Consider the following 144,179-nt stretch of genomic DNA (forward strand, 5'->3'; position numbering starts at 1 on the left):
ACCAGTGTGTGGGCTGAGCATTGTTTCTTTTTAACTTAAACTTTTCACATTTGGTGGATTCAGGTGTCTAACCCCCAGTCCTTTTCACTCGATGGTGTTGCCTTCACACTAGTAGGTAATTAATTTAATCCCTTTTTTTTGGTGAATAAATAATACTTGCACCTGGTGTAATAGATTACACAATAAAGCCTCTCTCCTATGCCTGTCTACCAATCACCCAGTTCCTCTATCCAGAAGAAAGTTTATGACTATACTACACAGGTACATGTTTATTTTATTTTCAGTTCCTTTTTATACACTAATGATAACTTTGTATGCACACTTCTACATCTTGTATTTTTGACTTAACTGTATCTTACTGATCATTCCATATTAATACTTAGCCTCTTTGTTCTTTAATATGTGATGACTAAGTAATTCCATTGTGTGGATGTGCTTTAATTTAATTTAACAAGTCCACAAATAATAGGATTTAGGTTGGTCCCGGCCTTATTATGACAAATTATGCCCCAGTGAATAAACTTACACAACATGTGTAGGTATACCTGTAAGAAAAATGGGATCTCAGGATCAATGGGCAGGAGTACTTGTAATTGATGGACAGTGTCAAACTGACCTCATGGAGCCTGTGTTCTCCTGTCAGCAATGTGCTGGAAGAAAGAGTAGCTCTTTCCCTGGTAGGTGGTAGGGTGTGTTATGATTGATTTCTGCCAAGCTGATGGGTGAAAAATGGTACATCAATATGTTTTAAATTTGCATTTTCGCTATTCTGAGTGACGTTAATCATTTTTCATACATCAAATAGCCATTTGTTCCTTTCCTTTGAACTCTCTGTCTCCTTTACTCAAGTTTTTTTTTTTTTTTTTTTTAAATAAATCTATCTATTTATTTATTTATTTTTGGCTGCGTTGGGTCTTCGTTGCTGCCCACGGGCTTTCTCTAGTTGTGGAGAGCAGGGGCTACTCTTCATTGTGGTGCGTGGGCTTTTCATTGCGGTGACTTCTCTTGTTGCGGAGCACAGGCTCTAGGCATGCGGGCTTCAGTAGTTGTGGCTCGTGAGCTGTAGAGCACAGGCTCAGTAGTTGTGGTGCTCGGGCTTAGTTGCTCTGTGGCACGTGGGATCTTCCCGGACCAGGGATTGAACCTGTGTCCCCTGCATTGGCAGGCGGATTTTTAACCACTGTGCCACCAGGGAAGTCCAACTCAAGGGTTTTAAAATTTCTTTTTCTTATATATGGTACACCATTTTTCCAAAGAGCAGCCCAACGGTGAGAACCACTGTCTTGGAGTCTTTCCCGTCTCCACCCCTCACTTTCAATCTTTTATTATGTTCTGTTTGGGCTATCTCATACTTTTCTCACTAATTTCACATCTCTGTCCTTCTGTCATAAGCCTAGTAGTGGCCTTCAGCATCTTTCCCCAGGACTTCAGTCTCACTTCCCACCAGTCTATCCTCCATAGTGTTTCCAGCCTAGGTGCTGTGCTTTTGAGTGCTGATGGGATTCTATTCCCTTTTGGTTGAGCCTTCCCTGCCTACCTGCCCAGCCTCCCTCCTGCCAATCCCCACTGAAATCTGCTCTCTAGGCCAGAGCACTGCATGTCATTCAGAACAAACCAATCTCTCCTATGTCCCCAAGACGGGGCCTTTGCTGTTTCTGACATCTGGAGTTTTCTTTAATCACTGAGTTCTTACCGCATAGAAACTTGATATTATGAGTGATGTGCTTAGGTAACTGGTATTCAGTATCCACCATGTACCAGGCTCTGAACTAGTGTCTTTGTATATTCTGTCTCATGATTTCCACTTTGCAGAGAGGTAACTAGGGCTCAGAAAGGCCTGAGACCACACAGTGTTCCTACGTCACCCTCAGCATGCCACCATGCTCTTCTCAGGCAAACTGTTTGGGGGATACATAATCCTGTGGCCATCGGGATGAGGGGATCAGACATGATAGCCCTCATGTTTAGGATGGCACTGCAGGGGGGACTCATGGCAATATTTCCTAGTGGCCTTTTCCTCATTTACTGTGACACTGAATACATCTGTGGAGAGGCACTGGGTTACAGAATGTGTGTGGAGAGGGTGAATCATCCGGCCAGGTCAATTCATTTATAGTTAGTTATCCTGGTGTCATTTAGCCTGCTGACTATTTTCTCCTTCCTATTGAATACAGATACCCTATTTTTAAAGTTCGTTTTTTCGTTTGCTTTGTTTTTTAGATATAAGTGAAATCATATGGTAGAGGTCTGACTTATTTCACTTAGCATAATACCCTCTAGGTCCATCCATGTTGTCACAAATGCAAGATTTCATTCTTTTTAATGGCTGAGTAATATCCCATTGTATGTATATACATCTTCTTTATCCATTCATCTATGGATGGGCATTTAGGTTGCTTCCATATCTTGGCTATTGTAAATAATGCTGCAATGAATATAGGGATGCACATATCTTTTCAAATTAATGTTTTTGTTTTCTTTGGAAAAATAACCAGAAGTGGAATTAGTGGATCATATTATAGTTCTATTTCTAATTTTTTGAGGAACCTCCACACTGTTTTTCATAGTGGCTGCACCAATTAACATTCCCATCAACAGTGAGGACGGTTCCCTTTTCTCTACATCCTCACCAACATTTACTTGTTATCTTCTTTTTTTTACATCTTCATTGGAGTATAATTGCTTTACAATGGTGTATTAGTCTCTGCTTTATAACCAAATGAATTAGTTATACATATACATATATCCCTCTATCTCTTCCCTATTGCGTCTCCCTTCCTACCACCCTCCCTATCCCACCCCTCTAGGTGGTCACAAAGCACCGAGCTGATCTCCCTGTGCTATGCGGCTGCTTCCCACTAGCTATCTATTTTACGTTTGGTAGTGTATATATGTCCATGCCACTCTCTTGCTTTGTCACAGCTTACCCTTCCGCCTCCCCATATCCTCAAGTCCATTCTCTAGTAGGTCTGTGTCTTTATTCCTGTCTTACCCCTAGGTTCTTCAAAACCATTTTTTCCCCCTAAATTCCATATATATGTGTCAGCATACAGTATTTGTCTTTCTCTTTCTGACTTACTTCACTCTGTATGACAGACTCTAGGTCCATCCACCTCATTACAAATAGCTCAATTTCGTTTCTTTTTATGGTTGAGTAATATTCCATTGTATACATGTGTGAAATCTTCTTTATCCATTCATCCGATGATGGACACTTAGGTTGTTTCCATTTCTGTGCTATTGTAAATAGAGCTGCAATAAATATTTTGGTACATGACTCTTTTTGAATTATGGTTTTCTCAGGGTATACGGCCAGTAGTAAGATTGCTGGGTCATATGGTAGTTCTATTTGAAGTTTTTTAAGGAACCTCCATACTGTTCTCCACAGTGGCTGTACCAATTCACATTCCCACCAGCAGTGCAAGAGTGATCCCTTTTCTCCAAACCCTCTCCAGCATTTACTGTTTCTAGATTTTTTGATGATGGCCATTCTGACTGGTGTGAGATGATATCTCATTGTAGTTTTGATTTGCATTTCTCTAGTGATTAATGATGTTGAGCATTCTTTCATGTGTTTGTTGGCAGTCTGTATATCTTCTTTGGAAAAATATCTATTTAGGTCTTCTGCCCACTTTTGGATTGGTTTTTTTGTTATTGGGCTGCATGAGCTGCTTATAAATTTTGGAGATTAATCCTTTGTCAGTTGCTTCATTTGCAAATATTTTCTCCCATTCTGAGGGTTGTCTTTTGGTCTTGTTTATGGTTTCCTCTGCTGTGCAAAAGCTTTGAAGTTTCATTAGGTCCCATTTGTTTATTTTTGTTTTCATTTCCATTTCTCTAGGAGGTGGGTCAAAAAGGATCTTGCTGTGATTTATGTCATAGAGTGTTCTGCCTATGTTTTCCTCTAAGAGTTTGATAGTTTCTGGCCTTACATTTAGGTATTTAATCCATTTTGAGCTTATTTTTGTGTATGGTGTTAGGGAGTGATCTAATCTCATACTTTTACATGTATCTGTCCAGTGTTCCCAGCATCACTTATTGAAGAGGCTGTCCTTTCTCCACTCTACATTCCTGCCTCCTTTATCAAAGGTAAGTTGACCATATGTGCGTGGGTTTATCTCTGGCCTTTCTATCCTGTTCCATTGATCTATCTTTTTGTTTTTGTGCCAGTACCATACTATCTTGATTACTGTAGCTTTGTAGTATAGTCTGAAGTCAGGGAGCCTGATTCCTCCAGCTCTGTTTTTCATTCTCAAGATTGCTTTGGCTATTCAGTGTCTTTGGTGTTTCCATACAAATTGTGAAATTTTTTGTTCTAGTTCTGTGAAAAATGTCATTGGTAGTTTGATAGGGATTGCATTGAATCTGTAGATTGCTTTGGGTAGTAGAGTCATTTTCACAATGTTGATACTTCCAATCGAAGAACATGGTATATCTCTCCATCTATTTGTATCATCTTTAATTTCTTTCATCAGTGTCTTACAATATTCTGCATACAGGTCTTTTGTCTCCTTAGGTAGGTTTATCCCTAGATATTTTATTCTTTTTGTTGCAATGGTAAATGGGAGTGTTTTCTTGATTTCACTTTCAGATTTTTCATCATTAGTGTTTAGGAATGCCAGAGATTTCTGTACATTAATTTTGTATCCTGCTACTTTACCAAATTCATTGATTAGCTCTAGTAGTTTTCTGGTAGCATCTTTAGGATTCTCTATGTATAGTATCATGTTGTCTGCAAACAGTGACATCTTTACTTCTTCTTTTCTGATTTGGAAAACTTTTATTTCCTTTTCTTCTCTGATTGCTGTGGCTAAAACTTCCAAAACTATGTTGAATAAGAGTGGTGAGAGTGGGCAACCTTGTCTTGTTCCTGATCTTAGTGGAAATGCTTTTAGTTTTTCACCATTGAGGACGATATTGGCTGTGGGTTTGTCATATATAGTCTTCATTATGTTGAGGAAAGTTCCCTCCATGCCTACTTTCTGCAGGGTTTTTTATCATAAATGGGTGTTGAATTTTGTCAAAAGCTTTCTCTGCATCTATTGAGATGATCATATGGTTTTTCTCCTTCAATTTGTTAATACGGTGTATCACGTTGATTGATTTGCATATATTGAAGAATCCTTGCATTCCTGGAATAAACCCCACTTGATCATGGTGTATGATCCTTTCAATGTGCTGTTGGATTCTGTTTGCTAGTATTTTGTTGAGGATTTTGCATCTATGTTCATCAGTGAAATTGTCCTCTAATTTTCTTTCTTTGTGACATCCTTGTCTGGTTTTGGTATCAAGGTGATGGTGGCCTCGTAGAAGGAATTTGGGAGTGTTCCTCCCTGTGCTACATTTTGGAAGACTTTGTGAAGGATAGGTGTTAGTTCTTCTCTAAATGTTTGATAGAATTCGACTGTGAAACCATCTGGTCCTGGGCTTTTGTTTGTTGGAAGATTTTTAATCACAGTTTCAATTTCAGTGCTTGTGATTGGTCTGTTCATATTTTCTATTTCTTCCTGATTCAGTCTTGGCAGGTTGTGCATTTCTAAGAATTTGTCCATTTCTTCCAGGTGGTCCATTTTATTGGCCTAGAGTTGCTTGTAGTAATCTCTTATGATCTTTTGTATTTCTGCAGTGTCAGTTGTTACTTCTTCTTTTTCATTTCTAATTCTATTGATTTGAGTCTTCTCCCTTTTTTTCTTGATGAGTCTGGCTAATGATTTATCAATTTTGTTTATCTTCTCAAAGAACCACTTTTACTTTTATTGATCTGTGCTATCGTTTCCTTCATTTCTTTTTCATTTATTTCTGATCTGATTTTTATGATTTCTTTCCTTCTGATAACTTTGGGGTTTTTTGTTCTTCTTTCTCCAATTGCTTTAGGTGGAAGGTTAGGTTGTTTATTTGAGATGTTTCCTCTTTCTTAAGGTAGGATTGTATTGCTATAAACGTCCCTCTTAGAACTGCTTTTACTGCATCCCATAGGTTTTGGGTCGTCGTGTTTCCATTGTCATTTGTTTCTAGGTATTGTTTGATTTCCTCTGTGATTTCTTCAGTGATCACTTCGTTATTAAGTAGTGTATTGTTTAACCTCCATGTGTTTGTATTTTTTACAGATCTTTTCCTGTAATTGATATCTAGTCTCATAGTGTTGTGGTCGGAAAAGATACTTGATACAATTTCAATTCTCTTAAATTTACCAAGGCTTGATTTGTGACCCAAGATATGATCTATCCTGGAGAATGTTCCATGAGCACTTGAGAAGAAAGTGTATTCTTTTGTTTTTGGATGGAATGTCCTATAAATATCAATTAAGTCCATCTTGTCTAATGTATCATTTAAAGCTTGTGTTTCCTTATTTATTTTCATTTTGGATGATCTGTCTATTGGTGAAAGTGGGGTTTTAATATCCCCTACTATGAATGTGTTACTGTCAATTTCCTCTTTTATTGCTGTTAGTATTTGCCTTATGTACTGAGGTGCTCCTATGTTGGGTGCATAAATATTTACAATTGTTATATCTTCTTGGATTGATCCCTTGATTTTTATGTAGTGTCCTTTTTTGTCTCTTCTAATAGTCTTTCCTTTAAAGTCTATTTTGTCTGATATGAGAATTGCTACTCCAGCTTTCTTTTGGTTTCCATTTGCATGGAATATCTTTTTCCATCTCCTTATTTTCAGTCTGTATGTGTCTCTATGTCTGAAGTTGGTGTCCTGTAGACAGCATATATATGGGTCTTGTTCTTGTATCCATTCAGGCAATCTGTGTCTTTTGGTGGGAGCATTTAGTCCATTTACAGTTAAGGTAATGATTGATATGTATGTTCCTATTCCCATTTTCTTAATTGTTTTGGGTTCGTTATTGTAGGTCTTTTCTTTCTCTTGTGTTTCTTGCCTAGAAAAGTTCCTTTAGCATTTGTTGTAAAGCTGGTTTGGTGGTGCTGAACTCTCTCAGCTTTTCCTTGTCTGTAAAGGTTTTAATTTCTCCATCAAATCTGAATGAGATCCTTGCTGGGTAGAGTAATCTTGGTTGCAGGTTTTTCTTCTTCATCACCTTAAATATGTCCTGCCAGTCCCTTCTGGTTTGAAGAGTTTCTGCTAAAAGATCAGCTGTTAACCTTATGGGGATTTGCTTGTGTGTTATTTGTTGTTTTTCTCTTGCTGTTTTTAATATGTTTTCTTTGTATTTAATTTTTGACAATTTGATTAATATGTGTCTTGGCATATTTCCCCTTGGATTTATCCTGTATGGGACTCTCTGTGCTTCCTGAACTTGATTAAGTATTTCCTTTCCCATATTAGGGAAGTTTTCAACTATAATCTCTTCAAATATTTTCTCCATCCCTTTCTTTTTCTCTTCTTCTTCTGGGACCCCTATAAATCAAATGTTGGTGCATTTAATGTTGTCCCAGAGGTCTCTGAGACTGTCCTCAGTTCTTTTCATTCTTTTTTCTTTATTCTGCTCTGCAGTAGTTATTTCCACTATTTTATCTTCCAGGTCACTTATCCGTTATTCTGCCTCATTTATTCTGCTATTGATCCCATCTAGAGTATTTTTAATTTCATTTATTGTGTTGTTCATCATTGCTTGTTTCATCTTTAGTTCTTCTAGGTCCTTGTTAAATGTTTCTTGCATTTTCTCTATTCTATTTCCAAGGTTTTGGATCATCTTTACTGTCATTATTCTGAATTCTTTTCCAGGTAGACTGCCTATTTCCTCTTCATTTGTTAGGTCTGGTGGGTTTTTATCCTGCTCCTCTATGTGCTGTGCGTTTTTCTGTCTTCTCATTTTGTTTATCTTACTGTGTTTGGGGTCTCCTTTCTGCAGGCTGCAGGTTCGTAGTTCCCGTTGTGTTTGGTGTCTGTCCCCAGTGGCTAAAGTTGGTTCAGTGGGTTGTGTAGGCTTCCTTGTGGAGGGGACTAATGCCTGTGTTCTGGTGGATGAGGCTGGATCTTGTCTCTCTGGTGGGCAGGTCCACGTCTGGTGGTGTGTTTTGGGGTGTCTGTGGACTTATTATGATTTTAGACAGTCTCTCTGCTAATGGGTGGTGTTGTGTTCCTGTTTTGCTAGTTGTTTGGCATGGGGTGTCCAGCACTGTAGCTTGCTGGTTGTTGAGTGAAGCTGGGTGCTGGTGTTGACATGGAGATCTCTGGGAGATTATCGCCATTTGATATTCTGTGGAGCTGGGAGGTCTCTTGTGGACCAGTGTCCTGAAGTTGGCTCTCCCACCTCAGAGGCACAGCACTGAATCCTGGCTGAAGCACCAAGAGCCTTTCATCTACATGGCTCAGAATGAAAGAGAGAAAAAGTAGAAAGAAAGAAAGAAAGAAAGAAAGGAGGGAGGGAGGGAGGAAGGAACGAAGGAAGGAAGGAGGGAAGGGAGGAAAGAAAGAAAGAAGATAAAATAAAAGTAAGATAAAATAAAATAAAGTTATTTAAATAAAAAATAATTATTAAGAAAAAAAATTTTTTTAAGGAAAAAAACAAAAACCCAAAAATGGAAAGATAGAACCCGAGGACAAATGGTGGAAGCAAAGCTATACAGACAAAATCTCACACAGAAGCATACACATACACACTCACAAAAAGAGGAAAAGGGGAAGAAACCATAAATCTTGTTCTCAAAGTCCACCTCCTCAATTTGGGATGATTCGTTGTCTATTCATGTATTCCACAGATGCAGGGTACATCAGGTTGATTGTGGAGGTTTAATCCGCTGCTTCTGAGGCTGCTGGGAGGGATTTCCCTTTCTCTTCTTTGTTCTCACAGCTCCTGGGGCTTAGCTTTGGATTTGGCCCTGCCTCTGCGTGTAGGTCACTGGAGGACATCTGTTCTTCGCTCAGACAGGACGGGGTTAAAGGAGCAGCTGCTTCAGGGATTCTGGCTCACTCAGGCCGGGGGGATGGAGGGGTCCAGAGTGCGGGGTGAGCCTGCGGTGGCAGAGGCTGGCGTGATGTTTCACCAGCCTGGGGCGCACCGTGCGTTCTCCCGGGGAAGTTGTCCCTGGATCCCAGGACCCTGGCAGTGGCAGGCTGCACAGGCTGCCCGGAAGAGGGGTGTGGATAGTGACCTGTGCTCACACACAGGCTTCTTGGTGGTGGCAGCAGCAGCCTTAGCGTCTCATGTCAGTCTCTGGGGTCCGCGCTTTTAGCTGCGGCTCGCGCCCTTCTCTGGAGCTCCTTTAAGGAGCGCTCTTAATCCCCTCTCCTTGCGCACCAGGAAACAAAGAGGGAAGAAAGTCTCTTGCCTCTTCGGCAGCTCCAGACTTTTCCCCGGACTCCCTCCCGGCTAGCCGTGGTGCAGTAGCCCCCTTCAGGCTGTGTTCACGCCGCCAACCCCAGTCCTCTCCCTGCACTCCGACCAAAGCCCAAGCCTCAGCTCCCAGCCCCGCCGGCCCCGGCGGAGGAGCAGACAAGTCTCTCGGGCTGATGAGTTCCGGTTGGCACCGATCCTCTGTGTGGGAATCTCTCCGCTTTGCCCTCCGCACCCCTGTAGCTGTGCTCTCCTCCGCGACTCCGAAGCTTCCCCCTCCGCCACCCGCAGTCTCCGCCCGCGAAGGGGCTTCCTAGTGTGTGGAAACCTTTCCTCCTTCACGGCTCCCTCCCACTGGTGCAGGTCCTGTCCCTATCCTTTTGTCTCTGTTTATTCTTTTTTCTTTTACCCTACCCAGGTACGTGGGGACTGTCTTGCCTTTTGGGAGGTCTGAGGTCTTCTGCCAGCGTTCAGTAGGTGTTCTGTAGGAGTTGTTCCACTTGTAGATGTATTTCTTGTGTATCTGTGGGGAGGAAGGTGATCTCCGCGTCTTACTCTTCTGCCATCTTCCCCTCGTCTCTATTTGTTGTCTTTTTGATGGTAGCCATTCTGGTGGTGTGAGGTGATATCTCGTTGTGGATTTGATTTGCATTTCCCTGATGATCAGTGATGTTGATCATCTTTTCATGTGCCTGTTAGCCTACTGTATGTCTTCTTTAGAAAAATGTCTATTTAGGTCCTCTGCCCATTTTTAAATTGGATTGTTTGTTGAGTTGTGTGTGTTTTTGTATATTTTGGATATTAACGCCTTATCAAATATATTGCTTGCAAATATATTCTCCCATTTAGTAGATGGCCTTTTCGTTCTGTTGATAGTTTCCTTCACTGTGCAAAAGCTTTTTAGTTTGATGTAGTGTCATTTGTTTATTTTTGCTTTTGTTTCCCTTGCCTAAGGACCCATAGCCAAAAATATATTGCCAAGACTGATGTCAAAGAGAGTACTGCCTATGTTTTCTTCTAGGAATTTTATGGTCTTACACTTAAGTCTTGAATCCAGTTTGAGTTTTTGTATGTAGTGTGAGAAAGTGGTCCAGTCTGATTCTTTTGCATGTAGCTGTCCCGTTTTCCTAACATCATTTATTGAAGAGGCTGTCTTTTCTCCACTTGATATGCTTGCTTCCTTTGTCATAGATTAATTGACCATATAAGTGTGGGTTTATTTCTGGGCTTTCTATTATGTTCCATTGATCTATGTGTATATTTTTGTGCCAGTACATACTGTTTTGATGACTGTAGCTTTGTGGTATAGTTTTAAATCAGGGCACATGATACCTTCAGTTTTTTTCTTCTTTCTCAGGATCATTTGGGCTATTTGTGTTTCCCTACAAATTTTAGAATTTTTCATTTTGTGAAAAATGCCATTGGTATTTGCTAGGGATTGCATTGAATCTGTGGATTGTCTTAAACTTTGCAATGCAGCACATTCAGTGACTGTTGGGTATGGTGGATGTGTTGTCAAGCTTTGGGCCTGCCCAGCCCCTTTGAACACCCTCTTAATTTAGGACTTCTCCATGTTGTGTCTCCTGACCCCATGGGCCTGTTTCCCCAGCTTTCCTTGAAGCTCGAGCCTGGGCATGTGGCCCAGGCTCTGGCAACCAACTGTAAGATGTCAGTTCAGAAGCAAATACCATAAAGAAAGGGGTGCCGTGTAGAATGCCTTCTAGCAAGGATGATGAGAGACAGACATCTAACTGTCAAAGGTGTCTATGGCACGTCCTGGATGTAAAATCCTATGCCCAGAATCAGGAGCTGGGCAGAGATGTCTGAGCCCAGTGGCCACCACGATAGCATTTTTACCAGTGGAGTTTGATGGTATAACTTGCACAACATGCTTGGATGGCTAACCTCTGAGTCTGAGTCTCTGGCTCTGCTGAAGATCCTGAAAGGGACTATAGATTCTTCAGTAAACTCCTTTTCTGCTTAAACTAGCTTGAATGGGTTCAGTTTGCAACTGTGACAGATAAAATTAGATTGCTGTGTACACTGTGGCTTCTATTTTTCAATTTTAATTGCTTCTAAATGCCTCTTTTTCCCAATCCCTCAAATTCATACATTGAACTGTGAAACACAAGAGATTATGCAGATTATTAGTGCCCAGCATTAAAGACAATGCAATACAAGTAGTCCTAATATTTATATTCAGGGCAGGCCCACGCTCAGTCTTAAAATTCTCCATGAAATCCCATTACTTATAACATGTTGCAAACTTGATAAATTCTAATTAGAAAAAGGAATATTTGGCAAGTAGAGGTCTCTTAGCAAAGTGGCCTCTTCCCAGGGCAGCTCCCTGAAGCCTAACAGTCAGGCTCAGGTCAGTCCTATGTGAGGCAAGAGCCAGCCTTGTGTAAAAACAGACTGTCCTGAACATAGCAAGGGTTTGTTTAATAAATATTTGCTGGGCTTCCCTGGTGGCGCAGTGGTTGAGAGTCCGCCTGCCGATGCAGGGGACACGGATTCGTGCCCTGGTCCGGGAGGATCCCACATGCTGCGGAGCGGCTAGGCTTCTGAGCCATGGCTGCTGAGCCTGCGCGTCCGAGCCTGTGCTCTGCAACGGGAGAGGCCACAACAGTGAGAGGCCCGCGTACCACAAAAAAATAAATAAATAAAAAATAAATAAGTAAATAAATATTTGCTGATTGATTTCTCTCTTGGGGTTGTGGAATGTAAATTACATGGATGTGTTATTACTCTTCAGCATTTGTGTGTGTCTCTCTGTGTGTGTGTATGTGTCTGTGAGAGAGAGAGAGAGAGAGAGAGAGAGAGAGAGAGAGAGAGAGAGATCTAAGGATCTATAAATAATAAATTCCAGGCATGGAGTTTGGAGCCAGAAAAGTCAAAGATGTAAGTCTCACCCTTGAGTGAGTAATACCTTTTAGTTTCCCATGTATAAGTTGGGGCTTATAACAATACCTACTCCAGCCACCTCCCAGGATTGGGAGCTTTGTAAGAGATAATATGCACTTAAATTACCTTGTGATTATTATCTGGTTCATGAAATGGGACCAAAGAGGGGAGTGTGGAAAAGGCTCTAAAATTAGTGTGTGGAGAAGCGATCATAGCTAACATGACCCACTGGGTTTGGTCCCATCTGCCTGGGGTCAACAGGTTTTGTAGCACTGGACTATTGGGTTTCCAAGTATTTCTAAGCAGTAGGTATCCTCTTTTTCCTCCCCCACTCCTAGCCAAAGCCATCAATTCCACCTCAGACTTTGAAACATCTAAACCTATAGCCTGACTTCCCTACCCACCCTTACCTTCGTTCAGGCCCTGGTCCTATCTTTCAGCTTCAGCCTCTTTCTGCCTCTGGTCTCTGATCTCCTTCCCCTGTATCCACATGGAGGGCAATTATTGCCCTAAAAAAGCAAATCAGATCACATAAATTCCCTAAGAATCTCTGTTGGATAGCTAAACCTATATATCTATGGTGTTTCTATATCTAAAGGGGGAAGCCCAGTTATGAGACTGTTGCAATCAGGTGAGAGATGTTGGGTGTATGAATTGTTATAAAAAATGTGAAAAATGGTTATCTCTAAGATTTTTTCTATTCATTTATCCAACAAATATTTATTGGTGCCAGGTGACAGGCACCATTTTAGACCCTGTGGATATGAGGAAACAGCATAGGTACAGATCCTGCCCTAAAGAATATATGGAAAATCAATAGGAAATCAGAGTTATGTGATAGTGACTTGGGGAACTCCTTGAGATAAACTGGTCAGGGGAAAGTCCTCTGAGGAGGTGATATTTTGCTTGAACCTCAGTATGGAGGAAGAGACAGCTGGACACAGATCTGGAGAAGAATATTTCAGAAAGAAGAAAAAGGAAGAGTTAAGGCCCTTGGGTGGGAAAGAGTTTGACATTTTCGAGGAAAACATACTAGTGTGAGTGCCAAGCAGTGTACTGGGGAAAGTAGTGTAGAGTGGGGTGGACAGGGAGGCAGAGGCCATATCATATAAAGACTTAGAGGCCATTGTCAGGAGTTTGAATTTTATTCTAAGTTTGGAAGACATTAAACTTGAGCCCGGGAGAGACACAGAATTGTTTATATTTTACAGGTCACTCTGGCCCCTGAGTAAAGAACTGACTATAGGGGTCAGGGTGGAGGTAGGCATGAATGGAAGCAGGGGGCAAGGTAGGACAATGTGGTATTGGCTCTGGCTGAGTTGCTGGTGGCTTGGCTAGGAGATGTCCGAGGACACAGAGAGAAGAGGTCAATTAATAGGATCTATTTTAGGGATCAAACTGACTGCTGATGGATTAACTGGATATGAAGGTGAGTGGGAGGAAGGAATCAAGGATGATTTAGGGGGGATGGTGATACAATTTGCTGAGACAACCAGGAAAGGAATAGATTTGGGAAGAAAAGTTGAGTTCAGCTTTGGACATGTTAAGTGGGAGATGCTAGTCACTTCAGTGGGAGATGACAAATAAGTCTGGAACTCTGGGAGAGGTCCTCGCTGTAGATTTACATTTGTGAGTCATCAGTGTGTAAATGATATAACTGTCATGGGGCTGGCAGGGAACACCAGGGAGAGAGTGTAACTAGATCAGAGAAGAGGGTGAAGGACAGCCCTGGAATATGCCAGCATTTACCAGTAGTGAAAATGGGGGTTGAGGAACCTGGAGAGTGAGGTTAGAGGGAAACCAGGAGGGTAGAGCTTCCTTGGCTTAGCAGAGGATGGTGTGTTCAGATGAGGGATTTGGTCAACTGTGCACAACATCCCTGAGAGGTGGAGTAAGACAAGCGTATAAAAGAGAGAGGAATAGATAACCAACAAGGACCTACTGCTGTGTGGCACAGGGGACTATACTCAATATTTTGTAATAACCTATAAGGGAAAAGAATCTGAAAAAGAATACACACACACACACAAAACTGAATCACTGTGCCATACACCTGAAACTAACATGACATTGTAAATCAACTATACATCAAATAAAAAATTAAGTTAAATTAAAAAAGAAAAGAGAAAGGAACAGAGGATTTGGCACTTTGTAGGTCATTACGGTGACTATGACCAAAGCAGTTTTGGACCCAAGCCTGATTGGAGTGAGGGAGGGAGGGGCGAGAATGTGTAGTTAGCAAGGGTACACAGCTTTCAAAAAGTTTTGCTGGGAGGCTAGATCATGGAGGTTTATGTTTTTTTCTGTTTGTATACTCTTATTTTCCAACAATGAACATTTAATATTGTGTTTTATTATTATTATTATACATTGCAGATAGCACCCCACTGTTTATGAGAGAAGGAGAAACTCCTCAGGAGACACTGCAAACCTTCACCTTCCCTCCCCTGCGACCTTTCCAACCCCAGGCTTGCTATTCTCCACAGTCACCAGTCTCCCATAGGCTGCACTCACTCTTGCTGGCTTCCACCATGTATAAAAGTCTGGCGCCAGCATATGATCCAGCAATCCCACTCCTGGACATATACCCAGACAAAACTATAATTTGAAAAGATACATGCACCCCGATGTTCATTGCAGCGCTATTTACAATAGCCAAGACATGGAAAAAACCTAAATGTCCATCTATAGATGAATGGATAAAGAAGATATGGTATGTATATACAATGGAATACTACTCAGCCATAAAAATGAATGAAATAATGCCATTTGCAGCAACATGGGTAGACCTAGAGATTCTCGTGCTAAGTGAAGTATGTCAGAAAGAGAAAGACAAATACATGATATCACTTATGTATGTAAGCTAAAATACGATACAAATGAACGTATCTATGGAACAGAAACAGACTCAGATACAGAGAACAGACTTGTGGTTGCAGGTGGGGGGGAGGGGGGAAGGATTGGGAGTCTGGGGTTAGCAGATGCAAACTATTATATATAGGATGGATAAACAACAAGGTCCTACTGTATAGCACAGGGAACTAGATTCAATACCCTGTGATGAACCATAATGGAAAAGAATATGAAAAAGAATATATAACTGCATCACTTTGCTGTACAGCAGAAATGAACACAGCATTGTAAATCAACTATACTTCAATAAAATTAGAAAAAAAAAAAAAAGGAAAAAAAGAAAACGTTTGATGCCGGGCATTAGCTGTGGCTGTGACTCCTACTCCTCTCAGCATCCATAAGCCACCCCACCCCACACACGTCCAGGATCATTTGGTTACGCACTTATCACCCACCCAGTTTCACCCACGCATCAGCTGCAGACAAAGTTCTTTTCCTGCTTTTTACTTCCCGGCTCTTACAGTGGCAGGATGGGATAATAGGGAAAAGAATAGGGCCTCAAAGACGGACGTGGGTTTCTTCCCTTACCTGCCACTCATTAACTGTGTGACCTTGGGCAAGTCTCTTAAGGGCTCCGTTTCCTCATCTGTAAAACAAGGTTAGTAAAACTCACATCCATTCAGTTTTGTGGTGCCTGGCATAAAGTGAGCAGCAGTTGCGGCGGCTCACTTTGCATCAGCATTGCGCGGACGCCTGGAGCCACAATAGGTGAGAACTAAGATGCTTCAGAAATGTGACCCAGTAGCGGGGGCCCCTCACATGACCCCGAGATGCCAGACAGTGTTTCTCTCCCCGCCCAGGGCGTGTGCAAGTCCGGTGACCCGACTTTCCAGTCACCCCACACTCCGGGTCTGTGATTATGCGCCCCCCCCCCCCCCCCCCCCCATAGCTGGGCCTGACGCGGCAGTGGCTCATGCGCCTTTCCGCCCCAGCCTGTTGCCACGGACCACACGTCTCATCCATGCTGCCTGGCCCCTCCCCCTGCCCCGGGTGCGCCCCTCCAGCTTGCCGGCTCGGGTGTCTGAGCGGCCGCGCCCGCGGGCCGTCCGCTCTGACTGGCTGCACCGCGGCGGCGGGCGGCCCGTGGGCACACACACCCTCCCCGCGCAGCCAATGGGCGTGCGCGCGTCACTGACCCGGCGGCCCGCGAGCCGGCAACCCCTCAATAAGCCACATTGTTGCACGAAACTCCAGCGCAGGAGTCCCGGACCGCCGCTAGCACCAGCGTGTCACCGAGCGGAGAAGATCCGCTGGCGAGAGCAGCGCGCGTGTGAGCCGGAGAGGTCCTGTCGCCCTAGTGGAGCCAAGCTGCTATTCTTCTCAAGTTAAGCCTTAGTGATTCTGTGGCTGAAGTTAGTACCTTGACAGTGGGGGCATCCCAGCACGTCGCTGGGAGTGATTCTTGGTCCTTCAGCAGTTGTGACTATCAAAACCTGTTTTTAGAGTCCCGAAACTCTCCAGCTGGGCGCGCCATCGTGTGCCTTCTTTGTGTACCTCCCGGACTCATCGCTCCCAACCGGGCCTCCAAGCCCGGACAAAGCGGTCAGACCGCGCCGCCCTCCTCCCCCGCAAGCGCTCCAGCCTCGGTTTCCCATCTCGGCGCTGTCGGGCCGCAGCAGGATGATCGCCTCGCATCTGCTCGCCTACTTCTTTACGGAGCTCAACCATGACCAAGTGCAGAAGGTAAGTAAGCGCGGGCGGGGGCGGCTGGCTTGCCTGACAACATTGCTTTGTCCCCGGCCCTCTCTCCGGGGTCCCGGCCGGCTGGGACTCTCCTCTTAGACCCTGCGGGGACCCGCTTCCTTCCCATTCCGGGCCGCGGACGCGGAAAATATCAGCGCGGCGGGGAAAGTCCTGGGCTGGAGGAGCCACGTCCGCTAGGCACGGGCAGACGTGTGCGCGCGTGCGAGGCTCCGGGGCTCGCGCACCGCGCGGCTCTCCCTCTCTGCGGCCCTGCGCGCGCTCGCGCTTTTTTTTTTTTGGAGGGTTGGGCCACCCGGCACGTAGTCTTTGACTGCTGGGCCCACGTGGGAGGAGCCCCCCTTTCGCTGCCTGAGTTCCGGCCAGAGCACGTGGGGAGAATCGTGGCGGGGGGGGGGTGAGTTGGGGGAAGGCTCCGCTGCCGCGCGGGGTTGCCTGGGTTCCTCCCGCGCTAAAGGACCACATTTTGGGGACCTACGATTCCCCCTAGCGTTCCTCACGGCCTTGCGGAGGTGGGCTTGGGGAGAAGACCACGCGGGAAGAAGCTGGGAAAGGGTCAGAGAAACTCCGCCCGCCGCACCCCTTTCCCGGAACTGAGGCGCCCGGAACTGTGGCTCCGCGAGGGGCGTACGCCCCCCCAACGCCCATTCCCAGCGCCTGCCTCGGGGCCGCCCTGCCTTGAGTACCCCATCTTCGGGCCCGCCCCCCAAATGGGGGTGGACTTTGGATGTTACTTCTGGTGTATCTAAAAGTTTCTCCGAGAGGACCAACACCCCCTTTTCCCCTCTTTGCCGTCTTCCTGGAGATTTTTGTCCTTCTGAAAACGAGCTTTTCCCTGTCGTGAGCCCTGACCTGTCTGCCCGCTTCTGTCTCAGCAGCACCCCGCCTAAGTCCGAGCTCTTGCTCGGGCCAGGTCTTTTACGTAAGACAAAGCCTCTGGCCTCGCCGGGGAGCCTCGCTCTCTGTGCCTCTGGGTATGGAGAGTGGGTGGGGCTAGGCTGGGCCCCAGGCGCTCTCTGGGGAGAATTGAGTTTCTGAAACGCTCGGGATTTCGGGATTGGCTCCTGGCCCTGGGCCTCAGCTAGGACTTGAGACGAGAGAGTGGGCTGGGGCGGGGGTGGAGGGTGTCCAGATCTGTGAGTCAATGACAGAGCGTTGCTCAATTACATACTTGAAATTTCTGTATCTCAATGGGAACACATTTTTGGGCAAATGTTTTGACGTTATCTTTATGTGGGGCGACCTGCTCATACTCCCATTCTGGGGATCCTGAGAGCAAAGGAGAGGAAGGTGGGTTGCCATCACAGTGTTTTCAAAGCCGTGGTAGATGAACCCCAAAATACCGTGACATTACTTAGCCTCAGACTGGAGTAGGGAGCAGATGGCCGCTGGTTTAGTTGAGTGTTAGTCTGCTTGTAAGTGGCTGTTACCTTCTAACTCAATCCTGGGATAAGGCTCTGCTCTGCACTTTAATTCAGTTTATTTAAGAACGTGTCTGTGATCCGGCAGGACCTTGGCAACTTCGTTGGACTTCTTTGCTCAAGAAGTGAGTTAACCCTTGTGACAGTCATCTCTTGGCAAGTCCTAGAATACAAAGCTGGAGGACCATTAATTCAGGAGAGGTCTTCTCAGTTGGTTGAATATTGCCCCAGGACATTTAAATTTACTCACCCCCTGTCCAGAGGAAGGAACCTAGGACCACAAATTTACCCTCCCCGAAACCAGAGGATGGAGGCTAGGACTGGAACCTTCCTGGCCTGGAATGGGGAGGGGTCATAGCTTTAGTCCCAAACTGGAAAGAGAATTAACCAGGGTATGTAGAAATGAGTTCTAATCTCTGTTTTGTGGTTTATTAACCACAGGACTCTGAGCAAGTCACTTTGCTTCTTTGGACCGCCAATTTCTTTTTGTAAAACAGGGATGACAACAGCAACCTTCTTCACTTTGGGGAGTTGTGATGATTAAGCACAGCCATGTGAAAAGGTCTTTCTTGTAGTCTTCTCTACATTTGCAGCCTGTCAAGTGTCTCAGGGACACTTGGGTGTATTTCCTCCAAATTACCAATGGGGGCAGAATTGAGTCAGGCCTTAACTCAGCAGGTGTGGAAGCTGGGACTTGGCCTCCCAGTTTAGGTGAGCAAAGCTGCCTGTTTCCAGCAGCAGTTAGGAAATAGGGAGAGAATCAGAGAGAATATTATGGAAGGATCTTTTAAAGTTGCTACTAGAAGGAAGAATTAGGAGAGAAGGTTGAAGCTTTAGTTTTACAGTCTTTTGAAAAGGCCTTGATTTGAACTCTTCTGAAATCCCTATTATTTTACATAATCTGGGTTGTAGTCTGAGGCAGGGAAAGTTTAGGTTCACCTGCCCAAAACTAGCCCCATCAGAATCACTTGTCCCCTGATAGACAAGCCTAGTGTTTTGTGCTGATTGACACTTTGAAACTCAAGAGCAAACACATATAGCATTTACTGTGTACCAGGTGGTTTTAAGCTCTTTACATATGTTAGCTTATTAACATTCATAACAACACCATGAAGTAGATACTATTATCAGCATCCCTGTTTTACTGGTAAGGAGCTGAGTCACAGAGTGACTTGTTCAAGGTCACTAGCTTTTTTGTAAAGGCTGGAAATTGAAGCCATGCATTTGGGCTCCAGAGGCCCATGCTCTTGACCACACCCCCTGCCTCTGGGACCATCAGAAGACCCCATCCTGGCCCGTGTCTGTGTTCACTCTTGGATGCTGGCAGCACCCTCACCCAGCATGTCCAGAAATGCAGGTAGCTCTTCTCTTGGTCAGATTAGTGGCACCAGTACCCTCTGATTATTCTGACTGGGAGCCCTGGACCCATTTCACTGACTTTCCTTTCTGATTGCTTTACCTTGGTCAGCTGGTCTCTGGGTTACTTCAGAGGCCTCCTAGGGTGTGTTTCCAGTCTCTTTCTGGAGCCAGACTGGATCATTTCAGAAGACTGTGTACTATAACTTATATGTGGAATCTAATATGACACAAATGAACTTATTTATGAAACAGAAACAGACTCACTGACGTAGAAAACAAACTAATGGTTACCAAAGGGGAAAGGGGGTGGGGGAAGAATACATTAGGAGTTTGGGATTAGCAGATACAAACTACTATATATAAAATAGATAAACAGGGGCTTCCCTGGTGGCACAGTGGTTGAGAGTCCGCCTGCCGATGCAGGGGACACGGGTTCGTGCCCCGGTCCGGGAAGATCCCACATGCCGCAGAGCGGCTGGACCCGTGAGCCATGGCCACTGAGCCTGCGCGTCCGGAGCCTGTGACCTGCAACGGGAGAGGCCACAACAGTGAGAGGCCTGCATACCGCAAAAAAAAAAAAAAAGATAAACAATAAGGTCCTACTATATAGCACAGGGGACTATATTCAACATCTTGTAATAAACCATAATGGAAAAGAATATGAAAAAGAATATGTATATATGTATGTATAACTGAATCACTTTACTGTATACCAGAAACTAAGGCAACATTGTAAATCAAATATTCCTCCAAAAAAAAAAAAGACTGCATACTGATTGCTCCCTGACCCCACCCCTCACCTCAGCCTCATCTTCTCTATCTGCATTCCCGAAGACTTGAATCACCATTCCTCTAAATGTCACACCTGGTCACCATTCCATCATACATTGGAGTTGGTAGTTACAGGGCAGGGAGAATCCTAGCTGTTCACCTTTATAGCCAGTTTATGACCACTGGTGAGGTGTTCAGTGAGTCCAAGAATGAAGGAGTGGACCTTCCTGAGAAAAGAAGCAGAGCAAGGGCTGCAGGAAGTGGAAGAGGGTGAGAGGCAGCTGGGGGGGTGCTGGTACTGGGTTGAAGGGGTGGGTATCCAAGGGTGGAGGGACCCTTGGAGGGAAAGACAGTGAGCTGTTCCCTCAGCAAGGCCTGAGGCTTGGCGTGAGACTGATCCTGAGGGGAAAGGGAGGCAGGGAGAGAGGGGGAGAGAGAAAAAGGGTGTTTACTGTCCTCCAGCAATCAAGGGTTTTTGTCCTGTCTGCAGAGTTAGAGGATTCTTTTGATTAATTGAGCTATAAATAGTATACAAGATACAGGATTTTTGTCTCTTAAGCTTGATAATCAGGATTAACCATGGAAGTGAAATGAAGTATACATGCCTTCCTTTAGCCATTAACCGATTATTTTAACACACACAGACTGGTGACATACAATCTTGGAATATAGATAGTTCACTTGGGCTCTTTACTACATTAGTGAGGGGTAGCTTTCAACTCTGGAGTTAATGAGAGGGGAGAATATCTTGGAAGCAGAAAGATTCAACAGAACCCCCAAGAGATAAGAGTTTAATGTTTTTTGAGAACCTACTGTGGGTATAGTTACTATGTGGGAAATTGAGACTACGAAACCTTTCAGCTGTCTGGTGAGATGAGGCTCTAGAAATAGGTACTTTACATCCACTAAAGGGTCATGGCAGTCATTCTCATGGGATGGGGAATTAGGGACCTCAAGGGAATCTCAACTGATATTTTTTGAGCACCTACTATGTGCCATTAATCTTCAGATAGGGGATGAAAGTATGGGAGTAAAGTACTGATTAAAACCTTAGTAAGATTATTTTTGGCTGAGTTAACTGACATTGACAGGTACAATTTGCCTCATTTGTTCAACTTAGTATCTTAGTACCAAGTCCCTTTCCTGCTCCGAAGACAATTGATGGTAGCAGGAATATTTTGTAGCTTTTACTAATCATCCATTTGTTTTGTATTGTCAAATTTCTATTTCAGAGAGCGGCCAAGAAGCTCTTTTTTCTTTACCCCTGAATGAATTAAAATTCTCTCTGAGGCTCCTCAGACAAAGCCGACATTTTTTTTTTTTTTAACATCACTTTTCAAAGTTGAACTTTTCTAGCACCCTGAGGAGTTTGAGGGCAGCTAGGGACCCTTTTCCAGGGAGACTCAAAACAACACAAACCACAACAGTTTTCTCAAAATCTGGCAGCCGTAGTAAGGAGATCTGATGTACTAAAAGAGCTCAGGAACCCCAGAAAACTGGCTTCCTTTTTTCAGATACTTCCGGTTTAAAAGGTGGCTCTTGATAACTGGTTCCTCATTATCACTGTTGAGTTTTGAAGTCAGCAAGTTTGGTTTGTTTTCCAACACTGTGTGCTGTCTGTCTTTGACTTTCAAAAGTAGTGGGGGTGGAGGTGTGGCAAATCAAATCGCGGAGTTCGCTGGCTGCGACTTAATATCTCACACCATAGATCACAGGTAGCTGTTCCTGCTTACCTCTAAAGCAGGTCTCTCAGTCTTGGTGCTATTGACATTTTGGGCTGGATAATCTTGTGAGGGGCTACCCAGCCTATCATAAAGAGCAAGAGTTTTTACCCTACCCCAATTTACAGGGGCGAAGCCTGTGGTTTTTTGTTGTTTGTTTGTTTTTAACTACTCCTTTAGAGCAGTGGTTTTCAACTATTAGTGATTTCATCCCCCAGGTGGACTTTGGTGGTGTCTGAAGACATTTTTGGTCCTCACAGGCAGGTGGATGAAGACGTGTCATTGCATCTAGTAAGCAGAGGCAAGGGATAATGCTAAACATCCTACAATGCCCAGGACAGCCCCCCTGCCAAAAAAAAAAGACTTTTCTGACCCCAAATATCTATAGGTTGAGAAACTGCATCAGAAGAACATGGTCTATCCCCCATTCCAGTATTATAGTGCATCGCTAATGGTCATACAGCTACTTAGTAGTAGCTGCAACTAGGACCATAGTTCTTAGCTCTCAGTGTGCCATGTCATGGGATAGTCATGGTGGGGAGTGGCCTTTTACAAAAGATGAATTTAAGGTGAGGTCTGCAGACCACAGTAGTTAGCAGATGTCCATGACCCCTGGCTGAAGTGTGGGTTACCTGAGTAATGTTTTCTGTTTTCAGCCAGAAAAATGTGGGCAAGGTAAGCACTCCAGGAAGCCAGTGGGAGAGAAGTTTGCTCAGCTGACCCCAGGAGAACCTCACCCTGGCTGTTGCTGGGGTTTCCCTGAAAGCCAGGCATTTTCCAGGCTTCTGAACAAGGCAGGCATGTGAGTTGGTGGAACTCCTATCTCAGGAAGCAGAGGGAAGTGGCCGTTGGTACCCACTGAGGGACAGTCCAGCAGTCACTGGGAGAGGCTGTGTGCTGAGAAGTAGAGCCAGGCTCCCTGGGGTGGAATCCTGGCTCACCACAAACCAGCTGTGTGAACTTGGGCCAGTTATTTAACCTCTCTAGGCCTCAGTTTCTTCCGCTTATAAAATGGAGAGTGGATAACACCTTAATAGGGTCTTTGTAAGGATTTAAGAGAGAGTGAATATATGTGAAGTTCTTAGAGCTGTGCCTGCTACATAGTCAACACTTTATGTGTCAAATATTAGTACATAGAGATAGACACACTCTCAGATACCTGACTGCGCTATCCATCTGGGCAGAAGCAAAAGAGGCCCCGCTTCTTTTTTCCTAAGGACTTTTAGGGCATATGGGTTCTGGCCCATTTATATTCTCTGTCTTATGTTGGATTAGAGCAGAGGACAGGGCGGACAGAAGGATGGAAAGTTCCTAAAGCTGAGAAATAAGGAAGCTTCCTCACTGCCCCATCCAACTTCTAAAACCTTCTCTTTTCTGGGCATAGGAGACCCGTTTTTGAGCTCTTCCTCTAACTTGCTTTCCTTCTGGTCTTCTGGGGATACAGCATTCCCCTTGGGTGGAGGGGGGAGTCTCTGGGTTGCCTGGGGCATTTTGGTACACCTCAGCTTGAAGCGTCCTCCTTGGGAAGTCATGAGAGACAAAGCTGCACACTGAATAGTCACAGCATTTGTTCAACCCCTTTTCCCTGTAGAAGTCTAGTCCACTCCCTGTCGGTACCTCCCCTGGAGGGCAGAATCACAGAGGCTCCAATGGCAGTTGCTGAGGCCACTTACGCTGAAATTGGCCAATGAGATGCTTGCTCACACTTCCTCACATCTGCCCCAGACTCTGGCTTCCCACTGGGGGAACCACTTGGGGTGCCCTGTGCTGTTGAGTCACAGGACCGGGTCATGGTAGGTTTCAGTTCCACTGACCCCTGGAGTTTCAATGAAGGGAACAGTCATTCTCACATTTTCTGGCACATTGAATGGAGAGTCCCTGGCCATCTTGGTTCTCAGCAGAGAGCTCTTTGCCCCTCCTATGTAGACTCTGGGCTGTCTAGTGTGGCCCCTTCTGACACTGAGGTGCTTGGGGTTCTCGACAAAGCCAGAGAGGACCCTCAGTGTGGAACCCACACTCTACTCCCCCCATCCCTGTACAGCCTCTGTCTTGTCCAAACTTGGTTGGGAGTCTTGGCCTTGTTTCCATGGGAGCAGGAGCTAGACAATCTCCTTTTCCTTGAAGTACCGTGCTTTTTGCACTGTTGTCTGTGGATCTCTAAGCAATTCCTTAAGAGTCCTTCCCTGGAGCGTGAGTCAGACCTGAGAACCTGGCTCTGGGAACCCTCGGTGCCCATCCACCTCAGCCAGCCTTCCTGCCTCTTCTCACCTTCAGCTCAGCATCCCTGCCCTGGAGGCCTGGAGATGGTCTATGTTCTTGGAAGGCCTTGTTCCCAACCTCTTCCTTCTGGCAGCACCGTATTGTCTGATAAAGGAGTGAAACCAGATAAGCCATTGGACAGCTTTGATTTGGGCTGAGTAAGGGCATTTGAAGCTGTCGCTTTTCCTTTTTCCCATTTGAGGGACAAAAGTTCCTCCTGCTTCCTCCCATATTGTCCTGTCTCAACCCCTTCTAATGAAGCCTTCCAGCCATGTCCCACCAGTCCTCTTTTCCCCTCAATTCCCAAAGGTCTTAAATTAACAAACATGTACACCACTCGCGAAGTGCTGGGCTCTGTCTGTGAACTCTACTACAACTCAGGTCGTCCTCGGGCAGCCCTCCAGGGTAGACGTTATTATTACCTATTATTCAGAAGAAGACACCAAGGCACAGAAAGGGACAGTACCTTGCTCAAGGGCAAGCCAGAATTCAAACCCAGGCAGTATGATTCCAGAGCCCAGGCACTTAGCCCCAGTGTGGGGCTGCCTGGGACAACTGGAGATAGCCAGTTGTCTTTCAGTTTCATGGGGTTATCAGTCCGGGGTCAGTTGGGAAGGGACCTTTGAGATCATCTCGTCCAAACCTTTATTTTGCAGTTGAGGAAACCGGGTGCCATGTACTAAGGGACCAGCCAAGAACCCAGTTTCTCCACCATTTCCTGAAAGGAAACCCAGATTCCTTTCAGCGCCATTGGCATAGAATGGGCTCTTCTCATCATTCAGGTGTGGGCTCCCTAAGAACCATGAGCAGGATTTGATTTGTGGCCTGTACCTAAGGTGACCCTATAATTTGTCCAAACTGGGCCACTTTTGAGAGTAAAAGGAGACACTGTTAACAGTTATGCTGCTACCACACTGTAAACATTGTCCTGGGCAAACTGGGATATATGGTTGCCCTGCTTATGGTGGGTGTGTCTGGGGTGGGTAGAGCAGACTGGGAAGTTCTGGGGCTGGACATGGTATAAAGAGACAGACCCAAAGTGATTTGGTCCAGCAGGTGGACAGTTGGCAGCAGACAAGAGTGGGGAGTTCAGATGCCCCTTTGGGCATATGGGCTCAGGGGCAGACTCTGGTCCCTGACATGGGGCTGGCCAGGAGAGGCAGAGTTCGACCCCTAGGGGATCTGGGGTACTGGCCAGGGCAGCTAGGTAGATGGAGAGGAAACTCTGCTGCTGCCAGGATCACATGCAGTGTGGGCCCAGGCCTGAAGAACAAGGCCAGGCTCTGAGCACCTGGGCAGTCTGCAGTAGCCGGCTCTTCCCCTTTACCCAAGTTACTCTCTCACTCCTCTCCTCGGCATTCCTGTCACCCCTTGATGTCACCATAACAAATATGTCTTGAGCATCTACTGTATCTCAGTACTGAGAGAGCTCTGGCATCACAAATATGAAGTTGGGAACATGTGGCCAGTGCCTTTTAGTCCTCTGGGACCAGCGAGAGCAAGAGACACAAGTGTCAAAAGTGTGTTAGTATAACCAGCTGGGAACTTGGGGAATGTATTTGGGGTGAAGGACAAGTGGGAGTTTGTTAGGCCAGAGCAGGAGAACATTCTAGGCATGGGGTCAACACATATGTTTAACCTTTTCAAGACAAAAACTCCTCAGAATTGTACTGATGTATGTGATTTAAGTGATTGTAAATCTGTCTTTTATTATAGTGAAAGAAACTGCTTACTCTCTGCCTTACTCCTTCAGTTTATAATAACTTGTTGACCTATTTGCCTCCCACCAATAGACTGGACACTTGCAGGCAGAAGGGTCTTCTTTATCCCGGCATCCTCAGCGCCTGGCGCTGGCACACTCAATTTAGTGCTCAATCATTATGTGCAGGCGAATGGGGACATATTATTCCTTTGCACTGCTGCCCCATAGTCTGAGGATAGGAGGGTCCTGGGACAGGCGTCCCAAATGCCTGTCTCCTGGACCCCAGACAGGTGCTACTGCCTGAGGTCTGTCTGGCTGTAACTCGATGCAGCCCAAGAACTGGAAGAACAGGAAACCCTGTGACTCACGGTGCAACAGAATCCTGGAGGAGTGGCCTGTAAGCCTCCTCAGTGAGCTCCACACTCACCCTGCGCTGCTCCAGCCATGTGAGTACGCAGTGCGTCAGCTGGAATCTCCCTGAGGTGGCGCGCCGCCCTAGTGGGGGTCCGCCTTGTCCCATCTGAAAAAAGTGTCGAGGCAGATCTGTCACTTCGTTAGCTGTGTTTCAGAGGACAGGAGGCTTAAAGAATCCAGGATCTGCTCTGTCTTTTCCTCCCCAACTCATCCTTTTTTTTTTTAAATCTTATCGGAAACATCTGGCCTTGGCTTGGCAACATTACAGGATAAACTTGCTGCTCTTTGCACAGTCTCGGTCCTCCCAGGAGGAGTCTGTGAAGACACTATTATTAATGAGGCCACTGATGGTAGTTACCTAGCTTTCCCTGTGTGGGCACACCTATGCCCCGGGTTAGGGCACTCATCTGGCCACTGGGTGTTATGGGTCCTGTCAGGGACTTTGGCCTGCGGTTTGGGGAAGCTTCTTCAAACCTTGGTTTCCTTGGCAAAGATTTGCAGTGAAACACTGGCAAAGGAATAATGGAAGATATGAAATTCTTTTGAAACTAAGTTGCAAGCATGTGTCAGCACATAGAGTCACTGGAAGGCTATGTACGGCTGCATTTAGGTTATGGCTTTCCCCTCTGATTTGACCTCTTTGGCCAGACCATGTGAGTAGGTAGACTAGGGCCTAATCAGTGCCTTGTCCTTTTTCCTTCCTATGTTTTTAAATTGAAGTATAATTTATATAGAGAACTGAACACACCAGGTAACTACCACCCAGATCCAGTAACAAATTATTACCAACAATAGCAGGTATACCCCCCACTAAGTATAATCACTATCCTGACTTCTACCGGCCTAGATCTGTTTCTGTACTTACTATAAATGGACTCATATGATCTGTTCCTTTTTGTATCTGGCTTTTTTTACCCAACTTTATATTGTGAGATTCATCTATATATGTAGTTGGATGTGACGGTAAGTACTGCCTTCTCATTGCTGTATAGTACCCTGCCCCTGCCTCTCTAACCCTGTTTTGACTATAGTTGAATTAAAGCAGATGAGATTAGTCAAAGCCCTTCACTTCAAGAGGGTGTGGTTCTTCCTAAATTTCTTTCTAGGAGGCTAGGTTGGATCCTTGGAGTCTGGTCTAATATATATATATATATATATATATATATACACACACACATATATATATATATAATATACATATATATTATATATATACAGTATATATATAATATATATATACACCTGATTGTATCTTTAGGACAAAAACACGAGTGCTAGGAAAGCTAAAATTCAGTCAGTTGGTCTGCTTGAGGTCCAGAAGCAGCTAAAATGTAGGAATTAGCTAGAGTTCATTCAGCACCTCCTGGAGAGAAGGTTCTAGGTACTAAATCAGAAATACCCAAAGACGGGCTTCCCTGGTGGTGCAGTGGTTGAGAGTCCGCCTGCCGATGCAGGGGACGCGGGTTCGTGCCCCGGTCCGGGAGGATCCCACATGCCACGGAGCGGCTGCACCCGTGAGCCATGGCCACTGAGCCTGCGCGTCCGGAGCTGTGCTCCGCAATGGGAGAGGCCACAGCAGTGAGAGGCCCGCATACTGCAAAAAAAAAAAAAAAGAAAAAAAAAAGAAATACCCAAAGACTGGAGAAAGAAGTCCAGCAGTGCAATAGTGCCTCAGGGTGTTCCTGTGTCCTTGGCTCTGACTATGCTTATGGGATTGCTGTCTTATCCAGTTTGGTCACTTGAATTCACCCTTCTACCAGGAGGGTGGGTTCTGTAGGGATGACTGATGAGCGTTTGCTCGATTATGTATTATTTATTTTCTGCCTACTTATTAAAAGAATTAGGTGGTACGGGTGATATGGTTCAGCTTTCACTGAAAGGACTTCGAGAATAAGAGTCATGGAACAGGCAGAAATGATTATCAAAAAACTTAGTGCGTTAAAGTCGAGTACGGAGCCCTGAGCTTCCTGATAGTCAAGGCAAAAAGGACAGCTCTCCTTTTTTTAAAGAAATTTATTTATTTATTTTTGACTGCTTTGGGTCTTCATTGCTGTGCGCAGGCTTTCCTTTAGTTGCGGCAAGCGGGGGCCACTCTTCTTTGCGGTGTGTGGGCTTCAGTAGTTGTGGCACATGGGCCCAGCAGTTATGGCTCTCTGACTCTAGAGCGCAGGCTCAGCAGTTCTGGTGCACGGGCTTAGTTGCTCCGAGGCATGTGGGATCTTCCCAGACCAGGGCTCGAACCTGCAACCCCTGCCTTAGGCAGGTGGATTCCCAACCACTGCGCCACCAGGGAAGCCCAGGACAGCTCTCCTTGAGTCAGTTGTTTTAATTTCATTGGCCTGTAGCAGGAAGCACAGTGACTCTGGGCAGCCAGACTTTCTCCTGACACTAAACCCTACAGAGAATTGACTGATCAGTGAACAACACAGCAACTTTACACAGTGGGGTGATCTTTATGATTCTTCCTTCCCATGATTAAAGGTGATAGGATTAAATCATACTAATATGAAGGCATTGCAAAAGGGAGCTAATGCAATGTAGTGAGGTGAGTGGCTTTCTGGTTCTAAAGTTCATAACCTCCTTCTAGGATCTTGGGCTTGCCCACACCTTCTGAGCCTTTTCACATGATCTCCCTACTGTCTCCACGTCAACATACATCCAGTGACATGTATGTTGGATATGTATGTTCTTAGCCTGGAAGAACTCTCCCCTGAATGCCAGTCTCACAGGCCACTTACTCATACATGTGACACTTCCCATGGGCTGCTTTGCATTGTTCTTGCCTTTCTTAACTCCTAAGACCCATCCCTCCATTCATTTCAGAGACATTGATTGAGTCTATAGTGAGTTGAGTTCTGTGCTCTCTCGTAAAGTCCTAGAGAACAGGAATCCTGATTTCTTAAAAAAATTTAAAAAACGTTTGTGTGTGTGTGTGTGTGTAAAGTTGACCCTTGAACAATATGGGTTTGAGCTGTATGGGTCCACTTCTATGTAGATTGTTTTCAATAAATATATTCTATGGTACTACATTACTGCATGATTTGCGGTTGGTTGGATGCGTAACTATGTATAAGGAGTGCCGACTGTGGATTTTCCACTGTGTGAGGGTTGGCACTCCAACCCCTGTGTAGTTCAAGGGTCAACTGTATATATATTTAAAGTGTACAATTCAGTGGCATTAAGCACATTCACATACAACTATCACCACTATCCATCTCCACAGCTGATTTCTTTTTAAATTATGTTCCTGTATACTATAGTGCTTTGCATGTAATTGGTTTTCAACACAGACTGTAAAGTGAGAGAATCTGGGGTCAGTGATTCAGGGGTTGTATGACAGGAATCTTACAGATTTAGATGTTGAAATTTAAGGTTTCTTCTATACTTTCCTTTGAGACCTCTTAAGGTATTCAAGGTAGGATTTATGGCAGTTTATATAACAAAGTCTCAGCGTTGGAATATTGTTCTTTTCTGGATGTAAGTAGTTTGATCAGGACCATTTTCCCACTGGGACCAGATAGGGTGTCCTCACACCCGGGGAAGGTCACTAGCCATTCAACTGGAATTGGCCTGCAAGATGATACAGGCCCTTGGGGATGATTGGGGGTAGGATTATCATTTATTGTTTCTGACAATAGAGTAAGGGATCTGGGTGATCCAAATTCTAGTGTCAACTCTGTGACCTTAGTCAAGGCTGTTACCTTGGCCTCAGTTTCTCTGAGGTTCCTTTCTAGCTCTCACCTCCAGGGTTTCCTTTCTGGGCTTCCTCATACCAGGCTGGGGCTGTGTCTGCCACACCTGAGCCACTGCCCTCTTTGAGGTGGAGCCTCTACAAGGGTGATCTTCTGCTTCCTCCATTCCTTGCATCATTGCTATGACACAGTTTCTCCTCTTCAGTGCTAGTCTGGAGGAAACTGTGGGCACTTAAGAAGATGGGCTTTCCATTTGGAGTGTTATCTTATTTCATAAATAGTATGGGGTTAATTTTGTTGTTGAACATAAGTTCACATGCCCGACAAACGGTGGGGCCAAATACACCGACATGTTGGAGTTTGGAGCAGAGAAAGGTTTGTTGCAAGGGCCATGCAGGGAGAACGGGGGGCTTGTGCTTAAAAGACTAGAACTCCCTTGATTGTTTTCAGGGAAGAGTTTTTATAGGCAAATTTTGGGGTGAGGGCTACAAGGTATGTGACTTTCTTCTGATTGGTTGGTGGTGAGGTAACTGGGCGGTGCTCCAGGAATCTTGTGCTGAGCCTTAAGTTCCCATCCTCTATCTGGATGGGGGCCTTAGTTCTTGCAGAAGTACTCAGAGATAATTGTTATGTGTATCCCTTGAGGAGGAACCAGGACTCTGCTTTATCGCTTCACTATTGTTTCTTGACTGCTCTTCCTTTGTTTCTGCATTCCCTCCCTTCCCTAGTTAGTAACTGTTTGAATCCGACCTTTAGAACTCTGCGAAAGTCTAGGAGGCTGAAGCCTTTTTCCCACAAACATGAACTAGGACTCGGAAAGGCTTTTGTACCTGGGAAGGCCCTAAAGGGTCCTGCTTGTTTCCAGTGTCTCTTTAGAACTTCTGCCTGTACCCACAGTTCTGTAGAGGAGGCAGGCATGGACTGGTATGTTATGGGAAGAAAGAAATTGACCAGAATTGCTCAATGAGGAAGTTCTAATCTCGAGATTGCTAAATAGATGTATCTAAAACTACTATCTCTCTTTAGTCCCTTGTTTCTGGGTAGGCACGTGGCCTTCCCATACCTCAGCCAGGCTTTGCTTCTGGCCTGCCTCTGTTTCCCCAGCCTGGAATGCCCCCTCCTTTCCTTCTTTATTCCTGATAGAGATTTAAAGAGGAGCAGCCCAGTGTGATAGGCCACACACCCACCGCAGAAAGAGAAGGAGCAATTTGGGGAACCAGCCCCTGTTTTGCTAACCCCAATATGACTAAATAGGGTTAAGAAATGTCCTTGATCCTCTGAGGGTACCACTTGTCAGAGATGAGTCTGGGAGAAGAAGAGGAAAATGGGTAGCAAAAAAGGTTAGATAGATGGAGAGCTTTACATATGTCACCTCATTTATGCCAGTGACTCTGTTGTGAGTGCTAGTCCTCCCATTTTAGAGGGAGGAAACTGGGACTCAGACACCTGTACAAATGCTAGAGCCAGGATTTGAACACTGACTTTTCCGATGCCACAGCCTGTACTTCACCACAACCAGCTACTAAATAAGGGTTGGCTTGAATGTTTCTACTTTGATAGTTTCCAACAACTGAAATTTGTTTTCAACAAGTACAGGGTTTGTCTCTCCAACTCCCAGCACCCAGGATCAACACAGGATTATTTCACACTTTAGCCTAATGTCTTAAGTAATGACTTTCAAAGATCCCAGGCAGAAAGTGGTAAAAATGACCTTGAGCAGTGTTGACCAGAACATAGCCCATCATTATTACATTATTGACATGGTGGATACCAGCCAAAGGAGAGGGGGAGATGTTTGAGCACCCAGACAGACCTAAAGGTGTCAGTTTGATTAGTCTGGAATAGATCTTTGGAATTCTTAGTGTGTCATTCTTATGTGCAGCCAAGTTTGGGAACTATTATCCCAAGTGGCAGAATAGAGAATAGATGGAAATGATCAGAAAGTAGATTTATGTCAGATTGAGGAAAAGCTTTCTAATAACTAGAGCTGACCAACAGTAGAAGCTGACCAACTTTGAGAAGTGGTGAGCCTGTCATGCTTGGAAGCATTCAAACCTAGGCCTTATGACTATTGGGGTGAAAGGGACAAACTAGATAAACTCAAATGCTATGTTCAGTGGGATTTTGAACTCACATTACCCCAAGATCCCTTCTAAGAGTTAGTATTTTTTAGCCATAGTCTTACTATGCTGTTTACATTTGGTAACATGAACGACATTCTCCCATGACTTTGCTCGTTCCTTGTGCTCCCTCCTTCTGGCTGCACTGTGAGTGAAAGTTGGAAGGATTATGCCAAGTTCATTTTCTTCCTTCCCAATCCAGGAAAAAGGTCTTCGTATGGAGACTGCTTCTTGTTTCTAACTTCTGCTTCCCTTGGCTACCCTTCACTCAACACAGCGGTTCTGACCAAGGCTAGGTGGGCCTCAGTGGTGTGTTTAGGAAGCTGTAACATCAGGTGATTAATCAGCCTTTCCTGAGTGGCCCTAAGAAACTCAGGGAGGATACATCATCATGCCCGTCATCATGGCCCAAAGAGAAGAAGTTCGGGCCAAGGTGCTATAGTTGCATTTTTCATAGCTGTCCCATATCCTTTCTCTTAGTCTCATCTGATGGAGAGGAAATCAAAGCACTGAGGTTATCCAAGAAACTACAGGGCAGAGGGTGCTCTCCCGCACTAAGAGGGTCCACAGGAAAGGCGACTGTGGTGGTCCTAAGGGCCTGGCTTTAGAGCCAGACACCTCGGTTTGAATCCTAGTTCTGACCCTCACCAAGTGACCTGTAAAACAGGGTTGTAGAAGTATTACAAAAGAACAAAGGAAGTCAAGTCAGTAAACCCATAGGATGGTTTCTGGCAGGTAAGAAATGCTGGGTAAATGTTTAGCTACTGTAACGATCATCATCATTTTCATCTGTCACTGAACACTTAAATATGATTATAATCTCTTTGAGTAAAGTCTGACTGTTTAACTTGTTAGGTTCTTTGAGAGTTAAGACTGGATTTCCAACAAGGCTTGTAGCAGTTTAAACATCAGAGTTAAATTAAGCATGGCTGCTGTAGAATTATGGCCATTCCACATTTGCTCTTTTGTGCTCGTGACCTCACACTCCAAGAAGTGACAGTGCAGCCTCTTAACAAGGCAGTACAGGCTTTGCTTTCCCACACAGGAACTCTCTTGCTTCCTTTGCAACATCCGGAGCCATCCATGGAGGTGGGGGTGGATGGCAGTGAGGCCTCTGGACCTCTCTTCTCTTTGGGAAAGTAGTAACGTGGGAGCTCCAACTTAGTCATGTGTCAAACTCATGATAATGTCCAGAGATATGTCCGCTGCCTTCTCATCTGCCAGGGCAGCCCCATCGGCCATGCCCTCCACTGTTTGCCCTTCCTATCTGTGTGGTGGGATGACTGGAATAGAAGATGGCCTTTTAGTGGACATGGCCAGCCTGAATGTGCTGTAGTGCCATTTGGCCTGTATAGACCCTGCTGTTCAGCAGAGAGGGGCGTTCATCAGGCAGAGCAGAGAAGAGCACAGATGAGCTGGGCTGCCCTGTCCAGTCCTGGCTTAGCTTTTGCACCTGTGTGATGTTGGGCATGTTGCCTTTCCCTTTTGGTGGAATGGAGGAGATAACACTACCTACCTCACAGGGCTGTTATGAGGATTAAATGGGTTAATGGGTATAGAACCTTGAAAACAGGTTTTGCTGAAGGGTTTGCCGTTATTACTATTGCCTCTGAGGGCGTCTCAGGCTGTACCTGGACGTGACTTGGCGTTAGCCTCTGGTCTGGTGGCTGGGACTTTGTATGCTAGCACTGAGATGCGTAAGCCATAATGTAGTGTTCCTGGGCCAGCCCAGGCGTCATTGGGTTTGGAACAGGAGGCCTCTGCGGTGATTTACGTTGCCTTGGGCTCAGAGTCTCCAGCAATTTGTCTCCCACTGCACCAACAGGGAGAGAACTTGTCTGAGGCTGTATGCTTTTTCCTCCTGGGAGCCTCAAATATCATTATGGGGTTAGGCCAGCCTCCTCAGGAGCACCCTGGCTCCCCAGGATTGTAGGAAGCCCAGATCAGTGACCCAGCTTGGGGTGGGGGCTGGTGCCCCACAGCCCCAGGAGGCTGAGGCAGATAGTGGGCTCAAGGCCATCGAGGTGCCAGGAGCCTGAAACCAGAAAACAGAGTTGATGGTTGGCGTCGTCCTGGTTTAGACCAATGGAGTTAGATGTCTGCTGTAGCTCTTTAATAAAAGCTGGCAGCAAGGGAATTGGGGGAAATCCTCATTTCTGCGAATTTAAAACCCTGCATGACAAGCAGTGGTAGTGGTCATCAGCCACGCTTTGCCCTTGGGAATCCTGGAGTTTTGGAGCTGGGAAGACCAGGGTCCCTTCTGGTCCCCCAGTCTGCTGATGAGGCTGGGAGTGCCAGGACCACCACCCTCATACCTTGAGGGCACAGCTATGACCTGGCCCAAGGGTCCTGATTCTACTCCTACCCTTTGTGGCCAGCAGCCTTACCCGTCCTGGACACTGCTGCTGAGAACAGGGATGTTGTGGAAACTTGTGCGCCTCCTTGGATGGATTTCTATCAGACCTTTTCCTTATAGGAGAAAACTGGGAATATCCGTAGGTGGGGCCGATGAGAGCTTTCAATAAGCAGACTGTCTGAGGGGGACTCCTGTTGTTTTTCCTTCTCCTGGTGTTAAATCTGGGAAAAGTTCTTGTAAATTTATGTTGGAAGCAAGATAAATGAAATGACTAGGGAGAGCTGCCTCTGCCTCTGAGGATGGGGGAGGTTGCTTTACCATGTGTATCGAGCCTCTGTTAATGTGTCAGGCAGTGTGCTAGGCTCCAGGAATGCAAGGGTGAACAAATAGTCATGGTTCTTCTTGCCCTTGGTGCTTATGATCTGGACCCTAATAAATATGTATTTCCAAATTGGGGATGGTGTTGTGAAGGGAAAAGTCTGAGTCTGCAGAAAAAACAGTGAAGCCTGATTGTTTTATTAGGGACAGTAGAGAAGGCCTCCATGCAGAGAGGCCTGAAGGATTGGTAAGGGATCCGCAGATGAAGAGCAAGGTGAGGATCTATGGGGCCTGCATGAACAGTCTTCTAGGCAGGGAAGGGCAAGTTGGGTGAGTTGGGGGACTGAACCAAGGCTGATCTGCACAAGGAGTGCAGAGGCACACAGTAAGATGGGGAGTGGGAGAGGCCTGGCTATATAGGTAGGGCCTTGGAAGGATTTAGGGTTTGGCGCCAATGGGAAGTCACTGAAAGTCTTTAAGCAGGGGAATAGTAGTCTGTCTGGGGATGGAAAATGGATGGAAGAGGGAATAGTATTGTAGAATCGGGGATTTTATTAGTCCAGGCAAGAAGCTATGGCTGCTTGGCCTGTGGTGAGGGCTAATAGGGTTGGCATGACTGGCCTTATGAGTGTGGGGGAGGACAAGAGATGAGGGCCAGTAATGAACCCCAGCTCCAGGGATGTTGTCATAGGCATTTAAACTCAACCTATCTGAAAAGAACTCTTCCCTAATTGGCCTTTCCCCTGGTCTTTAACATTCTCCCGAAATAAAATTTAATTTTAATTTGTAGTTTAGTTTTTTTTTTTTTTTTTAAAGACAAGTCCTGTCATAGAGTCTGGTTAAATGGTCTTTAATAATAACCTTCCGTACATAACAGATTTTATCCTTTTGAGGAGCTGAGTGATGTTCCATGATGTAGATGCATGCCATAATTCATTTAACATATAGGTTGCTACTCTCATTTTCCTCTCTTTCAGGTTGACCAGTATCTCTACCACATGCGTCTTTCTGATGAGACCCTCCTGGAGATTGCTAAGCGGTTCCGCAAGGAGATGGAGAAAGGGCTTGGAGCTACCACCCACCCCACTGCTTCAGTAAAAATGCTGCCTACCTTTGTGAGGTCTACTCCAGATGGGACAGGTATTATACCCCTGGGAGAAGGCTCTGGGTGCTCCATTGCCTGGGAGAGATTTGGGTAACTTTGCTTAGGGACCCAAAGAACTATATACGACAGTGAAGGTTCTTTGGTTTCAAGCCTCAGAAGCCAACCCTTGTTAACTTAAGCATGCAGGGATTTGAATGGAAGTCCTGGCGGTCAAGGAGAAGTAAATCTCTGTCAGCCCTGCTGGGGTACTGCTGTCAGCCATTTGTTTCCCATCCATGTGCTGAGAAAGGATGTTTGGCTCAGTTTGGGATTTTACAGCTTCACTGAGATTGCACACAATGAAAGTGATGAATAACAAACGTGCCTAATATGGTCACGGCCATAGGCCATGTCAGTCACTCTTGGGCCCATCTAACTGGCACATTCCACAGACTTGTTGGAGAAACAGTGTGGTATAGGTTGTTCTAGACTGTGTTTTGAACTCCATGAATAAAGACTACTAGAAGTCCAAATAAACTTGGAAGAATGTGAAAGAGACATGGTACATATTAAGGTATTAAAGGCTCTGAAACTGTGCAATTAGAACCTGTCAAGCTTTGTGTTATCCCCTTATTTGGATACAGAGTCTATTTCATGATGCACTGCCCAGCAAGTGATTTAATTAAACTGGAGAAAAGGGACATGATGGAGACTGAAGTTGGAAGGTGGGTTGGGGCTAGATTCAGAAGGCCTTGCATGCACACCTGAAACACTGAGTCTTTCTTCAGTAATAGGCACTGGGGAGTAACTGAAAGTTTTTGAGGGGTGTGAGCAGAACTGTATTGGTAATGCATATCATTAGCAGTTTATGCAGAGCGGGTGGGGGGGTGGTGATGGGTGGATGGTAGAGCATAGGGCATGGCCCTGGTGGGATGTAGTGGGCAGAGACCAGAGAGGATTCAAAGGTGATGCCAGGGTGTTGAGCCCAGCTGCCCAGGGGTGGCAACATCCTCAGAGAAGGGAACGGAACTAAGTTGTGCCAGCACTTTCACACAGTTTGTTTCATTTAATCCTCATGACAACCTTCCATTTTAGAGATGAGGTACCTCTGGGGCCACGAGGGGTGAAGGGTGTGGGATGGCTACCTATATATAGAGGGTGAGAGAAAGAGCCCGGGGGCAGCTGCCAGGGTGATGGAGGAACCAGGAAGCACAGAGTCTGAGAACCGGAGGGAGGACAGAAGTCCAAAATGCTGGCTGGTTGCTGGTGAAGCATCTGCATCTGCAGAGAAACCCTGGGGAGGGGTGGGCGGGGCAAGGCACAGGACAGGGCTTGTTCGTTTGTACCACATGCCTTCAGTGTCTCCATCACGTCTGTGTCCCTGAGGCTTGCTTGCGTGAGAGCCTTTGGGGACCTGTTCATCTAACAAGATTTTGTACCTTTCTACAATTTCTGAAATAAGTATGTGTTTGCTAAAGCCTTGGAACCCAACGTTGAGGGTGTGACCTTGTTCAGGATTGTTCTGAGTGTGTGTGTCTTAGCCCTTCAAAGAGCTTCTTGAGGTGAGGGACCTCCTCCAATTCTCGGATATCCCTCATGTGCCCTCTAGAATGGCACATTTACTATACTTACCACTCCCTCTGACTGGCAGCCACACCTGCTTTTACTGTTTTTATGACATTCTGATAAATTTACTAGCTCCTTAAGACCAGGGACCTTGTCTTTATTTAAGGCACTAGCACTAAGCAAGTATCCTAAATATTTTCGAAATATATATTATGGGCTAACAGCTTTTCTGAGCATCTACATGTAGTAACTTATTTACTTTTCACAAAACCCTATAGGGTAGGTACAAATTTTGAGTACTTTTTTTTTTTTTTTTAAAGATGAGGAGTTGGGAGCCTGGATGGTCAGATAACTTGCCTAAGGTCATATAGCTAATGAGAGGCTGAGTCAGGATTCAAACTCATGTATGCCAAACGCCAGGCATCAAGACTGAGCTTGATACATTATGTGTGTATGTGCACGTGTGAGCCTGTACACTCAGCACCAGAGGACGCATATGCTCAGTGGAAATTTTTTGAAATGGGGTTGGGAGTGGATGTCTGGCCTGGATTATAGGCAGATGAGTAAGTTTGTTGGGGAGAACTAGGTATGGGGCCAACTTTTCCTATTCTCGTTTTCCTGAGATTGGAGCGTGGAGACCTCCCACTGCCTCTTAGAGTTTGCATCCGTTGCTGTATTGTGTGGTCATTAAGTCTCTTTCTCTGACCTCAGGCCAGAGTCCTTGGAGCCTGTCCTTGTCCCACCTCTACCCACAGTGGAGCAGCAGGCATGATTTTGGCTTCTATGCATTTGAGTTGCCTGGACTGAGGACAGGAGCCAGAGGCTGACTCCTGTAGGCTTCCTGGGGTGGAGGGCGTCTGGTGCAAGACTTATCTGCCTGACCTTCTTTCCACACAGAAGCAGGGAGATTTTACATGACTTTTGTGATACCCAGAGTACCTCTTTATAACCTCAGATTCTACAGTGTAAACGGAGGCAGTGTGTGAAAGGAATACTGTGTATTGGGATGTTTTATTTACTTAAGCAGAACAGGTGCCCCCTAGAGTACTAGAGACCAGACTGTAGGAAATGGGGTCCCCAGCCCTTTCATTCCTCATTTGCTGGGGGGTCTGTGGGCCAGCTCCTCATCCCAGTTCTCTGGGACTCAGCCTTTTCTCCTTTGTAAAAATAAGAGGTGGATCCAGCAGTCCTGGTCTGTTCTACACATGTCCTGGAGCTAGTGTGTCAGTGTATTTACGCACAAAGTTCCTTGACTTACTGTAATGAGGGAAAACCCCTTTAATGTCCATCAGTTGGGCACTGGTCAGTTAATGCAGAAAACAGTCCTCTGCAACCCCTCATAAAGCATGAGATAGATTTATGTAAATTCATATTCTGTAAAATCACGTGTGTGATTTTACAGAATATATATACACACATAAAACTGTATATGTGTGTACAGGTGTGTAACGTCTCAAGGATATGTATCGAGCTATTGGTAGTGTTTCGCCCGGAGTGTGAGGTTGGCAGTGACTAGTTACGTTGAAAATATATGTATATGACAACTAGCAATTCTACTTCCAACTATACCTTGAACAGATTCCCATGTGAACTCGAGGAGACATGTCTAAGAATGTTCATGGCAGTGCCGCTTATAATGACAGCATATTGGGAACAGTTTATAGACTGTGCATATGAAGGGATACAATATAGCGTGTCACAAAAATGACCATGTATAAATATGGATACATTTACAAAACGAAGAGTGAAAAATTGCAGAAGGACATGTACCTCATAGTAGTTGAATGTTATTTTAAAAAAACTTCTCCGAGTAATGCTATATGTTGCTCATGGACACACACACATCCTAAAATTGTTAGGATATAAGCTAGAAAATGTGTACCAGATAAATGATAGGGGTTGCTTCTGGAGAGAGAGAAAGAAAATGGAACTGGGAGGGGAACATGAGGGAATATAATTGAAAGTGTTCAACATCAAGGTTTTGAGTTTTATATTTCATTAGTTGGGCTGTGTGTTATGGAATGTGGCAGTGAGGACCAGTACCTCTTCACTAGATAAAGCCTGTCAAAAATGAACATTCTTCTTTTTATTGGCACCCCAGTAAAGTGCTGAGAGGAGAAACGAGAGAGCCGTTGTGTGCAGGGACCACTGCCTTTCCCCTGGACGTGGTCACGCAGCCTGTGAGGCTTGGCTGGTGCATCTGCTTGCCGGCCAAGGCCGCAGTCCCGGCACTGTTGCTGCTGTTGGTGACTGTGCTTCTCTTCTACAGAAGGCTAGAGACCTTGCTCAAGTGGCACCTGCTCCAGGCTAGCCTTCCTCAGAATGTTGCTCAGCCCTTTCCAGTGTTACTTTTTCATATCTGGGAAGTTAAACCTCAGATCTAAACCTCTGCTCTAAAGGGACTTAGTCAGTGGCTCTCTAACTTTTTTGGACTGCATAGTCACAGCAAGAAACACATACATATGAATGTTGATATACAACGAAAACAAGTTTCAGGAACTAATGTTTATTCTTGAATGTGACAGATCTATTATCTTCTTTTTTAAAAAAAAATTCATTCATTCATTCTTGGCTGCGTTGGGTCTTCGTTGCTGCACGCAGGCTTTCTCTAGTTGCGGTGAGTGGGGGCTACTCTTCGTTGCGGTGTGTGGGCTTCTCGTTGCAGTGGCTTCTCTTGTGGAGCACGGGCTCTAGGCGTGTGGGCTTCAGTAGTTGCGGCATGTGGGCTCAGTAGTTGTGGCTCGCGAGCTCCAGAGCTCAGGCTCAGTAGTTGTGGTGTACAGGATTAGTTGCTCTGTGGCATGTGGGATCTTCCCGGACCAGGGCTTGAACCTGTGTCCCCTGCATTGGCAGGCGGATTCTTAACCACTGCGCCACCAGGGAAGCCCCAGATCTATTATCTTCTATACTTTAAAACTGTCTCTAGTCAGGTCTCACTAATTTTTTTTTCAGCTTGCAGTGTGAAAGCCACTGTCAAATGCTTCTTACCCAGTTTTGTCCTGGTCAGACCTTTGTAAAATTGGCTATTTCTTGCCAGGGGTGAGAGGTGGTTTCAGGGCAGTGTGTGGTGAGGAGTGAAGATCAAAATTCTAGGTTTAAAAGGGTTTGAATTCAAGCTGTGTGCTTTAGAGCAGTTCATTTATGCCCTATTCCTCCATTTTCTCATTTGTAAAAAGAAGAAACATCAGAGGGTTGGCTCTCTGAGAATTAAGGGGGACTCGGTTATGTTACTTCCCATGTGTGTTGTAAACACAGTCCTATGCAGCCACCATGGCAAGACTCACAGCCAGCACCGATTTTACTGAGAGAGGGTGAGTGAATCTCCCAGGTCCTTTTGATTGGAGGGAGCAGGTGTGAGGGTTCATCCCCATCGTTGGAGGCCCTACCTGCATTTTGGAGCAAGGACCAGGTTCCAGCTTTCATAAATCAGGTCTCAGCTATTTAATGGTAATCAAAGACCTGGTAGAGAACATGGGAGAGACTTCAGGAGGTTTCAGGCCATTTGTTTATGATGGAGGCTTCCATTACACACATGAAATATGAACTTCCAAATTATGGTTTGAGTTCTCTGTGAGAAGGAAGAGAATGTCAACAGTCAGAGCCCTGTGGGGGCTGATTTTAAAATATCTGTGCTTCGTAGACTGTGTGGACCATGCAGTGCAAAGAAACATAGTTGGCACAGATAAAAATGAAAATGTAAATGGTTCAAGAATATCTTACTTAGGTAACTGAATTTGGTGTCAGCTGGTATGTATATAAAAAATGCTCCTTATTTGTTTTTTTCTCTAAGACAGTTTTAAAAAGTTGAAAGAATTGTATAATGAACATCCGTATACAGACTACCTAGAGTCTACACTGATATTTTAACTAGATTTGTTTTATCACACTCCTCTATCCTTCCTCCCATCAGTCCCTCTTGTTTTATTTGAGGCATTGCAAAGTAAATTGCAGAAATCAGTTCATTTCAACCCCAGAACTTCAGCAGGCCCATTATTAACCAGAGTTCAATATTTGCTCTTTTTTCTTTTGATGTAAAATTTCGTACGAGATGCAAATCTTAAATATCATCTGATGAGTTGACAAGTACGTATACCTGTTTAATACAACCCCTATCAAGATAGAAAACATTATCAGCCCAGGAAGCTCCCTGCTGCACCTTCCCAGGCAGTCCCTGTCCCCAACCCCCAGAAGTAATCACTGTTTTAAATTTTCCACGTGTATTTGTTTTGCCTGTTCTAGAACTTCCCGTATATACAATCATATAGTATTTACTCGTTATGCAAGACTTCATTTACCCATCAAAATGTGGGCTTTATCCGTGTAGTGTATATCAGTAGCTCCTTTTTGGTTGCTGATTCCGTGGTGTGATTGGAATCCTATATTACAATGAATTCAATGGCCACCTGGGCTGTTTCCAGTTTTTGATGAAAGCTACTATAAACATTCTTGCACAAGCTTCTTTGTGGACATATGTTTTTGTTTTCTTCCTTTTCTTGAGGAAACAACTAGGAGTGGAATTTCTGGGTCATAGGGTTTGGGATGTGTTTAATTTATAAGAAACTCCCAGACCAAAGTGGTTTGAACTTTGGTTTCCAAAGTGGTTGAACTATTTTCTACTCCCACCAATGCTGTATGAGAGTTCCACTTGCCCCAATAATTATTGTCTGTGACTCCCCCCACCCTTTTTGTTTTTGGCAGTGCAGAGTTGAACAGAGAAATTCTTTATTTGTATCTGTCAGGAATCTCACCATCTTGACCTCTCTGTAGGCAGCCCTAACCTAAGCTGAACTATGCATGTGATTGCAGTACCAGCCCCAGTCACAGCCCTGTCAGGGGGCCCATTACACACATCACAAGGCATCTGGCTTTCAGAGGACAGTTCCATCTTAAGAGGAAATGCAGGAATAGCTGATATCATTTAATGAGCACCCATGATGTCTGTTTATGGAAACAATCTGTTTTACTCTCCATGCAAACTCTACAAGGGAGACATTTCCAATTTAAAAATAAGGCAACTGAGGCTAAAAGAGATTGCCAAGATCATCTGTGTACAGTTAGTGGCACAGTTGGACTTTAAGCATAGGTAGTCTTGACTCCAAGGCCATAAGATTCATGCTTTACATTGGCTCATGTTGCTGAACAAAAGTTTCTGGAGCAAATCAGGTTATTATCTTTTAAAATTGACCATAAATATGGATTGACTTTGTACCATTATAATAAGAAGCTCAAGTAGACCCAACTAAAAATCTACAAATATTCCAGCATTCCAATGGGTTTATTTATTTAATAAATAATTTACATTTTTAACAAATTTTTTTTCCAGCGTTCCAATTTAGAAATAAATTATCTTTGTAGTATCTTTATTGCCCTCACTGTCTTGGCAGAATTGTTTAGATATAAGCATGTCTTAAGGCAGAGTAAGATGAAACCTTTGCTGTATTGATCTTTTGATACTTCCCCACTTCCATGAATTGTGAATTATTTTTTGCAGGTGAATGTATCTCTACCCTCTAGCTAGATTTAATTCCCTCGAGAGCAGGGAATGATGATGATGATGATGATGATAATTTTAAAATGTAGGCTTATAAATGCCAGGTACTATGCTAAGCACTGTATTTGAACTATCTCATTAATTCTCACAGTGATTCAATGGTAGACACCATAAACCCTGTTTTAGAGAAAAAGAAACTAGATTTAGAGAGATTAGGCACCTTGGCCCAAAGTCACATAATGAGCAAGTAGAAGCATTGGGATTTGAACCCAGCCATCTGTGTTCCAAAGCCTGGGCCCTTAGGCATATCACTAGAGGCCCCCAACACTGCTAGCGCAATGCATTCATTCTTCTATTTGTAACTCAGGCCTAGCTGTTCAGTTCGTTCAATAGAATCCCCTCTGAGGCTGGTCCTCTGTGGGGCAGCAATGTGCTGAGCAGCCTTGTGCCCCACTTCTGAAGAGTGCACATTATCCTGGGGACATAAGGATATCATTTATCATCATAAAGGAAATGATACTAGGTCATATAATGCAAGTACATGACATGATAAAGAGAGACTAGGCTGGTGATAGGGTGCATGGAGGCTGGTAAAGGAGCCCTTTACTCTGAAAGGAGCCCTTATCTGGGTTGCTCAGCATTGTATCAACAGCAGTGTCGTGGGGACATAGATTAATAGCTTGCATACATGCAAACTAATAAGTGGATTTATATGGTGCCTACAATATAAAATGAAGATTGTATTGATAAGTAGCCTCCATATAGTGGTAACTGGAGTTTATTAAACATTTTACATACACCAGGCATTGTGCCAAACACCTTACGCATTCATTGCATTGATTCTTGACCAAAAACTGTGTGTCTGTGTCTCTGTGTCTCTGTGTCCTGGCGAGTGATGGGGAGGTGCTGGCTAGACAGGAGGTTATTACTGTCCCCTTTTAACAGATGATGAAATCTGAGTATCAAATTTCTAATAATTTACCTGTATTTATATGGCTAATACATGTTAAAATGGGATTTGAACCCATGTCGGCCTGCCTGAAAATCTTAACACACTCAATGCCTACACAGTATTGAAAGATAATCATATTTTAATCCTTTGAAGAGTAGTTTCACATCTGTGGAGCTAGTATAACATTTCTCTGTGAGTGGCACGTATTTTGAGCTTAAGAAACATTTCCTGAGTATAAAAGCAGCAGGGTGGTGCTTTCTGATGGTGTTTTGGGAGGTTTGGGGGGCACTTACAAATGGTATGTGCTCCAGGCCCCTCCCTTCAACTGAAGCAGCTTTACGTTTCTCTGTTTCTACATTTTGGCATTCAGTGTCTTGTTGTACTATAATGGAGTATCCGAAATCTTGGAACTTAAAAAGAGGCTGCCAGAGGTGGTAGTGACTGTGGTGTTTCCAGGTACTTGGGAAATACGTGCCTTGAAACCTGTGTCTGGCAAAGTTAGTTTTGCTGGATTACCTACTCAAGACCTAGAGACTTTTAGTTGTCCTCTCAATTGGAGTCCATGCCGTACATTCTTAGCCATCTGTCGTGGAGTGCTAGCAGGCACTATGGCAACTTCAAGGATCCTCAGAGCTCTGGGAACGCTGCATCAAAGCTACTTGTCTAAAGGAGGCTTCCGAAGAAGTCCATTTGATCACCTGAAGAAGCCCTGCCCAGGGTGAGGGACTGGGCTCTGGCTCTAGCCTTAACAAGGCAGTGCTCTGCCACTTCTGAACACAGTTGCCTTCGACAAAAGGGCACTGCTGCTTAAAAATGCAAAACAAAACCAGACCTGTTCTGTTCACAAGTCGTCCTTTGTGCACTGGTTGGCACACTGCTCTGAGCTCCTGATGGGAGGAACAGGTGGTGATCTATTTTAATTAGTGGCAAATACCTAGTGATTGAAAATAGACTGTTGGGAAATTCGTCTGGCCCTCACCCCTCACAAATTGCTTGGACATTGTGAGTGAGTGACTTGAATAATGCTAGAGTTACGGCCTGCTCAAATACATTACTGATGTCCCATCAACCGAGATGACAGTGACTATCATGTTCAGGTGGTTACTTACTCAGATGCCATTTTAGTCCTCTTTAGCCTTTCCCTGGGACAGGTGAGTTCCCAGGAGAAATTGAAACCCCTTTATCTCGCTGACCTTATGTATTTGATAAGAACCTCACTGAGAGTGGGAGAGTGGTAGTCCAGGATGGGAAATGAGTCAGCAAACAAACTCTGCCAGAGGGAAAAACTTGAATCCATTTTTTTAAAAAATAAATAAATTTATTTATTTATTTATGGCCGCAGTTGGGTCTTCTTTACTGTGCGCAGACTTTTCTCTAGTTGTGGCGAGCGGGGGCTACTCTTCATTGCGGTGTGCGGGCTTCTCGTTGCAGTGGCTTCTCTTGTTGTGGAGCACGGGCTCTGGGCACGCGGGCTTCAGTAGTTGTGGTGCGCGGGCTCAGTAGTTGTGGTGCGCGGGCTCAGTAGTTGTGGTGTACAGGATTAGTTGCTCTGCGGCATGTGGGATCTTCCTGGACCAGGGCTTGAACCTGTGTCCCCTGCATTGGCACGCGGATTCTCAACCACTGCACCACCAGGGAAGCCCAGCAACTTGAATCTTAACCATTGGGTAATTCGATGGAGGGTGGCAAGACCTAATACTCCTATTGCCAGTTCCTCTTAACTATGAGTCCTTATTTCCTTTTTTTTTTTTAAATTTATTTATTTTATTTTTGGCTGTGTTGGGTCTTCATTGCTGTGTGCGGGCTTTCTCTAGTTGGGGTGAGCATGTGCTACTGTTCGTTGAGGTGCATGGGTTTCAGTAGTTGTGGCTTGTGGGCTCAGTAGTTGTGGCGCACAGGCTTAGTTGCTCTGCGGCGTTTGGGATCTTCCTGGACCAGGGCTCGAAGCCGTGTCCCCAGCATTGGCAGGCGGATTCTTAACCACTGCGCCACCAGGGAAGCCCCCTTACCTTTCGATAGAGGGTTGTTACCTCTTCTTTTGTCTGCTTTTGGAGGGGGATGTTCTTAATTAGGAGAACCTTCATCAGAGAGAGATTGGGGAGTGTCCAGTAAGGTGCGAACGGAGGTTTGGTATAATTGTATGAGACGGCACCAATTTGCGGCTGCTGAAAAAACCTACCTCGAAAAGCCTTAGCAGGTCCTGGGTTCCTTTGGGGAGAAGGGTGTGTCACCTCTTGCCAGTGGATGTGTGTCTGCCGCCTCCCACTCAAGTTTGAGAACACTTGGCCCAGAGGGATGGGCCAAGTTACTGATAAAGATTAGGGCAGTTTTGCTTTCTTTTTCATCACTTTATGGCTTATTTGCTTCCATCCTGGATTCTGCGTCAGGTAATCCTCAGCTTCCAGGAACCAGCACCACGAGAGATATGGGTGAGGTGCATTGGGACTGGCACGGGTGCTGGGGTCAGATGAACTTGGGGTCAAATCCAGCAGTTGTTTACCCTTGTATGATCTTAACTAAGTGACTCAGCTTCTGAACCACAGTGCCACTTCCTTTGCCACGCAGGCCGGCTTAGAGCCTGTGGCAACCTTTGGGTTTTATGCTCTTGGCATCGATAATGAAGAATTCCTTTTTTTTTTTGGCCACACCACGCGGCTTGCATGATTTTAGTTCCCCAACCAGGCTCTGAACCCGGGTCCTCAGCAGTGAAAACGCGGAGCCCTAACCATTGGACCACCAGGGAAGTCCCGATAATGAAGAATTCCTTATTTGAGGATTTACAACTTTCTCATGAGCAGCCTTCTTGCTCACTGCAGTAGAAAACTTTGCTAGAGAGCTAGACCTGGATTTAAATCTTGGTTTCAGTTACTTGACCTGAGCCTTAGTTTTCTTATCTGGAAATTGGGATCATGATGTCCAATAAGGTTGTTGAGGATTAATGAGATAATGTTTATGAATATCACACAACATATTTTTCTCCTTTTAAAAATATCTACATGGTGGGCCTTAAATTAACTAAACCTCCTCCACACCTGCCTCTGTCTTTCCATTGTTTTATTGCCACAATAATCCAGATGCAAGTGGAAAAGTCTGAACTGTGTCCCAGAGACAAGAGAGATGAAGACAGGGTTCTGGGCTTCATTTTTTTCAAAAAGTCACATAAGAAAGTATAAGATGAATTTGATCTTTTAAATAAACCTATGGTGAAATCTTGCTTCTTTTATTTTAGCAGTGCTGGTGACAACATTTAGAAGTAACTGGAGAGATTTAGAAAGGGCAGTGAAGACAAATATCCAACTGGAGAAAAATAATTGCAGATATACAACCAACAAAACTAGTTTCATTAATATGCAAAGAGCTCTTTTACATTATTAAGAAAATAATAAATATATATTTTTAAAAGACAAAACATTTGAACAGTAAATTCACAGAAGAAAGAATTCACAATGCCAGTCAATAATTCAAAATGTCTAACCTACACAAAGGAAAGAAACCAAGTTTAAAAAATGAGCTGCCACTTTGACCTATGAGGTTGGCAAAGATTAATTGTACATAACATAGGACACTGGTGACAGTGACACCCACCTGTTGGTTTATGTGGAATTTGGAGAGAATTTTTAGGAAGTTAATTTGCTAATATCTTTGGTAATCAAACACATAAATCCTTAGAACCAGCAATTCAAACTCTTTTCTTAGAATGTGTCAGTTAACAGTCTTCCCTGTTTTTATAATATAAATGTATCTAAGGACACTCAAGAAATGTTAATAATGGTTACTTTTGGGGCATGGGGAAGAGAAGAGATGTTTGCTTTTCATTTTTTCCACTTTTGTACTGTTTGAACATTTTAAAAATCAGATATTAAAAATGTTTTCTAGACATAACAGCATGCTTAACAATAAAAGAAATCTTACCTCTGGTCTTATGGTCTCCTCAAATATTTTGTTTAATAAATGAACCATCAATAAGCAGATGCAATATGAGATGTTTTCTTAATACATTGCCTCGAATACCAAGTATACTCATTCAGCAGAATGATCTCGCTGGACCTTACTGGGTTGTCTGCCCTGTGGCTGTGTACTTAAGAAACCTGCTGTAGACATGTTCTCCTGCCCCAGAGCCTCACTCCTGCCCGTCCAGTCTGACTGTCCCAGGCCCATAGATGCCATCCTCCTTCACACCACATCACACACTCTCTGCTCTGGGCTTCTGGGGTGTCCCGGAAGGTTGACAGTGTAAGTAGGACCTGGGCCAGGAGTAGGATAGGAGTAGGTAGGGATACGAGAGGAGCTACGTAATCAAAGGAGTAATAACAGTGACAGCAGCAGCTGTTTATTGATGGCTTACAGTATACCTATATATTCACATAATGTGTTCTGTATTTCATGTAAGCTCATGACCCCTGGGAAAGTCAGCATTATGAGCCCTGTTCTGCAGCTGAGGTGATATGCTCAGAGAAGCCACACAGGTAGTGAAGCAGCTGAGCTGGAATTCAAAGCAAAGCTTGCTGCTTCTCTGTGTGAGGGCCTCTCATGGGTGGTGGAGAGGCAGGCACTAGGGTAGGGGTCCATCCACTGTCCCCAGGGGTCACCTTAGGATTTAGCTCTAGGAGTCATGATGCTGGGCCTGCCTCAGAGATATTGGACTCTGGAAGGAATAAAGTCTTTGGCTCTGGTAGTTGTGATCCTGTGTGTTTATGGAGGGAGCATCAGGGAGGAGGGATGCAGAGGAATGTCTGACCTGGTGGAGTCTGAAAAGAATGACATTCCTTCCTGGGAATGGAATTATCAGCAGCACTGTATTATTTGTGGTTTCCCTTCAGTCCATCAGCAAATACTGCAAAACCACCATTCTTGACGGAGCTGTCCTCTCCAGTGAATCCGGCTGGGCTGGCCTTAAATCGTGACCAACCAGGGGCAGCCTCGGCAGCCTCAGTCCCCCACGGTTGCCGATTCAGCAGATTCATGTGTCCTGGGGCAGAGTGCTGATGCAGGCAGTTCATCTCTGATTTTCCTTTTCATCCCCCATGACAACCACACATAGTTTTCCCTACGAACTGGCTGACGTCCCACTACCAGGGGAGGCTCAGAACTGGAGTGCCTGGAAAAGTCATCCATGGCCACAAGAGGGGCAGTCTCCCCAGATGGGGCTGAGGTTACCCAAGCTATCTAGCGACTGTAGCTAGAGGGCTGGGGGGACCTCCAGATGCCAGGGAAGGGACGGAAAATTAGTACCCCTGAGGAGGAATGCTAAAGTCACTGGAGAAGATTTCAATGGCTTTCCTTGGACAGGTTTCTTCAGGCTTGCCTCAGAATGTTGCTTTTACTTTTTTCAGTCTGAGAGGCAGTCCTAATACTGGGCCTGGGAGACTTTTTTTTTTTTTTTTTTTTTGCGGTACGCGGGCCTCTCACTGTTGTGGCCTCTCCCATTGCGGAGCACAGGCTCCGGATGTGCAGGCTCAGCGGCCATGGCTTACGGGCCCAGCCGCTCCGTGGCATGCGGGATCTTCCCAGACCGGGGCACGAACCCGTGTCCCCTGCATCGGCAGGCAGACTCTCAACCACTGCACCACCAGGGAAGCCCCCTGGGAGACTTTTAAGTGTGGGTGTCAGGCAGTGTTTGCCGAGAGCCTGGATGGAAAGTTTCTAGTACTTATTTAGTGTGTCCTGAGTTCTTGGCACTGTGCTGGTTACTTGAGGCACATTATCTGCTCTTCCCCTCACCTCAACCACATGAGGTATGATGTCCCTCCTCTAGAGATGAGGCAGCTGAGGCTCAGAGGCTCAGGAATTTGCCACGGCCAAAATGTGGCTGGGGTTCTGATGCAGGTAATGTGGGCTCCAGAGCCAGTCTCTGTATATTGTTACCAGCAAGCCATTGTTGTGTGGAGGCAAGTCCCCACAGAATGTCGGGTGAATGATGCCCGCCCCAAGTTGCCCCTCTGGACTGTAGGGACTGTGTGGGTAAGTGCCGTCAAGGAGCTGGGCAGATGTAGCTTTTCTCAGGGCCAAACAGTTATTGCCGCTGAGAAGAAGTGGGTCAGAATAAATCCTTGTTTCATTTAGTCAGAGCGCTTCCCTGACCATCCGATCCATTCTCCCTTACTTCAGTGGCAAGTCTCCCATCAGGAAAGTGGCCGAGTGTTGACAAACATGCCAACAAGTGAATCCCCCCGGAAATAATCATGTATCCTTCAAGAAGGTGTGCGGCAGGACATTGGAAGACTGGTGGAGCAGTACTGGTTGAAGAGGCTGCTGAGGGGACGAGCCCGCCTTGTTCCCCAGTCCTTGCCTGCCCCGCTGGGCCCCAGCACTGGCTCTGGCCTCCGAGCCTCTTCAGCACTTCCATTCTGTGCTGTACAATGGCGCGTGTCCCTGTAGCCAGTATTATCATCTGGAATCTGGACGTTTCCTGTTCTGCACTGCTTATTTCCTGGGGAGACTGGACTGTGCCTTCCTGGTGACACCTGAAGACCTTGACCCCCTTGTGTCTGTGGAGTCTCCTTCTCCCCACTCTGCCCCAGCCTTGTGGCTTTTCTGAGTGGCCTGACTCTTGTCTTATATACTCTTAAGTCAGCACCTAGGATCTTTTATTGGTGGGGACACCTACTTGACTTATTTGCTAGGCCTCTTAATTTATAGCCAGCTGGATCCCATTCCACTCCATCATGTGACCCTCATCCTGCCGAGAGATGTTGCTGTCACTGTATACAAACATAAAAGAGTACATTTTGTTCAGGGATTACAATTTGGCAAAAGGCCCAGGGGGCCACAAGCTTGTAGCAGCGTGCTGGGTGTCCTGGGGCTATGAAGAACAAAACTGAGGCCTGGGGGACTTCCCTGGTGGCGCAGTGGTTAAGAATCCACCTGCCAATGCAGGGGACGTGGGTTTGAGCTCTGGTCCAGGGAGATCCCACGTACCACGGAGCAGCTAAGATTGTGCACCACGACTACTGAGCCTGCGCTCTAGAGCCCGAGAGCCACAACTACTGAGCCTGCATGCCTAGAGCCCGTGCTCCGCAACAGGGGAAGCCACCACAATGAGAAGCCTGCACACCGCGACAAAGAGTAGCCCCCGCTCAATGCAACTAGAGAAAGCCTGTGCGCAGCAACGAAGACCCAACACAGTCAGAAATGAATTAATTAATTAAAAAAAAACCAAAAAACCCCCCCAAAAACTTGAGACCTGCTCTCCTGGTACAGGGCTTGATGGGCCCTGTGAGTTTGATGGGGACTTGGCTGAAAGCCCTTGGGAAATAGCTCTGAGGGGGTGGGCACCCTATCACTGGATGTGAAACTGTCTGATTCTTTACGTGAATTCTGAAAGTAATATAGAAGTGTTTAGCATTAAGAAAAAGAATCAGACAATACATAAAAGTGTGTAGAAAAAAGACCCGCTGGCCACCTCATCACCCAGAGATGACCAGTGTTTATGGCAGGATTCTTGGGTTTTAAGTTTTGGTCTCTGTGAAACAGTTATACCTTGTCTTTCCCGAACTAATAGTGGTCCTTCTCGCTGCAGAACATGGAGAATTCCTGGCTCTGGACCTTGGAGGGACCAACTTCCGTGTGCTTTGGGTGAAAGTAACAGACAATGGGCTCCAGAAGGTTGAGATGGAGAACCAGATCTACGCCATTCCCGAGGACATCATGCGAGGCAGTGGCACCCAGGTATGACCCATCTCTTGGGGTGGCCACTGGGGCTCTGGACCCCACAAGAGCAGATACTGCTCCTTCTCTGTGGTCTGGAGGGAGGAGATCTTGACTGAGGCTCAGATTCCCCGTCCTCTCTTTGCTGGGTGATCCCCCTCCATGCCTGGAGGCTAGGTGGGGGACCTCCATCAGGAGAGGTGCACACGGTCAGAGGGCAGGGAGTGTGTGCACAAGGCCCCAGGGTCTGGATGTGCTTTAGTGGGAGGGATTTTGATTTTCCATCTCATTTGAGGTGTGCTTGCATGCACTGGTTATTGAGGAAAGCCTGCTGCCAGGAGGCTGGGCCAGTATACCTGGACACCTATGGTTAGTGTCAAGAATACACAGTTGTGGTTTGACACTGCCACCTGCCACGGTGGTCATTCTGTAGCCCTCTGACTCACAGTTGTTAGCATAGCATTGCATGAAATGGAACCTGCCTCTTTGCCTTTTTGGTTATTTGCTTTCTCAGCCTGTTGAGAAAACACTAAAATACAGCTTCTGGGAGTCTGTTCTACCTGGCACTGCAGTGGGCTCCGTGTGCTTCCACACTGGCCCCAAATTATGCTTAGTCATCCCCATATCTCTGTGACCTCTAGAATCACATTTTGTACTCGGCACATACAATAAAAAGAGTGGATGGAGAAGAAATGTGAAATCCAAGTAAGAGTCCTCTCAGTAATACCTAGAAGAGAACGAGCAAGGATGGAGTTGCTGTCATGATAGTGTCCAAACATGTTTTGAGCATCTACTAGACACTGGGCCACTGATCCTTGCTGGGAATCAAAGTCCTGGTCCTTCCCCTCCAGGGCTTCAAGTCCAACTGGACCACCAAGACACACATATCATCCCACAGAAAGTAATACATGTTGTGTTGAAGTGGATGAGCAACCACCAAGAGGAAGAGCTGACGGGAGTCAGGCTGAGTGAAAGGGCTTTGTATAGATTTCCTCATCTTATCCTCACACTAGCCCTAAGGCTGGGTGCTCCTACTATCTCCATTTCCTAGATGTGGAATTGGGCTTTGAAAGATTGAGTGACTTGGCCTTAGATTACAGGGGTGGGAGGGGCCAGAGGCAAGACACAAAGTCAGATTCATATGACAGGAGTCTGTGTTTGTCCAACTCTAGGAGGCTCCACTTTTTAGGCCACATTATGTAGTCCATGGGTGCTTCCTGGAACTAGGCAACATGGTGGTCCAGGGTCCCTACTACCTGCCCCTGCTTCCAGAGTAGGAAGCACTCTCCAAAGGGGCTGGTGCTCATGCAGATGTGAGATCCTGCAGGGCAGGCCCTCTGGGGCTCTCCCTCTCAAAAGTTCTCCCAGGAGAGCCTTCCTACAGAGGGGGCACTCATTGCTACCACACCAGAAGTATCTGGCTTGTTGGTGGGTGATGGCCACAGGTCCAGCCATTGTTCTCTGCTCTTGGGTATCCCCTTTCACCTGCTCTAAAAAAGCTTCCTTGGGATGTTCTTTCTACTCCTACTACAGCTGCTCTCAGTCCATGGAGAGGAATCACCAAAGACATTCATAGCTATAGGGATCACTCTTGAGTGCTGGCTATTCCTGCTGTATTTTATTATACCTAATATGTACTCAATAAAAGAGCAAATGGAGAAAATGAAATCTAAGTAAGATGCTCTTCCTGCATGGTCATCTCTTGAGCCTTAGAGCTTGGAGGAGGTGGAACCTTCTCACTTCCAGTGCACTGTTCTTCCCACCACAGCAGGCCACCTGGGAAAGGAATTTTGGACCATGAGTAGGACATATGGGGGAGATATCTTTAGACCCTTTTATGTCCTTGGGGGTGGCCCTGAGGGTAAAACTGTTTTCCTTCTTTTAATGCTGGGGTTGGACACGGGAGGCTGAGTCTCTGGGACAGTGGGATTTGAGCTGCACTGAGGTTGTCACGTGGCTCCAGTATACTGAAACAAAATGTGTTAGTCCAAAAGAATCTATCAGATCCATCTGGAAGAAACTATGAATCTACTGTGATATTAAGAATCCTTCAAATAAATGGAAAAAAATGCTATATAAAAATGAAACAAAGAAAGCTAGAAAATATAGGTGCTTATTCCATCCTAAGAAAGGGAAAGAATGTTATTGTTCTAAAAGCAGCAGAAAACACTTGGTAAAAAGATTGGAAGGAAATTCATTGTTGCTATTTTAGTGGTGGAATTACTGATGCTTTTTTTCCTATCTTTTCCTTTTTCTTTCTTTCTTTTTTAAAATATTAGGTATCAATCTTTTAATTAACTATAGGAAAACAAATGGATTTAAAAAATAAAATTTAGTTAAAACCAAGACCAAATAACCAAACTCAAAACTTGCAAAAGTTTTTGAAGATCTGTGAACCTGGGCAGTGTGGGTCCCTGGACAGAGTCTGTCTTCTGCCACATGAACTTCCACATGATAGCAGTGAATTACAAATGGTAATAGCAGCCACTTTAGATTTTTTAAGGTGTTTCCTGGGGGAAAGGGAGTGAACACATTCTCAGACCAATAAGGAAGAGGAAACCTTTCTACCTTCATAAAATGATGCTCTTTGAGCCTTTTTATGGCAGGAAGATGTTAGCTGTTTCTCCCAGTATCTTATCCTTAGATCATCAGCTAACCGAAAAGGATATAGTCTTCCTTTAAGGGAAGCAGATGGTCTCCTTTTACCCTCTTTTAAAGAGCTGTAGGTTCTTCTAACTCAGAACTGTCCAATAGAACTGTTCATGGTGATGGAACCATTTGATATCTGCCCTGTCTAGTGAGGCAGCCACTAGCTACGTGTAGTATTGAGCACTTGAAATATGGCTAGTGTGACTGAGGAAGGGACTTTTTAAAATTCTGATTAATTGAAATAGCCACAGATGACTAGTGGCTACTGTATTGGGCAACACATTATTTAATGCCTCTTCACTGTCTCTCTCTTTTTTTTTTCTGCCTTCCCCTGTTGGTAGTGCAATTGGAAAGAGAACAGTAATCAGGGCTGGATGAGGGGAAACCATTTTACTTTTTCCAACCCCTCCCCCATCTCTGATGATTGGCCTTATCTCTTTGCACAGCTTCTGCAACTTCCTTTTTTTAGATAAAAACTATTGTACTAAAGATCATTTTGACTAGAGTACCAGGAAGAAAGTGCTGGGAATTTGTTTAACCCTATTGTAAACTTTGTCTCTGATCAACTTCCCAACAGAACAGAACTCGCTGAGTATCTGTCTAGAAACCCTATTTCCACATTAAAATACTTGATCTCTGCTCAAGGGAGTTGGCACTTTGCATTGGGGATCCTCTTAGTGAGAGAGCCCCGTCATTGCCCAGTATTTGCTCTTGAGAATGTTTTGGTTTGGAAATTGAGAGTTTCAGCATCACCTGAGGTTAATTTTGCACATGATCAGACAGAGAGACAGGATCGATGTGGGAAGTTCAGTTAGAGCTGGCCCCCTTCTAGGAGGGGCTTGTCTTTCTAGCCTCTTACGGAGCATACCCCAGACATCTGGGGAGCCAGTGCATCTCTCAATCTACCCTGCCACCCCGAACCTCTCAGTTCCTTTATAAATGCAAACCCTCTTTTGGTTTAGTGCAGTGGTTCTCAAACCACTGCTTCAGGATCACCTGGAGCTCTACCACACCTTCTGATTCAGGAGGTTTAGCTTTGGGCCCTAGAATTTGCATTTGTAACATGATGGTGATGCTGCTGTGGACCACACTTTGGGGACCCCAGGTTTAGTGGAATCTTCCTTGCTTCTGCCCGGAGAAGGAAAGGAATGTTGTCCACTTTCACCTCCCTTGGCTTTTAGATTTTGCCATCTGGTCAACCTGGCCCTTGGATTCTGCTCAGTCTTTTTTTATTTTTTTTTTTAACATCTTTATTGGAGTATAATTGCTTTACAATGGTGTGTTTGTTTCTGCTTTATAACAAAGTGAGTCAGCTATACATATACATATATCCCCATATCTCCTCCCTCTTGTGTCTCCCTCCCTCCCACCCTCCCTATCCCACCCCTCTAGGTGGACACAAAGCACCAAGCTGATCTCCCTGTCCTATGCGGCTGCTTCCCACTAGCTATCTATTTTACATTTGGTAGTATATATAAGTCCATGTCACTCTCTCACTTTGTCCCAGCTTACCCTTCCCCCTCCCCATGTCCTCAAGTCCATTCTCTATGTCTGCTCCTCAGTCTTTTTGACCTTTGCTTACTTTTTGCGTCAGAATGTTCCTGGCCTCAGTCTCTAAGTGTCTGGAATGGTCACCAATTTCTCTTCGGGGATGCTGAGTGGGCAAAAAGGAAGCCATGGGGCTGCGAGCTTTGGGGCAGATTGAAAGTCTGGATGATTTCTTAGGCTTAGGATTTTTCTTAGGGGCCTTGGGTCCTCCTTAGAATAGTCACGGTTGTGAGGCTGCCCACTCATAAAACCCTATTTATTCTTCAGTGCTCTTTGTGGACTCACTTGGGTGTTCCATACTGAAGTTAGAAAACAAAACTAACTTCTTGGAATTGCCCCCAGGAAACTGGTTTTCTAGAGGGAGGAAAAATATAAAAGTTACTTATTTTCGTTAAGTTCATTTATAGAATGCTAACAGAGAATGTCCCATCCCCTCCCCCAATCACAAGAGACAGGGATGCTAAAATACTTCTTGGCAGTGAGATGGGCTGCCCTTTCTGGTAAGACAATCAGCTGTGCATCCATGTCAAGGGAGGTTCTGACAGAGCCACCAAAGGATATTCCGTTACTAGGGCTCGCGATGACTTTCTGATTAGCTTTGGCTATGATTTACCCTGCCTAATGCAGTTATTTTGACGGTGGTTTGGATAAATGGTGTAAGTGGAAGACAGTATTTAATAATCACTAACTAGTGTTAAATCCTTATATGTATTGACTCACTTAATTCTTTTGGTAACTCATGGGCAGGTACAATTATCACCCCCATTTTATAGATGAACAAATTAAAACTTCAGAGGGGATACATATCTTGCACACATTCAGCTAAACTAGTTCCTTTCTGAGCCCAAAGTCCATGCTCTTAATCTCTAAGCTATTCTGCCTCCCTGCTCATCTTCCTGTGTTGTGTGCCCTTAGCTGTTTGACCACATTGCTGAATGCCTGGCCAACTTCATGGATAAGCTACAAATCAAAGACAAGAAGCTCCCGTTGGGTTTTACCTTCTCATTCCCCTGTCTCCAAACAAAACTAGACGAGGTAAGATGAGTTCTTCAGACAGACACTTTTGTTGCTTCATTCTTTGGACTGGGAGGACTGGGAAGAACTCTGAGCCACCTGCTACCTTTACAATGGAGGTTGTAAAGGAGGTTGCTGTGATGGATCGAGTGGACAATGTTTGAGTATTGGGAGTTCTGTCCTTCTGGGAGAGTTTGTGTAGGTGTGTGTGAGAGCGATGGTAAAGGGGTATCGGAGAAGAGGGGGTCTTTATCACTGTCAAATGGCAATTTGCAGGACCATATACATTGCACATTATCCTTATCCCTCTTAGGGAAACAGGAGTGAGATATTAGTCTGGGACTCCTTTGTTCTAAAGTGTTATGATAGACATCGTTGAAAGTTAATGACGTTAGGATACAAGTGTCTTATTTTGGCATTTCTACAACCTGCTCTTTCCACTTCTTGGGGGCAATAAATCATTCATTTAGTCTCCTTTCTTGGTCATTGACAGAGTTTCTCCTTCCTAGACTAGTCAGGAAGAAATATACAAATTCAGTCATGACTTTAGTTTAGCCCCATGGACGAGGTCTCCTAATGATGAGGAGTGTGGTTGAGTTTTGTGGGGAATCAATATTCCTTGGTCCTTTTGCAGAGTTTCCTGGTCTCATGGACCAAGGGGTTCAAGTCCAGTGGTGTGGAAGGGAAAGATGTGGTTACTCTGATCCGGAAAGCCATCCAGAGGAGAGGGGTGAGTAGGGCAGCAGAGATGGGGAGGCAGGAGCTTGGGGTCTGGAGGCTCTTTACTTTCTTTTGGGTTCACTCTGAAGTCTTTCCCTGTCTGTCCTCAAATCAGCATGAGAATCTTTTGTGGTTCTTAATGAGAAGTTTTCTTGTCTTCTTCTCTGCTGTGTTACTCAATAATCTTTATTTTTTTCCAGTTTTATTGAGATACAGCTCTGTATACGTTTAAGGTGTGCTGCATAATGACATACCTATATTGAGAGAGTTAGCACGCCAGTGATCTTATATATGATCAAATGCCTTTGGGGTTTTCATATTAGCGTGATGGACAACTAATCTTAGCCTTGGTACAAGAAAAACCCTTTAGCTCTTAATCTGAAGAAGACTCGAATATCATTTTCAAATGAGAAAGTTGGGATGATATTGATATCAGGGTGGAACAAGGTAGAGAAAGAACATGATAAAGGTCTTGTCACAGAAGGACAAGACCTTCTGGGAGGGAGGGAGAGAAAGAAAAGAAAAAAGAGAATGAGAAGAAAATGATAAGATGGGCTCTTCTCAGTGCAGTGATGGCTGTGAACTAGACTGCAGGGCTGCTGTCAGCGAAGCCCTCCAAGATGAGGACCAGCAGGGTGGGAAGTGAGATGCTGCTGTTAGACTGGATCTGGACCCAGTTTCCAGCTCTAGCCTTGCACTTGAGCTGTGTGTCTTACTGCTCTTTCTCTTCATCTTCACATCTGTAACCTTTCTGTGACAGTGAAAGTCAGAAGCCCCCCTTTTATCCCTGCAGGACTTTGATATTGACATTGTGGCAGTGGTGAATGACACAGTTGGGACCATGATGACCTGTGGTTATGATGACCAGAACTGCGAGATTGGTCTCATTGTGGGTGCGTGAGCACTGGGTGTGAGGAGCAGTGCTGGCCGATGGATTGCGGGGGTGGGCTGCAAAGAGAGGAGGGGTCCATGGCCTGGATGTTCCTTTGTATTGAATACTTCATATTGGAAGATAATGGTGCGGTCACTTTGGAGGGCTGAGCCAGGACTTGTGGAGTTGTGGGTGGTAGTGGGTTGGACCATGTTGGGATGTTGGGGGTCTGTACCGAGGAATCCCAGCCACCCTGGGGTGGTCTCAGGACGGAGGTTTAGGAGAGATGTGGGGTTTGGGGGGAGGATGGTGCGGGTGGGTGCCGAGCAGTCCCTTGTTTTGTCCAGGCACGGGCAGCAATGCTTGCTACATGGAAGAGATGCGCCACATCGACATGGTGGAGGGTGATGAGGGCCGTATGTGTATCAACATGGAGTGGGGAGCCTTTGGGGATGATGGCGTGCTTGATGACATCCGCACGGAGTTTGACCAGGAGATCGACATGGGCTCTCTGAACCCCGGGAAGCAACTGTAAGCGGCTGCCCTGTGTGCGGTGGGCTCGGGGGGTGGGCTCCAGAGCTGAGGTGGGGGCTGGCCAGGTCCGGGGGTGGCTGTCATTTTTACTTTACAACCTCATAGCCCCCAAAAGTTGCCAAGACACCCACTGCTTGATGGGAATGTTGTGCTTCCTAATACATTGTGACTATCAGTTGCTGAGAGCGCTCTAAAAAAGATAGAGCAAGCGGACAAAACAGATTATGGGTAATGATTTGACTGGATCTCTCAGAGCAGTCATTTTAGAAGGTCGTATTCTTCGTATTCGAAGTGTGCGGCCCTGCTCTTTCTTTCCACCTTCGGTTTGTAAGCTGTCCATAGAAACAGTTTGTGCACCACATAAGAAAAGTCATGTTGAGATGGCAAAGATTAGGGATCTGAAAGCTCCTTTTGTAGTTCGCAGCTCTGTCACTGCTCAGGGGATGAAGCTGTGAGAGTTGGCTCCTAATTACTGGCTGAGGTTCTGACTCAGACTCCTGCAGCGTTGCCTATTATGAGCTAGGCTGGGTCGCAGCAGTCCCAGGGCCTCCTGCTCCAGCCGTAGCCAGACCCAAGGCATGTAGAAAAGTTGGTTAAGGAGCCCATTCGGCCACCTTCCCTGGACCTGTGGTCCAGCCAGGATCCTGGAGTGGCCTGGAGGAGGGGCTCTAGCATTTTGGACCCCTGAAGTCTCTCCAACCTGGTCAGACTTGGGTTTTAGTTACTTTTCTTTTTTTTTTTCTTTTTTTTGCGTTACGCGGGCCTCTCACTGTTGTGGCCTCTCCTGTTGTGGAGCACAGGCTCCGGACGCGCAGGCTCAGCGGCCATGGCTCATGGGCCTAGCCGCTCCATGGCATGTGGGATCTTCCCAGACCGGGGCACGAACCCGTGTCCCCTGCATCGGCAGGCAGACTCTCAACCACTGCGCCACCAGGGAAAGCCCTCTAGTTACTTTTGATTCTTACAAAACATTATTTCACTCTCACAAACATTTGCCCAATGTCCTTATTAAAGATCTTGAAACAGGGATTGCTGCAAGCTCTGAAGGCAGTTACAAAACGTTTTGAGCAATCAGGCCCTCTCTGGTCTTTTTTCGAGGCTTGCGGGATCTTAGTTCCCCAACCAGGGACTGAACAGGGCCCTCGGCAGTGAAAGCGTGGAGTCCTAACAACTGGACCACCAGGGAATTCCCATGCCCACTCTGGTCTTACTGGTGTTGTGACTGTTGTAGGAAATCTTCTAGTACCAATCCCTGCTTGGAGAGGAAAATCCAACCTATAAACCAGCTTTATAAAAGAGAGTCCTTTTCTTTACAGGGGGAGTCCTTGCTTCCTCAAAGCACAGTCTATTTAAGTCACAAGCTTCTCTCACATGTTGAAACATGAGTCCATTTCATAGACTGGCTGTGTCTGCCATGGCTGGTGGGAAATTCATGGACTGAAAAAACTGCTCAAAAAGAAAAAAAGAAATGCTGGGAGGACATGTACCAACGTGTCAGCTGTCCCTGAAGTTATTACTGGGCTTGAGGAGGAACTTTTTTTCACTCTTTATATGTTTCTAAATAACTATTTTCCAAACATTGACTGAAACAAAGTGTTTTTAAAAACTGAAATAAAAACTTTTACCACTCACACTTCAGAGCCCCACTGGCCCCCTCCCCTATCTGTCATAGAACCAGCTATTTTGGAGAAGGTGCAGAAGCAGACCTGTGAGTTCCTTACTGTTGAAGCCGGGCTACCTCTCAGGCAGCGTGCCTGTGCTGGTGCTTAAACATTTTAAACATACCTTCTGTTCAGGCAGTTTTGCCAGCTCTCCACTTAGCTCCGGTTCTGCCATACCTGGCTTTGGGTCTTGAGCAAGTCACTTCCCGAGGGCCCGGCTTCCTCTCTTTGGTTTGCACCAGGTGACATCGGAATCCCATCCACACCCCTGCTCTGGGCCTCCTCTGAAGGCCTGCGTAGATTAGTGGCCCAAGGCCCTGCGTGCCTCCTCTCTCTAGGACCTAGATCCTTTCTAAGATACCAAGAAAGGGCCTTTTTTTGCTAGAAAGAATTGTAAGGGCTTGGTTTCTCCTGTCACATATCTAAGCCAGAAAGACGATCTTGTAAAGAAAACAGTGTCACCTAGTGTTGAAAAAATAAATTACCCAACTGCCCTCTCAGCTATCCAGTCACCTTCCTCCTCGGAAACTTCCAACATGTCTCACTCCCAGATTCCCAAGACCACCTGACACTTGGTACTCCTTCTCACCTGTCCGAACCTGTCCTTCTACTCTTTTTCATCGTCCTCCCACCCCAGGTTGTTTTCACAGTTTTCTCAGGAATCCACAAATGGCCTGCAAGGGGAGGGACAGTGTGAGGTGATGAGTTGCTGGCCCTGTGCCCCAAATTTAATCAGACTGACCTTTTTTTTTTCCTCTTGTAAATAAATATTGAGGTTCTACATAAGATTTCATTTTAAAAGAGCATTTCCTTGCTAGAGAAGGAAATACCATCACTTCTCTACATCTCTCACTCCTAGTCAGTGCCACACAAGTTAGCGCTTTGTCCTGCATCAGCCTCACGTGTGTGCATGTTGCTTCCACAAGGGAGTAGCGAGTTCATTGGCAGCAGAGACTTAATTTTTTTGGTGTGTCTCTCCCTGCAGATTTGAGAAGATGATCAGTGGAATGTACATGGGGGAGCTCGTGAGGCTTATCCTAGTGAAGATGGCCAAGGAGGAGCTGCTTTTCGGGGGGAAGCTCAGCCCTGAACTCCTCGCCACGGGCCACTTTGAGACCAAAGATGTTTCAGATATTGAAGGGTAAGCTTCGGGTCCTTCTCTGTTCACTGGGACCCCAGAAGGGTGGACAGGTGGCCGTGGAATGAGGAAGACGCATGGACCCTTGATCCTTCAAATGTGGACGGCAGGAGGGTCTCACCCAGTGGTGAGGCCTGGGCCTCACATGGCAGGCCTGTGGCTAGATGTCACCAGCCAGATAGTCTCCACTCTTGTCTGTTTTGAACGTGCTGACTACCAAAGTGACTCATGGTGCTGGGGACAGCTGGCCCCCACGCAGGGACTCGTGCTTTTGCACTTGTGTTCCTGCCTGGCCCAGGGACCTAAGCTTAATGCTGGAGGCTCCCTGTGGGTCTTTTAATGACTCACTTGCATCTACTTCCTTTCCCTTCTCCTGAAGCTCTGACATTTCATTCCCTATTGGTGATTTTCAAAAAGGGCTCTGTCCTGACCCCTGCTTCATAACAGAAAAATAGGTCCTTGGGTGGCCCTGAGATGGACCCATTTATTTCCAAAAGGTAGGGCTGAGGCCTACCTACATCTTCACAGAGTGGCAGGAGTGGGAGTGAGGATGGCCTGATTTTTGTTTTTCAGTTAACAATATCCAAAGTGTTGGGCCTCGTTTCCCGTCCTTGAGACTTCCACTTGTCGCTTGATGAGGCCTTGTCTCAGGGACCAGATGGTGGAGAGGAGGTGATTTTGGTGCTAAAGAGAGCAGTGAGACAGTTCAAATGACTTTGTTTTAAGTGGAATTCTGGAAGGAACTGTACCTACTTGTTAAAGTTGGAGGGGATGACAGTCTTCATATTTGTGTGGCTCTCAGTTCCCCTAAGAAGAGGGCTAATCTCATAGCATCAACCCTTTATCGCCATCTTTAGATGCAAGGTAAAGCAGTGCTGACTCCATTGTGAAGTGCAATAGACTCTGACTGCCTTATAGAGAGAAAATAGGATGGGCTCCACAGCTGGGTTCCTGTGGTCAGAGGGAAACCATTCCCACTAACCTGAGAAAGGCAAACTCACACACGCACAACTTGGTGCGTAAAGCCCCAAGACCAGGGCCTCGTCCTCCCGTAGGATGTGTGTGAGAAAAATTAATTGTTCTCACTGGGGGAAAAATGGGCACCTGAAGTACTGTGTGTGTGTGTGTGTGTGTGTGTGTGTGTGTCTGGGAGAGGAACTCAGCTTGTGCTTTCCTCTCCTCCTTATTCACTGCTCACCGCCGCCCCCATAGGTGGACAGAGCAGTGAGGTGGGTGTCTGCCCTCCCTGGGACATAGTGTTTGCTGGAGCCGAGGGCTTTCTATGTCGGCCCACATACCCCGCCCACTGGCCACAGTGAGTGGACCCCTGCCCACACGCTGTTTCTGTTTCCCAGGGAGAAGGATGGCATCCGGAAGGCCCGTGAGATCCTGGTGCGGCTGGGCCTGGACCCGACACAGGAGGACTGTGTGGCCACTCACCGGGTCTGCCAGATCGTGTCCACACGCTCAGCCAGCCTGTGCGCGGCTACGCTGGCAGCCGTCCTGCGGCGCATCAAGGAGAACAAGGGCGAGGAGCGGCTGCGCTCCACCATCGGGGTGGACGGTTCTGTCTACAAGAAGCATCCCCAGTGAGCCAGCATTCGGGGCCTCTGATAGACCTGACTCCACAGGAACCCGGTTTTGCACTGTGGGGTGGTGGAGATGGACCACAGAGTTGAGGTTCTTTGTAGAATAAAAGCTCCCAGTGGGGCAAGCGGGAGCTATGAGTGTGTTTTCCTTGGCATGGGTAGAGGCTATTTCTGAAGGCTGCCAACTAGGGCTTTACTCAGAGCTCTCCTGGCTTCTAGGGGCTCTTCTTCTGCACCCTCTTATTTCCAGCTTCTCTGGCTCACCTGGGTATTGATTTGATCCTGCCCTGCCCTCCATGGTTTGATCCCTTGGTCATAAGTGCTGAAATAGTCAAATTTCAGTTGGGACCTGAAGGATTTCTCTCAATTGTGCCCACTTACTATCCCATCATTTTCACCTAATATGAGTGCCAGGTCAGTGGGCCTTCATTAACTGAAGGTAGATGTGGAAGGTCTCAGCCATTCCATTCCCTAGGCTCCTAGTCCAAAGCTCCTAAAACTTTAAGCTGTACACGAATTACTTGGGGATCTTGTTAAGAGGTAGATTCTGATTCAGAAGGTCTGTGTTCAGCCTGAGATCCTGTATCTCGAACAGCCCCCAGAGATGCTGGTGGCCTATAGGCCACACTTGGAGTAGGCCCTGGGGACCATGGCTCCAAGCAACCACCACACGAGAATTTCTTGCTGAACACACCTATTATCTTTAGCTGTTCAGACACCTCTAGGATTGTTGGCAGAAATGGGCCAAAGAGAGGCCAAAGTCCAGAAGAGCATTTTGACTTTTTCCTTTTTGGGTCTTTCATAAGCAGCATCTAATGAAATGAAGGATGAAACATGAATAGTAGTTGGTGTCAGAATCACCTGAGGCTGATAAGTTGGGCAAAGGAACTGTGGCCTATGGGAAGGGAGTCTTCTGTGAGTGCATGCAGGCGACACTGGCTTCCCAGAAGGCCACCCTTCCTTTTAGCAGGGTGGTCGCAGTTGAATAGCTGAGCTTTTATACACTGACCCTTAACTTGGGAAAGAGTAGGGAGAGGATGTTTAGGGTGTCATTTGGGCTGAGGTGGTGAGCTACTGCCCCCACCATTTGTACCATTGACTCTAACTGTGGACACCCACCTCTTACCCCACGTCTGTGACTGCAGTTTCGCCAAGCGTCTTCACAAGACCGTGCGGCGCCTGGTGCCCGACTGCGACATCCGGTTCCTCCGCTCTGAGGACGGCAGTGGCAAGGGGGCAGCCATGGTGACAGCAGTGGCCTACCGGCTGGCCGATCAACACCGAGCCCGCCAGAAGACCCTGGAGTCTCTGAAGCTGAGCCGTGAGCAGCTGCTGGAGGTCAAGAGGAGGATGAAGGTAGAAATGGAGCGAGGTCTGAGCAAGGAGACTCACACCATTGCCCCCGTCAAGATGCTGCCCACCTATGTGTGTGCCACCCCTGATGGCACAGGTATGCCACCCAGCTCACCACAGGGTTCAGTCGCTGTGGGAGGACTCCCTTAGCCTTAGCATTGGGTGTTCAGGCCAGACTGTTGACCATGTTTCTTCAGCTCTAGTACTGGGAAATTCTAGTGTTCAGGGGTCCCAACCAAGGCATTCCTCTGCTAAAACTGAATGGTGATAATAGTAAATACTTAATGAAGGCTTACTATGTGTCAAGTGCTTCTCTAAGCATTCTACACATATTAATTCATTTAATTTTTAACCGTTAACAGAGATTAGTAGTTCATTTTGTTTGTTAACAAGCTACTACGTTTTGCACAAAACCTAGGCACAGAGAAATTAAGAAATCTGCCCAACTTCACACAGCTAGAAAAATGGCAGAGCTGGGATTCAAATCGGGAATTTTGGTTCCAGGGTTAGCTCTTATGAGGCCAGGGGTTGGCAAACTGAGGTCCATGGGCTAAATCTGACCCAGTGCCTATTTCTGTAAATAAAGTTGTATTAGTACACAACCATGCCCATTTGCCTACATGCTGTTTATGGCTGCTTTGCGCTATCATGGCCAAGTTGTATGGTTGCAGCAGGGACTGTGGCTCATAAGGCCTAAAATGTTTACTGCTCAGCCCTTTACAGAAAAAGATTGCTGAGCCCTGCTCTAGGTCTTGCAATCTAAGAAATGAAGGTCTTTTCCCAATTCAGAAAAATGATCACTGACCAGTCCAGTGTGGTACAGCGGGTACAGGTTCCAGAGATGGAGACTGGGACTCGGTCCCAGCTCTACCATCTTCAGGCTGTGTGGCCCTGAGCACAGCCAGATCTCTCTCCTCCATAGAGGGGAATGCAATGCCTCCCTCTTAGGGCTGCCTGAGGGTTGCATGGAAACTGTGTGTGACACACGTAGTGCGTTGTGACTGTCCTAAAAAGGAGGGTTTTCTCATTCTAGAAACATTTCCCTTCAGTTTCCTTTAAAGAGTTGGACTCTGTTGTTCCTTCTGTATTCTAGAGACTTATGTGAGGTGGCCTTTGATTTAGTACAAGTGGCGTGTCTAGATATCCTGGAGTATACTGTATCACCATTTCTTTCCTGTGTTCTGGAGCTCTGGAGCTCATTGTGACTCCTGGGGCCCCACAACTTGAATTCATTTGAGAACCACTAAGGAGCCAGCAGGGTTCTGGCCCCAGGGATCTTATTTTCTTTATCATTAGGTGGAGCTCACAGTCCGTCACCCTGAGGTTGTCCAGGGCCTCCTGGGAGAGCTCCCCATTAGGGGAAGGTGTTTAGACTGTCACTCTCTCCAGCCCCAACCCACCATCTTCCTGGGCTTATTTTCCAGAGAAAGGTGACTTCCTGGCCTTGGACCTTGGGGGTACCAATTTCCGGGTCCTGCTGGTGCGCGTGCGGAATGGGAAGCGACGTGGAGTGGAGATGCACAACAAGATCTACTCTATCCCGCGGGAGGTCATGCATGGCACAGGGGATGAGGTGAGGCAGGGTGGCACCTCTGGGAGGGGACCCCAGGAGACACCCACTTCTCACCTGGGAGGACAGTGCTTTCTCTGTTCACCCGTGGTCCTGGGGAGGGCTACATGGGCTAGGGCCCTGGGCTGGCCTTTGCTTAGGTGCATGCCTGAGCTGGCGTTTCTCCTGGGTGGAGGACTCGAGCTGGTGCTCAGACCCTGGTGGGGCAGCACGCCCGGGCCAGGGTTCCTCCTCTCAGAGCCCAATTTCTGCTTGCAGCTCTTTGACCACATCGTCCAGTGCATTGCCGACTTCCTTGAGTACATGGGCATGAAGGGCGTGTCCCTGCCTCTGGGTTTCACCTTCTCCTTCCCCTGCCAGCAGAACAGCCTGGACGAGGTAATAGTGCCTTCCTGGAGGACTCTCCTATGGGCTGTACTGACTCTGAACCAGCCAGAGTTTCGAGCAGGGGAGAATGCTGAGCTGAGAGGAAGAAAACAAGGGCATGAGTGACGAATCATGGGGAAGGGCTTGTTGATGGGAATGAGCAAGTCAGAGCTGATAGAGGTCAAGCAGGTAACAATCTTTGGGATAATGATGATGATGCTAATAATATCAACAACTGACATTTTTAAAGCATTTTATGCGAGGTACTCCTAGGCTTCCTGTGTGCGTAATCTCATTTAACCCTTAGAGCAACCATATAAGGTAGGTGTTTGTATACCCGTTTTGCAGAAAGGAGAACAATGTCTGTGGAGATGCCAACTATCTTGCAGGTCATATAGCTTGGGAGTGGCTAAGTCATGATTTCATTCCGGTTTCCTGACACCTGAGTCCATGCTGTCCATTATGCTCAGCTGCTCCTGAGGCTCCTGTTTTGAGCTCAGGACATTTCACTCCATCTCCCTTGGCTGCCCTGGTGTTTCTCTAGTGTCACCTTTGCTTTTCATTCCCTGTCACCTTGCCTCGGATGAATGAAGCAGGTTGTTGAAGAGCTGGTGCTCCCACATATTCTGGACATGGGTGTGTTGAAGCCTAGGAGAGCTGAGTAGGCAACGCCTAGGCTTACTCAGGGCAGATAATTGGTATGTTAGATATCAGAATACTCTTATTTAAGCAGTTGTTTCTCTCTGTCTCGATCGGTGTTCTAGAAGCTTACATGCTTGGTACAGGTGGACATATGCTGTGGATGGAGTTACCAGGGTACAAAGGGCATGGTTCCTGCTATAGGTGCCTACAAACAAACTGGACTGAGGAAGCAAGCTCAGAAAAGCAAGAGCTGCTCTTTGGAATGTGGCAGCAGTGGAATGATGAAGCCCTGAGGATGATGTTAATCTGAGCACATACCTGGAGGGCATGAGGAATACTTGGTCAGAAGAATGAGCTGCTGAGGAAGAAAGGCAGGCAGGCCTGGCAGTATGGAGAAAGGCATGTAGGTGGGAACAGTCATAGGTACGGTGGGCTTGGCCCAGTGGCGGGAAAAGGCCTGCGTTTCCAACAGCGTCCCTGGAACAGGAGGCCTTACGTTGCTCAGCTGAGTTTTGTAAATGCCTCTTACTCCTCCCTTCTGAGGGTTAAATTCACCACGTGCACTAGCACGTGCACTTCCTATGGTTTTAGGAAGTCCCGCAATAAAAACCCTGCCTAATCCAGTATTTCCCAACAGCTGTTAACATTTGTCCAGTGTTAGCTAGTCCAGAATTGCTTTTAGCTTTTCCAACTTCTTTGTCTCAACATATATTTTTTCAGTGTCAATGCATTGGGTTTTAAAGCCTTCACATTTGCATCAATTTACCAAAAGGACTTATCAAACGTGTATAAATATTTATGTGATATTTAATGAAACATTGCTTATTATAAGTCATTAGAAACAAACCAAGTTGTCCAACAGTGGGAAATAGTTAAATCATGAGTCATTCACTGCCTCATATCAGCAACTAGTTTTTTCAAGGAATTTCAATGATTTGGGAGAACACTCGTGGTAAGACTAAAAAAATATTTTTAATTGAAGTATAATCTCTATAATATAGAAATATACAAAACGTGATTAATAGGAAGATAAAAACATAACATTCCAGTGTATATGCTTCCAGACTTTTCCTACTGAAATATTTTTAACAGGCACTATCTTACTTTTCAAGTATAGCAACATGTATATATGTTTATATATTTATCTAGTGGCTCCCAAGGCATGTTAACTGTTTCTGTTAGTGCTTGAATTGTAAAATTCCAGGTCATTGTATTGGACTTTATACCATAGGTTCTAAGTTTCTGTAAGGAGCATGTATGCAGTCTAGAACTGTGAAAACTAAGAACAAATGAAGCAGAAGCCGGGTTTTGTCTGTTGTTGTCTGTAAGCTGGATTCTGCTCTGCTGAGATCACCCTGTTGATGGGAAAACCAGCAGGTGCTGAGGTCCAGAGGCCTCAAGCTGCCTGGGTTAGCTGGTGGCCACGGGCAGTTCTCCTCAGCTGTTGGGGCCTCTCCATGTCTTATTATTAAGGACCACCTGCAATAATGTAATTCGAACATTCTGTACGCTTGAAAGTGCCAAATACAAAATTTCATCGGAGACGTCAAGCTAATTTGTAGACAAGAAAATCAGGTGGAGAGAAGCACATAGTTGTTTGGATGTGGGTGTGTAAACCAGGCCACTGCTGAGATTGTACTTTGTTTTTCCAAATTTCCTGGGATCTGAACACAGCGGGACTTGTAAGACCAAACTCCTGGGCCATGAAATGCCAAGCTGGTTGGTATAAACAACCAAGCAAGTCATGGAGAAACAATACAAGGGGGTGGATAGTGAGCACACAGCCCACTTATAGGTTCTGATCTCTCAGGAAGGGGGCCTGGGGGTCCTTGGTGCTTGTTCCCTGATAGGCTATGGCAGCAAAGAGGGAATGAGGGAACAGTATAGGAAACAGTCCTCCATATTCAAAGCCGCCATGTATCTGCTCCTGGAGGGCCCTTTGACACAGCGAAGGGTACTTGTTCACTTCGTACTGGAGTTTGAAAATTTAGAGACACAAACCCGCCCCTCTGTACGATGTACAGGGCAGACTGCTTTTCCCAGTGAAAGAAACAAGCATCTAGAACTTAGTTCCTTGGCAGGGGCCATCGTATGGTGCTTATGAGCCCATCCATTGGAATTGCTGGGCCTGGGGGTGAGTCCTCCTCTCTTGCAAGCTGTGGGCCTTGGGCAAGTTACTCCAGAGCTACCGTTACCTGTAAAATGGGCATGATAATGATAAACATTCCACGAAAGTGCTGTGAGGATTAAACGTTGTAACACATGGGTTGTGCCTAGCCCAGTACCTGTTGCATAGTAGGCACTCCTAGTAGGTGAAACAGGTTTAGAATAATTTGTGGGTGAGATGATTGGTTTTTAAAGGGCATCTGTATAACCTGTGAGGTTGTGAACTAGAAAATGACCCAGGAGCCCTTCTCTGATATCCACATCCCTGCCCATGTGTGATTTTTAGAGCATCCTCCTCAAGTGGACTAAAGGCTTCAAGGCATCTGGCTGCGAGGGTGAGGACGTGGTTACACTGCTGAAGGAAGCCATCCACCGGCGAGAGGTGGGAGAGGCGTGACATGAGGCCCAAAGTGATCTGGGTGTTCAGAGCTGGGGGAAGTGTTAAGTGCAGTTGTGTTGGTCAAAGGGAGAGTTAACCTAGTTCTTCAGCAGTTGGTGAGTGTACGCTGTGTGTCAAGCCCTGCTCTTGGCAACTGGGGATTCAGGAACGCCCACAGAACGCTCTTGTTATATAAACAATCCCATGAGCTAATGTCAGGTGCTCTTGAGCTATGAAGGAAGATGAAGTTGGGTGAGGACAGAGTGAGTGGGCTGGGGAAGGGCAGTCTTTTAAACAGCATAACCAGGGAAGGTCTCTGAAGAGGTGATATTTGAGCAGAGAAAATGAGCCCTGCCTTATAAGCTTTAGATCCATTTAAATCTCCCTTGCAAGGGTCTGAAGGGAGAATATTGTGGTTCCTTTGTGGATTGGGATCTGCTGTTGCTCTCAGGAGTTTGACCTGGATGTGGTTGCTGTGGTGAATGACACAGTTGGGACTATGATGACCTGTGGCTATGAAGACCCTCACTGTGAAGTTGGCCTCATTGTTGGTAAGGACTCGGGCTGTCCTTCCTGTGTGGGGACACACAACCCAGGGTGGGAGGATGGCAAGTGCAGAGTGAGGCCCTGACTGACATCTCTTGATTGGCAGGCACGGGCAGCAATGCCTGCTACATGGAGGAGATGCGGAATGTTGAGCTGGTGGAAGGGGAAGAGGGGCGGATGTGTGTCAACATGGAGTGGGGGGCCTTCGGGGACAATGGATGCCTAGATGACTTCCGCACAGAATTTGATGCAGCTGTGGATGAACTTTCCCTCAACCCTGGCAAACAGAGGTAGGTACCCGACTGCATGTAGGCCCTGGTCTGTTCATCTCAGAGCTGAACAGTGATGAGTGATCTGGTCCTCCACAACAGCAAATCCCGGGACACTCATTCTCTTGAGATGTTAATAGAAGAGATTTCTTTGGAAAGGGCTTCTTGTCAAATACATCTGGAAAGTTCTGGGTTAAGTCCTTTTCCCCCTGCTGGACTGTGATGCTCTTGAAGTCCAATTGGGAAAACAAATCACAACAGTTATGTTGCAAGGAGAATATCATATAGGGAACTGGTCACACAGGTTTTAGAGGGATGAAAAGACAAAAAGGGGATGCTTTTTGAGGAGCAGTTAGTACATGTAGCAATCAGCTCCTACCCTGAGGACTAGGAGAACAGGTGGGAGAGAGTATTAAAACCTAGATCTGGAACTTGAGGAAAAACAGACAGTTGAACCACCTGCTGCCATCAGGGTGAAGAAGCATTGCTGGGGTGAGGCAGATAGGAATAGGAAGCAATAGAAGCAAACTTCTTTCTCCTCCATCCATCCAGTATATAGCACCCTTTACTGTCATACTGGACAAGGGGGTAGCCCCAGCATCACAAAGCCCCTGGTATGGTGGGATCTCATTAGGAAGAGGTTGCACGTAGTGTTTCCTAACTAGATTAATCAGGGACCATACTTCTGCAGAATATACTTTGCAAAATATTTGTTTATAGTAGAGGTCACAGGCTAAAATGCCTCCAGGAGCCAGGCAGGCAACATTAATGAAAGAAACAGGCTGGAGTAAGACAAGATTGAATGATGATGGGGTTTTTTTTTTTTTTTTTTTTTTTTTTTTTTGCGGTACGCGGGCCTCTCACTGTTGTGGCCTCTCCCGCTGCGGAGCACAGGCTCTGGACGCGCAGGCTCAGCGGCCATGGCTCACAGGACCAGCCGCTCCGCGGCATGTGAGATCTTCCCGGACCGGGGCACGAACTCGTGTCCCCTGCATTGGCAGGCGGACTCTCAACCACTGTGCCACCAGGGAAGCCCTGATGATGGGGTTTTGGTTGAAACTGAGAACATTGACTTTTTAAAGGCACTAGGTAGAGCCAGAAGACCCTCATGCCATTGAGTAGTCATGTTTCGTTCTAGTGGCCAGAACAGGGGTCTCCAGCTGGCACTAGTTACTTGAGCAATAAATGATTAGGCTGAAGAGAAAGCGTGCTAAATTCTCAGCAACGCAGGGGATTAAGACAGCATCTTACCCTTCTGGAAGTGTGGTGGGGTTTGGGTGTGCGTTCCTTCTTGAGGAGTTGGGAATAAGCCTTGGAAGGGAAATGAAACCACAAAATGGGGTCAATCTCAGGGAACCCCTTGGGCCTCAGGACACGTTTTACTGAAGGCTATGAGTCAGTATGTGTGGATGCCAGGAATCCTGCCTCAGTGAGTCAAATAGCATTTCCTTCCCACAAAGGGGAATTTGTATGCCTTCTACCTTCTAATGCGATGGGGGTGACGGAGCTGGTGTATCTCAGCACATCCCACCACCTTCCTTCTTAACCTCCATGAACATTACCTGCATTGCAGGTTCGAGAAAATGATCAGTGGCATGTACTTGGGCGAAATTGTTCGTAACATCCTCATCGATTTCACCAAACATGGGCTGCTCTTCCGTGGCCGCATCTCGGAGCGGCTCAAGACACGGGGAATCTTTGAAACCAAGTTCCTGTCTCAGATTGAGAGGTGAGAATTTAGGGCCTGGAATAGGATAGACTGTATATCCTCCTTTTCATGGACAGACAAGCTGGGATTTCCACAGTTGAAGTAAGATCAGGGTGTGGCTTACATAAAGGTCAGTTTAGTAGTTCACATGTTTGTATCTATATAGTGTTGTTTTAAAGTACGTTATGAACAGTTGGCATTTTAAGGGAAAATATATAATATTCTCAAGAAAAATCATGGTAAGCTGGATGAGCCTGTGCAAAGAAGTATTGTTGGGTTTTAGACCAATTTCAAAGGTAGAAAGAAATATAGCTGCTCATAGAATGTAAATTGGAACGCACGGAGGAAGATAACCCACTAAAGCACTTTATGCTTGGCAAAAGGGTTCTTCTTAACTGCTGGCTGCTGTAATAAGGCAACCAGGATTGAGTGAGGTTGGCATGTCAGGCAATGCAGAAACATGCCTTGTGGCGGCTCATTAAAGCAAAGCCTTCTTCCTCCAGTCTAATGGTGGAGAAGTCTGCTCCAAATTAGAATACTGAATTTCAGAGCCTTTTAAAAATTAATGCTGTGTCATTATTACTCTCATGCATATAGGAAAACAGGAACTGGTTGGCGTTCATGAGTGGGGCCCTAGGGCATCTGCACCAGTGAATAGAATATTGTTCTAGTTTGCATGTCTGTTTATTTTCTCCATATAGTTTTATTTATCTTTGTTTCATAAATAGGGCACAGGTAGATTTCAGACAACCCGGAGTGGGGGAGTAGAAATAGAACAGGCATTTAATGTTGGTGGGTGATGCCTGTTCTGCTGACCTGTGAACAATGAGAGATTGGACAGGAAAGGGCTTTGCAACTGAAAACTGTCGCATACGAGCATCATCACTGTCTTTACTGTCAATATTTCCAGATAAGTGGAAAACATGGACAGTGAATTTCCTTTTGTTTTGAGTGTCAGTTTTGTAGCAGCAGCGCTCTACCTTGCCTGGGCAAAGTGGCATAAGGAGCTGTTTCTTCGTGTTCTCTCTGTGAGGGTCAGTGAGATGAACACTAGTTCCTGAACTGAGTTTAAGAATGGAACCACCTCTCAGGGGCAGTGGCTTTTACCCCCAGCTCTCAGAAGGCCAGGTCCCCCAGAACCACTTGTGATGAAGGAGCCAGGCCCTGGAGTGGCAGGCCACCATGCCCTCTAGGTATGTGACTGACCACTCACTGTCTCCTCCTGGCCCAGTGACTGCCTGGCCCTGCTGCAGGTCCGTGCCATCCTGCACCACTTAGGACTTGAGAGCACCTGTGATGACAGCATCATTGTCAAGGAGGTGTGCACTGTGGTGGCGCGGCGGGCAGCCCAACTCTGTGGTGCAGGCATGGCCGCCGTGGTGGACAAAATACGAGAGAACCGTGGGCTGGACACCCTCAAAGTGACAGTGGGCGTGGATGGGACCCTCTACAAGCTACATCCTCAGTGAGTGCCTGATCTCCACTCTTCCTGCCCATCTTTCTCCCTCTTTCTCACCATTCTTTCCTTGCTTTCCTTTCTCTCTCTCTCTCTTTATTTTATGGCAAATTATCAGACGTTCCAAAGAGTGCATATAATATATATATATTATAGTTTAAAGATTAATAACTAGAAGTAGGTCTGTGTTTTACCACCCAGCTAGGAAGCCCCCTGTGAGCCCCTCCCAATTGCACCCTTCACTCCCTCCTACCATGAGTGAGTGCCGGGGTGATTAAGTCTATTGCTTTCTTTTCCCCCTCCATATATCTACGTATGCATCTACATTGTTTAGTTTTACTTAATTTTGAATTTACCATATGACATCTTTTCTTTTGTTGACTGGCTTTTCTCACACCACATTTATGGTTTTGAGATGCATCCACACTGAAGTCTGCAATCATAGTTAATTCATTTTCAAGGCTGTATAGCATACCTCTGAATGACTATACTATAATTTATTCTAATGATGGATATTTGGGTTATTTCTAGGTTTTGACTATTACAAGCAGTGCTCCTGTCAACATTCTAGTAAATGTATGCCGGAACTCTGGATCAAGATTTTTTTCTACAGTCTAGGGTAGCGGTTGGCAGATTATAGCCACAAGTGTTTTTGTAACTAAAGTTTTACTGGAATACAGCCACACCCACTTGTTTATGTGCTGTCTATGGCTGCTTTCGGTTATAACAGCAGACCATATGACCTACAGAGCTCAAAATACCTATCGTCTGGCCCTCTGTAGAAGAAGTTTTCCACCCTCACCCGTGGTATGGAAGTACTGAATTCCCTTTTCTTTTTACTCTTTTTCCTGTCTTTCTCCATCTCTTCTCCCTTTTCTCCTCTCATCACTATTTCTCTTCTCCTTTCTTCCCTCACTTGCATATGTTGAATAAATTGTTTTAAAATTAGGAAGTGCCTCAGTCCCTCTCCCCTAGAAGCTCTTCAACTAAAAGTTAAAAGAATAGAGCTGTGCCCCTTGCCTGGACATGAGGTAGGATGGAGAGACTCATCGATTGAATTGTCACCTGCTCTCACCATGATTGTTTCAGGGAGATGAGAAACTTGCCCAGAGTCTACACAGTTAGTGAAAAGACTGGACCTTGAAAAGTTCCAAGTTTCTCTTGTTGATGATCAGTGTCATTGTGAAAATAGGAACCTCAGTCCCAAGTGAGGGTCAGAAGGGGGACAGAAGTCTAGCCACCAGCACTGGGGCTTGGTGTTAGGAGCCTCTGTTCTCAGCTCTGCAGATGGGGAGGAGCAACTTGTCCCTGCTCTGGTGGGGAGATGATGACGAACGTTTTCTTCATCTAGTCCCATATCAGGAAGAATCTGTGATTTCTGTTCTCAACACACCCTCCTAAGTCTGCTCCTTTTGCCTTTAATGACATTTTGGGTTAGATATGAATCTGATGTGAGTTAATACCTCTGGAAAATAATAGAATATCACACATGTGGCGCTTCATCCTTCCCTCCAGAGTTGATGAACAGGTTATATATACTCTTCTGCAAGGTATGCTTGTGGCGTCCACGACTGTTGAACTTCTCTTTCACTGCTTAGTTTTAAGAACACAGCTTGCCAGAATCTCAGACTTTTGTCCTAGAGTTGAATCTTAGCTTCCCACTTGCCCACTGTGACATAGAATTTGGGCATGTTGCTGGTCTCTCCAAGTTTCAGTTTTCTGAAACACCATACATAATGTTTCATACATGGTAGCTGTCATCCTCTTTCCCATCTCAATTATTCCTGGGTTTCCAGCATCACTTCTTAGGGTCCCATCTCTGAGGACACAAGTCAATTGTGACTAAGGTATTTTTTTTGTCTTCTTCCCAACTTTTCCAGCTTTGCCAAAGTCATGCATGAGACGGTGAAGGACTTGGCTCCAAAATGTGATGTGTCCTTCCTGGAGTCGGAGGATGGCAGCGGGAAGGGTGCGGCTCTCATCACTGCTGTGGCCTGCCGCATCCGAGAGGCTGGACAGCGGTAGAGCCCCTGACATTGGAAGGACTTCCTCTGGTTTCCCTTCTTTCCTGCTTTAAATTATAAGTTGATCCCTTGTGTCAGAGACAGACCCCTTGGCTTTTCCTTGGCAGAGAGGACCTTATTGGACTGGGTTTTGTCTCTGTCTACTCACTGTAGAGTTTGGTACCCAAGGCTTAGCCCTCCTGAGATAAATACAGTTTGAAGTAAGGATTTGTTCCCACTTGTCACAACCATTACCATGGGTTCTTTTAAAACTTGAAAAAAAATTTAACCTTTAGTAATCCCCCTGGCCAAATTCCATGTCCCTGTATAACCCTACAGGGTGGGGACACTAATGAAAAAATACGGTTGCTTCACCTTGGAGCCTGAACATGACATTTCTAGGTGGAGAGCATCCCCCAGCATGGAAGCTGATGCTATTTCTCCTCTCAGAGATCTGGGAGGTCTCCACTGACTTGAGCCTGATTCTCCCATAGGCTGGGAGGAGGGGCGGTAATGTAGGGGAAACCCATGGATAGCCATGTGGCAGCCCCTCTTCAACCTCATCTTTAAGCGTTTGCCTAGTGGGTTCCAGTGGATGCTGTTCCTGGAATCAAAGCATCCTGAGTCTGAGCAAGCAAAACCAAAGCTAAGAGTCCTGTGAGTGGGCTTGTTGTCACATCTCCTTGTGGGTTCACAAGTCATCCATAAGCAGTGGACCTTTGGGGGAGGGAAGACTTTTTGGTCTGTTTAAAAATTTTTTCCTGCAGAGGTGGAAACACTGTATTTTCATTTTAATTTATATTTGAAATTTATTTAGTTCATGAAGTACATCTGCTCCTTCATTTTGACACTGTACGTAACGGTCGGTTGTATGTAACGTATTTATATGTTAATTTGTTATGTCTGTAAATACACAGGGTCTCATTAGTAGATCAGTGTAGTTAAAGGATGGAAGATGAAGATACTGATTGGTTCCTAGAAATACCTCATTCATCTTCAGGAAAAGAAGGAAGGCCTCTTTAGGGTGAGCGAATGGCCAAGCAGCTCCTTGCCAGCTCCTTTCCCTGCAGACTCAGAAACTTGGAAGGTGGCTGGGGACAGAGTGAAGGAGGCTGGGGCTATGGATTGAAGAAACCACGCTAACTGGCTGCTCAGTCTAGGGACTTTCCTGGAGCCATATTACATGAGATGCTAACAAAGGAAACAGGAATCATTTCAAATAGACTCTGCTTAGAAATCTTCATCCTTAGGGCAGTTATTAGTATTTTAAACCTCTCTAACAATACAAAGGAAGCCACCAAAAACATTGAAAAAATTGTCTAATTGTTGATAGCAAACCGAACCAAAACAAACAATCAAACCAACGAAACTTCAGGGACAACACTTTTGGTGGATTTGTGCCCTCCTAGCAAAGTTCGCCTTCAATTTGTTTTGTAAATGTTCTACAAGAGGTGTTGTCCACAGACTTCCTTACACTGAGCTGTTTTTACAAGAAGTGTTTATTTCAAACTGCTTGGTGCGGGGTTGGGGTGGTGGTGAGGGGAGACATAAAACCTTCCTTACCCTGCTGTTTAGAGTGCAGTTAATTCTGAATCTGAAAGCCCACTTCTGCCCTAAAATGATCACACCCCCACACGTTAAACCTGAATACTTCATAATAAAGAGGGGATGGCCTTTTAACAATGTTGAGTAGGATACGAGGATCAAAACAGAAAAATGGAAAGACGCAACTCAACAGCACCCAATTTTTGCACATTTATCAAACTTGTACTGGAACAGTGTCTAGATTTGTGTCTCATTAAAGGATGCCCGAGAAATAGAAATGAACCTTAACTTTTAAACTTGAAAATTAGGCACCATCTATGAAATTGCACATTTCTAAAAGGTAGAGCTGTGTGTGTGGCTATTTAAGATGTGTCCTTGGTTTCCAAAAAGGAAAGCTGGAAAATGCAGTTTGAATGTTTGTGTTCCCACAGTTAGGTGACAGTTCCTTGCTGACGCTGCTTTGCCCGTGTAAATACATTGCCTCTCAGTCTTGTACTGGGATGTGCTCAATAGCAGATCATCTCAAATCCTTGAGCCCTCAGTCTAGTGAAGATGTTGTCATGTACAATAAAGAACTAGTTGAATTAACTGTGTGATGTTAACTATTAATAAATTTTAACATTTTTCAAAATATTCAGTGTGTGATTCGTGAGCATTTTTCAAGAGTGCAGTCATCTTTTGAGCATATTAGTACTTCCTGGCCCGTCTGAGTAGTTGATGAGTGTTTTGATTTTGACTATATGTGCTTGACAGGCATGTAGCTAACTCTTGGCCTTGACCCCAGATATTTCTCACTCCAGAAACACAGTCCCAATGGAACGGGAAGGTAGGTGACTTTTCCTAGGCCGTCTTTGAGCCCCTAGATCTCAAGCACCACTGAAGAACCATGGCTGGCCCAGCAGTCTACTGGCTGAGATGTAGCAGAACCCTCAGAGACTCTGGGTAGTCTCCGTATAGGCATATGTGTTTCACATTCAGGATGTAAAGCCCTTACTTATATGAGCATCTAAAAAGCACTTGCCTCTGTCCTATCCTTACAGTCTTTCAAACCCTCTCCTTAATAAGCAAAAGACAAACCTAGGAAATAAACTTCTTACAAGTTCCTGGTGATACCCACTGACTTTGACATGGCCCTGTTTGACAATAACTGAAGGGGGAGGCAGATCAAGGCTAACAGAATGCTAGAGATAGCCAAAACACAAAATTCAACCTAGCTAGTGGTAAAGGAAAAGAAATTTAAATTAGACCCTATTTTTATGACTTCAAATTGCTGAGATTATAGGAGCATTCTCATATACTATTGGTGGAAATGCAAGGTATAATTATTTAGGAGGGAAATAGTCAATATCCATGTTTTGTGTAATTTTCTAGACATTTGTGCAGAGGAAGTACACATAGTTGGAGATCAAGATTTAGCTTTAAGGGTACTGGCGACTGTATAACTTAAAATAACAAAATAGGGGAACTCCATACCGTGGGTCTGCCTACCTTGTACCAGGGTCCGGTCAGGAAGACAATCGACTCCAGTTATTTCGAACAGATTTTAACACAAGGACTTGGTTATGCAGGTGATAGGAGAGCTGAGAAGTCCCACAGTATAGAGGAGCAACCCAGAGATTAGCAACATCAAAAAAACCCACTTCTATCCCAACGGCTGGGCCAGATTCCGAAAGCTGGAACCACAGAGCTGGAGTGGGAGGTGGTTAGAAATACCCTGTCTTCTCCCTCCCACCCTCTAGTTTTCTGCAGTGTCTCCCGTTGACTGACCCTACCTGTGAGGCAGGGGAGGGTGGGACCTGGAGCTAAATAATAAGTGAGGTGCATGTACCCTGTAAAACCATTACTGTGTTACTGAAGGATATTTGGTATCATAGAAAATGTTGACAGTATGCTGAAAGTATGTTACAAACAGTATGGGGCCTTAGCCCCATTCCTCAGCAGCCGTCCGTCAGATTTCCCCACCTCTGCGACTTGGGCACCCCTGTGGGGCTCTGGAGCAGGCCACTCTGCTGGGCCTGCCAGCTGCTCAGGGCAACTTTGGCAGCACCGCCCTCCTTAGGTCGCTGCTGCTCCATCACAGAGCCTCGGAGAAGAGCCCTCCCTTTTCCCAGTGGGGCTCCTGGGTGGACATAGACCCTTACTTCCCCATAGATTATAATACTAGACAAGATGCTCAGAAGGGAGTTTTCTCAGGTTTCTGCGCTCAGAGACCCTGAAAGCCTCTGGGCCACCTGTACTCATGGGTTTCCCACAGTCTTCTCCCTACCCAACTCCCACCTCCTCTGTAGGGCTCCTCACCACTGGGAAATCTATTTCCTGCACCCAGGTTGCTTCCAGCTTGGAAATAGCTTTTCCAGCCTCTGCCAGCCTGTCTTACCTTTCACTCCCTTCTTTGTTGCTTTGTTTTCATTTTTGGGGGGCACCAGGGGCAGAAGGCTAGATTACTTCACACCCCGCCCCCCCTCAATTCAAGGCATTTTCTAGTCTTTGCAAGGAGCCTTCTTGCTTTTTTATTTTCTTATTGCCTTTTATCCTCTTGTCCATTCTCCACTCACAAGTGGCAGCCATGTTATTGTATTGATGTGCAGTTTATTTGTGTGTCTTGTGTGCGTGCTTTTTTAAAATTAATTTTTATTGGAGTATAGTTGCTTTACAATGTTGTGTTAATTTCTACTGTACAGCAAAGTGAATCAGTTATACGTATACATATATCCCCTCTATTTTGGATTTCCTTCCCATTTAGGTCACCACAGAGCACTGAGTAGGGTTCCCTGAGTTATACAGTAGGTTCTCATTAGTTATCTATTTTATACATAGTATCAGTAGTGTATATGTCAATCCCAATCTCCCAATTCATCCCACCCCCCTACCGTTCCTCACGTCTCTACAAATGACCCAATTTCTTTCGTGTTTTTTTTTTTTTTTTTTTTTTGCGGTACGTGGGCCTCTCACTGTTGTGGCCTCTCCCGTTGCGGAGCACAGGCTCTGGACGCGCAGGCTCAGCGGCCATGGCTCACGGGCCCAGCCACTTCGCGGCATGTGGGATCTTCCCAGACCGGGGCACGAACCCGTGTCCCCTGCATCGGCAGGTGGACTCCCAACCATTGTGCCACCAAGGAAGCCCCAAATCCTTTATTTTTATTATATGTTCTTGTTGATTATTACAAGGATTCTTGGCCTCAGCACTGTTAAGATTTGGGGCTGGATGTGAGGGCTTTGGGGCTTTGTTGTGAGGGCTGTCCTGTGCGGTGTAGGGTGTTAGCACCATTCCTGTCTTACACCATCAGATGCCCATAGCAACCCTTCCCTTCAATGTCTGAAAATGTCTTCAGACATTGCCGAAAGTCCTGTGGGAGTGAGATACCCACATAAAACACTGAACCCAATATTTTGTCCCAATTATTGTATGGGACATGTTTAATTATTTATTTCTTATCTAAAATTCAAATTAAACTGGGTATCCTTTTAAATGTTATTTGTCCAATTTATCAGTCCTACCTGAGAGGCAAAATCACTCCTTGCTGGGAATCACTGGTGTAGAGAAAAGTTAGGAATTTGTGTATGTTGATCTTGTTTCTGATAAACTTGCTCAATTTTATTATTAATTGCAGTAGGTTATTTATTCTGTTGTTTTTTTCTATGTAGATTACCATACTTTTAAATAAATAATTTGTTTTATTTTTCCATTCAGTTGCTAAAACTTTTTGTTTTCTTTTCTTACCACATTGATTAGGATCTCTAGCACTGCTGTACAGTAGCAGTAATAGTACACTTTTTAAAAATTTCTTTTTTATTTACTTATTTATTTTTATTTTTGGATGTGTCGGGTCTTAGTTGTGGCACACGGGATCTTTGCTGCCGCACGCAGGCTCTTTGCTGTGACGCGTGGGCTCCTCTCTAGTTGTGGTGAACGGGCTTCTCTCTAGTTGTGGCATGTGGGTTTTCCTTTCTCTAGTTGTGGCACATGGACTGCAGAGTGCATGGGCTCTGTAGTTTGCAGCAAGCGGGCTCTCTAGTTGAGGCACGCAGACTCAGTAGTTGTGGCGCGCAGGTTTAGTTGCCCTGCGTCATGTGGGATCTTATTCCCCTACCAGGGATGGAACCCCTGTCCCCTGCATTGCGGGGTGGATTCTTTACCGCTGGACCAACAAGGAAGTCCCAGTAGTACGTTTTTGTCTCCTTCCCAATCTTAAAAGAAACGTGCCTAAATTTTCTCCATTGAGAAAAATGTTTGATGTCGGTTTTAGGGTACCAATTTAAGGAACTTCTTTTTTCTATTCCTAGTTTGCTAAGATTTTTTTTTATTATAAAATCTTAAGCAGATGTTGTACAACATTAAAGGCTTTTTCTGCATCTATTGAAAGAGATGCATGTGTTTTCTCCTTTAGGCTTTACTGTAATAAATAGCATCAATGTGTTCTCTGGAAAATCTTCCTTTATTGCTGGGATAAATTATATCTTTTAGTACATTGTTGGATTAGTTCACCTGGTATTTTATTTTTTGCATTCTCATTCATAAGTGAATTATTTTTTGCATTCTTATTCATAAGTGAAATGAGGCTATCATTTTTTTCTTTTGTATTGTCCTGATCTGCTTTTAAATAAAAATTACATAACTTCACAAAAAAGGCCGAGCAGTTTTCTCTCTTTTTTCATTTACATATGTGAAAGTATGCAGAATAGATTACTGAATCCTCTGTGTTTCAATAGTTATTAACTCATGGCCAGTCTTATTTGGTCTATAGCCGCATGCTCATCTCCTCATATTATTTTGAAGCAAACCTCAGACATTTTATCATGACCACTACAAATGCTCTGGTATAAAGATAAGAACTCTCTTTTTCCAACCTATCCACAATGCCATCACCTCCTCCCCAAATACTCATAATTCCTCAATGTCAAGAAACACCGAGTCAGTTTTTAGACTTCCAATTGTCTCATAAATGTCAATACAATTTTTAAAAATAAGAATCCAAACAAAATCTACATGTTGTGCTTGGTCACCTGTCTTCTAATCTCTCATAGCCTTCTGCTGTCTTCCAACTCTGTTTTCCTCTCTTCTGAAGAAATCGCATTGTCTAGAGTTTCTCATGATTGCATCTCTAGTTTGGCATGCTCCCCTGTTCTCTGTATTCCTGTAAATTGGTAGTTTAATCTCAATTCTTGATCAAATGTATTGATAGATTCAGTATTTTAGCAAGACTACTTCAGAGTGGTTCTTGCATTATTCTTTTATTTTTATGTGTCTGTAATTGTTCCCCTTTTATTGTATATTTGCATATTTCAATGTATAATGTCTCTTTCTCACCCCTTTTCTTGATCAATCTTGCCAGAATTTTATTTCATTAATCTTTCCAAATAATTAGCTTATGAATTTTGTTAATTTTTTTTCTCCTTCATTTATTTTTCACCGTATTTTTTTCCTTCTTGTTTCTTGAGCTTGCTTTGTTGCTCCTTTTTCAGCTTCTTAAGTGAACTGTTCAGCTTATATTTGAAGTTATAAATTCCCCTCCATCTACTGTTTTTAAGTCCCACAAATTTTAATACATTGCCATTTCACTGGAATTCTAAGTAATTAATGTGGTATATGCTTTTTTTTTCATCTTATAAAATTCAATACTCTCTTATTTAGTTTCCAGTATTTTTTTTTTTTTTTTTTTTTTTTTGGTCAACGTTGGGTCTTTGTTGCTATGTGCAAACTTTCTCTAGTTGTGGTGAGCGGGGGCTACTCTTCATTGTGGTGCACAGGCTTCTTACTGCAATGGCTTCTCTCGTTGCAGAGTGTGGGCTCTAGGTGCGTGGGCTGCAGTAGTTGTAGCATGCAGGCTTCAGTAGTTACAGCACGTGGGCTCAGCAGTTGTGGTTCATGGGCTTAGTTGCTCCATGGCATGTGAGATCTTCCCAGACCAGGGCTCGAACCCATGTCCCCTGCATTGGCAGGCAGATTCTTAACCACTGCACCATGAGGGAAGTCTCCAGGAATATGTTTTTAAACTATCTTTTTGTTATTCTTTTCTAATTTTTTTGCATTATGGTCTGAGAACATGGTCTGTTTGATATTCAATATTTGGAATTTGTCAAGTCTTCCTTTGTGTCCTAGTATATGGGCAATGCTGTAACCCTTCTAGAGGTATCTAAAAACTCTGTATTTCTCTGGTATAGTGCATAAACTTAAGCAAAGAGAGAGAGGCACAAGCACAGAGGCAGAGTGACTGTGGATAAGTTCTAGATGATTAACATAAGTTACTTCTGAGTTTCTTGGTGGTAAATTATAGATGGCCTTTGTTTTCTTCTTGGACAGCAGTTTTTGTTTGTCTGTTTCCTAATATTGAAATGAATGTCAAAGATTTCACATGGCACTCACTGCCCTAGGTTGGTAAGAGCACTGGTATGGACAAAGGATGACATGTGCCACTGTAGATTGTGTGGATGACTCATCTGGCCTGCCATCCTGCTCTGTAAAATGAGGGGATTTAAGCTCCTCACTCAGTTTGAACTTTTGTGTTCTGTTGTTTGTAAGCTCCGTCTGCTGCTGGTGTGGTTACCCGAAAATACTTGCACCTTGGTGGTCATCCAGGCTTAGGTACAAGCATCGTAGGAAACCTCACAAAACAGGCCCTCAGGGTCCCACCCACAGGCAGTGGGGGCGGGGAGGAGGCATTCCTCTCTGCATTAGCAGGAGATGATGTGGCCTTTTGCCTTCTATCATTTAGTGATAAACACGTTTCTTTCTCCCATGATGGTCTCTGTTCTCCAGGCTGCAAAACCCTTTCCAGGGAATGCAGGCATGAATGGTGCCAATTGGAACGTGGAAATAAACAGGAATCAGTACCCTTGGCAGTGCTGGGACTTCAGGTCCGCTGAGGAACAAATGTGTACTTTCTGTTTTATTAAATGTTTTCCTTCTTAATAAGCAGTGGGAAATGCCAGAACAATCTGCAGCTGCTTGCTGACCCTGGGGACTGGGAAGGGTGCGTTTCTGAGACTCTATTTTTAGTTTACTCAGTCATGCCAGAAATATCCTCACCTTGGGGTGCCAGAATTGCCCCAGGGACCAGCTCTGCCTTCTATCTGGGTGGGACCAAGCAGGACCAAGTGACGCTTTCCTTGGCAACTTTCTACAAATTTCCAGGCCTCAGATGTTGCCATAAGGCCATTTCCCCATGCTCCATACAGCAAAAACATCTGGAAAATGACCTTTGTACATTTGCATTATTTAATTTATATACATTACGCAGAAGCAAGTATGAATTTTCTTCACAACATTTGGATGCAAGAAATGTCACAGTACTGAAATTAGCTCTGAGCCCTCCCTCACCAAGAGAATGAGATGTCCAATGTCAAGTATTATTAGGGTGCTTTTCCCCTCCTAAGGATGAAGCAGGAATCCCTGGGAGGGGACAGTCCAGTGGCACCTGAGAAAGGCCTCTAGTCTTTAAGCACACTGTTTTCTGAGCCAGCCCAGCCTGTTGGAGAACCCCTGCTACCTGGAGCCTGTCACAGCCCTGCCCAGAAACCCATCCCATCTCGCACCAGATGCTGCCCAGCCCCTGCTGAACATATGGCAGCCCTGGAGGCCATACTGGCACCCCATGCCTGGGCTGTCAGGAGCTCTGCCTCGGAGACACCCTGTGTGGTTGGCTGTGGGGGCATGTGGGGACTGGCCCCGCTGCGGGAACCATCCCACCATTCTCTTCCTGATGATCCCTGTCCCAAAATTCCTCTTTGGGTCTCTGATTCACTTTCAAGACTGGAAGCTGCTCCAGCCTTAGGCACTGGATGGATATTTTTTATTTAGATTCTCCAAACAGGCAGATTGATTTAAAATTGTGTGTGTTTCCTTTGCTTCCTACGTTATAGACAAGATTTCAAAGGAGGAGGGGATGGGGAAGGGAGGAGGGAGGAAGAAGTTGCTAAGAAGGCTTGTCCACTCCTGGTGAGAGTAGTGAGGTATAGGGAGAATGGGCAGAGGGCTTTGTCTGCCATGTGTGTTCAGGGCACTGTGCAGCTGCTCACTCCACCATCAACTCTAGTACCTCTGTGTTCCCATTTTGCATATCCCCATCCTGCATAGGTGCTCCCAACAGAACCCATCTACAGCTAGAGAGGACTGAATATCTTAAAGAGATGGCCAGACTTCTCAAGGTAGGTGGTTCACCCTGGACAGTCTAAAAGAAAAGCCACAGTGGTGTACTGTAAATCAATAACAACTCAATAGTCAGTTAGGTTTATTGTAAATCAATAATTTAGATTTCCCACCTGAATGCTGTAGTGAGAGCAGAGAGCAGGCTGGCTCTGAAGCAGTGCACTCTGTGAAACTTGCGCCTGGGTAGCCTAGCCTCTCACTGACGTGCTTGGGGCCTCGCCTGGCTTTGTTTCGAATACAGTGACTTTCAAATTCTCTTCCCTCTGTGTTTATGGAAACTCTAGAGTTCTCATTTTTCTCCTGCTCACACTGTTTCTTTCGCCTTTATATCATTGTCTCTTCTGGCTCTCTAGAATAAATTTTTTTGCTGATGATTCAATGCTGAATCCTGACTTATCTGTAAATTGGATGAGGGATACTTTTGTAGAAGGCTAGGAAAGGACATTTAATCAGAGTGTGGAACGGGGAGAGCTATGTAATATTTCCCACTGGCAACACTAGGCAGAGTGAGGTCAGGGATCAGTACCACCTCCACCAAAAGCTAAAGGAGAGGCCTCCAGGCCCCTCATTGCACAAGTCCACTGTCGCTGGGCAGAGCCTGCCCCAAATAGGCAGAGCAAAATCTTCTGTCCACTAGCTCCAGCATCCACCCTGCGTAGGGTCAGTGGGAAAACACACCTCACATGACAACTCTGATTTCATCAGTCAGTGTTTCAAACATTCCTTTCCTAGAGTTCTTTTCTCTTCTATTGCCCCAACATCTTCAGACTGCCCGGAACTTTCTTTCTCTGATCTAATCATTCACTCCTTCCTCCTCTCAACCCTTCCTCTAGGCCCCCTGGAACTCCACAACCAGTAAATTACTCCAGATGGCCAACCTCATATCCAGATGTTCCCTCTCCCTCTTGCCTCAACTCACTCATTCATTCAGTCATTCAACACCCGGGTTAGAGAACCTTCAGGTGATATGCAATGTCTGCATATGAAACTTGATTTAGTAACTCAGTCTCATACCTCGAATGAACGGGCTTTGTGGTAGTTGTGATAATATTATATTTTATAGCTCATGTAATCATTTTTCTAGCCCCTGCCTCTTCTTATGGAGTAAATGAATGCACACAACAGGCATTACTCCTTGCCTTGAGTGTGGGGCTGTGAAACTTTTCAGATGTATGATTCTTGGTTATATAATAATCAAAATACAGTGATATTTTGAAATACTTGGCAAATAATTTCATTTATCCAGGAGGATAGCTGTCACTGATAAGGAAAGCCTTCGGGCAGTCAATACAAATGCAGTAGGGTATCGCTGGAAGCCAGGTACTTTTCATATGTCATATGCCATTCCATTTATTCCTGTCAACCACACTGCCTCCACCCTGTCCCCACACAATTATAGCAGAAGTGATTTGCCTAAGTTGAGCTCTGTTACAGAGGGATGCTCTGTCTGAGGATTCTCTCCAGTCTCTCAGCATGATTTTTAAAAACTGGATAAATGGATACAAGAAAGAATGAAGGACAGATAACAGCCCTATAGCACATAGAAGGATGATAAACAAAAGTCAAAAACTCAGGCACATGGACACAACAAAGCAAAGGACTTTAAGACACTTTGGAGGGGAGGGCTGGCAAGCAGCTCCACTTTATATAGCTCACTAGGTTCTGAACTTATCCTTACACTAAATTAGGGTGGAAAATATGCCACTAAATAATGAAAATTACAAAGAATCAAAAGAAATGAGATGATTATTGATGTACTCTATTTAAGAAAACAAGAACATAAAGAAAGAAATCAAGAGCATAAGTTTTGACATTAAGAACATTTAAAAAATGATTATTAAATTAAAGATATTTTACCTTTTAAGCCTCTAATAAATGTAGCCACTTTCCCCTATATTTAAAAAATAAATATCATTTAATACATGAAAAAATTATATATTTTATAAATTATATGATAAAGCTACTTTATGAAGAGGAAGATAAAAAGGTTTTGTACAAGCATATTACCTTTATCTAAATGAATATAAAGACTAAATTATAAAACTTCTTGATAGACAGAAATCATACAACTGTATTGAGTTCTATAATGCAGTTTCCCCATAGCATAATACTAATTAGAGACAATGTATACAATGCATTGTCTGCACCAGACACTCAATTATAGAATATGATCTTCATTCTGAATTCAGCTCCAATGGTAATGCATAATCTCTAATTATTTTGTGTTTCATGGACCACTAAGGAAAGTACCAAATTCTGAATTCTAAAATATTCATTTTAGCAATTTTACTTTCTCGAGACAAATCATGATCACTCTTTTCTCTATTTTGAAATGAGGTGAAGTCATGTTTATAATAATGGGAATAAAAATATGGAATATAATATGGAATAAAAATAAAGTGAAAATATTTTTAAAAAAAGACCTTACAAATCATTGTAAGGCTGTTGGAACCTGCTCCAAGTGAAATGAGAAGTCATTGGAAATGGTTTTGAGCACAGTAATGCCAAGAGCTGAGTTATGTTTTTAAAAAGAGCACATTTGCTGCCATGTAGAGAATAGGCAGACACAGAAAAAACAGTTATGAGGCTATTGAAATAAATCAGGTGAGAGATGATAGACCAGGCAGGTAGCAGTGCCAGAGGTGAGAAGCTGTCAGAGTCTGGATGCGTTTTGAAGATAAAGTCAATAAATTTGCTAGTAGAATAGATAGGGAATGTGAAAGAAAGAGAGGATCAAAGCTGACTCAAGGATTTTGGCCTAAGTAACAGGAAGAATGGAGTTGTCATCCACTGAGATGGGGAAAGCACTAGGAGAGGGGCAGGTTTTGAGGAGAAAAGAGATCTATTTTGAACCAACTCAGGAGCAACAGTCACCTTAGCACCCAGATTATGGTCTTCAAACATCATGTCCCAGGTTTGCTTATCCCAGATCAGGGGCAGGAAATGTAGATGATCCTGGGGCATCTTGAAACATCAGGTAGCCAGGAAGTTATCAAAGACAATTATGATCCTGGCAGAAGGACTAAACCATTCGCTAAAGGTGGGATAATGGGAGCATCAATAAGGATCAGACTGCAATGGATTTAAACATCATCAAAGATGTTTAAAACAAAGATGTTTATGATGATATGGAAATTGTTCTCTTAACTTGTTTGTGTTGGAAAATGATAGGGGACCAACCCATTATTCTGAAAAGTGGTTAATAAAAGGAAAAAATCAAGCATTTATCCTGCTTTTCCTATATAAACTATACCATAGGGTAACAAAATAGTAGATGAGGGTAAGTTTCTCTTCACAGAAGTATCCCAGCTAATGAATGAAAAAGAATGATAGAATTTGAATATAACCATTTGACAATATTAATGAGGTATTAGGCCCAGGCAATGAGCATAAACTGCTCTGAATATGACAAAAAGAGAGAGAAACAGGCATTGTGTGCCTCCTGATGGAAGGCTGAACATCCATGCCTAGAATCCAAATACCAATTTGCAGGTAATACAGAAGAGTGTGGGACATGTTAAACTAAACCATGGGGTGCATTCAGCAAAATCCAAAATGAGGAAACTTCTGTGGAAGAAATGGCCTTGTTTCAACAAGTAAGCTGAAAAGAAAAAGGACAAGAGGAAGAACCTGTAGATTAAAAAAGACTTAAAATATATATCAAAAAATCACAAGGCAGCTTCAAGATGGTGGAGGAGTGAGACCTGGAGATCCCATTCCTCCCCAGAAATACATCTGAAATACATCTACATGTGGAACAACTCCCACTGAACACCTATTGAACGCTGGCAGAAGACCTCAGACCTCCCAAAAGGGAAGAAACTCCCCACGTACCTGGGTAGGGTAAAAGAAAAAAGAAAAAATAGAGACAAAAGAATAGGGACGGGACCTATACCAGTGGGAGGGAGCTGTGGAGGAGGAAAGGTTTCCACACAAAAGAAGCCCCTTCGCGGGCGGACAAGGGGTGGGGGGTGGTGGGGGTGGTGGTGGCAGGGAAGCTTCGGAGCCACGGAGGAGAGCTCAGAAACAAGGGTGCAGAGGGTAAAGCGGAGGGATTGCCGCACAGAGGATCGGTGCCGACCAGCACTCACCAGCCTGAGAGGCTTGTCTGCTTACCCGCCGGGGCGGGAGGGGGCTAGGAGCTGAGGCTCGGGCTTCGGAGGTCAGACCCCAGGGAGAAGACTGGGGTTGGCTGTGTGAACACAGCCTGAAGGGGGCTAGTGCACCACAGCTAGCTGGGAGGGAGTCCAGGAAAAAGTCTGGAACTAAGAGGCAAGAGACCATTGTTTCGGGGTGCGCGAGTAGAGGGGATTCAGAGCACCGCCTAAACGAGCTCCAGAGACGGGTGCGAGCCACGGCTATCGGCGCGGACACCAGAGATGGGCATGAGACGTTAAGGCTGCTGCTGCAGCCACCAAGAAGCCTGTGTGCAAGCACAGGTCACTATCCACACCTCCCCTCCTGGGAGCCTGTGCAGCCCGCCACTGCCAGGGTCCCATGATCCAGGGATAACTTCCCCGGGAGAACACACGGCACGCCTCAGGCTGTGGCAACGTCAGGCCAGCCTCTGCCTCTGCAGGCTCGCCCTGCATTCTGTACCCCTCCCTCTCCCTGGCCTGAGTGAGCCAGAGCCCCCGAATCAGCTGCTCCTTTAACCCCGTCCTGTCTGAGTGAAAAACAGACACACTCAGGCGACCTACACGCAGAGGCTGGACCAGATCCAAAGCTGAATCCTGGGAGCTGTGCAAACAAAGAAGAGAAAGGGAAATCTCTCCCAGCAGCCTCAGGAGCAGTGGATTAAATCTCCACAATCAACTTGATGTACCCTACATGTGTGGAATGCCTGAATAGACAAGGAATCATCCCAAAATTGAGGCCGTGGACTTTGAGAGCAATGATACATATATATTTTTCCTTTTTCTCTTTTTGTGAGTGTGTATGTGTATGCTTCTTTGTGTGATTTTGTCTGTACAGCTTTGCTTTTACCATTTGTCCTAGGGTTCTGTCTGTCCATTTTTTTTTTTAGGATAGCTTTTAGACCTTGTTATCATTGGTGGATTTGTTTTCTGGTTTGGTTGCTCTCTTCTTTCTTTCTTCTTTTTTTTATTACTTTAAAATTTTTTATTTGTAATAATTATTTTTTATTTTAATGACTTTATTTCTTTTTATTTTATATTTTTCTTTCCTTCTTTCTTTCTTTTTTTCTCCCTTTTCTTCTGAGCTGTGTGGCTGACAGGGTCTTGGTGCTCTGGCCGGGTATTAGGCCTGTGCCTCTGAGGTGGGAGAGCCGAGATCAGGATATTGGTCCACAAGAGACCTCCTGGCTTCACGGAATATCAAATGGTGAGCTCTCCCAGAGATCTCCATCTCAACACTAAGATCCAGCTCCACTCAATGACCAGCAAGCTACAGTGCTGGACACCCTATGCCAAACAACTAGAAAGACAGGAACACAGCTCCATGCATTAGCAGAGAGGCTGCTAAAATCATAATAAGGTCACAGAAACCCCAGAACACACCACCAGAGGCTGTCCTGCCCACCAGAAACACAAGACCCACCCTCATCCACCAGAACACAGGCACCAGTCCACTCCACCTGGAAGCCTACACAACCCACTAAACCAACATTAGCCACTGGGGGTAGACACCAAAAAAAAATGGAAAATATGAACCTGTAGCCTGTGAGAAGCAGACCCCAAACACAGTAAGTTAAGCAAAATGAGAAGACAGAGAAACACACAGCAAATAAAGGAGCAAGGTAAAAACTCACCAGACCAAACAAATGAAGAGGAAATAGGCAGGCTACCTAAAAAAGAATTCAGAGTAATGATAGTAAAGATGATCCAAAATCTTGGAAATAGAATGGAGAAAATACAAGAAACATTTAACAAGGACTAGAAGAACTAAAGAGCAAACAACCAATGATGAACAACACAATAGATGAAATTAAAAATACTCTAGATGGGATCAATAGCAGAATAACTGAGGCAGAAGAACGGATAAGTGACCTGGAAGATAAAATAGTGGAAATAACTACTGAAGAGCAGAATAAAGAATAAAGAATGAAAAGAATTGAGGACAGTCTCAGAGACCTCTGGGACAACATTAAATGCACCAACATTCGAATGATAGGGGTCCCAGAAGAAGAAGAGAAAAAGAAAGGGACGGAGAAAATATTTGAAGAGATTATAGTTGAAAACTTCCCTAATATGGGAAAGGAAATAGTCAATCAAGTCCAGGAAGCACAGAGAGTCCCATACAGGATTCATACAAGGAGAAACATGACAAGACAATATTAATCAATCTAACAAAAATTAAATATGAGGAAAAAATATTAAAATCAGCAAGGGAAAAACAACAAATAACATACAAGGGAATCCACATAAGGTTAACAGTTGCATGCCAGAAGGGAGTGGCAGGACATATTTAAAGTGATGAAAGAGAAAAACCTACAATCAAGATTACTCTACCCAGCAAAGAGCTCACTCAAATTTGACAGAGAAATTAAAACCTTTACAGACAAGCAAAAGCTAAGAGAATTCAGCACCACCAAACCAGCTTTACAACAAGCGCTAAAGGAAATTCTCTAGGAAGGAAACACAAGAGAAAGAAAAGACCTACAATAACAAAACCAAAACAGTTAAGAAAATGGTAATAGGAACATACATATCGATAATTACCTAAAATGTAAATGGATTAAATGCTCCAACCAAAAGACATAGACTGGCTGAATGGATACAAAAACATGACCCGTATGTATGCTGTGTACAAGAGACCCACTTCAGACCTAGGGACACATACAGATGGAAAGTGAGGGAATGGAAAAAGATATTCCATGCAAATGGAAATCAAAAGAAACCTGGAGTAGCAATTCTCATATAAGACAAAACAGATTTTAAAACAACGACTATTACAGGAGACAAAGAAAGACACTACATAATGATCAAGGCATCAATCCAAGAAGAAGATATAACAATTGTAAATACTTATGCACCCAGCATAGGAGGAATACATAAGGCAAATGCTAACAGCCATAAAAGGGGAAATCGACAGTAACACAATCATAGTAGGGGACTTTAACACCCTACTTTCACCAATGGACAGATCATCCAAAATGAAAATAAATAAGGAATTATAAGCTTTAAATGATACATTAAACAAGATGGACTTAATTGATATTTATAGGACATTTCATCCAAAAACAACAGAATATACTTTCTTCTCAAGTGCTCATGGAACATTCTCCAGGTTAGATCATACCTTGGGTCACAAATCAAGTCTTGGTAAATTTAAGAAAATTGAAATCATATCAAGTATCTTTTCTGACCACAACGCTATGATACTAGACATCAATTACAGGAAAAAATCTGTAAAAAATACAAACACATGGAGGCTAAACAATACACTACTTAATAACCAAGAGATCACTGAAGAAATCAAAAAGGAAATCAAAAAATACCTAGAGACAAGTGACAATGAAAACACGATGACCCAAAATCTATGGGATGCAGCAAAAGCAGCTCTAAGAGGGAAGTTTATAGCAATACAATCCTACCTCAAGAAACAAGAAACACCTCAAATAAAAAACCTAACCTTACACCTAAAGCAATTAGAGAAAGAAGAACAAAAAATCCCTCAAAGTTAGCAGAAGGAAAGAAATCATAAAGATCAGATCAGAAATAAATGAAAAAGTAATGAAGGAAATAATAGCAAAGATCAACAAAACTAAAAGCTGGTTCTTTGAGAAGATAAACAAAATTGATAAAGCATTAGCCAGACTCATAAAGAAAAAAAGGGAGAAGACTGAAATCCATAGAATTAGAATTCAAAATGCAGAAGTAACAACTGACACTGCAGAAATACAAAGGATCATGAGCGATTACTACAAGTAACACTATGCCAATAAAAGGGACAACCTGGAAGAAATGGACAAATTGCTAAATTTGAAAATAGAAAAGCACAACCTCCCAAGACTGAATCAGGAAGAAATAGAAAATATAAACAGACCAATCACAAGCGCTGAAATTGAGACTGTGATTAAAAATCTTCCAACAAACAAAAGCCCAGAACCAGATGGATTCACAGGCAAATTCTATGAAACATTTAGAGAAGAGCTAACACCTTTCCTTCTAAACTCTTCCAAAATATAGCAGATGGAGGAACACTCCCAAACTCATTCTACGAGGCTACCATCACCCTAATACCAAAACCAGACAAAGATGTCACAAAGAAAGAAAACTACAGGCCAATAACACTGATGAACATAGATGCAAAAATCTTCAACAAAATACTAGCACACAGAACCCAACAACACATTAAAAAGATCATACACAGTGATCAAGTGGGATTTAACCCAGGGATGCAAGGATTCTTCAATCTACACAAATCAATCAATGTGATTCACCATATTAACAAATTGAAGAATAAAAACCATATGATCAACTCAGTAGATGCAGAAAAAGCTTTTGACAAAATTCAACACCGATTTATGATAAATACTCTCCAGAAAGTGGCATAGAGGGAACCTACCTCAACATAATAAAGGCCATATGTGACATACCACAGCAAACGTCATTCTCAATGGTTGAAAGCTGAAAGCATTTCCTCTAAGATCAGGAACAAGACAAGGATGTCCACTCTTGCCACTATTATTCAAAATAGTTTTGGAAGTCCTAGCCACAGCAATCAGAGAAGAAAAAGAAATAAAAGGAGTACAAATTGGAGGAGAAGGAGTAATACTGTCACTGTTTGTATATGACATGATAGTATACATAGAGAGTCATAAAGATGTCACCAGAAAATTACTAGAGCTGATCAATAAATTTGGTAAAGTTGCAGGATACAAATTTAATGCACAGAAATCTCTTGCATTCCTATACACTAATGATGAAAAATTAGAAAGAGAAATTAAGGAAACACTCCCATTTACCATTGCAACAACAACAAAAAATAAAATGCCTAGGAATAAACCTACCTAGGGAGACGAAAGACCTTCATTGAGAAATCTATAAGACACTGATGAAAGAAATTAAAGATGTTACAAACAGATGGAGAGATATACCATGTTATTGGATTGGAAGAATCAATATTGTGAAAATGACTATACTATTCAAAGCAATCTACAGATTCAATACAATCCCTATCAAACTACCAATGGCAATTTTTACAGAAGTACAACTAAAAATTTTAAAATTTATTGGAAACACAAATGACCCTGAATAGCCAAAGCAATCTTGAGAAAGAAAAACAGAGCTGGGGGAATCAGGCTCCCAGACATCAGACTATACTACAAAGCTACAGTCACCAAAATAGTATGGTACTGACACAAAAACAGGAATATAGATCAATGGAACAGGATAGAAAGCCCAGAGATAAACCCACACACCTATGGTCAACTAATCTATGATGGAGAAAAGACAGCCTCTTCAATAGGTGGTGCTGGGAAAACAGGACAACTACACGTAAAAGAATGAAATTAGAACACTCCCTAACACTACACACAAAAATAAACTCAAAATGCATTAGAGACATAAATGTAAGACTGGACATTATAAAACTCTTAGAGGAAAACATAGGCAGAATGTTCTTTGACATAAATCACAGCAAGATACTTTTTGACCCACCTCCTAGAGAAATGGAAATTAAAAAAAATAAACACATGGGTCCTAATGAAATTTAAAAGCTTTTGCTCAGCAAAGGAAATCATAAACAGGATGAAAGGACAACCCTCAGAAAGGGAGAAAATGTTTACTAATGAATCAATGGACACAGGATTAATCTCCAAAATATATAAACAGCTCTTGCACCTCAATATCTAAAAAACAAACAACCTAATCCAAAAATGGGCAGAAGACCAAAATAGACATTCCTCCAAAGAAGACATACAGATGGCCAAGAAACACACAAAAAGGTGCTCAACATCACTAATTATTAGAGAAATGCAAATCAAAGCTACAGTGAGGTACCACCTCACACCAGTTAGAATGGGCAACATCAGAAAATCTACAAACAACAAATGCTGGAGAGGGTGTGGAGAAAAGGGAACCCTCTTCAACTGTTGATGGGAATGTAAAATGATACAGCCACTTTGGAGAACAGTATGGAGGTTCCTTAAAAAACTAAAAATAGAATTACCATATGACTCAGCAATCCCACTACTGGGCATATACCCAGAGAAAACTATAATTAAAAAATACACATGCACCCCAATGTTCACTGCAGCACTATTAACAATAGCCAGGTCATGGGAGCAACCAAATGCCCATTGACAGAGTAATGCATAAAGAAGATCTGGTACATTTATACAATAGAATATTACTCAGCCATAAAAAGGAACACAATTGGGTAATTTGTAGAGATATGAATGAATCTTGAGACTGTCCTACAGAGTGAAGTAAGTCAGAAAGAGAAAAACATTATTGTATATTAATGCATATATGTTGTACATAGAAAAATGGTACAGATGAACTGGTTTGCAGGGCAGAAATTGAGAAACAGATGTAGAGAATATACATATGGACACCAAGGGAGGAAAGAGGTGGGAGGGGGCTGGTGGTGTGATGAATTGCAAGATTGGGGTTAACATATATACACTAATATGTATATAATAGATAACTAATAAGAATCTGCTGAATAAAATAATAAATAAAATAAAATTCAAAAATTAAAAAAACACAACACTCATTTTTGATAAAAACCCTACAGAAAGTAGGCATAGAGGGAACTTTCCTCAATGTAATAAAAGCCATATATGACAAACCCACAGCCGACATCATTCTCAATGGTGAATAACTGAAACCATTTCCACTAAGATCAGGAAAAAGACAAGGTTGCCCACTCTCACCACTATTATTCGCCATAGTTTTGGAAGTTTTAGTCAGAGCAATCAGAGAAGAAAAAGAAATAAAAGGAATCCAAATCAGAAAAGAAGAAGTAAAACTGTCAGTGTTTGCAGATGACATGATACTATACATAGAGAATCCTAAGATGCTACCAGAAAACTGCTAGAGCTAATCAATGAATTTGGTAAAGTAGCAGGATACAAAATTAATGCACAGAAATCTCTTGTATTCCTATACACTAATGATGAAAAATCTGAAAGAGAAATTAGGAAACACTCTCCTTTACGATTGTGCCAAAAAGAATAAAATACCTAGGAATAAACCTACCTAAGGAGACAAAACACCTGTATGCAGAAAACGGTAAGACACTGTTGAAAGATATTAAAGATGATACAAACAGATGGAAAGCTATACCATGTTTTTCGATTGGAAGAATCAACATTGTGAAAATGACTCTACTACCCAAAGCAGTCTACAGATTCAATGCAATCCATATCAAACTACCACTGGCATTTTTCACAGAACTAGAACAAAAAATTTCACAATTTGTATGGAAACACTAAAGACCCCAAATAACCAAAGCAATCTTGAGAAAGAAAAACGGAGATGGAGGAAGTAGGGTTCCTGACTTCAGACTATACTACAAAGCTACAGTAATCAAGACAGTATAGTACTGGCACAAAAACAGAAATACACATCTATGGAACAGGATAGAAACCCAGAGGTAAACCCATGCACCTATGGTCACCTTATTTTTGATAAAGGAGGCAAGAATATACAATGGAGAAAAGACAGTCTCTTCAATAAGTGGTGTTGGGAAAACTGGACCGTTACATGTAAAAGAATGAAATTAGAATACTCCCTAACACCGTACACAAACACCAACTCAAAATGGATTAAAGGCCTAAATGTAAGACCAGACAGTATAAAACTCTTAGAGGAAAACATAGGCAAAACACTCTGTGACATAAATCACAGCAAGATACTTTTTGACCCACCTCCTAGAGAAATGGAAATAAAACCAAAAATAAACAAATGGGACCTAATGATACTTAAAAGCTTTTGCACAGCAAAGGAAACCATAAACAAGATGAAAAGGCAACCCTCAGAATGGGAGAAAATATTTGCAAATGAAGCAACTGACAAACGATTAATCTTCAAAATTTCCAAGTTGTTCATGCAGCTCAATATCAAAAAAACAAACAACCCAATCGAAATATGGGCAGATGCCCTAATAGACATTTCTCCAAAGAATATATTCAGATAGCCAGCAAAGACATGAAAGAATGCTCAACATTACTAATCATTAGAGAAATGCAAATCAAAACTACAATGAGGGAGCACCTCACCCCAGTCAGAATGGCCATCATCAAAAAATCTGCAAACAATAAATGCTGTTGAGGGTGTGGAGTAAAGGGAACCCTCTTGCACTGTTGATGGGAATGTAAGTTGATACAGCCACTCTGGAGAACAGTATGGAGGTTCCTTAAAAAACTAAAAATAGAACTACCATATGACCCAGCAATCCCACAAATGGGCGTATACCCTGAGAAAACCATAATTCAAAAAGAGTCATGTACCACAATGTTCATTGCAGCTCTATTTACAATAGCCAGGACATGGAAGCAATCTAAGTGTCCATCGACAGATGAATGGATAAAGAAGATATGGCACATATATACAATAGAATTTTGCTCAGCCATAAAAAGAAACGAAATTGAGTTATTTGTAGTGAGGTGGATGGACCTAGAGACTGTCATACAGAGTGAAGTAAGTCAGAAAGAGAAAAACAAATACCGTATTATAACACATATATATAGAATAAAAAAAAATTGGTTCTGAAGAACCCAGGGGCAGGACAGGAATAAAGACGCAGATGTAGAGAATGGACTTGAGGACACAGGGAAGGGGAAGTGTACGCTGAGACAAAGTGAGAGAGTGGCATAGACTTATTTGTACTACTAAATGTAAAATAGCTAGTGGGAAGCAGCTGCATAGCACAGGGAGATCAGCTCGGTGCTTTGTGACCACCTAGAGGGGTGGGATAGGGAGGATGGGAGGGAGGGAGATGCAAGAGGGAGGACATATGGGGATATATGTTTATGCATAGTTGATTCACTTTGTTATAAAGCAGAAACTCTCACATCATTGTAAAACAATTATACTCCAATAAGGATGTTTTTAAAAAATCACACTGTGTAGGTCTTATTTGGATCCTTATTCAAACAAACTTACCAAAAAATTATTAGTCTATTGGAAATGCGAATACTGACTGGCTATGACATTAAGAAATTGTTATTTTCTATGACTGCCTATTGGTAAGATGATCGTGTTTAAAAATGAGACCTTATCTTTTAGAGATAAACACTGAAAGAAGCACAGTTGAAATGATGCAGTATCTATGTCTGGGATTGGCTTCAATAATACAGGGCTGGAGGGAAGAGAAACAAGATTGGCCACAAGTTAGTAATGGTTGAACCTCTGTGATGGGTGCATGGGGATTTGTTATACCAGTCTGTCTATCTACTTTTGTGGATGATTGAAATTCCCTATTATTAAAAGTAAAGAAAGAAAAGATAAGAAAGAAAGAGAAGAAGGTAGAGAAGAAGGGAAGAGGTAAGGAAGAAAGGGAAGAAAGGAGATAAGTTTTGTTTTGGGCATGTGGAGTTTGAGCTGCTAATTTGATATCCAGACAGAGATGCTGAGTCAGTAGTTGAGTATGTGGGACTGAAGTTCTGGAGACAGTTAAGGTGAGGGACAACAGTTAAGAAGTCCTAAATTAATAAATATATGAAAATAATGGGACTTGATGAGATCACCTTAAAAATGAATAAAACGTGAGAGAAAAAAGATGTTACAGACTAAATCTTAAGAATTTCCAAAGTTGAGAGGCCTGGAAGATGAGGTAGGAAAGGAGCTGCACTGCTGACCATTGCATTTTGCAGAGGGAGGTCATTGCTGATCTGGATGGTCCACAGCAGTCTGAGGGAGGGTGAGGTGTTTTCCAGAAGGCAGAGAAGGAGACCAGAGGCAGTGAGCATAGTTGAGTCTTTAGAAGAGTTCTGTAAGACAGCAGCAGGGAAATGAGACAGAGAAGTGAGTGGGATATAGGACTGACAGGTTATTTTTCAAGATGGGAAGAATTGCAGCATGTTTTAATTTTTTTTATTTATTTATTTTTAACATCTTTATTGGAGTAAAATTGCTTTACAATGGTGTGTTAGTTTCTGCTTTATAAAAAAGTGAATCAGATATACATATACATATATCCTCATATCTCCTGCATCTTGCGTCTCCCTCTCACCCTCCCTATCCCACCCCTCTAGGTGGTCGCAAAGCACCGAGCTGATCTCCCTGTGCTATGCAGCTGTTTCCCACTAGTTATCTATTTTACATTTGGTAGAGTATATATGTTCATGCCACTCTCTTACTTCATCCCAGCTTACGTATCTCCCTCCCTGTGTCCTCAAGTCCATTCTCTACATCTGTGTCTTTATTCCTGTCCTGCCCCTAGTTCTTCAGAACATTTTTTTGTTTTTTTAGATTCCATATATATGTGTTAGCATATGGTATTTGTTTTTCTCTTTCTGACTTACTTCACTCTGTATGACACACTCTAGGTCCATCCACCTCACTACAAATAACTCAATTTCGTTTCTTTTTATGGCTGAGTAACATTCCATTGTATATATGTGCCACATCTTCTTTATCCATTCATCTGTTGATGGACACTTAGGTTGCTTCCATGTCCTGGCTATTGTAAATAGAGCTGTAACATGTTTTTAATATGATGAGAATGACCCAGTAGAGACAGAGAGTGAATAAATAATGATGGGGAGGGAAGGGAAATTGCTAGCTGGGGGTCTTGGATCTTCCATGTGAGCCCAAAACAGGTTCATGATCAGGTTAATTATGACGCATTTGGTGTTAGGACTCATGGATCAGCAGAGTGTGCCTTTGTGAGGTTCTGTGACAGCCCAGTTTGAGCTCATTTTGGAGAGTGAACTGACTCAAGTGTGTTGAATGCTGCTGACAGGTCACCTAAGATGAAAACTCTCAATGGGGAGTGATTATTGATCACAAGAAAAGGAATTTTGGTGGAGTTGTGGGAATGAAATTGATTGAAATGGATTCAAGAAAAAATAAGAGGAGAGAAAGTGGAGTCTGAGTAAAATAGAGTGGTGATGGTGGGGTGAGATTTTGGGGTCAGGGAGTTTGTTTGTTTTAAGATGGGGGAAATTATAGTGGGCGTATGTTTTGGGATATGATTCAGTAGAAAAATAAAAAATTATTCAGGTGGTTTGAGATGAGCCAATGGATGAAGTGGTGGCCGTGAGTAGGCACAAGGTTGGGATCCAATGGAGGCCTGCATTTGGGAACTGCAGCCTCATCCTTCCTGGGCAGGGTGGGGGGAGGCAGAAATATAGGTACAGATGCATGGGGGTTGATGCAGTGCCGGGAGCATGGGTAGAACAGGGAGCTGTTCTGGATGACCAATTAGTTTTTTCAGGTCTAAAAATTATCTCAAAAACAAACTTTTTATTAGAGTCTCATTGTCAGCTCTTTCCTAGTCTTCATCTTGCAGATCTGACAATCATTAAATACTGTTGGTTCCACCTACCAAGCAGGCCTTGACTCTACTCTTACCCACTGCAATGCTGCCCCTTTCACCAGCACCACTGGCTTTGCTCATCTGCTGAAGAGCTCAGGCTCCACAGCTGCCTGACTTTGAACTTAGCTTGAATCTAGTGGGCATTTGATGGCTGCCTGTTTTATCCATTGGTAAATTGGAACAATGATAGTTCTTAACCAATAGACCAATTTAGAGGATTAAAAATAAAACTGGATATCAAGCGCTCTCTCTGCATGTCCCTGGCACATATAGGTTTGAGCTGTTAGCTTTCTCTCCCATCTTCACTTCTGCATTTCGGAGTGAGCTTTCTATTGCACAGAGCTCTGCTTTAGAACCTCTGATGCTCCCTTCTGCCCTTTGGATCAGGTTTGAACATTTTCACCTGTCAAACCAAGCCCTTCAGGATCTGACCACACCTCCTTTTCCAGTCCCAGGTCCAGCACTTCTCTTCTGTGTTTCTTTTCTTCAGACACAGAAACTTGCCTCTCTCCAACCCATATCCTATCTTTTTGCTTCTACAATTTTACAGAAGATACTCCTCCCCCACCTCCCAACCTGGCAAAATCCTGCCCATTCTTTAAGACTGGAAAATTGGAAAATTTCCCTGACCTCCCTCTGGACACCTCTAATTCCTTCTTAGCTCTGTCCCTTGCAACCAAGTCCAAGCTCCTACTGCTCACTACACAACAGGCCAATAAATTGAGAGACAAGGTGTTGGGGCAAGGAATCATGACTTTATTCGGAAAGCCAGGAGTCCAAAAAGACAGTGGACTGTGACATTACTGAAGAACCATCTTGCCAGGGTCTCGATTCTAGTTTCTTTTATAGAACAAAGTGGGGAGATGAGGAGGTACAGTGAAAAGGCCATAAATTGTTGCAACTATTTCCTGGTTTTGGCCAGACTCCAGGAGGGGATGTATTAATTTCTTCTTCCCTGCAGCCATTCACAGGTGGGAAGGGTCAGGAAGTTTTCTGTGAGCTGAACAAAGATATTTTAGTTTAACATTCAGGCATGGGGGCAGGATTCCAGAGATGGGCCATATGTATACTTTAAGGTATAGACAACATCCCTTTAGTGACTAACTTGTAGCAAAAACATCAGAAAACAAAGATTAAAGTAAAAAAAAAAAAGATCTAATATGGAGTCAGATTTGCTGTTTCCTATTACACCTTACCTCTAAATTTGCTTGTCTGTCCTCCACACAATGAGCTCCCTGGGAGCAGGAGCACTGTTTCGTTCCTTTCTTTATTTTTATTGCCTTGGACTGTCTCTGGCACCAATAAACTTCTCGGGGAATGACCGTGTTAGCTATTCCTTCCTTTATATCTGTCTCTTTTCCAGCCCTTGGTATTGCACATTTGTTGAGGGTTTGTCTTCTCCATCATGCCATGAATGCCATGGGAGAAGAGACGTTATCTTTACTTCTGCCTACATTGCCAGAGCTTAACACACAGCAGTGGCTTAATAAATGATTTAGAGGATGAAATAGAATGAAAGGACCTTGCCACCACCCGAAGTGCACGTGGCATCCCCGCAGATTCTGAGGTGGCCTCCAGATGGCGCCCGGTGCTCACAGGTGGTCCTGGGCAGTAGTCCTGGTTGCGCCGGCGGGGCGCACAGCCGGCGTCAGGCAGGTCCCTGGCAAGAGAGCAGCCTGGGCCCCAGTGGACGCACTGCCATCTCTGGGACAAAACATAGCTGTGGCAGGGGGACTTTGCCTCCCCGAGCTCTTGGGCCTCCTTGCAGATAGCTCTGGAATGTTAGTTGGGGAGGGAGAAGGGGACTGCTGCCTTGCGGTGCCTCTTGGGTGATATCTAAGCCTCTCATGCCAACAGGTGAAGGAGTCACACCTCTGCTGATGGCTGACAGTTGCAACACGCCCACACACAAAATGTTATTTATCTGTGTGGACTAAGAATGCCACCTACCATATCAGTAAATAAAGGATGTTGCAGCCATCAAGCCATCAGCCACTGTAGCCACCCCTGAAGGTGAGCCCTGAGGGAACTCAGGATGGAAACAAACAGGCTGCCCAGTGGTCACACACTGCAGCCACCCCCAGTGGTGCACACCGAGGGGACTCAGATTGGGAAAGCACAGGGTGCTGGCCCCAGATAGCTAAGGTGGGGCCTTAGCTATCATTCAAAGGAATGATTTCCATGAGCCCAGACTCTAGTATTTTCCCATACATAGAAAGCACTAAATTTCTTAACTTGAGATGTCTGATTTTCTTTAATTAACAGTAATCTTTTGATGTTCTGACTCCCTGGTCTTTGTTTCAAAAAGCCTTAGATAACCTGGCTCCTCCCTTACCTCTTTGCAGCAGTCCTTCAGAGCTGAAAGGCTGCTTCCTGGGCTTGAGTCCTCAGAAAGTCTGCCAGATAAAACACAGCTCTCAACTTTTAGGTTGTGCATTTTTTTTTTCAGTTGACATCTATCATAATAACGATACCAGCAAGTGCGTGGCTTTTCCAGCACACTTACTAGGTGTCAAGAATTGTTCTAAGTAGTTTATCCACATTACCTCAAAGGTACATAATAAAATAATTTTTAAAATATAAATTTCTGTTTTATAGTGAAGAAACCCAGGTACAGAGGTTTAAGATTGCTCATTTAGAAAGTAGCAGAGGTAGAGCTAGAACCCAGGCAGTCTGGCGCCAGCATCTGCAGGCTCCCAACTTGGCAACCCTGTTTCCCTCTGTTGAGCTGAGCAGTGTGGGGGAGGGGGAAATTTCTCCCTCCGCCCCTCCTGAGTCCTTGTGGCTGGCCAATAATAACACTGACACAAGACAGATTAACAGGAGAAAAATAAATAAAGTTTAATTAATGTTCATGGAGGTCTCACTGAAATGGGACCTAAGAAGTGGCCAAAGCAGGCAGCTTTAATACTTTTAGACAAAGAAAGAATACATTTGTGAGGAATTGACAAGACAAAAAAAGTTAGGTTTTGGGTGCCCAATTAGTGAAAAATCTCTGTACAGAGTTTGGGCTTGGGGTAGTAAATTAAAGAAGTAATAAGTGTCAACTGAAAAAGTGCACAACCTAAAAGTTACGAAATATGTTTTATTTGGCAGGCAAAACTGAGGACTTCAGCCTGGGTCTCAGCCTCTCAGATGTCTCTGAGGGACTGCCCTGAAGAGGTGAGGGAGGAGCCAGGATACACAGGAGATCTGCAACAAAGACCACGTAGTCGGGACATCAAAAGATTACTGTTAATTAAAGAAAATCAGACATCTCAAGTTAAGGAATTCAGCAATTTTCTACGTATGGGAAGATGCAAGAATCTGGGCTCACTGAAATCATTCCTTTGATATGGACCTCAGCTATCTGGGGCCAGTATCCTGTGTGTCTCATCCTGCGTCTCCTCAGGATGCACACTTGTGGGGTGGCTGCAGTGGCTGATGGCTTGATGGCGGGCATCCTGTTTCTATTCTGAGTTCCCTCAGGGTTCACCATCAGGGTGACTGTAAGGTCACGGCTTGATGGCTGCAATATCCTTTGTCTACTGATATGGCAGGCAACACTTTTTCACTCATACAAGGTTTGTTTATATAGGCTTCTGGGCCTAAATTCCCTGTCTCTGGAGATAAGGAACTTTACCTTCAGAGGCAGGAGTGCACCTTTATTTCCTGCCCTCAGGGAGACAGAAGGGAGGGACAGAGTGTCCCTCTTACATTGGGCATTTCTTAAGTAACTTTAATTCAAAATAACCAATAGGACATTGAGGCACATTTTGCAGTAGACTGCCCTGTATTCCAACAATGGCCAGGTAGTGCCCAGCAAACCATTTCTCAAGCACCTACTATTTACCAAGTACCTTGTTTGCATTGCGGATGAGCAGGTGAAGGAGAAACTGTTTCCCTTTCAGGAGCCTCCAGGCTGTGAAGGGAGACAAAAGTGTTGGGAGTGAGTATGCCAGGAAAGTTCCCAGGAGAGAAGGGAGGAAAATGAACTTGGCTGTTCTCTGACAGTGCTTTCTTATTCAAACCTCCCCTTTCCCTCTGGTTGGGAAGGAACAGGAGAGGATTCTGTCCCCTCTGCTCAGTGCTGGTTCATGGTCCCATGCTCCCTGGGCATCTCCTACCATTTTTTCCCCCATTTGAACCTTTAGCACTCACCTGGTCTGGGCCACAGCCAGGTCCACTGTTGTCCTGTCTCACATTGTGCTCCTGCCAGGGTCCCTCCCAAAGCACCACAAGCGATATTTAGGAGACAAGGAAATGAGAACACTGAATGGATATTTGATGATATTAAAGAATTTTTATCTTCCTTAATAGAGGCATTGAGGTAATTTTTTAAAAGAATCAATTTAAAGAGATATACACTGAAATATTAAATGATGAAACCAAATGATACTTGAGATTGCCTCAAAATAACACAGGAGGGGAGAAATAGATGGGATTTTGGATAGAACAAGTTTGGGGTGATGGGTACATATGGGTTCATTGTACTCTTCTATCTACTTTTACCTTTCACTGAATTTCTCCATATGAAAAGTTTAAGAAAGATATATTAGGCACTAAAATGAAGGGTTGTAAATGCAAGAACTCTGAACCTTAAGAGAGTATGGTGGTGGTGGGCAGAACTGGGAAAAGACTTAAAACTGACAAGCACAACAAAGTGAAGAAACATCATATTTCTGCTTTTCTAGAGTTAGTTTGTAAGCAGCTACCACTTCACCTTCCCCCTGCCCCCACCATCAGCCAGCAAACCATCTGTGGAGAGCCCACCTCCTTCACATGTCATGCTGGGATCCTGGAGGTCTTACATAAGACAATGTAAGAAGTTCTCTGTAATGTGCAAAGAACTAAGTAAACATGGGTGATTTCCACCAGTGAAAGAGAAGGTGTGGGTATTCGTGGCCTGGGTGTTCTATCTTGTCATCTACTGTGATCCTTTTGTTCAGAATCCTGTGCTGGTTATGAAGCTAATGTCTCTCAGCTCAGACCCACCCTTTTACACTCTACTCTGTGACACTGGGGCTGTGACTTTAAAAACCACAATTCTCTGTGGCCAGCTAGCTCCAGGTTAGGCTCTGTCAACAAGGTGGGTTACGAGGCTGGAGGAGGGAGCAGGGAATCGCTCCTTCCTCACTGCTTCTTGCTCCCATGAGCATAACTCTAGCAATGACTGTTCTTTCTAATAGCAATGTGTTCCAGTTTCCAATTTTTTCTACACTCCCAGCACCAGCCTCACAGATGCTAGGCAGTTGCCCCTCCTTGGAGGTCCAGCTCTGCAGGGCCCATCTGCCAAACTCCTAAAGGATTAGGACCCCAATCTCTTCCCCTTGCTCTGCAGTCCCAGAGATGGAGCTGCCTGATGCAGCTACTGCCTCTGTGTTTATCTTGAAATTCGTTTTTTACCTTTTCAGCCTCCAGTACTTGTATCACCTATTGCCTAGGTTAAATTCTTTCTGTCAAAATAACTGGTGTGGTTTCTGTTTTCCTATTGAGACCTGATTGGTACACACCACTGAGAGGCATTGCTTGGGGGAACAGATGAGGGTGTAGCCTTGCCTGGCTGGGCTGCTTTGAGGAACCCAACCTCAGAAAACCTGCCAGCAACCCCAACTAGTCAACATCTATGGTAAAGGAACTCTCTTGTCACAGGAAAATCCCCTAATCTAATGCAACATCTATAAACAAACTCACTCCAGGAGGGAGGGTTTAATTTAAGAAAGCCGGTAGGAACCCTAAATCTTTTCATTCCAATCAAAGCTGTCAGAGTCAGTTAGCTTCAAAGCTAGTCAGGTGGTCCCAAAGCCACCATCTGCCCAGCAGCTGTCCTGTCACCAAGGAAACCACACGTTGGAGTGGAAAGCAATGAACAGGGCCCCCAGGAACCAGCCTGAAACTCAATCATCTGAGGTTTGTCATTATCAGCTCTGCCAAAGTGAAGCATCTCTTGCAAGAATGATTCTCTGAAATTCTTCTGCCTCAGTCCACCTGTCTTCTGTTTTCCAAATTGGGAATATGCCACCTCTGAGAAAGACATGTGCTGGCAGGCATAACAAATAACAAGGAGTGTCACTTGTTTCCTCAATAACAGATAAGGCAGACTGTCTGCTACATCGACACCAGGACTAGTGTCTTTGGGGCTCCCTCTCTACTTCCCAGGCCCTAGTGACTTCTAGTTATCTAGGCCCCTGAGTGGTGGCCATCAAGTCTGCCCACCCTGCCCATGCAGCAGCACCAGGAGAGCATGCTCTGTAACTCGCCTTCCCTCTATCTGAGTTGATGTTTGATGTTACCACCCTGCAAATGATTAAACAAACTTCCATCTTATTAATGACTGATAGCTTCAAATGTGACAAGAGTATTCACTCACTTAATCGATCATTCCACAAATATTCACTGAGCACCTCCTATGTGCCAGGCACTAGGCTGGGCATTGAAGTTAATAATAATGATTAATCATTTATTAGTGGTGGATGGAATCAGCAGACACTTAGATAGGATGGTCAGGGAGGGCAGTTCTGAGAAGGGGACATATCGGCTGTATTCCAGACATCTATTGCTATGCAACAAACGACCCCAAAACTTAGCAGCTTAAAACAATGGTAGCTGTTATTTTGCTCACAAATCTGTTATTTAGGTGGGGCTTGGTAGAGCATGTCTCTGTTCTACCTAGCATCAACTGGGGCAGCTTGGAGGATGGGGACTGGACTCATCTGAAATCTTCCTCATTTACATGTCTAGTAGTTGATGCTGGCTGTTGCTAGGGACCTGAACTGGGCGGTCAGCTAAGACACATGCATGTGGCCTCTCCATGTGGCTCCTTTCATGGTGGCTGGGTTCCAAGGGTGAGTCTCTCGAGAGAGAACCAAGTTGGAAGCTGTATCACCTTTTTTGACCTAGTTTTAGAAGTCAAGAGTCACTTTAAACAGGGTCACTTCTGCAGCATTTTATTCATTGGAAGCAAGGGGAGGGAAAATCAGATTCGACCTTTTGATAGGTTAAAGCCCAAGAATTTGTAGATGTGTTTAAAACCATGACAAGCTATGACCTAAAGAAGAAATTAGTAGAAGAATATTCCAGGAAGAGGTCTTAGTATGTGAAGTCCCTGCGGGTAGAAAAAGCTTGGTGTGTTCAAGGCAATGATAGGCCAGCAATACTGGAGCACAGTGAGCAAGAGGGGATGTATGAGATGAGGTTAGAGGTGACAGAGCCATCTGAAGCAGTAATGAGTTTGGAATTTATTGTGGGTAAGTGGGAATCATTGGATGATTTAAGATTTAAATTCACACCTTGAAAGAATCCTCCAGTTGCTACACAGAGCATGGATTGAGGTGATATTGGAACAGGGAAAACCAGTTAGAACACTACTGGAGTGGTCCAGAGGAGATATAGATGATGATGGCTTGGATAAGAATGTTATTGGAGATTAAGCGAAATAGATGTACTTGAAAGAAGGTGGGAAGAATGGAAAGAATTTATTAACAGACTGGATGTGAGACTGAGGGAAAAAAAAGTAAGTAAGAATAAGGATTCTGGGGTTTCAGGCTTTGGTATCTACATGGATTGTGGAGTCATTTCCTTTGATTGGAATACTAAGGGAGGAACTCATTGATATGTGTGAAAGGTAAACTCTAGAGTCCATTTTTAAGCATTTCAAGTTTGAGACGTTTGAGAGATATACTAGTGGCAAGGAATAGACAGTTGGATATATGAGCTTGAAACTTCTTGGAGAGAGTGGGGCTGGAAATATAAATTTGGGAATCATTAGCATATAGATGGTATTTAAAGCCATGGGCCTGGATGAGCTCACCTAGGGATCTAGAGTGAGCAGAAGAGTATGAAGGTTTACCTCTGGAAAAAGTAGCCTGCAAAGGAGACTGAGAAAGAGTGACTAGAAAGATAGGAGGGAAACTAGGGTATTGGATGCTATGGAAACCAAGAAAGGAGTCTTAGAAAGAGGGAATTCAGAAACAAAGAATTGATCTGAATGACCCTAAAGCTCCTCCAGATCTGACTGTCTATGATTTTATGAATGTCTCAAATCCCTTCAAGCTTGGAAATTCTGTGACTCTATAGCATATTTGGAAAAAACAAACTTCCTAATGAATCATTGGGTATCTCCAAAGATTATAAAAATTAATTCTTCACGATGAGGAATTTTTTAAAATTTTTATTCTTTTTTGCGGTACACGGGCCTCTCGCTGTTGCGGAGCTCTCCCATTGCGGAGCACAGGCTCGGACGTGCAGGCTCAGCAGCCATGGCTCACGGGCCTAGCCGCTCCGCGGCATGTGGGATCTTCCTGGACCGGGGCACGAACCTGTGTCCCCTGCATCGGCAGGTGGACTCTCAACCACTGCGCCACCAGGGAAACCCCACAATGAGGAATTTTATATCTAGGCCTTAAAGTGATCAAGGGTAAGGTCAAGTCTTGAACAAAAATGAGGATCCCTGGAGAGAAGCTTGGGCAACAATGCAAGTGGAAAAATATAAATGGGGTTACCTGATCTCCTCTTCTAGTAGGGCTCACTTAGTCATGGTAGACCCCAGGGGTTGGGGACAAATGACAGCCCCTGTCTTTAGACAGGAACATGTGCGGACCCCAATCCTTGGTTTCTCTCACTGTGGGGGCACTCTCTCAACCTCTACTCCACTTGTAGGGTTGACCTGTTGTCTTGAGGAACCCCAAGATTTGTGCCAATAGGGTCCTCTGAGGACTCTTGGCTGGGCCCTGGTCTGGGAGGGCAGCCTGGCAACTAAATTGCTCCTACTGGCTGATATGGAATTGTGTGCGATTGAGTCACCAGAATGGAACTGACACACTGATTTAGGGTGCCTCTCACATCAGACACAGGGCACTGGGCTACTAATGATCCACTGCCAATACTCAGACTTGAGCTGCATGTGTGGGCCCATACCTCAGCTGTCACCCATCTGTGTTCCAACCATAGTGTCATCTCTGATTTAGAGCACTCAAAGGTGTGGGACGGTGGCAGGCATTCTTTACCCTGTATGCCCCCTTGCCACTGTGTGTTGTTATCCCATGCCCTCCTCAGGCTTTGTACCATACATCAGAAAGTCCTCCTGGGGTGGATGTGCATACCTCCTCTGAAGGCTTTTAAGACTATTGCGTTGCAATGCCAACAGGCTCTTCCAACCAATGTCCTCTCTTGCCTCCAACTGATATGGTGATAGTGTGCTTTCCCAGGTCAGTCTTAAGCTATGCCCAACAAGGAATAAACATTTCTTGTTTTACCAGGACTGTTTTTCTTGCTCTATTCATGTCTCCTTACCTCTCCTCCCTGTTGATGGTAGTGTTTGGAAGCAGAACTGCAGGCAACACTAAAAATGATTACATTTTAAAAATGCAGTGATTACAGCCTAAAGAATTCAAGAGAATATGTGGTTTGAAGATGTGTTGTTCTATGCTAACATTATAAAATTTCAAGCAGAAAATTTAACATAATCAGAAAATTGATTATCATTCATACTTTCATGCATACAAGGCTTGGTAAGGCTTGCATTTTCTGGTCATCATCAATGAAGCACAGAGACACCCTTTGAGAGAGTCTGCACAGGTGCCATGATCCATGTTGCAGTGTCATGAGTAATGATACAACCAGAATTAAATAAATGGGATTAGAGGACTGAAGAGGCACAAAAAACAAACAAAAAACCCAAACCCATAACCATACTGTTTCAATACAAACAGGTTTCAAAGAGCTCTGGCATTGTGAGCAATTACTATCGCTATTGTGTTGCTGCCTTTTTCTCACTGTGAGAGATGTAACATAAGCCAAAAGAGCATAAAAAGATGTTTCCTGCACCTGAACAGGAATAATTGGTGCCTGGACTCTATGAAGAGTCTTCATGTGCAGTCTTAATACAATGAACAAATATGTAAATACCTCTATTGATGATTCTAAATCTTCATTGATTAAATATCAACACTTCACATGGGCCCATAAACTTTGAAATACATTTTAAAATCAAATTGTTTAGCTAGACAAGAGCCCTTAAAAAATATCTTTCCGAGTTCCTGCACATCAGGGGTGGCCCTGTCATTGGTGATCTTGAAAATGCAGCCTCAGTGGACTGGTGGTGATAAATACCTCACTGGAATAAGTGCAAAAGGGAGCAAAAGGGAAAAATTGGGGACAATGAATATAGATAAGTTTGCAAAAGACTTTTGTTGCAAATAAGAGCAAAGAAATGAGGCAGAAGGGACTTCCCTGGTGGCACAGTGGTTAAGAATCCACCTGCCACTTGCAGGGGACACAGGTTTAAGCCCTGGTCCAGGAAGATCCCACATGCTGTGGAGGAACTAAGCCTGTGTGCCACAACTACTGAGCCCATGTGCCACAACTACTGAAGCCCACATGCCTAGAGCCCATGCTCCGCAACAAGATAAGCCACCACAATGAGAAGCCCGCACACCACAATGAAGAGTAACTCCCACTCGCTGCAATTAGAGAAAGCCTGCACACAGCAAGAAGACCCAACACAGCCAAAAATAAAAATAAATAAATAAAAATTTTAAAAATGTTTTCAAAATAAAAATAAAGTAATGAAGCAGAAGCTGCAGGAGTGTGTAGAATCAAGAGCGAATTTTTTGTAAAGATGTATGCTGCCCTAACACCATACACAAAAATAAACTCAAAATGGATTAAAGACTTAAATGTAAAGCCAGACACTACAAAACTCTTAGAGGAAAACACAGGCAGAACACTCTATGACATAAATCACAGCAAGACCCTTTCTGACCCACTTCCTAGAGAAATGGAAATAAAAACAAAAGTAAACAAATGGGACCTAATGAAACTTAAAAGCTCTTGCACAGCAAAGGAAACCATAAACAAGACGAAAAGACAACCCTCAGAATGGGAGAAAATATTTGCAAATGAAGCAACTGACAAAGAATTAATCTCCAAAATATACAAACAGCTCATGCAACTCAATATCAAAAAAACAAACAATCCAATCCAAAAATGAGCAGAAGACCTAAATAGACATTTCTCCAGAGAAGATATACAGATTGCCAACAAACACATGAAAGGATGCTCAACATCACTAATCATTAGAGAAATGCAAATCAAAACTACAATGAGGTAGCACCTCACCCCAGTCAGAATGGCCATCATCAAAAAATCTACAAACAATAAATGCTGTTGAGGGTGTGGAGAAAAGGGAACACTCTTGCACTGTTGGTGGGAATGTAAACTGATACAGCCACTATGGAGAACAGTATGGATGTTCCTTAAAAAACTATAAATAGAACTACCATACGACCCAGCAATCCCACTTCTGGGCATATACCCTGAGAAAACCATAATTCAAAAAGAGTCATGTACCACAATGTTCATTGCAGCTCTATTTACAATAGCCAGGAAATGGAAGCAATCTAAGTGTCCATCAACAGATGAACGGATAAAGGTGTGGCACATATATACAATGGAATATTACTCAGCCATAAAATGGAACGAAATTGAGTTATTTGTAGTGAGGTGGATGGACCTAGAGTCTGTCATACAGAGTGAAGTAAGTCAGAAAGTGAAAAACAAATACTGTGTGCTGACACATATATATGGAATCTTAAAAAAAAAATGGTTCTGAAGAACCTAGGGGCAGGACAAGAATAAAGATGCAGACCTACTAGAGAATGGACTTGAAGACATGGGGAGGGGGAAGGGTAAGCTGGGAAGAAGTGAGAGAGTGGCATGGACATATATACACTACCAAACGTAAGGTAGATAGCTAGGGGAAGCAGCTGCATAGCACAGGGAGATCAGCTCAGTGCTTTGTGACCACCTAGAGGGGTGGGATAGGGAGGGTTGGAGGGAGATGCAAGAGGGAGGGGATATGGGGATATATGTATACGTACACCTGATTCACTTTGTTATACAGCAGCAACTAACACAACAATGTAAAGCAATTATACTCCAATAAAGATGTAAATTAAAAAAAATACTGGACCCACCACTACTCAAAAAGGACAAATAGATTATAAGGAGTCATGGAAAATTCATTTATGTTATATCAAGCAAGTAGAAGACTAACTAGAACTTCTCCCATTAAGTACAGGCAACATTTTTAAAAATAACAAAAGAGTATGGCTAATGTACAAATATGCTAAAGTAAAATATTAAAAGAATGGAAGGTGGTATACAAAAGACAGTTGAAGAACCCCATCTGGAAGAAAACATGCTCTATGAAACAGGAAAATTGCCCACAAGTGCTTCATGTGATTTAAAATTTTAATAAGACTTAAAACAAGAACCTAGACGGCAAATGATGAAAAAACAGAATGAGACTAAATTGCTGTTTATATAGCTATGGAAGCAAATTAAGAGCCGAGATGCCATTATTATAAAACTGATAAGTAAATTAGAAACAAAAGAAAGCAGATAAACACAGGTATAAAATGAATTACTGACATGAAACAAAGGCTTAACGTAACCACAATGAATGAAAAAAGAACAAAATCAAAACAATTACAAGGCAATCAACATGGAGGACAAAGATGATCTAACTTGGGGATAACTAGTATCCCTGAAAAGATATTCAACTATTAAAAACACCATAGGGACTTCCCTGGTGGCGCAGTGGTTAGGACTCCACGCTCCCAATGCAAGGGGCCCGGGTTCTATCCCTGTTCGGGGAACTAGATCCTGCATACATGTTGCAACTAAGGGTTCACATGCTGCAACTAAGACCTGGCACAACCAAATAAATAAAATAAATAAATAAATAAAATTTAAACCCCCCCCAAAACCCACAAAAAACCCTATCATAAAAACAAAAATTATTCCTTAAATGATGAAGTAAGTCTGTATACTGAAAAAACACACAATAGTAAAACAAAAATTGATGCATACATATCAAAACCCACGTGTTAATGTATATGTGCATATGCATATATGTACAATAGTATGTAAAATATATATTACATTACATGTAATGTTATGTAATACATGTAATATACTTTCTACATTTTTTCTTCTATAAGGCAAAAAAAAAATCAAGCTCATCTAACAGTTCTCCCCAGCAACATCCATTGCCAGAAGCTAATAAAGGGGTATATACAAAGTTCTAAAAAAAAAAAAAAAAAAGATGTATGCTGATAGGAATGGTTCAGCAGAGGGAGAGAAAGACAGCAAGGGAGCAAAAGCAAGAGAGAGAAAAGAGATGCCAGAGTGATTTCCTTGAGAAGGTAAGAAGGGTTAGGAATCTAATGGACAAACGTGGAGGGGATGGCTTTGGAGAGGAGCAATGACATTTCAGTCCAGTGGCAGGTGGGAAGGCAGAGCACCTGGGTGTAGGTACTGTTAGGTGTATAGGCATAGTGATGAGAGTCGGCGGAAGCTCCATTCTCAGTGCTTCTATTTTCTCTGTGAAATAGCAACCGATATCATCAGCAGAGAGAGCCAAGTGGATTGAGGAGAAGGTGTCAAATAATCATCTGGTGAATAGGCAAGTGAGCAGAATGTGGTGGGATTGTTGGTTGCCTTCATTTTCACTTGAGACTGAGGACAAGACTGGTAAGACCAGTCAGTTTGGTTTTTGTTGTTGACGTTTTCTGTTGTTGCCTCTATCCACATACAGCTGCATGGGTGTCACTGTAGTATAGGCATAGGATTTGATTTAACCTGGTGTGGTGTGCTGCTATCAGCTTATTGTGTCTTAGCACCAGGTCCATCTTCATTGCTTGCTGGTGATGTCAGAACGTTTCTCCTCAGCCAGATGATTATGATGTTAGGATGTTATGCTGTATCAGTAGAGAGCACTAGAGGACAAAAAGGGGCATTTCCTGGTCCCAGTGTGTTTTGGGAGCAGGTTTTTGTAGTGCACAGTGGCCACCAGTGTGCAGCACCTCTCCTTAGGCATCTTTCCAAAGCACCCCAGGAGAGTGAATTGCCCATGAGTCTTGCCAGCGGGCACTTCAGTGAGTCGTGGCTGGCCCTCTGCAACAAGATCTTGATCTCAGTTCTGCTGGGAGGGGGTGCTCTCCCATGTTCATTCCATCCTTGGGTTTTCTACCCCAGTCCCGGGAACATACATGCAATTCCTCTATTCTTTAGACTTTTCTTTGCCCCTTAATAGTCAATTCCCTGTTAAAGGTAGGAATTTTTATATTAAACTTTCTTGTTCAAATTACTTTCCCTGCTCAAACCCTGTGCAGTTTCTTTCTCTTAATTGGACCCTAACTGATATAGATGAGGTTTTGTCACGAGAAAGAGGGAAGAATTGTTGAATTGATGTCCATAACTTGTTTCTTTTCCCTCCTAGATTAAAAAAAAATTAATTAATTAATTTATTTTTGGCTGTGTTGGGTCTTCGTTTACTGTGCGAGCGCTTTCTGTAGTTGCGGCAAGCGGGGGCCACTCTTCATCGCGGTGCGCGGGCCTCTCACTGTGGCGGCCTCTTTTGTGGCAGAGCACAGGATCCAGACGGACAGGCTCAGTAGTTGTGGCTCACGGGGCCAGTTGCTCCGCGGCATGTGGGATCTTCCCAAACCCCGGCTCGAACCGGTGTCCCCTAGCATTAGGCAGGCAGATTCTCAACCACTAGCGCCACCAGGGTAAACCCCCTCCTACATGTTTATTGCTCTACTTTACTGTCTCTTCCAGTAGCACGTAAACTTGTTCAAGTTTCTCCTGTATATATTTCTATTACTGCTGTGTTTACTTTTACAATCAAATTTCTCAAAAGAAGGCTCAACTAGGCAGGATGGCGCGTCAGAGTCATCTGTGACGGCAAGACAGGCCACCAGGCCCCCAGCAGCGCTGCGAGTGGCAAAAAGTCTGGCGCCCCGCCGCGTGAGGGGCGGAGTCACGCGCCCGTAGGGGGCGTGGCTTCCAGCGCGCGCGAGAAGGGGGCCGGCACCGCTTGCGTGCACACAGTCAGCGGCTGCGCGCGCAGCAGGCTCGGGGCGTGGATGGCGGCTGTGGCGACTGGAAACGGGGCTTTCCAGGATGAGGAGGGCACCGGTGGGGACGCAGCGGCTCCGCAGCCCCATGCCCCGACGAGTGCGCCCGGGGCTCGTCTCTCGAGGCTGCCTCTGGCGCGAGTGAAGGCCTTGGTGAAGGCGGACCCCGACGTGACGCTCGCAGGACAGGAAGCCATCTTCATTCTGGCACGAGCCGCGGTGCGGCCGGGGCACAATGGGGTGGCGGGGGTGCCTGGCGAGGGGCGGGGCTCGGGGCCTTTCCGAAGGGCGGGGCTTAGCGAGCCTTTGGTCCAGGTTTGGGGAACGCGGGGAGCCAGAAGAGGATCTGGGGCGGGGTGTGCTGAGCACCGGGAGGTGAGAGGTTCTGGGGCCGGATTCTGAGGTGTGAGCATAGGAAGGGAGGACGGAAAAAGCGTCGCGTAAAGTGGTTGTACTGGTTTGCTAACATACCTACCTCTTCTTGAGGGCCTGAACACGACTTTAATTTGCATCTCCAGTCTAACACTGAACTTGTAGGAACCTCAAGTAAATGAGTGTGGTGGATCTACAAGTGAGGGAGGGACGGATGTGTCGTGGGCGACTGCGGGAGGGGGAAGGGGACTAGACTTTTATGAAGTCCAGGAGAACCTTCAACTTCCCTGAGAACCTCTCTTTCACCCCTGTCCGTTCCCCCACCGCCAACAGAAGCACACACAAGAATTGTACTAGAATTCATCCATACAACTCTGCTTGGTTGTTTTGCTTTTTCAATTTTGGTTTGTTTATTATAACTTTTATTGTTTTTGAAATTTTTTTTCTGCTTTTCTTCACAGGAACTGTTTGTGGAAACCATTGCAAAAGATGCCTACTGTTGTGCTCAACAGGGGAAGAGGAAAACCCTTCAGAGGAGAGATTTGGGTAGAGTGTCACTTTGGTATCTTGGATCTGGGGGCAGACAAGAGAGGGCTGGTTGAGGTTTTCCCTTGCACTGTTTAAGACAGCATCACTGTAAGATGAGCGGTGCCACAGGTCTCTTCCTACGATGTTTTCTCTTGGGCTGCCACAGTGCCAGAAAACCCTACCTTTTGAAAATCTGCTTTGGGTGGCTGGAGAGGTGCTGGGACAGAGAACCAAAGGAGTCTAGATGTTGCCAAAGCTAACTAGACCCCTTTATACCTTCTGCCATATGGTACCAGGCTTGACTGTTTTTTATTCGCCTAGAAAGTAGAGGTTTGATTTCTGACTCTACTTTTTAGCTGGTAACCCTAGAACATCTGTAAGCTTTCATATACCATAATCTCGCTTTCCCTTCTGTATAGGCAACACTTCTCTGATGACTTTCAGAGCAAAGATGTTCCCCTCAGTGAGCAGTATTTAACCAGGCTTTTCTTATTTTCTTACTCTCAGAGAGACAGCTGATACGTAAGATTTGGTGGTGGAGTAGATATGGATCTCAAGATAGCAAGGGACAAATTTTATAAATGCCCTAATTTGCATACAGCCTCATGCCCTTCACTGTGGGTTGTGCTTTTGTAAGAGGTTGATGCCCAAATGACCAGAGTTAGTCAGGTGTCCCTTTACCTTGTGTTTCAGATAATGCAATAGAAGCTGTGGATGAATTTGCTTTCCTGGAAGGTGAGTTCTCTATCACGGGGTAATCATTTCCACCTGTCTTTCCCATGCTAACGATCTGCCTTCAAAACCTTATAAAACCGATGGCCTGGTTCTTCCTTGTTCATGTAGGAATAATTTTCTCCCCATTTCCTATTAAGATAGGAAAAACAAATTCTAATTCAAATTCCCTTGGGTAGTTAGAACTTCTTCCTGGAAACTGCTTAACCATAAAAAAATGGAAGGGACTATAAAGACCCCAGTGTAGTTAGGTGGATTCAGAAGTTTGATTCTTACTTTGATCTCCATTCTTAGATATAAATCTTACCCCTCATCATAATGCTAGAGATCAGAAATGATTGCCAACATTTAAAGGGTTGCTTCTTCTTCTTTTTTCTTCTTCAGCAGTCTGTGTAAAGTGATTATTTTGCCGCAGTGAGATTCTATTCTGGCCTGTATCTATTTGTTCTTAGGAATTTTAGATTAACTCTTGTATACTAACTAAATCTTGTCATTGAAATAGAAAATATTTGAGATACCTCATTTTAACTAACTTCTCTTAGAGCTCTCTCTCCTACTTAATTCCTAAATCTGATCAGCTTACTATTCCCTACATATATTCTGATTGAAGAGCTTTGCGAAAGCCGTGCACCTTCAGTTCATTCTCACCTTTATCACACCAGGATGTTCTCAACTATCTCCCTGAAGCCTCATTACTTTCAGAAATCTTTTCTTGAATTATTTATTTCACTATTTTTACTCCTTTGTTCTGCATCTGTAATCAACCTAGGCCCCTGGCCCTCTTGATATATTCTTTTAAATGTCTTTTAAGATATATTCCCATGGCTAGCTTTGAGCCTAGATTATTGAGTATTCTCTTAATTTGTAGATCTTTTTTAAGTCTCTTTTCTGATTACTCATTTCTCTTAAAAATAACTTGTTAGCTGCCTACCTAAGGCAGACAATTTCTTGTGACTGACATCCTATCAGTTCCTCAATCAAAAATGTTTGGAGCCTAACTCTACCTGTTTTTCTTTGTTTTTTTTTTTTTTTTTTTTTTTTTTGCGTTACGCGGGCGTCTCACTGTTGTGGCCTCTCCCATTGCGGAGCTTAGGCTCCGGACGCGCAGGCTCAGCGGCCATGGCTCACGGGCCTAGCCGCTCCGCGGCATGTGGGATCTTCCCGGACCGGGGCACAAACCCACGTTCCCTGCATCGGCAGGTGGACTCGCAATCACTGCACCACCAGGGAAGCCCCTACCTGTTTATTTTTATTTTTAAATATGGAATACTTCATGAATTTGTGTGTCATCCTTGCACAGGGACCATGCTAACCTTCCCTGTATCGTTACAATTTTAGTAAGTGTACTGCTGAAGTGAGCACTCCTACCTGTTTATTTTTAATTACCATCTTTTCAAAGAGATGAGTGATGTGATCAAATTTCTATTTAAAGACATAAAACTGCCAACCTCTGGTGCCAGGATGATAAATTGGAGGGTGCTAGGAATAGAAGTGGAGAGAACTTAACAAAGTTTTCCACTTTAGCCTATACCATGCATAGTGCTTGGCTTTTTAATAAATGGCCATTTAATGAGTGGTGGATGTGTTCATTTTCATCTTTGGATTCAACAATCTGAGTAGTTGAATCCCTCTGCTCTATTCTACATTAGTAGATCTGAATTTTGGTCATTTTAGCCCCCTTGGATTTAGTCAGTATTATATTATTTTGTACCTGGTAAAATAAATGTTCTTATGTCCTTAGATGTGTATGTTCTAAGTGAAATTTTTTTTCTTTTTAATTGAGTCAGTATATATTCCTGTTTAAAAGTGAAATAGTTACCTAACGACTTATAATGAAATGGCCCTCATCCTTTTATTATTTCTGTTTTTAGCTTTTCACATGGCTTCTTATATTTCTGAATAATATGCTTTGTTGTTGATTTATCAGCTGTAGATCTTATGTTTTGACTTCCTGCTATGATAAATGAAGGTTTGGCTAACCTATACTACCCTCTCAGTTCCTTCCCTCCTTTCTGATTTTTTGTAGTTTTATCATTATTTTTAGTTCCTTTGTTACCTTTACAATTTATATAACATGCTAAAATATGTTTTTTTTGGTTGGCTCCTCACTTTGTAAGGTATGACTGTTAGTTCTCTTATTCCTTCCTTTCCCATTTTTAGCTCACTTCTAGCTCTCACTTTGTGTCAAGGCTGAAAACATACCTCCTTATCATAATTAGATCTTCCATGCTATATAGGTTGAGTGTAGAAGTTGAAAAACGGTATTGTGAACAGTCTTCCTCTACCCTCTCTGTCCTTTAATCCCTTATATAGGTCCCCTCCCTTCACGTAGCGGTTATTAGTCTCTTGTGTAATCTTCTGGGTATTTTAATGCAAATATGTTTATGTATGTGTATATATATATTCTTTTTTAAGCCTTTCCTTATGAAATGAGTATGGCATAGAATATGTATATCTTTTTTGGATACTGCCAAACATCCTGTATACCTGATTCACATCTCTATCAGCAGTGTATGACAGTTCCCATTGTTCCTCATTCTCACCAACACTTGGTATTATCAGGGTTTGATTTTTGCCAGTCTGGTAGGAACAACATTGATGAGCGTTTTTATCATAAAAGGGTGTAGGATTTTGTTAAATGTTTTTTCTGCGTCTGTTAAGATGATCATGTGGTTTTTGTCTTTCCTTTTGTTAATGTGGTATATCACGTTGATTGATTTGTGAATATTGAATTATCCTTACATCCCTGGAATAAATTCTACTTGATCATGTTGTATGATCCTTTTTAAATATATTATTGGATTTGGTTTGCTAGTATTTTGTTGAGGGTGTTTGCATTTATATTCATCAGTGATAATTGGCCTGTAATTTTTTTGTTTGTAGTTTCTTTGTCTGGTTTTGGTATCAGGGTAATGGTGGTCTTACTGTAGAATGAATTTGGGAGTGTTTCATCCTCCAGGTTTTTGGAATAGTTTGAGAAGGACAGGTACTAGCTCTTCTTTATATGTTTGGTAGAATTTCTCTGCGAAGCCATCTGGTCCTGGAGTTTTGTTGCTGGGTGTTTTTTGATTAATAATTCAGTTTCACTACTGGTGGTCCAGCTGTTCAGATTATCTATTTCTTTCTCATTCAGTCTTGGAATGTTGTCTGTTTCTAGAAATGTATCCATTTCTTCTAGATTGCCCAATTTGTTGGCATATAACTGTTGGTAGTAGTCTCTTATGATTTTTTTGTATCTCTTATTTTGTTTATTTGGAGCCTCATTTTTTCTTGATGAGTTGACTGAAGACTTCAATTTTGTTTATCTTTTCAAAAAACCAGCTCTTGGTTTCATTGATCTTTCTATCGTTTTATGTTTCTCTGTTTCATTTTTTTTCTCTCTGATCTTTATTGTTACCTTTGTTCTGCTGACTTTCGGCTTTGTCCTTTTTCTTCTAATTCTTTTAGGTGGTAGGTTACGTTGTTTGAGATTTTTCTCATTTCTCGAGGTAGGCCGCTGTTCCTCCAAACTTTTCTCTTAGAACTGCTTTTGCTGCATCCCATAGATTTTGGAAAGTTGTGTTTCCATTTTTATTTGTCTTGAGGTAGTTTCTGATTTTCTCTTGGATTTCTTCAGTGACCCATTGGTTTTTTAGTAGCATATGTTTAGTCTCCGCATGTTTGTATTTTCCCCATTTTTCTTCCTGTGATTGATTTCTGGTTTCGCATCATTGTGGTGGGAAAAAATGCTTGATATAATTTCTACCCTCTTAAATTTGTTGAGACTTGTTTAGTTAACTGGCATGTGATCTGTCCTGGAGAACATTCTTTGTGCATTTGAAAAGAATGTGTATTCTGTTGTTTTTGGGTGGAATATCCTGTAGGTATCTTTTAAGTTAACTGGTCTAATATGTCATTTATGACCACAGTTTCCTTATTGACTTTGTATCTGGATGATCTGTCCATTGATGTAAGTGGGGTGTCAAAATCCCCTACTACTATTGTATTACTCTCAATTTCTCCTTTTATGTCTGTTACTGTTTGCTTTATGTACTAGGTACTCCTATATTAGGTGCATATGTTACTGAATGTTACATCCTATCTTTGTATTGATCCCTTTATCATTATATAATGCCCTTCTTTGTCTTTTGTTATAGACTTTGCTTTAAAGGCTATTTTGTCTGAGAGGACTATTGCTACCCCAGCTTTCTTGTTATTTCCATTTGCATGAAATATCTTTTTCCATCCCCACACTTTCAGTCTGTGTATGTCTGAAGCTTTGAGGTGGGTCTCTTGTAAGCAGCATAATAGATAGGTATTGTTTTTTCATCCACCCTATGCTTATGATTGGAGCATTTAGTCCATTGACATTTAAGGTCATTATTGATAGGTACATACTTACTGCCATTTTGTTCATTGTTTTCTGGTTTTTATATTTCTTTCCTGTTCTTCTGCTTTTAGTTTCTTCCCTTGTGCTTTGATGATTCTGTTTAGTGTTATGCTTGTGTTCCTTTCTCTCTAGTTTTTGTTTATCTGTTATAGGATTTTGATTTGTGGTTACCATGGGGTTCATATATGTTGACCTATATATAACTACATGTTTTAAACTGGTAGTCATTTAAGTTCAAACACATTCTAAAAGATGTACATTTTTTCACTCCATTCCCCTATGTTTTATGGTTTTGATGTCATATTTTACATCTTCATGTTTATTCCTTAACTGTTATTATAGTTATAGTTGATTTTACAATTTTTTATCCTTTTTTTTTTTTTTTTGGTGGCTGTGCTATGTGGCTTGTGGGATCTTAGTTCTCTGACCAGGGATTAAACCTGGGCCCACGGCAGTGAAAGCACTGAGTCCTAACCACTGGACCACCAGGGAATTCTCTGGTTTTTGTCTTTTAATCTTCATACTAGCTTATTTCAGAGGTTGATCTACAGCCTTTTAATATATATTTGCCTATACAATTGGGATTTTTCCTTTCCTATAGATTCTTTCTTCCTGTTGTAGCCTTTTATTTTCCACGTAAAGAAGACTCTTTAACATTTCTGCTTTATTTATCTGGATATCTGTTTCCTTCTTCAGGATCAGGAAGTATTCAGCCATAATTTCATCAAATACATTTTTGATCCCTCTCTCTCTCTTCTTCTGGGACCCCTATAGTTTGAATGTTGGTATGCTTGATGTTGTCCCAGAGGTCCCTTATACTATATTCATTTTTTAATGTTTTTCTTTTTGCTGTTCTGATTGGGTGATTTCTGTTATTCTATCTTCAGATCATTTTTGCATTCTTCTGTATCACCTAGTCTTCTGTTAATTCCTTCTGGGGTGTTTTTCATTTCAGTTCTGACTAGTTCTTTCATATACTTTCTAGTTCCTTGTAAAAACTTTCACTGTTCATCTGTTCTTTTCCCTAGTTCAGTTAGCACTCTTGTTTACTAATGCTTTGAACTTTTTATCTGGCAAATTACTTATTTCTGTTTCATTAGTTGTTTTTTCAGGGTTTTTTCCTTGTTCTTTCATTTTAAAGAAATTCCTTTGTCTTCTCATTTTGCTTAACTTTCTCTGTCTCTGTGAAATTAGGTGAAACAGTTACCCATCCTGGTCTTGAAGGGGTGTGCTTGTGTGGGAGCATCACTATATAGTCTGTGTGTGCTCAGTGGCTTTGATGGGAGAGCTGGATCTGAAGTGAATACAAGTCACATCTTACCCCAGAGTGTGCTGGCAGCTATCACCTTGGTAGAAGGTGGGGCTGGACATGGAGGGGCTGGAGCCAGAGGCAGGTGCGAGCTGGGTCTTCTCCACTCCTCAGTTGCCAACACTGCCCTATCAGGAGTGGTGTCAGGTCCCAAATTGCTGGAGCAGAAACCCTGAGAGTAGGGTCTGAGTTGGTTCTGTTCAATTTGAGTGTGTGCTCTTCCCCCCTCCCCACATCAGCACCTTTGCTCTGAGGGGAGCAGTGCTGGAACCAGAGGGTCCGGATTGGGCACCCAGTGGAGGCTGGTGCCTGCACTTGGATGGTCCTGGCACCAGTCAGAGCTACAGACTGCTTGTGATGTGCTGCCTCTGTGAATGCTAGTAATGGGTGCTCTTTCCCTGTTTGGGTGCTGTGCCAAGTTTGAGCCTACTGTGTCCTCCACAGTTGTGCACTTTCCTCTGCAGTGGCAGCCTTTGCCCTAGTGGGGAACGGCTGTGGAGCAAGAGGGGCCAGAGTGGGCATTTGGCGTGGACTGGGGTACGTGCTGGGGTGGTCCCAGCACCAGTCAGAACTCCAGACCACTCCTGATTTGCTGCCCTGTGACCACCAGTCATGGGTTCCCTTGCTCTATTCAGATGCTGTGCCAGATCCAAGCCAGCTCCGTCCCTGACAACTGTGTGCTGTCCTCAGCTGTGGCAGCCTTAGCCCTAGTGTGGAGCTGTGCTGTGGAGTAAGGGGGGCTGGAGGGGGTGCTTGGTGTGGGCTGGGGCACGCACTGGGTGGTCACAGTTTCAGTCTGCTTCCTCTGCCTTGTTTTGGGAGTAAGCAATCATGTGTGCACCCTTCACGAGTGGAGTCTAGGTTTCTTACAGCCACACTGTCAGTCCCACTGGATTTCAAACCAGCTAAGAGGACTCGTCCTCCTTGTGTTGGACCCCAGAGCTGGGGTGCCCATGTTGTGATTCAAACTGCTCACTACCCAGGGAGACTCTCCAAGCCTGTCCCAACCTGACCACTTCTCTTCTGTTCCTACCTGACTCTGTGTGGATCTTTCTTACAGCTTTGGTTGTACAGGAGTTCTGACAGTCTCCAGGTAGTTTTCAGTGAGAATTCCTCCACATGTGGATGTATTTTTGATGTGTGTGATGTGAATTATTTTAAGGCTTATATTCTTTGTCTTTAAGTGGGGCATTTAATTTAATGTAGTTAATGATATATATGGGTTAGAAGTACCATCTTATTTTGTGCTTTCTATCTGTCTTATTTTATTCTTTTCTTTCCATTTTTTACCATTTTTTGAGTATAACTTATTCAGTTTTCCCTCTCAATTTGGAAGTTGTATACTCTTTTTTTTTGCTACCCTACCAGTTACTACATGCATCCTTAATTTATCAGAGCCTAGTGTTAGTACCTTTCCCTTTATCCTCAACAAAATGGGATCTTAGAATCCATTAGCTCAATTTACAAGTCCTTCATCCCCCACTTATGTTGGTATTGTCACCTATTTTGTGTTGTCTTTGTCAATCCACATAAGGCTATATTATATTATTGCTATATTATTCAGACAATGATATATAAATTTATCCATATATTTATCCTGTCTTTGGTCATTTTTCCTTTTTATATTTCTGCTTCTCCGTTTGTGATCATTTCTTTCTTTCTGAAGTAAATCCTAAAGGGTCTGATGGTAGCAAACTCTGCTTTTCTTTTTTGGTATAAAAAAGCCTTTATTTTATTTTTTTTCTCTACCTGCTCTGGCTCACTGATTTACTTTCTTAATTGAAAGATATTTTGCTGAATATAGAATTCTAGGTGGAATTTTGTTTTAGCACCTTGAAACAATCATTCTTCTCTCTTTTGAAGCAAATTTGTCCCTTTTTTCTGTCTGCTTTGAAGATTTTCTCTTTATTTATTCTGTAGTTTCACTCGTTATCTAGGTATAATTTCCTTTTATGTAGTCTGCTTAGGCTTTTTCTTTTTTCATCTTTATTGGAGTATAATTGCTTTACAATGGTGTGTTAGTTTCTGCTTTATAACAAAGTGAATCAGTTATACATATATATATGTTGCCATATCTCTTCCCTCTTGTGTCTCTCTCCTTCCCACTGTCCCTAACCCACCCCTCCAGGCGGTCACAAAGCACCGAGCTGATCTCCCTGTGCTATGCGGCTGCTTCCACTAGCTATCTACCTTACGTTTGGTAGTGTATATATGTCCATGCCTCTCTCTCACTTTGTCACAGCTTACCCTTCCCCCTCCCCATATCGTCAACTCCATTCTCTAGTAGGTCTGTGTCTTTATTCCTGTCTTACCCCTAGGTTCTTCATGACCTTTTTTTTTTTCCCTTAGATTCCATATATATGTGTTAGCAAATGGTGTTTGTTTTTCTCTTTCTGACTTACTTCACTCTGTATGACAGACTCTAGGTCTATCCACCTCATTACAAATAGCTAAATTTCGTTTCTTTTTATGGCTGAGTAATATTCCATTGTATATATGTGCCACATTTTCTTTATCCATTCATCTGATGATGGGCACTTAGGTTGTTTCCATCTCTGGGCTATTGTAAATAGAGCTGCAATGAACATTTTGGTACGTGACTCTTTTTGAATTATGGTTTTCTCAGGGTATATGCCCAGTAGTGGGATTGCTGGGTCATATGGTAGCTCTATTTGTAGTTTTTTAAGGAACCTCCATACTGTTCTCCACAGTGGCTGTATCAATTTACATTCCCACCAACAGTGCAAGAGTGTTCCCTTTTCTCCACACCCTCAACAGCATTTATTGTTTGTAGATTTTTTGATGATGGCCATTCTGACTGGTGTGAGATGATATCTCATTGTAGTTTTGATTTGCATTTCTCTAATGATTAATGAAGTTGAGCATTCTTTCATGTGTTTGTTGGCAGTCTGTATATCTTCTTTGGAGAAATATCTATTTAGGTCTTCTGCCCATTTTTGGATTGAGTTGTTTGTTTTTTTGTTATTGGACTGCATGAGCTGCTTATAAATTTTGGAGATTAATCCATTGTCAGTTGCTTCATTTGCAAATATTTTCTCCCATTCTGAGGATTGTCTTTTGGTCTTGTTTATGGTTTCCTTTGCTGTGCAAAAGCTTTGAAGTTTCATTAGGTCCCATGTGTTTATTTTTATTTTTTTATTTCCATTTCTCTAGGAGATGGGTCAAAAAGGATCTTGCTGTGATTTATGTCGCAGAGTATTCTGCCTATGTTTTCCTCTAAGAGTTTGATAGTTTCTGGCCTTATATTTAGGTCTGTAATCCATTTTGAGCTTATTTTTGTATATGGTGTTAGGGAGTGATCTAATCTCATACTTTTACATGTAGCTGTTCAGTTTTCCCAGCACAACTTATTGAAGAGACTGTCCTTTCTCCACTGTACATTCCTGACTCCTTTAACAAAGATAAGGTGACCGTACGTGCGTGGGTTTGTCTCTGGGCTTTCTATCCTGTTCCATTGATTTATCTTTCTGTTTTTGTGCCAGTACCATACTATCTTGATTACTGTAGCTTTGTAGTATAGTCTGAGGTCGGGGAGCCTGATTCCTCCAGCTCAGTTTTTCGTTCTCAAGATTGCTTTGGCTATTCGGGGTATTTTGTGTTTCCATACAAATTGTGAAATTTTTTGTTCTAGTTCTGTGAAAAATACCAGTGATAGTTTGATAGGGATTGCGTTGAATCTGTAGATTGCTTTGGGTAGTAGAGTCATTTTCACAATGTTGATTCTTCCAATCCACGAACATGGTATATCTCTCCATCTATTTGTATCATCTTTAATTTCTTTCATCAGTGTCTTATAATTTTCTGCATACAGGTCTTTTGTCTCCTTAACTAGGTTTATCCTAGATATTTTATTTTTTGTTGCAATGGTAAATGGGAGTGTTTTCTTGATTTCACTTTCAGATTATTCATCCTTAGTGTATAGGAATGCCAGAGATTTCTGTGCATTAATTTTGTATTCTGCTACTTTACCAAATTCATTGATTAGCTCTAGTAGTTTTCTGGTAGCATCTTAGGGTTCTCCATGTATAGTATCATGTCATCTGAAAACAGTGACATCTTTACTTCTTCTTTTCTGATTTGAATTCATTTTATTTCCTTTTCTTCTCTGATTGCTGTGGCTAAAACTTCCAAAACTATGTTGAATAAGAGTGGTGAGAGTGGGCAACCTTGTCTTGTTCCTGATCTTAGTGGAAATACTTTCAGTTTTTCACCATTGAGGACAGTGTTGGCTGTGGGTTTGTCATATATGGCCTTTATTATGTTGAGGAAAGTTCCCTGTATGCGTACTTTCTGCAGGGTTTAAATCATAAATGGGTGTTGAATTTTGTCAAAAGCTTTCTCTGCATCTGTTGAGAGGATCATATGGTGTTTCTCCTTCAGTTTGTTAATATGGTGTATCACGTTGATTGATTTGCGTATATTGAAGAATACTTGCATTCCTGGAATAAACCCCACTTGATCATGGTTTATGATCCTTTTAATGTGCTGTTGGATTCTGTTTGCTAGTATTTTGTTGAGGATTTTTGTATCTATGTTCATCAGTGATATTGGCCTGTAGTTTTCTTTATTTGTGACATCCTTGTCTGGTTTTGGTATCAGAGTGATGGTGGCCTCGTAGAATGAGTTTGGGAGTGCCCTCTGCTATATTTTGGAAGAGTTTGAGAAGGATAGGTGTTAGCTCTTCTCGAAATTTTTGATAGCATTTGCCTGTGAAGCCATTTGGTCCTGGGCTTTTGTTGGTTGGCAGATTTTTAATCACAGTTTCAATTTCATTGCTTGAGATTGTTCTGTTCATATTTTCTATTTCTTCCTGATTCTGACTTGGCAGGTTGTGCATTTCTAAGAATTTGTCCATTTCTTCCAGGTTGTCCATTTTATTGGCATAGAGTTGCTTGTAGTAATCTCTCATGATCTTTTGTATTTCTGCAGTGTCAGTTGTTACTTCTCCTTTTTCATTTCTAATTCTATTGATTTGAGTCTTCTCCCTTTTTTTCTTGATGAGTGTGACTAATGGTTTATCAATTTTGTTTATCTTCTCAAAGAACCAGCTTTTAATTTTATTGATATTTGCTCTCATTTCCTTCATTTCTTTTTCATTTATTTCTGATCTGATTTTTATGATTTCTTTCCTTCTGCTAACTTTGGGGTTTTTTTGTTCTTCTTTCTCTAATTGCTTTAGGTGCATGGTTAGGTTGTTTATTCGAGATGTTTCCTGTTTCTTAAGGTAGGATTGTATTGCTATAAACTTCCCTCTTAGAATTGCTTTTGCTGCATCCCATAGATTTTGGGTTGTTATGTCTCCATTGTCATTTGTTTCTGGGTATTTTTTGATTTCCTATTGGATGTCTTCAGTGATCACTTCATTATTAAGTAGTATATTGTTTAGCCTCCATGTGTTTGTATTTTTTACAGATCTTTTCCTCTAATTGATATCTAGTCTCATAACGTTGTAGTTGGAAAAGATACTTGAAACAATTTCAGTTTTCTTTTTTTTTTAGTTTTCTTAAATTTACCAAGGTTTGACTTGTGACCCAAGATATGATCTATCCTGGAGAATGTTCTATGAGCACTTGAAAAAAATGTGTATTCTGTTGTTTTTGGATGGAATGTCCTATAAATATCAATTAAGTCCATCTTGTTTAATGTATCATTTAAAGCTTTGTTTCCTTATTTATTTTAATTTTGGATGATCTGTCCATTGGTGAAAGTGAGGTGTTAAAGTCCCCTAGTATGAATGTGTTACGGTCGATTTCCCCATTTATGGCTGTTAGTATTTGCCTTATGTATTGAGGTGCTCCTATGTTGGGGCATAAATATTTACAATTGTTATATCTTCTTCTTGGATCGATTCCTTGATCATTATATAGTGTCCTTCTTTGTCTCTTCTAATAGTCTTTATTTTAAAGTCTATTTTGTCTGGTATGAGAATTGCTACTCCAGCTTTCTTTTGGTTTTCATTATCATGAAATATATTTTTCTATCCCCTTACTTTCAGTCTGTATATCTCTAGGTCTGAAGTGGGTCTCTTGTAGACAGCAAATATATGGGTCTTGTTTTTGTATCCATTCAGCCAATCTGTGTCTTTGGTGGGAGCATTTAATCCATTTACATTTAAGGTAATTATCGATATGTATGTTCCTTTTCCCATTTTCTTAATTGTTTTGGGTTCGTCATTGTAGGTCTTTTCCTTCTCTTGTGTTTCTTGCTTAGAGAAGTTCCTTTAGCAGTTGTTGTAAAGCTGGTTTGGTGGTGCTGAACTCTCTCAGGTTTTGCTTGTCTGTAAAGTTTTTAATTTCTCCATCAAATCTGCATGAGATTTTTGCTGGGTAGAGTAATCTTGGTTGCAGGTTTTTCTCCTTCATCACTTTAAATATGTCCTGCCAGTCCCTTCTGGCTTTCAGAGTTTCTGCTGAAAGATCAGTTGTTAACCTTATTGGGATTCCCTTGTGTGTTATTTGTTGTTTTTCCCTTGCTGCTTTTAATATGTTTTCTTTGTATTTAATTTTTGACAGTTTGATTAATATGTGTCTTGGCGTATTTCTCCTTGGATTTATCCTGTATGGGACTCTCTGTGCTTTCTGGACTTGATTAACTATTTCCTTTCCCATATTAGGGAAGTTGTCAACAGTAATCTCTTGAAATATTTTCTCAGTCCTTTTCTTTTTCTCTTCTTCTTCTGGAACCCCTATAATTCGAATGTTGTCCCAGAGGTCTCTGAGTCTGTCCTCAGTTCTTTTCATTCTTTTTTCTTTATTCTGCTCTGCAGTAGTTATTTCCACTATTTTATCTTCCAGGTCATTTCTCCGTTCTTCTGCCTCAGTTATTCTGCTATTGATCCCATCTAGAGTTCTTTTAATTTCATTTATTGTGTTGTTCATCATTGTTGGTTTCATCTTTAGTTCTTCTAAGTCCTTGTTAAATGTTTCTTGCATTTTGTCCATTCTGTTTCCAAGATTTTGGATCATCTTTACTATCATTATTCTGAATTCTTTTTCAGGTAGACTGCCTATTTCCTCTTCTTTTCTTAGGCCTTGTGGGTTTTTATCTTGCTCCTTCATCTGCTGTGTGTTTTTCTGTCTTCTCATTTTGCTTATCTTACTGTGTTTGGGGTCTCCTTTTTGCAGGCTGCAGGTTCGTAGTTCCCGTTGTGTTTGGTGTCTGTCCCTAGTGGCTAAGGTTGGTTTAGTGGGTTGTGAAGGCTTCCTGGTGGAGGGGACTAGTGCCTGTGTTCTGGTGGATGAGGCTGGATCTTGTCTTTCTGGTGGGCAGGTCCACGTCTGGTGGTGTGTTTTGGGGTGTCTGTGGACTTATTATGATTTTAGGCAGCCTCTCTGCTAATGGGTGGGGTTGTGTTCCTATCTTGCTAGTTGTTTGCCATAGGATGTCCAGCACTGTAGCTTGCTGGTCGTTGAGTGAAGCTGGGTGCTGGTGTTGAGATGGAGATCTCTGGGAGATTTCGCCATTCGTTATTATGTGGAGCTGGGAGGTCTGTTGTGGACCAGTGTCCTGAAGGTGGCTTTCCCACCTCAGAGGCACAGCACTGACTCCTGGCTGCAGCACCAAGAGCCTTTCATCCAAATGGCTCAGAATAAAAGGGAGAAAAAGTAGAAAGAAAGAATTAGTAGAAGTAGAAAGAAAGAGAGAAAGAGAGAAAGAAGGAAAGAAGGAAAGAAAGAAAGAAAGAAGGGAGGGAGGGAGGAAGGAAGGAAGGAGGGAAGGAAGGAAAATAAAGAAAGAAGATAAAGTAAAATAAAATAAGATAAAATATAATAAAGTTATTAAAATAAAAAATAATTATTAAGGAAAAAAAATTTAAAAATAAACAAACAAAAACAACAGTTGGATAGAACCCTAAGACAAATGGTGGAAGCAAAGCTATACAGACAATATCTCACACAGAAGCATACACATACAGATTCACAAAAAGAGGAAAAGGGGAAAAAATCATAAATCTTGTTCTCAAAGTCCACGTCCTCAATTTGCTTATGATTCGTTGTCTATTCATGTATTCCACAGATGCAGGGTACATCAAGTTGATTGTGGAGCTTTAATCCGCTGCTTCTGAGGCTGCTGGGAGAGATTTCCCTTTCTCTTCTTTGTTCTCACAGCTCCCAGGGGCTCAGCTTTGGTTTTGGCCCCGCCTCTGCGTGTAGGTCACCGGAGGGCATCTGTTCTTCGCTCAGGCAGGACGGGGTTAAAGTAGCCGCTGAATCGGGGGCTCTGGCTCACTCAGGCTGGGGGGAGGAAGGGGAACGGAATGTGGGGCGAGCCTGCAGCAGCAGAGGCCGGCGTGACGTTGCACCAGCCTGAGGTGCGCCGTGCGTTCTCCCGGGGGAGTTGTCCCTGCATCCCGGGACCCTGGCAGTGGCGGGCTGCACAGGCTCCCCGGAAGGGGGTTTTGGTTAATAACCTGTGCTCACACACAGGCTTCTTGGTGGCGGCAGCAACTGCTTAGGCTTTTTAAATCTATGGATTGATGTCTTTCATCTGTCCTGGAGAAGTCTCTTTGTCTCTCCTTTCTCTTTTTCTTTCTCCTTTCTCTCTGGGATTCACATTAAATGTATGCTAAAAGTCAACCATCATTTTGCCACTCCATGATGTATTATATGTAATTTTCCTGACCTTCCATTTTATTAATTCTCTGTTCAGTAGTCTTGTCTCCTTTAAACTTTCCTGTTGATTTATTAGTTTCAGTTCTTGTTTTTGTATTTTTCATTTTCTGTGAATTCCATTTAGTTATTTTTCAAATACATTTTGCCAGTTTGTGTTTGCTGCAATGTTTTGAAACTTGTCTTTTATTTCACTAAACGTAGTATGTACAATTGTTTATAGTCTGTGTCCAATCTAATATCCAAAACCTTTTAAGCCTGGCTTATTTATTTACTTTTCTGTCTATTGTTTCTGTTGGTACTGTCTCATGGTCTTTTTCTATTTGCTTAGTTATCTTAGTGTGTGTGTGTGTGTGTGTGTATATATATATATATATATATATATATATATATATGTATTGTTGTGGTACGCGGGCCTCTCACTGTTGTGGCCTCTCCTGTTGCGGAGCGCAGGCTCTAGACGCGCAGGCTCAGTGGCCATGGCTCACGCGCCTAGCCGCTCCGTGGCATATGGGATCTTCCCAGACTGGGGCACGAACCTGTGTCCCCTGCATTGGCAGGCAGACTCTCAACCACTGTGCCACCAGGGAAGCCCTATCTTGGTATATTTGTCATTGTATTAATATTTGAAAAAATAATTTGTTGGATAATTATTTGAGGCCAGTATAATGAGACCTTTCTTCAAAGATTTTCATTTGCTTCTGCAAGACACCTAGGGGCATGTATCAGTGCAGAACCTCCTTTTTGAATCTAAGACTTGAGGATTCCTTGATCACTGTGGTGATATCAACTGTGATGGCAGGTCTGTGAGGGGACTGATTTAATTCTAGTTCAGCCTTACTCTGAGGGTGTAACCTTTTTGGAATCCAGCTTTTAGAAAGGGGGAAATTATCAAACCTTTTCACTTGGGCAGATTCTCAGATTTGACCCTTCATTTGCTTAGCCAAAATCGCAAACGTTTTTCAGCTCTCTTTTGGATTGGCAGAGTCCCCTGAGGTAAAAGCAGTTTTGGAGGCTGGGTTTTCTTTGTGTTTTTGCCTTCTCTAGATTTTGGGTTTGCCTTTTCTTGAGGCCTATTTAATGCCTGAAGGATTTTCTTTTTAAAAATAGTTTAATCAGTTCTATCAGTTGGTATCAGCAGAAATTTGACATTATCAAAAGCAGAGGCTATTAAAAAAATTTTGAGGTTTTTTTGCTTTGTTTTGTTCTTTTTTTATGTGTTCTTTTCCCTGAATTATTCTTTCAAATCTTTCCTTTTACTGGATAGGCTTTCTTCAAATGCCTTGTAATTTTTATTCTATTTTAGAATGAGGGAATAAGAAAGCTCTTTGGAACCTGTGTATATATGTGTATGGAGGGTGGTTATTGCCTTGCAGTTTTACTTTAGTGTGGGTAGCGGGTGGGACCAGATGTTATGTTGGGGGCCTCCAAAGGCCAGAATTGCAGAAAACTTGACTGTGGGAAGCTGGAATTTTCAGAAGCCGCTTGTTCTCCAGATAATTCATTTAGTTCTTTAGAAGAGAGCCTGCTGATTTTTTTTCAAGTTAGATTTAGTTTAAATGCTTGTTTTCTGGTAGTGCTGCACACTGGGAGGGTTGTAAGGAGATGTGGTCAACTGTTTCTCATATAGACCCTCGAGTCATTACCCATGTTAGCCTTGCATCTCTTTCTGTCATTTTTGGTGTCAGTCTAGATCCTCCCCATGAGTTTTCTAGTTAGATGGGTTCCCACCTCTGCTGCACCCCCCTCTGTTTATTGTAGGCTTATTTTCCTCTGCCCTATTTATAAACACACTTCAGTCAGATTTCTGTCAGTCAGTTTTTTGTTTCAACCAAATCTCTTTGTTGTAGATTTATATACCTGTTAAAAGATTTTTTTCCTTTCACATGGAATCTTGCATGGGAGGGCATACAAACTTGAGGGTCCAGTTTCCCATCTTTTTTTAAAGTTTAAAAAAAATTTTATTTTTGGCTGCATTGGGTCTTCATTGCTTCGTGCAGGCTTTCTCTAGTTGCGGCGAGTGGAGGCTACTCTTTGTTGCGGTGCGCAGGCTTCTCATGGTGGTGGCTTGTCTTGTTGCGGAGCACGGGATCTGGCATGTGGGCTTCAGTAGTTGCAGCATATGGGCTCAGTAGTTGTGGCTCGCAGGTTCTAGAGTGCAGGCTTAGTAGTTGTGGCACACGGGCTTATTTGCTCCATGGCATGTGGGATCTTCCCAGACCAGGTATCGAACCCATGTCCTCTACAATGGCAGGAGGATTCTTAACCACTGTGCCACCAGGGAAGTCCCCAGTTTCCTATCTTGACTTGGAACTTTTTCAAAGATTATACACTCTGCTTAGAAAACTTATTTATTTTGTATCACTCACCCCTTGTTGTAGTCTCCACAGATGCTCATTAACCAACACAATTTCTTAGCCCTTTTCCCACCTCTAAATTGAACTCTCCAGACCCAACTGCCCAGCCTCTGTAATGACATGTTCTTCCCCAAGGATCTTTTGGATGGATATTCCTCAAAATGAGTATTTTGGTCTTAGAAGAACTGCCAGTACCAAAGCAGCTGCCACTTAACTTTGCCCAGTTTGCTACATTCATCCAGCTCTTGAGGCACCTTGCTTTCAACATTGCTCTTTGTGTTTTTAGGTACTTTGGATTGATTGCTGAGCCTGGGCAGTTTTGTGAGCCTGTACCTGCATCCTTCAGCTAGGCCCTCTGCAGGTCTCAGCTTTGAAGAAGAGTCTTTGGAATACTGGACTTACACACTTTTCCTGTTCTGCCTTCACCTAAGCCTGGATAAGCAGAGATCTCACCTGTTAGCTTTTCATTATAAGGTCTTCCACTACTTGTGTCTTCCATTTCTGGCCTGGATGCAGCTGCTGCTGCTTGTGGTAGAGATATCAAAAATGATTTTGTAGGTTGCTTAATAAATGATAAGGACCAAATAAAAGTCTCTGATCAACCTCAACCTAGTGTGTTTTATCATCTTGCCTTTGTTCTTGCGTCATGACTGGAGAGCCACCATGCCTAGCCACAGATTTTTCTGATCTTCCCTGCTAGCCATTGTAAACCCCAGTCTTTCATTTATTTGTTCATTTTTTTAGCACATCAGCAGAGTGTGGCTCCAGAATTTATAGGATGTCACTTAAGGTCTTCAGAGGTCAAATAAATGTGATCCTAGATTTAAAACCAGTTAAAATATTTCAGTAGCTTTATTGAGATATAATTCACCTACCATACAATTTACCCATTTAAAGTGTACATTTCAGTAGTTTTTAATATATTCACAGATATGTAAAACTGTTGCTATAGTCAATTTTGGAGCATTGTTAAGGGAATTACATAATAGGTGGTATTTTGTGTCTGCCTTCTTTCACTTAAGATAATGTTTTGTAAGGTTTATGTTATAGCATGTATCAGTACCCATTCCTTTATTTTTAAAATTGTAAAATATACATAACATAAAATGTATCATTTTAACCACTTTTAAGTGTACAGTTCTGTGGCATTTATTCCCATTGTTATCACCATCATCCATCTCCAGAATATTTTTCATCTTCCCACACTGAAACTGAACCCATTAGAAAATAATTCCCCATTCTTCCCTTCCCCAGGCCCTAGTTAAATCTTGTTTTTTGAGAAGGTGTGGGTGACATAGGAGGAAGGAGGCAGAGTACTTAGAAAGTAGTGGTTAAGGAAAGCAGTAGGAAGCCTTGGACAGTGGGACTTAAATATTTTTGGATCATGAATAGGAGGTATAAAGTCTATAAATCTCCCTAGAAGGATGTGCAGATGCTCAATCTTGTAATGTTTTATAAGTAAATTTTCTTTTAGAATAATACTGATTTACAGAAAAGCTGCAAAGATAGTACAGAGTTCTTGTATACTCCTCACCTAGTACCCCATTGTTAACATCTTACATTGCCAGGTACATTTGTCAAACCTAAGAAACTGACATTTATATCACTATTAACTAAACTCCAGACTTTTTGGATTTCTCATTTTCCCATTAATATCCTTTTTCTGTTCTAAGATCCAATCCAGTACATTACATTTACTTGTCATGTCTCCTAGTCTCCTCTGGTCTGTTTTCTCTTTTCATGACCATGATAGCCTTCAGTAGCACTGGGGAGGTATCCAGCAGACTGTCCCTGACATGGGTTTGTCTGTTTTTCTTAGGATTAGTTAGTACCAGAACTTTGCATATAATTTCAGGGGTTACCCAGGCCCCTGAGGCCCTTCCATGGGCCTTGTATTATTGCAGATTGGAATTTAAAAGGGAATGCAGGCCTTTTTTCAAGATAAACTTAGAGGTTGCAGCCCATTAATAGGATATGAAATCAATGTACTATGTTGCCACTGTCCTTTTAAAATAATAAAAGCAGTGGAGTGTTGAACTGAGTGAAAGGTAAGTTTGTTTCATTTATATGTGTGTATATTACATCATTGTGGAAAATCTATGTGGTGGGCACAGTTTTGGCCCCCATGACCTTTGCCCCTGGTGTCATGCTTGTGAATATGTTACATGGCAAGAGGGAATGTTGCATATGTAATTAAGGTTACTAATCAGTAGACTTTAAAATAGATGATCCTGGATTGTCTGGCCAGCCCCAAAGTAATCACATGAACTCTTAAAAGCAGAGCTTTCTCCTGGCTGAGGGTAGAAGTTATAGAGATGTGGCAGAAGAGGACATCAGAAAGATTCAAAGCATGAAAAGGACATGATCTATTGTTGCTGGCTTTGAAGATGGAGAGGATCATGAGCCAAGGAATGTGGCAGCCTTTAGAAGATGATAACAACTGCTGGCTGACAGCCAGCAAGGAAATGACCTCAGTCCCATAACTGCATTGAACTGAATTCTGCCAGTAACTTGCCTGGTCTTGGAAATGGGTTGTCCCTTAGAGCCTCCAGAAAAAGCCCAGGTCAGCTGACACTTTCACTTTGGCCTGGTGAGACCCAGAGCAGATAATCTGGTCACACTGTGCCAGACTTCTAACCTGCAGAACTGTAAGATAATAAATGAGTGTTGGTTTAAGCTGCCAACTTTGTGGTAATGGTGTATTTCTTACTGGGGGTCAAGGTAAAACAGCATTGGAAAATATTGCTGTAGTAGAAAGGATCCTGGACGGGTCAAGAGACTTCGGTTCTCATCTCACTACTCCGACTACCTTAGATAAAACTGTTAATCACTTACCCTTCCTGAGTTTTCCCTCTTATCAGTTGAGTGGATTATTCTAAAGTTTCTTCCATATGACATGTTTTTCTTTTATGAACTGCCCTTTTTTTTTTCAGCAAAATTCACCCCTTTTAGTGTATAGTTTTATGAGTTTTGATAAATGCATTTAATGACCATCTCAATCAAAGATTAGAAAAGTTACACCACCACAAAAATTCCCTGTTGCTGCCTCTTTATAGTCCTCTCCCACCCAACCAGTGTGCCAGCTCCTGGCAACCACTGATCTATTTATTGCCCACATAGTTTGCCTTCATAAATGGAATCATACAGTTTGTAGACTTTTGAGCCTGGCTTCCTTAATAATGCATTTGAGATTCATTTATGTTGCTTGTATCAGTAGTTTGTTTCTTTTTATTTCTGTGTAGTATTCCATTGTATGGAATGTACATACCACATTTTGTTTATCCATTCCCCAGTTGAGGGATATTTGCCAGTTTTTGGTGATTATGAATAAAGGTGCTGTAAATATTTGCATGTAGGTTTTTGTGTGAACATTAACTTTTCATGTCTCTTGGGTAAATACGTAGGAGTGGGAATGCTGGATCTTGTAAACATATGTTTACTTTTTAAAGAATCTGCCAAACTGTTTTCCAAAGTACCAGTACCATTTTGCATTTATACCAGCAGTGTTTGAGAATTTCAGTTGTTCTGCATCCTTGCTAGCAAGTATATTGCTATAAACTTCCCTCTTAGAACTGCTTTTGCTGCATCTCATAGGTTTTGGATAGTCGTGTTTTTCTTTTCATTTGTCTCTAGGTATGTTTTTGATTTCCTCATTGATTTCTTCAGTGATCCATTAGTTGTTTAACAGCATATTGTTTAGCCTCCCTTGTTTGTATTTTTTGCAGTTTTTTTCTTGTAGTTGATTTCAATCTCATACGTTGTGGTGAGAAAAGATGCTTGACGTGATTTCAATTTTCTTAAATTTACTGAGGCTTGACTTATGGCCCAAATTGTGATCTATCCTGAAGAATGTTCCCTGTGCATTTGAAAAGAAAGTGTATTCTGCTGCTTTCGGATGGAATGTTCTATAGATATCAATTAAGTTCATCTGGTCTAATGTGTCATTTAAGGCCTTTGTTTCCTTATTGATTTTCTGTCTGGGTGATCTGTCCATTGATAAAAGTAGATTGTTAGAGTCCCCCACTATTATTGTGTTACTCTCGATTTCCTCTTTTATAGCTGTTAGCATTTGCCTTATGTACTGAGGTACTCCTATGTTGGGTGCATATATATTTATAATTGTTATATCTTCTTCTTGGATTGATTCTTTGATCATTATGTAGTGTCCTTCCTTGTCTCTTGTATCACTCTTTATTTTAAAGTCTATTTTTTCTGATACAAGTATTGCTACTCTAGCTTTATTTTGATTTCCATTTGCATGGAATACCTTTTTCCATCCTATCACTTTCATTCTATATGTGTGCCTAGATTTGAAGTGGGTCTCTGATAGATAGCATATATACGGGTCTTGTTTTTGTATCCATTCAGCCAGTCTGTGTCTTTTGGTTGGAGCATTTAATCCATTTACATGTAAGGTAATTACTGATATGTATATTCTTATTGCCATTTTATTAATTGTTTTGGGTTTGTTTTTTTAGGTGTTTTTTCTTCCCTTCCTCTTTTGTTCTCTTGTGGTTTGATGACCATCTTTAGTGTTGTGTTTGGGTTGCTTTTTCTTTTTTTTGTGTGTAGCTATTGTAGTTTTTTGGTTTGCATTTCCCATGAAGTTTTGATAAAGCAGTCTATATATATGTACAAGGTTGTTTAAGTTGCTAGTCTCTTAATTTCAAATGCAATTCCCATTTCCTACCTTTGTACTCTCCTCTCATCATGGTTGCTGGTTTTGATATCATATTTGTGTGTGGATAATTTCCTGCTTTTATTGTATGTTTGCCTTTACCAGTGGGCTTTCCCATTTGTGATTTTCTTATTTCTAGTTGTGTCCTCTCCCCCCAACCCCTTTACTTAGAGAAGTTCCTTTAGCATTTGTTGTAAAGCTGGCTTGGTGGTGCTAAATTCTCTTAGCTTTTGCTTGTCTCTAAAGCTTTTGATTTCTTCTTCGAATCTGAATGAGAGCCCTGCTGGGTAGAGTATTCTTCGTTGTAGGTTTTCCCCTTTCATCACTTTGAATTTATCGTGTCACTTCCTTCTGGCCTGCAGAGTTTCTGCTGAAAAATCAGCTGATAACCTTCTGGGAATTCCCTTGTATGCCATTTGTTGCTTTTCCCTAGTTGCTTTTAATATTTTCTCTTTGTCTTTAATTTTTGTCAATTTGATTAATATTTATCTTGGTGTGTTCCTCCTTGGGTTTACCCTGTATGAGGCTCTGTGCTTCCTGAACTTTGGTGACTGTTTCCTTTCCCACATTAGGGAAGTTTTCAGCTATTATCTCTTCAAATATTTTCTCAGGCCCTTTCTCTCCCTCTTCTTCTGGGACCCCTATAATACAAATGTTTGTGCATTTGACCTTGTCAAAATGGCGGCCTCCAGGACAGCTGATGCCAGTGAGTACTCCCCAGTACCTCTGCCACCAGTGTCCTTGTCCCCACAGTGAACCACAGTTGCCCCCCACCTCCCCAGGTGACCCTCCAAGCAAGTTGGTCTGGCCCAGGCTTCTATGAAGTCACTGTTTTTCCCCTGGGTCCTGGTGGGCCCTAGACCTTGTGTATGCCCTCAAAGAGTGGCGTTTCTGTTTCCCCCAGTCCAGTGGAGTTCCTGTGATCAAGCCCCACTGGCCCTCAAAGCCAAATGCTTTGGGGGCTCCTCCTCCCAGTGCCAGACCCCCAGACTGGGAAGGCTGACATGAGGCTCAGAACTCTCACTCCTATGGGAGAAACTGTGATATAATTATTTTCCAGTTTGTGGATCACCCACCTGGTGGGTGTGGGATTTGATTGTATCATGGATGTGTCCCCTCATCCTACTCATTTTTCTCTCATGGAAATATGCCTAGGGTGATTTTCTACCTAATGTTAATGGTTATTTCTAGGTGGTGGAAAATTTTTTTTTAAAGCTTTCATCTCTGTTCTTTTCTGCATTGCATATTATGTGATGCAAGTTGTTATGATGTGAGGAGGGACCAGAACTAGGAGGAGATTGATGTAAGGAGGGACCAGAACTAGGAGCTTTTTGATACTGGGTTGGAACTAACCACTAAAATCTCTGAGCTGGGCTTGAAATTGCTTGGCTCAGTATTGCCTAATGGTTTCCTAAGAGTGATAAAATATCCCAATTTTCTGGAAGCCAGATTACATTTTGTCTTATCTGTGTTGCACAAAAAAGTAATACTGTATAATTCCATTTATATAAAGCTCTAGAACAGGTCAAATTAACTATGGTGGAAAAAAATAAGAGCATTGTTGTCTCTGAGGGATGGAGGTGAGAATTGCCTGGGAAGAGGCTTGAGGGAATTTTCTATGTTCTGTATCTCTGTAGGTGTGTGGGTCATATGGAGGTTTGTGTTTGTCAACATTCAGCAAATGGTACATTTAAGATTATTGCAGTTCACTGTATGTAAATTTTACCTTAAAAAATTCCCATAGATGAATTTTGTATTCTAGTTGATGTGCATACTGAAGTGTTTAAAGGCAGTATGTAATGGTATCTACAACTTACTTTGAAATGCATCAGAAATAAGATGGATTGATAGATGAAGAAATATGTGATAAAACAGATTATATATAACAATTATATAATCTGGGTGGTGAGTCAACTTTTCCTTTTAAAATTTTTCAAAATAAAATGTTGGGAAAATAAAGACCATTGCAATCCCATGAGAGACCAAGTGAAAATGAAAGAGATAGGAGGCATCCAAAAGTCCAGTCCACCAAACATTTTTTTTGTGCAGCACAGGTGCTGAGATGAATAGATCCATTCTGGTCCTGCAGGGCATGGGAATGTGGAAGGAGAACCACTCGGGAGTAAATTTCTGTAATCCAAATGAATATTTTAGTGATGCATTAATAGAGACTCAAAAGTGATTAGTGTGAGAAAGGAAAGTTACATCCCAACCAGAAGAAATTAGGATAAACTACCTCCCCACCCAAGGCAAGGACAGTCATCTCCCAGACCTTGAGGATTTCTACCCCTAAAACTCCCATTGCTTCCATTGCTTCCAGAAGAGGTGACTGATGCTGTGTCTTCAAACCCCACTGTGGAACAGCTATGATATAGATGTGTTGCTATCAACACATTCACAAGTGACTTGTTACTAACAATAGTTGACTTTAAAATAAATTTATTAGAGTTGATTTAAGGCCTTTCCTAGTTAAAACCATTCTCATGTACACTGTAGTGTATTTCTCAATGGGAGCTTACGGGTACAGTTAGTGCTGGCATGGTAAGACTTGCACATAACTAAGGCTGTATCCTTCAGAGTGTCACAAGAGTGAGCAGCCCCTGCTATGTGTCTCTTGATGGGAATTCAGTTTGGAAATTACTGTTCTGAAGACTAGTTCCAAAACTTGACTATGGATCAGATTCTTCTGCAGCATTTGTTAAAAATGCCAATTTCTGGACCATACCACCCCCCAGACCTAATGAATCAGAACCTCAAGGTTGGAGCTCCAAGAATCTCTCTTGCACTCTCTCTTTATTAAAAACAAATTCCCCAGGTAATTTTTTTCCCTGGCACTGATCCACAGACTTCTGGTCTACAGGAAAATGTAAATCCGAAGGGCAGGGCATGGGTCCTTCATCATGTCTGTTGAACTGATTCATCATTAATAAAGCAGTCACTCTCATAGTAAGAAGTGGTCCTGAAATGCTAGCATAAAGCTGGCAGGTGGCTTAGGAATTTAGGGACTCCCACATTCCTGGGCCATAACCAGCAGAGGGAGACTGGCTCCCCAAGCCTTTGGTGAAGGTGGCCACCCTTAGACCACCCCCTGGTGGACGTGATTTCTTCTGCCAAATCAGGTTAAGGCTGTGACAATTTTAGGAATTTCCTCTGTGTTTTCTGAGAAATGACAATTATATTTTTTCTATGGATTCTGGCCCGGAAGCCTCCCAGACTCTCTCCAAGCAGTATATCGAGTGCACTATCCAGAGTTTTTTTTTTTTTTTTTTTCTGCGGTACGCGGGCCTCTCACTGCTGTGGCCTCTCCCGTTGCGGAGCACAGGCTCCGGACGCGCAGGCTCAGCGGCCATGGCTCACGGGCCCAGCCGGTCCGCGGCATGTGGGATCCTCCCAGACCGGGGCACAAACCCGTGTCCCCCGCATTGGCAGGCAGACTCTGAACCACTGCGCCACCGGGGAAGCCCTATCCAGAGTTTTTACTTCCGTTTCACTGTAGGCTATCTGAACCTCAGAAATGTATTATCCCTGCTGTTAAGATTTCATACAGTCCAGAGGAAACAAGTGTGAGGCTCTGCTCGGAATCCCATGATCAAAGCCCTTTGCTTATGATAATATGCTCTAGTATATGAGCTATGGTGTGTTTTTCCCAAGAATTTGGAAATAAGGGGTAGGAAGATTGCCCTCGGAAAGCGGAACCTCAAAGTCAAGCTGAGTTCAGAGGCTGAGTTGCTCCCAGATTCAGCTAGGCCTGATCAAATATATCTAGAAGAATGTGTCAATCAGTAGGGGGCACTGTTCAGTCGTGAAAGTGAGGAAGGAGTCCCAGAGATATGTTGGTGGGCCCCATCCTCCACTAGGTAGGGTAGCTTGAGCCAGTGCCTCTGAGTATTGTGGTCCCATTGACCAGGCATGACAGCCTGTCCTATTCAGGTGCCTTCAACCAGTGGAATTGTATATTGAGCTCCATTTGTTCTGAACCCACATTCCCTAAGCAACAATTTGGTGCTGACCTGCCTTCACAGGTAGCTCTGCCCCAGGTAGAGAAGGCGCTGATCATGGGAATGTGTTCTCTTTCCATTCACCGTGACAGTGATTTCTCTTTATGAATGAATAGGGCCATTTCCAGCTATGAGTTTTCTGTCCATGTTGCATCATTACAGGGAAACAAGAGGATTGGCGGCCTTATGCATAGGGAATATTTCACTCCTTTTAAGAGTTTTTCCGCATTGTAGATTACTGACTTGCCAAGCAAGGGACGTATTGGAAAATTGCATACAGTCAGAATACACACATATTAGAAGTAAACTTCCTATAGGAAATGATACAGGAGAGAATTGAGGTGTTTGGGTCACATTTGGGAGAATCTGCAGGCTGCATTACGCCCATATTTATAGAGTTCTATAAATATTTCAATGTATCAGATGGTAACAACATCCAACAGGTGGAGGAAGAGAGAGGATATGCTGTAGAATGAGGAGAAGGTGATCTGCACAGGTCAAAATTGTGGGACGTCACGGACCAGATCTAAAATAATCAAAACACAAATGTCCAGTCTCTAGGCAGTGGAAACCATGGGGCGGGTGGGAAAGACCCACCACTCACTGGCTGTTGTGCTGGATTACCTGGCAGTGACACCCCTAGTTTTCTGTATTAGGGTAAAAACAAATTTGCTTAACAAATATCCCCCAAAACACACTGGCTTAAATCAAGTAGAAGTTTATTTCGCCTCCATCTAACAATTCAACTGGTGTAGACTAGCAGAGCAGCTCTGTTCTATGGGGTCATTTGGAATCCAGGATCCTTCCATCTCATTGCTTTGTGGTTACCAACTGTATAGTACTGCCCAGTAGAACTTTCTGTGATGATGGAAATGTTCTACATCTGTGGTGTACAATGATAGTCACCAGCCATATGTGGCTAGCAGTTGAAATGTGGCTGAGGAACTAAATTTTTAATTTTGCTTAATTTTAATTAATTTAAATTTAAATGGCCACAGGTGTCTAGTGGTTACTGTATTTGACAGAGTAACGCTAGATCAAAGCTGGGTGATCTCCAAGTCCAGTTCCAGTTCACAGGAAAGGAAAGAGAGTGTTAGCAGGACAAGGGACTCATCTTTTAAGTTGGAGAGGACTAAGAAGTCGTATACATTACTTCAGTTCAAATCTCATTTATCCATACTTAGTCAAGTAGCAACATCTAGTTGCAAGGACAGTGAGGAAATAGTTTCTGCCTAGGGGCCATGTGCCCAGCCACAACTCTATTGTTATGGTCAAGTGATGGACAGATTTTGGTGGACATCTAGAAGTCTCAGCCACAGCATCTCATTTTTGTAACTCTTAC

The 144,179-nt window shown here is 43.5% G+C and overlaps 2 protein-coding genes across 3 annotated transcripts; both read left to right on the forward strand.

Moving 5' to 3' along the window:
• The first annotated feature begins 16,248 nt into the window (after positions 1-16,248).
• Positions 16,249-77,995, forward strand: HK2 (hexokinase 2). Of its 2 annotated transcripts, XM_082671848.1 has the most exons (18): positions 16,249-16,744; positions 35,873-36,035; positions 51,508-51,656; positions 56,748-56,867; positions 57,481-57,576; positions 58,360-58,459; positions 58,785-58,968; positions 61,618-61,773; positions 63,126-63,359; positions 64,505-64,809; positions 66,137-66,285; positions 66,541-66,660; positions 69,743-69,838; positions 70,287-70,386; positions 70,488-70,671; positions 72,224-72,379; positions 73,590-73,823; positions 75,695-77,995. In XM_082671848.1, the coding sequence occupies exons 1-18, from the start codon at positions 16,682-16,684 to the stop codon at positions 75,837-75,839; spliced, it is 2,754 nt and encodes a 917-aa protein (XP_082527974.1). In that variant the 5' UTR covers positions 16,249-16,681; the 3' UTR covers positions 75,840-77,995. The 2 variants fall into 2 exon arrangements, with proteins under 2 accessions (XP_082527974.1, XP_082527975.1); XM_082671849.1 differs by lacking the exon at positions 69,743-69,838.
• Positions 77,996-115,825: 37,830 nt separating this feature from the next.
• POLE4 (DNA polymerase epsilon 4, accessory subunit) lies at positions 115,826-134,769 on the forward strand. The gene is made up of 4 exons (XM_082672728.1): positions 115,826-116,083; positions 116,698-116,782; positions 117,458-117,499; positions 134,448-134,769. The coding sequence occupies exons 1-4, from the start codon at positions 115,874-115,876 to the stop codon at positions 134,459-134,461; spliced, it is 351 nt and encodes a 116-aa protein (XP_082528854.1). The 5' UTR covers positions 115,826-115,873; the 3' UTR covers positions 134,462-134,769.
• The last annotated feature ends 9,410 nt before the right edge of the window (positions 134,770-144,179 follow it).

The sequence above is a fragment of the Grampus griseus genome, assembly GCF_964374135.1.
Source record: "Grampus griseus genome assembly, chromosome: 15".
Taxonomy (NCBI): Eukaryota; Metazoa; Chordata; class Mammalia; order Artiodactyla; family Delphinidae; genus Grampus; species Grampus griseus.

Excerpts from the sequence above, each read along its gene's own strand:
- HK2 (XM_082671848.1), top strand. The coding sequence starts at position 16,682 with ATGATCGCCTCGCATCTGCTCGCCTACTTCTTTACGGAGCTCAACCAT. Across the intron at positions 51,657-56,747 it reads TGCGAGGCAGTGGCACCCAG|CTGTTTGACCACATTGCTGA; the intron begins GTATGACCCATC and ends GTGTGCCCTTAG. Across the intron at positions 70,672-72,223 it reads CTCAACCCTGGCAAACAGAG|GTTCGAGAAAATGATCAGTG; the intron begins GTAGGTACCCGA and ends CCTGCATTGCAG.
- POLE4 (XM_082672728.1), top strand. The coding sequence starts at position 115,874 with ATGGCGGCTGTGGCGACTGGAAACGGGGCTTTCCAGGATGAGGAGGGC. Across the intron at positions 116,084-116,697 it reads TCATTCTGGCACGAGCCGCG|GAACTGTTTGTGGAAACCAT; the intron begins GTGCGGCCGGGG and ends TTTTCTTCACAG. Across the intron at positions 116,783-117,457 it reads CCTTCAGAGGAGAGATTTGG|ATAATGCAATAGAAGCTGTG; the intron begins GTAGAGTGTCAC and ends CTTGTGTTTCAG.